The sequence below is a fragment of the Talpa occidentalis genome, unplaced genomic scaffold (assembly GCF_014898055.3).
Source record: "Talpa occidentalis isolate TD23 unplaced genomic scaffold, MPIMG_talOcc4v2.1 talOcc4.14, whole genome shotgun sequence".
NCBI classification, from domain to species: Eukaryota; Metazoa; Chordata; class Mammalia; order Eulipotyphla; family Talpidae; genus Talpa; species Talpa occidentalis.
Genome location: NW_023601433.1, coordinates 69698404 through 69802299, shown reverse-complemented (window position 1 = coordinate 69802299; position 103896 = coordinate 69698404). Strand labels below are relative to the sequence as shown.

The 103896-nt window shown below is 39.3% G+C and overlaps 1 protein-coding gene across 1 annotated transcript; it reads left to right on the top strand.

Annotated features, from left to right (window-relative positions):
- The first annotated feature begins 18759 nt into the window (after positions 1–18759).
- Positions 18760–101382, top strand: PRTFDC1 (phosphoribosyl transferase domain containing 1). The gene is given in 10 exon segments (XM_054694680.1): positions 18760–18882; positions 28523–28844; positions 36494–36615; positions 38944–39116; positions 78953–79022; positions 93456–93477; positions 94840–94930; positions 95400–95446; positions 99501–99577; positions 101311–101382. Coding segments are annotated over 10 exon segments (1095 nt in total). The 3' UTR covers positions 101359–101382.
- The last annotated feature ends 2514 nt before the right edge of the window (positions 101383–103896 follow it).

The window sequence follows — 103896 nt, the reverse complement described above, 5'->3', positions numbered from 1 at the left end:
GTTCAATGTGAATGAGAGTGGGGTATACTCTGTCCTATGCAGTCACTCAAGAATCAACCTTGTTTCCCTTAGTCACATGGCTCTACTGGTATAGTCAGGCTTCTCTGCCACAATTAAAGATAAGATGTTTAGGTTAGTATTTTATTTGTGAAATGATTCCTATACATATTAACTTTAAGTAACTCAATAGCAATAGCAGTGCAAAAATATTCTAATTATTTCAGTTTTAAAGTTGACAGTTTGAAGTGTTGAATGAGTTACCCTCAATGTTAAAATAACAACTCTGAGGTTTTAATGAATGGTTTTTCTTTTGCTTTCTGTTTATTTCTACTACTGGAGAATCCAGTGTTTTGTCCGTGGTTTACAATGTTGTGCTATATAGACTTGATTGCCTTTCTCACGCACAGCCTTACTAGGGAATCTTTCCCATGTAATGTATATTCCTCTGAGGGTTTTCCCTACCATTGACCCCCAACTCCTTAAAGCTCAAATGTGACCTCCCTCCTCCCCAACACACACACACACACACACACACACACACACACACCTGGGTCATCCTATCAAGCAGAGGAGAGACACACACCTGACACAGGCAATTGGCCAGTGACTCATCGGATTGTCTGTAACTTGGGTAAGATCTTGAGCCTAAAATGTCAATTTTCACTACTGCAGCTAGTTTGACTTGGTTTTTATTCCAGTTTTAAATAGCTCTGAATAGACTAAAGATTTGATGTGGCCTGGCCCCTTACCTGTGATCTCTTCAACTTGGCTTAATGAAATGCTCCCCCATCTCCACTGCAACTGGCATACCCAAACAACTTAAATTCTAGAGACTTCCCAGGTTTTTAAATATACAGTTTTCACTGCCCAAAAAGGTACCCTTTTCTTTCTCTCTTCTTGCATTCTACCTGGTCTTCAAGAATCAGATCACATCACATTTCCTTGGCAACCCTCTTTGATTCTACAGAATCTGACCTCCTATTGTGGCATTTCATATTGTATTGTGCATCTGTGGATATCTGCCCGGTTCCCACAAAACTGTGAGCTTCTAGAGAGAAGAGATGCTTCTAGAGAAGACACTGTATCTTTTTTTTTCTACATGCTTTAAAAACTTTGTAATAGCTGTTAGGCAGAAAGTACTCAAAACATCTCTACCAGTAAATGAAGGAATGATACACAAATATGCATTTAGCAACTGACAGACCTCCTCAAGACTTACCCCTTTGCCATGTGGATTATTTCAAGCTGAGGTCAATCAAGGCTCTTCAGGCTCATGAGAAACTTTTACCACTTAAAGATTTCAGTTTTTCATTATTGAATATGAACTTCTCTGTGGGATTTTCATACATGCCTTTTATTATATTGAGATAATTTCCTTCTGTTCCTCATATGTTTAGTGGTTTTATTGTGAAAGGATATGTGATTATTAAATTTAAACTTATTATCTCTCACCTGAATAATCAATGTATGCTCTCCTAATTATCAAATTATATGGAAAGACAAATGATAATACAAAGGGAAACTGGGTCATAATAAAATAAAAAAAATATAGGATATAAAAATCTCTCCAGCTAACATAGTTCATTCATTGTCATTCAACAAATACTGCCTATTACATGCCAGGAATTGTTCTAGTTGCTCTGCAAAATAGTGAACAAGATAATTACATTGGAAGACAAGCAATCTCATAAATGCATTTATTATTAGAAATCAAAATTAGTGTTTTGGGGAAAAAAGGAGGCTATGCAAGAGAATGTCAAAGGAATCCTAAGTCAGATTTTATATTTAAAGGGATGCCTTTCTGAGGATCTGATATTTAAAAATGAACTAAAGAATTAGCAGGAGTTCAGACAGATGGGGGGAAAAGGGCTGTTGAGGGAAAGGAATTCCAAGCAGAGAAAATAAAATATGCAAAGGATTTGGGGGCAGGAAACTGCTGACCCATAGGCAGAAAACAATCACTGGGACTGGCATGCACTTAGCGAAAGGACACGGGTGCAAGCTGAAGAAGAGAGAAGGGCAGGGTCACTGATGTGTTTTAAGTGTGGGGGTAGAATGATGCAATCAATATTTTCAAATGATCGCTTGCTACAAGGATTGAGCTGGAAGAATGAATGAATGTGGGGAGACCTAATTATAGACCATTAAATTCTCCAAGCAATGAAGATAATAGTATAGACCAGAGCTGTTATGGTAAAGAGAGAGAACATCCATTGGCTTCACAGTATGTTTGAAAAATGAAAATACAACTTGGAGATGGACTGAAAGGAAAGGAAGACCAAGGTTTCAAGGGTGACAATTAAATTTCTGATTTAGTAAACAAGTAACAAAGGTGCCATTTCCTAAATTGGGGAAATCTGAAGGTACAGCAAATTGGGAGGAGGTTATGGCATAGATCAAAAATACTATTTTATTTTTTAATTTATTTATTATTACTGAAGTAGTACTGCATTATAACTTTATATAAGTTTCAGGAATCCATCATTAAAAATCAGCATATGGGGCCTCCCCGGTGGCACAGCAGGTTGAAAGCTACGCTGTGAACCTGTCCTCAGCCTCTGCAGTGCTGGTTCGATTCCCCACTGGCCGGGGAGATTCCCACATGGCACGGCAGACCTCTCCTGTCTCGCCCACTGCTCCCCTCAGCAGTGTCTTTGGTCCGTCTGCCTGTTCTATTCCCCGCTCTGTCTCTGGTGAATCCTCTCATCCTCCCACACTTCTGGCCTGTACCCCAGTTCTTGTATAAATAAATAAATAAATCTTTAAAAAATCAACATACAGATACTACATTAAGTTCACCACTTCAAGTCCAACTCTGTTCTTCATCATGCAACTGACCCCTTTTACTTGACTTACCTAGTCCTATCTCCCTTCCCTTCTGGTAACTACTAATTGATCTTAGAGTCTAAAACATTTATTTTTGGCTTATTTAGTTCATCCATTTGTTTTCTCTATATACCAAATGAGTGAAATCATATGGTATTTATCTTTCTCTTCCTGACTTATTGCACTAAGCATATCCTCTATGTCCATCCATCTTTTTTTTATAGTAGTCCATTGTATATCTATAACACATCATTTTTATCCATTCTTCTGTCAATGGGCATTTAGGTTGTTTCCAGCTCTTGGCTATTGTAAGTAATGGTACAATAAACATGGGAGTACACATATCTCCTTGAATTAGTGTATTTGTATTTTTTGGATAAATACCCAGAAGTGGGGTAACTGGATCATATGGAATTTCTATTTCTAATTATTTAAGGAGTCCATAATGGCTACACCAATCTACATTTTTACCAATAGTATATAAGAATTCCTTTCTATCCACATCCAACACTTGTTTTTTTCTTTTAGATAATAGTCAAAGAATACAACTATAGTTATGTTGATTATTTATGACAGTCTTGTGACTTCTACATAGATTTTGGATGGATGGGTGGATGGATGATAGGTAGATAGATAGATAGATAGATAGATAGATAGATAGATAGATAGAAAGACAGACAGACAGACAGACAGACAGATAGATAAGATAGATAGATAGATAGATAGATAGATAGATAGATAGATAGATAGATAGATAGATAGATAGATAGATAGATAGATAGATAGATAGATAGTTGAGGCTTGGGGTTGAGCAACAAACCTGGGAATTTATCAGCATGAATGAGATCACATTGGGACAAAGTGTTGAGAAAACATTAAGCTATCAACAACTCTATCATTTACAACTCAGAAGGGAGAGCAGGAAATCGCAAGTGTATGAGATGAGTGGCCTAAGAGGTTAGAAGTAAACAGGAAGTCAAGGAAACTCAAGAAAGGAGCACTTTTTGCCTAAGGTGCAGGCTAACCATGGCAATGAAATTATCAGCACCCTAGCTGAGACTTCCTTTCCCTGATCAGGGTATAGGTCAACTCTGTACTGGCTCCCTTGCTCCAGTTTTATATTTGCAGTCCAAACTCTCATGTTGAAATCCTTTTATCTCTCTAGATGTGTTAATGTCATGAGCCAATGTCACAACATCAGCATGTGACTTAAGGTGGTTAGTACTGCAGCCCACAGTGTAACACACTTTGACCACCCACGTAAAGGAAACTTTTCAACAGTTCAAGGAAAGTTTCAACAGTTAATGAGACACAAATTAATATCATAATTAAGTCTGAAGAGTACACTCTAATTTCTTTCATTTCCAAGGTCTTAATAACCCACAAAGGTAATTTATTCATATTGTTGGTTATTCCAAGTAGACAAATACAGACAGGGAAAAAAAAGAGCAAGAAAATTTTTCTGAAGGATTTGATTTTTCCTGCTGAGCAGTGCTATGGTGAAAAAAAAAAAGCAGTAATTTACTGTGACAGTAAATTACATTGACTTTGGGAAATGAGCGTCCCCCAAACTTTGTGTCCTCATCTCTTAAGCAAAATAACTGAACTAGACTTTGCCCCTCCTTTCTAATGGTCTTTCTAAGAGTCTATCACTATAAAACTATTTTCAACTTAATATTAAGTAGAAATTTGGTCTCCAAACTGATCAAAATACAGAAAAGCGCTAAAGCACCCAGAGTCAATCACTGTACCAACCTTCATCAGCCTGACTTGCTGCTTGACACACTCCAAGTGTTACATAACATGAAAATTATTGCTAGCTTTAGATCTTTTTAGACAATTAAAAAAATAGCCATTCAAAGCTTTCAACCATAAGGTATTCCTCATTTTAAGAATTTTATTTTTTTAAATATGTGTTTTATTTATGCATACAAGAACTGGGGTACAGGCCAGAGGAGTGGGGGTGTGAGTAGATTCACCAGAGACAGAGGGGAGCAGAACAGGCGGATTTACTGAAATTCACTGCTGAGGGGAGCAAGTGGTGAGACAGGAGAGGTCTGCTGTGCCGTGTGGGTAGCTCCCTGGCCAGGGATTAAACTCATGCTGCACTGGCTGGCGATAGCTTGACAGCATTGAGAATTTAACCACTGAGCCATCAGAGAGGGCCCCATTTTAAGAATTTTAAATAGTCTCCCTAGGAAACTAGTGCCAAAGAAAGAAGGAAGGAAGGGAGAACAGGAAAAGGAAGAAAGGATGGGAGGATAGGAGGAGAAAATTTTTAAATATGTCCGTTTAGCGAGAAAGAGTGGTTCCAATTATATCAGAACAATCTCTCAGACACTTTCACAATCTCTGTGTTCCTAGAACAAAATCTGTGGCCACCAAAAAAAGAATCTTGTCTTCATGATAAAAAAAAAAAATTGCTGAGTGAGGTCAGAGGAGGCAGCATTTTTTCTCTCACATAATGTGCTTAACAAGAAAGAACTGAAATTAGCAACAGCCTAAGTTAATGCCAATTATCCCTGAAAACCAAAAAATAGTGCTTCAAAGAACTGGTATAAAAAGGGCATGCACATATTATTTTTTTTAACTGCACATACGGAAATGTCTTAGAGGTGCAAGTTTTTGTTTTAAAGGACAATGCCTATAAAAGAAAAGAGGTAGGATGGGCGATGTATATGTTTTGTCCCAGACTTGCCTGGTCCGTTTGGCCCTCTTTCTGTGGTTCCTGCCAGAAGGTCCTCAGACTTGTGGCAAGCTTTCAGGATGACCCTGTTGTGCTGGGCATCGCCCACAAGGGCACAGATACGTTGGGGTGATTTACTGGGGAAAATATCCTTTCTTCTCTCTTTCTATACATACTAATTCTATTAAAGTTCTTTCACAGTAAGAGTTTACTTCCTTTGTCTTTATGCAGTGGGTGGCAGGACTGTTTTAGAGCATACACCCCATAAGTTTGCGGGGCCACTGGGGAATTTCTTGGCTGCATACTAACACCTATAATCACTAAACCCTCCTGTGCAGAAGCAACTGCTGTGACCAGCTTCCTGTATATTTTTCCAAATAATATTCTATGCATGGATGTACCTGTAACACAAATATAATCATATATGTAATTGTAGCAGAATTACTCCAATTTGTCACCAGCTACAGTGATCACAAGGCTCTAATCAAGAGAGCATACACATTCAGATTAGGAATAGCTTGTTTTAAATGGTCTCATCAGTCTTTATCATGCACACATCATCAAGAAAGCAGTTATTTTATTGACTTAACTATACCTGTATGTTCATTCTGGTTGGAAGAGAGGTCATGGCCATGGGACCTTGCCCTAGCCTTCACCACACCATGTTGATTTTTTTAATCTGGATTCATTGCAAGGATCGGAGATCTGCATTTGTAAAGGTGGAGTCTGCATTAGATCCTCTGCTTCCTGTGTTTTATGTTTTTTCTCTTTATCAGTTGTCTTTTCCAATTTTGAATAGTTACGCATTTACTAACTTTAGATTGGAGGCTACCTCCTGAGACAATGTCCCTTAACACAACTTGATTCATTTCTATCCTTCTATGCAAACCGTACACCATATACCTGAATTTTCCTCTTTCTTAGTATCTTGCCAGAAACAACAAAGGCAGTCAACTCACCACAATACTCTGAATTTTTGCAAAGAATTCCCCTTAAGGGTGTGGATAGGCATATGTTTCTCTTCTATGAGAGTAAAAGTGACAAGTTTACCAAATATTTGGCTTGGAATAGCTTTCCAACGTATCCAAGAATCTTCCCTACTATCTGCCACCCTACTCAGCGTCTACTAATAAACACTGGACCTATCTCAGGCACTGAAGACCTGTCAATTCTTACCTTTCATAGAATTCTGTTGCAACAATGCAGTTATTGTATCACCAAGTGGGCATAATAACCAGAATTTGCTATCGTGTGCTCAAGGCCCTCTATGATCAATAGAGCTAATCGAGACAAAGTTAGCTGACAGTTCAAAGTTTCTTTTAAGCAAACAAAACAATAAAACAGGTCCAACAGCTGTCTACTTTCCTTCCTATTCCCTAGCATTCCTGAGACCAACACAGAGGACAAATCTTAATCTTGTGCAATTCCCACACATGAACTGTGCTGCTTTGGACTATTGCAGAGCTCTTTTATCTTTATTGGCATTGAGGAGACAGTCGAATTTTCTTCTGTATAAACTCTATGGAACGTTCTACACAGCCAAGAGGCTCAGGCTTCAGGCCCAGGGCACCATGGAGGCCACATGTGGTTTCATCTGGGCAAACACTTTAAAATAAATTCCCTGGCTTTTCTTCGGAATTACTGAGATGACAGGCAGCTGCCACCCACTTAGTAAGATGATGTCCAGAACTAACACGAGTGCCTTATAGATATATGGCTGTAAAAACAGACTAGCGAGTTAGGTCTCAAATTATGACATCATCTTATAATTTGGATTGCCATCTTACTATATTGTTAAACTGCTGTAGTTCTTTTGTAATGCAACCAGAGCTTTAAAAAAAATCACTTTGACACACCCTTTGGGGAATTAAAATACAGTAGTAAACCTAAAAAGCTTTGTTCTGAGTTTATTTCATAACATAAAAAATAAAATGAAGAAATTGCCAGGATTCTGTTTTCAATATTTCTAGTTATTTGGTTATTATCTAAAGAAATTGGTGACAATTGACCTTCATGCTTTTTAAAAAAGTTTTTATAAAAATGAAATGTTGTCCAAAACTAAAACTATAAGGCAAGGGCTATAACCAGAATAATTCTCTTTGTAAAAGATTCATTATCCTATCACTATTTAGCCTTCTATTTCTAGTATTCTAAGTTTCCTTAAGTAGTTATTTGTTGTTGATGCATTCTAAGGTACCTGAGAATTTTTAGATATTTTTCATGTAAATGGAATTAATTTTAATGACTATTTAGATTGATAATTTATTATTATAATCCTATTTTAAATTGTTAGGATTTTTAAAAGTCACTTCAGAATACTTATGCTCTAGTTTAGTCAAATGTTTAAGAGAAAACTAATGCTAAAATTATTGTATTTGCTAACTAATATTTTTCTGGTGGTCTGATATAGTGTGTTTTCAGCTGTACGTCCACCCCAACGTATTAAAATTCTGTTTTTCTATTGCATGGTCATACTTTGATGGATGCTCATTAAAATCATATTTTCTTACTTCTTACATGTTTAAATCTCATTAAATCTAAGATGTCATCATGGTAAGACACATCATTATCTCTACAACTAAAAAAGAAAAAAAAACTAATAAACAATCACTATGCTTCCCTATCATTTAGAATTTTTTTAGACTTTTTGAAAAAGTTGTTTTAAACTTAAAATGCAAAGTTTTTCATGTATTCTTACGTGCCATAACAAAGATTCAGGTTAGATATTCCTCACGTGTCTTTGCATTTAGAACTGGACTCTATCACTTTTCTATACGGAATTGTCAGTTTTCATATTTTGCCATTTTCTATGCTGTCAGGAGCATGGGAAATGCATTTCATACAAGGGACTCCAATATTTATTGTCTCTGAGATTTGACTCTCAATTACTCACTCCTCTTCTGCCAATTTTTATGATATCCATAAAAACTTTTTTTCATCCAATGATACCACTTCCTTCAACTAAAAGCAATATTAGTGGCCTCTTTTTTCTATTTCAATACCTTTCTGTATACACAAAATCTTTTCATTTCAAGGATGAGTAGTGGCATAATATTTTGTAAGCTATTTTAAATGTCAGCTAATTCATTTTAAGTAAAGTAACTCTATACAAAACTCACTTGAAGTGCTAATGACCAGGTTTACTCCAGGGTGTAAAATGAAACCACAATTGTCCCCTGTCCCCCTCCCCCCAGTCTACAGTGACTCTGAGACACCATCAACTCTAAGGTAGCCTGATTTCAGAGATGTTCAATTGTGAAACAATAATGCACCTCTTAAGGTAGGTGAAATATGGGGCTAACCCTTCCACCAAAATGTCCCACTGCTTCCTAAATGTGACCTTGTTTTTTAATTCCTGGCTCAATGCAGCTCATTGTTGAGATATCCATGATTATAACCCTCCTAGACACTTCTCATTGCTCACCAAAATTACATCTCCAATTTGCAGCGGTATGTCACATTTGCTTTTTTCCAGAGTAAACTCTTATGAACTCAGCTATAAAAATCCTTTTGATACTGCTTAGCACAGCTTTCTATTGAGACCAGGGGTGATGCCCTTCTGGGAAATGAGAGCAGAATAAAAGGCAGTGGGCATCAAAGTTCCCACTCTGCTGGTTTGTTCAACAAAGTTAGATTTGATCTTTGGATATGCAAACATTTCCCCTTCTATCATTGCTCTTATCCTCCCCTCTAACACCTGCCTATTAAATCCACAGTCTATTAGACTTGACTCCCAACTGAAGCATAATTTGTGTAGCTTAGATATTTGTGTGGAAATTTACTATAGCAATTACCCTGAATTACCAATGAATGGGGTAAAAGTTTTGTTCCTATGGTAACTATTTTAGAGCAGTGCATACTTACTATACTTCTAAAATATGCAGCCTGTCCTTATGGGAGTACACATCATCTTGAATGGATCTTCCTCCTTCAATAAACATTATTTGTTCCCTTTTTACCTGATTTCAGAATAAAATAAAACTTTGGAATAATTGCTAAGGAAGAGCTTCGGGAAATGAGAGCCATGGATGGGCCTGGCCCTTGCAGCTGTCTTGGGAAAAGAGCAGGAAGGTCCTCAAGTGATTTCTGGGAACACATGCCAGTCCCTCCATAATTGTATTTCTCCCAGACGCTCTCTATTTTCCATGCATCATCATGTTTGCTGTGTTTGGGGTGTTGCTATGCAAAATGATATAAAAGAGTGGAGTTTTTTCCTAAGGCTTGAATCAAGCTTAGCAACTGCTACTTAGGATGATGCAAAAGTTTCTTACAAAAATTTTAGAATTCCTTGGGGAATGATCTAAGAATGTTGATGATAAGAAAGTATAAATGTCAATAATGGTTAACATGTTATGCTACATTACAAAATATATCAGTTCTAGAGCATTTGGAACTATTGATGTCATTTAAACCATACTTTTATAAAGGGGCCTTATTTGTATTTTTATAAACAAAAGGACCTCTCCATCTTTTCCCCCAAATCATAGGCCTCTATGAATTTTTTTCCTTTACAAAGAATGTACTATGATCTTACTAAAACAACAAAATAAAATTATAACTTTAGTATTTCTTACAGACGTTTGTATCATGCTTTTTATTTTATCTTTCCATGTGTGTGTGAACTTTCCTTCAGGGCTTTCTCATATAAAAAGATCTATGACTTCTATAGTTCTGTGACAGACACAAAGGAATTATGAAGCATGTTCTTACTATCTTAAGCATGTAGGCCCCACCCTCAGCAAACATCATTTATAGATACTTTTATGAATCTTCATAATTAATGGGGAAACATGGGCTTACTTAAGGACTAGAAACTGAAATGCAGGCAGTGGGAGAGTAAGATTAAAAAAAAGTTGTGGTATGCTTATACAACAGAATATTACTGAGCAATCCAAAGAAGACAAACTCATGCCATTTGCAGCAACATGGATGGAGCTGGAAGAAATTATGCTAGCTGGAATTAGTCAGAAGGAAAAAGATAAATACTGGATGGTCTCACCTATAGGTGGAATATAGAGAAAACAAATTAAAGGTTAAAAAAAAAAGCTAGCAAGATAACCATAAAACTGAGGCATACAGCAAAGGAGGGGTTGGCGGGGGGAAACAGAGGAGGGTTGAACACAAGGGAATATGATGATGGTTTATGGATGATAAGGTGGTAGGGAAAAAATGGGGACTACAATGATGTAAGAAAAAAATTAATAAAAAACAATTAAAATGTTTTAAAGTAAGTTAAAAAAACAAAGTTACATATATGCTTAAATTAAAAAACAAAAGAGTAAGTGGTGGTAAATGACTCAACTTTTGTGCCTCCAAAGATAGCAATCTCAAGTGCAGTTCACCCCTGCATAAGATACAAGCATCCTAGGTCTTATTTCAGGTTTCTAAACATCCTGCCTGCCTTCAATCTGCTTGAGTGTCTGAAATTCCCTCATCAAGTCTCATCCGCACTGCTGAATTATTTGATTCCAGTAGGTACATGTTCCCCCAACTAAAGGAGGCAGAAAGCACAGCAGGGAGAGACAACAGCAGAGGGACTGAAAAAAAGGTGTGATTGTACAATCACATCATTAAAGGCATCCTTCACCACAGCAGGAACTTGGACAATTGACGTTGCTATGATGTGCATTAGTTGCTCAGTGAATGAGAAAATAACAGCATCTGTGAGATTTGTTGAGGGCATAAAGGCCTTTTCTGCTTTCTACATTTTCAAATTTGTATGGTCTCCAACCTCATTGGCAGGAGCACCTTAAAATGGCTAGGTTTACGCTTTGTTTTCCTGGTTCATCAACCCTGAAAAATGAATGGTGTCAGAGAAAAAGGAAACAGTTCTTCCTCTTGTGCTTAAGAAAACCCTGCTCTCTGTATCAAGATCAGAACGAAGAAGGGATGGTAGCCCCTGGTCTTACTTGCAATAGGCTTAAAAATTTTACCTTTTTTTTTTTTTTTACCAATATTTTACTCTATTGTGGTGTCCTAGTGATGATGTAGCTGATAGATACCAGAAGCCTGGTCATGGGAATTTATCCAAATTGTTAAAAAATATAGTATGTATTGCTTTAAGATGATCCCTTCTATCTTTAGATGGCTAATTTATTTCTGTCTTGGAAATGTCAAGCCATAATTATTTGCCAATTGATGATATATCTAAATACATGTCAGACAAGTCATACATATAGGTGTTAATGCTAGCCAGGAAAGTGCATAAAAGAGGATCAGGATCATAGTAAGGCTGCTAACAAGCCTCGTGAAATTTTGCTCATGGATCTAAATAATAGAAGCAAGGAGCAATGAAATGAGAAATACTATGGATTAAGTGAGAAAAAAAAAAAAACAGAATTCAGGATCTTTCAAGTCCTATCTCCACAGTGAATATTCAACTCATTTGGAGCGATATTTGCATTGGTAATAGCCAAACGTTTTACCATTTCTGGACCTGGCATCCATTAAAGGCAGACCAGGTGGTACCAGCTGCATATGAAGAAAGAAATCACACGGTTTCATTATATAAAGTAATGATGGCAGAATGGGCAATACAAGCCAGCTGGATCCATTGCTGCCATTTTTTAGTAGTTGCACATGCACCCACATGTGCAACCACACAAAAAGGAAGGGTCAAAAGCTCTGAATTTGTGGAGGCAGAGACTGAACCTGGTGTTCCTGAAATATGAACCTTTCCTGGTCTGTTATTATGAACACAAAAGCAGGTCTTGCTCATAGGCTCATAGTGGGGAGTAAATCCACTTATTAAATTAAGTAAGATATAAGTAAATTATCACATGGCTTTTCAAATCCATGTATAGCTGGTAAAATGAGAAACAACAATATTGTCACATTTTTTCTATAATAGTAATAATAGCAAAATATATAGCAGTGACTAGGATCTGTATTATTCTAAGTGCTAAAACTTTTTTTTAAGATTTATTTATTTATTTATACAAGAACCGGGGTAGGGTGAGAAAATTCACCAGAGCCAGAGCAGGGAACAGAACAGGCAGACTGACGGAGAAATACACTGCTGAGGGGAGCAGCGGGCGTGGCTGGAGAGGTCTGTTGCGCCATGTGGAACCCTTGCCAGAGGCTGGGGATTGAGCCGGTGCTGCAGAGGCTGCGGGCAGATTCACAGCCCAGCACTCAACGGCTGCGCCACCAGGGGAAGCCCCTGAGTGCTAAAACTCTTAATCCTCATAATAATCTTATAAGGTATGATTATTGTCCTTATAGGGAAACTGAGTCACAGAGAGGTTAGGTAATGACCCAAGATCTGACCATTAATGACAGAAGTGTTGGCAGGAGAGTGTAGATGCATATTTACAGTCCAAGAGAAGGTCAAGGCTTGCTTTCAAAGTTAACAAGAAAGTTGCATATACCACACATAACGGGGTCTCTCCTTTATTAACTACTTTATTATTAAAGCCTTTGCACATATTTAATTTTGATTTTTCTTCTCTAAATATAAAGGTGGCATATATGCCCATATGGTAAATTGCATATCAGTCACGTTCACATTTCTTTTGCTATTTTCTGGGCATACCACAAAGGCCCAATTCTACTCACCTTGGAGCAGGTTTGACACTCTTCTGGAGGAAGGCTGTAAATCTGAATGCATTCTTGGCAAAGTATTCTTTTTTTTTCTCTCTCTCTATTTATTTATTATATAATTTTTTTTAATTTTTATATTCCCCATATAATTGCGATCCCCTTATTTTGACCCCAATCCCTCCCCTCCCTGTCCCCCACCCCCCATAGAGTGTCTCTGGTTCATGGTTGTTTGTTGATTTTGATTTTTACTTTCTTATAGTTATTCTTTTTCCTGGTCCCTTATTTCAGTTTTCTAGATTCCTGCTATGAGTGAGACCATCCGGTATTTTTCTTTTTCTTTCTGGCTTATTTTGCTGAGCATGATCCCTTCCAGCGCCATCCATGTTGCTGCAAATTGCATGTGTTTATCTTTTTTGAATGCTGAGTAATATTCCATGGTGTATATGTACCACATCTTCTTGATCCAGTCATCTATTTTTGGGCATTTGGGTTGTTTCCAAAGCTTAGCTATTGTAAACAGTGCTGCTATAAACATAGGGGTGCAGGTGTTCTTTGGAATTGATGTTTCTGTGTCCTTTGGGTAAATACCTAGGGGTGGAATTGCTGGATCATATGGAAGCTCTATGTTTAGTAGGTCAAGAAATCTCCACACAGCTCTCCATAGTGATTGGACAAGTTTGCACTCCCACCAACAGTGCAGGAGAGTTCCTTTTTCTCCACAACCTTTGGCAAAGTATTCTTACAGGCACCCACTGTAAAGTCAGTATTTGATACTATTTTTATATAAGCAAAAACAAAACTCCTTTTCTCTGCCAGCTAGATTTCTTATTTTGGACTTTTAATGTCCATACTCATTGTTTGACATTTTATGCGAAGGTTTGGGGTCACTGGAAATTCAGAGATCATCCAAGTTACACTACCTCCACTAACTGCAAGAAATGAGACCGGGGGCCTCTCTGGTGTGAAGGCAGTTGAGCACCGTACTGTGAAGCTGTCCGTAGCCTCTGCAGCGCGGGTTTGATCCTGGCCCGCCGGCGAGAATCCCACATGGTGAAGCAGACTTCTCTTGTCTCGCCCACTGCTCCCCTCAGCAGTGTATTTCAGTCAGTCTGTTCTGTTCTCCGCTCTGTCTCTGGTGAATCCTCTTACCCTCCCGCACATTTGGCCTGTACCCTGGTTCTTGTATAAATAAATAAATCTTTAAAAAAAAGAAAGAAAGAAATGAGACCGGGTTTCAGGTCACTGTGTGCCTGTAGAATTTGTGGCATTATGTTGTAGTTGATATGTTCATGTGTAAAGTTTTTAAATGAAGCAGATTTTTAGGGCTGTGACACATTGATGGCTGGCTAGCTTAATAGTGAATGAGGAAGGATATGCAACCAGTCTTGTTCCAGAAGAAAATCCAAGAGGTACAAGTAGGATGGTAACAGAATTGTAGGCATCTACACTCCCCTGTTATTAAAACTGCTAAAAAGTGAGATGGGGTCCCTGCAAAGAACTCTGTACCCATCAGTAAATGTATCTGACCCTATTGGACAGCATGGACAAGGGACCCTCATTCGACTAGATGACTTGTAAGATTTCTCCTGCCCTCAGTTCTAAGACTTTAGTGATTATTTTCACAGAGAACTTCATTTTTTATATCCATAGACATTGAAGCATTTGGAAATTTAATGAAACGATTCCAAGTAGTAAGAGTCTGAAAAAGAGAGCTCTCTGGTAATTTTATGAAGTTTGTGAACTGAGTTTTCTAAAAACACCAGAGAGATAACAGGTGCTTCCTGAAATGCCATACTCAGAATCAGGGCTGAACAAGGGCAAGGGGACTGTGACCTCTGAAGACCCGAGTGCATTGATAGACAAAAGTGGAGAGAAAAGAAGAGAAAGGAAAAGTAGTGGAACGACAGAGAGACAGCTGTGAGGATACTAATGCAATCATCACAACAATCACATCAGTTCATCATAGTCCTTGTCCTTCTATTCACCAAAGCAACTAGATCTCAGGGTCGTGAGTCCTGAGGTCAGATGGTCAGCAGCAGAGGCAGAGCACAGACCTCAGTGGTGTGACCTCAGATTACAGGTGTGCCCTCAGTACCTGGCAGACTCCCCCACCTGTGCAGTGGCTAGCTCAGCTTAGCATGGAGGACTCTAAATCAGTGACAGGTGTAAGAAGCGAAGCTCACTTCCAAATCCTGCTGTTAGCCATGAGTTTATTAATACATTGGGCTGTCTGAAATATGTTGCACAATTGGCTCTGAAACTCACCTTTCTTTATATGACATGGAAAAAATATTAATGAACCTTAGAGATCTGTATTAAATTCCTCTTAGGAAGGACTAGAAGAAATGGAAAAATAATTGAGTGGATAATAAAAAGAAAGTTTTATCTAGTTTTTTTAAGATTTATTTATTTATTTATACAAGAACTGGGGTGCAGGCCAGAGACAGAGCAGGGAACAGAACAGGCAGACTGAAGAAATACACTGCTGAGGGGAGCAGCGGGCGAGACAGGAGAGGTCTGCCGTGTCATGTGGGACCCTCGCTGGCAGGCCGGGATTGAACCGGCGCTGCAGAGGCTGTGGACAACTTCACAGTGCGGCGCTCAACCCGCTGCACCACCAGGGGAGGCCCTAGGTTTTGTTTTTTTTTTTTGAAATGAACTTTAATTTGATCTCTATGTTTACAAGATAGTCAACATTTTCATGATCTGATTTAATGCTAGAGTTCTTTTTATTTTTTACAAAAAGAATAAAATATGGAAGATGATTTGGAAAAGTCTTTTTAAAATGACTAATCTCACTAAGAAAACATGAGTGGAAATTTATGATTCATACTTTTCAAATTAACACAAAGAAGCTTTGGAATTACTACCCAAATAACTACTTCATAGTTATTCTCAACAATTATCACTTTTTAAGCCTGCTATTTAAAAAGTTCAATCCCGTTGATTAGACAAGTAGACTTATCCAGGAACCCAGGAATTATGCGTAAAGCAAGAACTCAGACCAAAACAAACTAGTTTTAAGACGAGAAAAAATATTGAAAAGAATGTAGATAGGTCATAGGTAACAAAAAATCATCATCTAAAAAGTAATATGACTTAACTATCAAGTTAAGAAGGAAAAGAGTATACAAGGTCTAGGTATGACATTTACAATTTTTATTGTTTTATAATAAAACAATCTGTCTATATCACTTAGGCTTTGGCAAAATCCCTAGATCCATAGAGAATCCTTAGTCATCCACCTCTCAATCCTTTATTATCTGTAATAAAGGTGACCTGGGTGCACATTCTGTAGCTGATTGTACTGAATGTGCTGAGAAATCTGAGAATAAAAAGGCAATGACATAAATTTTTCGGTGAGAAGGAAATTATTTTTCTGTTAAGCATCTGGCAACACTATACAGACTAAATTTGGTGGTCTCCAATTCCTTTGAATAACCTTGATAATAAAGAAGTGTTGAAAATTTCTCACCTGTGTGATTTTTAAGGGTTGTTTGCTATTTTTGGATTTGGTATGAACCAAAAAGAATCTTAAGGTTGTTTCTCAAAGCAAGAGACAAAGTCAGATAATGATAATGTTGACGGAACTTCGATTTCAGAAGAGTCATGATAGTTTTGCTAAACTAAGCAATGGTGCCAAGTTTGAGATGAAGTGAGCGCTAAAACAAGGAAAGCACTAACTACAGTAATTGAAGAGAACTAAAGGGGCCTTGGGAAACAGCTTCATCCAATGCCAAATGCAATGCCCACCTCTGCATCGAGGTTCAACTTTTCACTATGGTACTTTACCCGATGACTCCTTACAGAGTCACCAAGAAAAATGTTAAGTGATATTTTATTTGACCCATTTATACGTTTCTTAGGTATAAACTATAAAGATTGAGATTATCTTTGTATTTGTGTTTGATATCAGCTCATTTGAAATTACTTATTAATTTCAAAGCTAACTTTTATTATTGTTCTTCCTACTTCCCATATGAAGAACATTAAATCAAGCTGACTTTTTCTTTCAATGTAAAATTAAAAAATAAGACAATAAATAAAAAATAAATCTCAATTCATAATCCATCACTATATTTTATTAGTTAAACAGGAGGTTTTCGTGTAGCTTACTTTTGTTTTACATGTACACACAATATATATAGAACAAGTTGAGAGTAAATACAATTTCATGGATGATGCTAGCTTATTTACATACAGAAACTTTTATAGATTGTAGGTTTACTTATTCAACTGCCTTGATATAAATGCAGAAATTCTAACTGACCAGGAATTCCATTTAAAATTATTCTATTTAATAATAGATAAGATGTATCCATAGGTAGTTGATACTCTGAAAACATTTTTGACTGATGCCTTACAATAACCCTACATAGTAGAAACTAACATTATCTTCATTCAACAAATGGAGAGAATAATGCAAAGAAGCTAAGAAATATGCCAAAAGTTAGAAGGTAGGTGGTAAAATCTAATTTTAAAGCCAAGTCTACTGACTTGGAGCCAAATGTCTGACAAAGAGCACCATAAACTTTCCATTAGTCTAGGTATTACTTTATGAACTACAATAAAAGCACATTGTTTCAAAGTAGTCAATAGTCAAGAATTAATCACAAATTCAAACTGACTTTTCTTATTCCAATTATTAAGCTTTTAACATATGTTACTAACACCATTTTCCCTCAAACCTCAAAGTGCTTTTGCAGTAAAATTTTACTGATGTTCAGTTAAAAATCTCTTAGGATTTACTATAATTTTCCATTGAAGAAAAACATTGATATCATAAGCTAAATTTAGCAATATATATCAAGAGTCTTAAAATAATTTTTGCCTCTAACTTAGAAATTCCATTTCTGGGGAATTTATCTTCCAGAAATAGTTAAAATACATATAAATGTTTTGTTACAAATTTATATATATTTATAAAATCAAATTTTGGAAGTTATAAAAAGATTTCAGAGAATGGCTAAAGAAATGATAGCAATGCTATCTCAAGTAGTGATTAGGAAGAATTTATTATACCCTGAAAAACATTATGTTCATTTTACTTGAAGTGTGAAGCAAAGAAGGAGGGTATGGAATTTAGAGCAAGCATTTAGTTACATCAATGTAAGATAAACTTTCCAGAATCACAAAATTGGAAGACATGAAAATGTGATTAAAATGCCTTTTTATTTTCTCTATTTTTTTATATTTTCCAATTCAAAATAATTTTCACACACTAATTTTAAAATAGAAAAATACATTTTGATTTTCTACTTAAAAAATTATAGATCACAGGGCTGCCCTGGTGGTGCAGGGGTTAAGTCTATCAAGCTACCAGCCACTGAAACATAAATCTGATGCCCGGTCAGGGAGCTAATCCACATGGCACAGCAGACCTTTCCTGACTCGCCAGCTGCTCCCCTCAACAGTGTATTTCAGTAGATCAGCCTGTTCTGCTCCCCACTTTGTTGCTGATGAATACTCCCATCCCCTGCACCTCTGGCCTCCACCCCAGTACTTCTACACAAAAATAAATAAAACCTTTAAAAAAATTATAGATTACAGAGAGTCCAGCATGATGCCGGACTTGCTTGCTCCATATGCTCACAACTAGAGTGCAGCTGAACACAGCCAATAACTCCCTGGAAAAGCCAGATGACTACAATACGTACCAGAAGCAACAGTCCTGTGGAAAGGAATAGGAAAAGTTTAATTGCACTATGTTTACAATGATACTGGGGCAGCACACCCCACAAGAAGGAGGGGCAGCTGCCGTACCAAACCACCCACAGTTGCTGACTCATGACAACACTGGAGACTTTGGAGACCTGGCACTGCACTGGGTATGGGGGTGCATAGAATTGGTGTGCAGGACAGAGAGTGCATTGTTAGAGAGCTTTAGGAGCAGGGCTGCAGAGTGACAATTACTGGCTTGAGTCTGAGGCTCCCAATATAGAATATCTAAGGTCCAAACCCCTGGGAAGAACCAGGTTGGATCACCTGTGTCTCCTCCTAAAGGGGGCTATTACTCAAAGTCCAAGGTTGGAATATTCAGAACACCTGCCACTCCCCTCCCTCCAGGGCTAAAGTCAAGATAATGAAATAAATACTTTCATTCACCATAGTGCAAACACCTGTTAACAGCCGGCACAAAGACCCCAGGATAAGGCTCTGTGCAGAGAAAGAAAAGAGAACAATTCCCACCTGTGACCCTGTACCAACTACAATCTATGCCCAGTACTGCATTGGTGCTCAAGTAAATCCTAGGGGTAGAAGCTGGCATGAGAATATATGAGACACTGAAGAGCTGGCTGGAAGAGGGGTTACTGTGGATCCCCAACCTATAACTTTGATACCCACAGCTTAGTAGGAAGCTTGAATCCCTGATGGTCACTGGAGGTGATTCTTCAATTCCCTATATAATGCAACTTGAGTAAGAGTCGAACAAGACCCCCAATTATTTGAAATAATATAATAAAAGCAAGAGGAGAAATACATGAAATAAAGATAAAAAAGACTACAAAAGATCAATAAAATTAAGAGTTAATTCTCTGAGAAGGTAAATATACAATCTCTTGTCAGGTTAACAAAGAAAAAAGAGGGAAAGGAATAAATAAACAGAATCAGAAATGAAAGAGATGGAATTACTACAGATAGCACAGAAGTACCAAGACTAACCCCAGAAGACACAGATGAGTTGAACAAACTAATCACAACCATGGAAACTGAAATAGCAACAGAAAAATCTTTCCAAAAAGAAAAGCTCAAGATCAGACCACTTTACAAATGAGTTTTATCAAAACTTTAAAGAAAAACTAATGCCATCTTGCTCAAATTGTTTTTAAAAACACAAGAGGGAACACTCCCTAATACTTTTAATTTGTAAACATTACACTTATACCAGAGTCAGATAAAGAAAACATGAGAAAAAAATTATAGACCAATAGATCCTTGATGAACATTGATACAAAAATCTTCAACAAAATATTAGCAAGTTGAATTCAACAGTGTATCACAAGGATTATATATTATGATCAACTGGTATTTATCTTAGGGATGTAATGATAGCTTAATGTATGTAAATTAATATAGAAGATCATATCAACAAAAGTACAGATAAATGATAATAGATGCAGAGAAAGCATTTGGTAAGATCCAGCACCCATTTATAATAAAAGCTATTTATAACAGAAGGAACATACCTCAATATAAGAAAAGCCATGTATTATACACCAACAGCTAATATAATATCTGGTGGTGAAAAATTGAAAGCTTCCCCCTTAAGCTGATGAAGGATCTTAGACAAGGATGCCCATTGTTAGCACTTCTGTTTAACTTAGTATTAGAGGTTTTGGATAGAGATATTAGACAAAAACTGGAAATAAAGAGAATCTAAGTTGAGAAAGAAGTGAGAATATCACTACTCACAGGTACTATGATACTGTGTATATTGAAAACCCTTAAGGCTAAAAACTCTAGAACCTAAAGACTGAAACCTGAAAGATAAATATAACAAAGTGGCAGGTCATACAATTAACATTTAAAAATCCATAATTTATTTATATACAAACAATACACAAGAAACAAAGGAATTCAAGAAAATAACTCCATATATGATTGCTTCAAACAGAATTAATCACCTTGGAATCAACCTAAATAAGGAGGTCAAAGACCTACCCAAAGAGAACTACAAGACATTATTAAAGGACTTGGATAACTACATGAGGAGACAGAAGCATATCCCAGGCTCATGGATGGGGACAATCAATACAAAATTAAACTGACTATGCTACCTAAAGTGATATATAAATTTAACACAATCCCCACCAAAATACCAGTGATACTTTTAAAGAATTTGAACAAAAGTTAGTGCAATTTATATGTAATTACAAAAAGCCTCAAATAGCAAAAGCAATCTTGGGAGAAAAGGAGAGAGATGGAGGCATCACAGCATCTGAGTTCAAACTTAAACAGTCATATTGAAAACTGGTGCTGGCACAAAAACAGATGAATTAATCAACAGTCGATCCACCTGTTCTGTTCCCCACTCTGTCTCTGGTGAATCCTCTCACTCTCCCCAACTTTGGCCTGTACCCCAGCTCTTGTATGCATAAATAAATAATTCTTTTAAAAAATAAAATAAAAAATAAAAATAATCGCCTTTGGAAGTTGCCTCACTATCTTTGAGAGAGAAAAAAGGTAATTACCATAGTGAAATAGTTTTCATCTCACAGCCTATTCAGCTTATTCAAAAGGCTGGTCTTGCTCCTACCTAGGGAGAAAGGAGAAAGTATGGTAAGAATAATGTCCTTGTCTTCTAAAACAAGATAAAGCTTCACGTCAACTTTAAGTATGGCACAAATCACAGAGCCAGGGCCTTTGAGAGGTTGAGAAAGATTTGAGCAATGTCCACTTTTGTTTTTATTGCATATTTTTAAAAGGGAAAAAAAGTAAATGCATGGTTTGAAAATGCTCTATTTTAAGCATTTAGTCCATTCAGTGTATCATTAAGACCATATAAAACACTTTACTTGGAGATAACATTAACATAAATTTAAAGATTTCACAATAATATAATGTCTTCAATGTTTTATAAAATACCCACCCCTAGGAAAAATGGTTTTCAGGCTTTTCTGCCCTCCCACCATTAGGATTGCCCTGCAGGATAGGGCACCTGCATCTGTTACATTTTTGTAAGCTGTGTCCTTTACTTCTGTGGGCCATGACTCAGTATTGAGATATCTGCCAAGAGAAGCAGAAGCAGAAGCAGGAGAAGAGGGAGGAGAGACAGAAGGGGAAAAAGAACCCAAGAGAAGCCCAGAGTGAAGACTTGCCCGGGGTGTGGGGGCCTGCTGGCCTCCTGGCCCCCCGCACCCTAGCCTGCCGTGTACCTGGTTGCTGCACTACATGTAAAAGCTCAATAAAAGACTGAGAAACCCTGAGGGCTCCAGGACTCTCCTTTACCCAGTCTGCTCAGGTTAGAGAATCTGCCCCACTCCCATCCTGCCCCTACACCCCCTAAATAGGTTTCCATGGTCAAAAAGTTTGGGGAACATTGAATTTCGCTAGTCGTCTTGAATATTGACAATGCATGTTGATATAAGGCTCCCAGAAGTCACACAAAACAGAAGTGTGTTAAACTTTGTTTATACTATTGTTTCTCAAACCCAATGAATCACAACATCATCTTTTTCACATATAAAGCAAAGTGACTTAAAACACACTTTGAGAAGAGTTACTTTTTGGGTAGATCAGTATCCAATCTTTCTCAATCTTCTTCCCATGGAAGACAACTCAGAACTCAAGCCCTATGTCCCTAAAGTCTTTCCCAAGCTCTCTCCACATCAAGTCTAAAATACAACACCCCAGAACCTGCCAACACCGAGATCAGTTCCTGGGATAATGCCAATGGGAGTTGTACGTCAACTCTGATCCGAAGAAAAACCATGTCCAGCTAAGAGAATAATAGGTTTAGTTCCCATTGCATTTGGTCCTTCCTTTCCCCATAATACCAGCCAAAGTTTTTGTTGACTAAGGCCTCCTTGGGTTTTTTTTTTTTTTTTTTTAAATACGTGTGTGTTTGAAGTGGACATCTTTCCATTAGAAACTCAGCACTGGCTGAGGCACCAATTAATTTTGCATAAGCTGCTACAGCACCATAAGATGCTAATCCCCTCATTCATAACCACAAGGTATTGTGTTAGGGTCATGTACATGACTTGTGCCTCCAGCCCTGTGGATTTATTTAGCGCTTAGCCCCTAGTTCCTGCAGCTGTGTCCTTTCAATGGCTGCTTTATGGTGGCCAAGAGAGCTGAGGTTGGCTGCCAGGACTCTGAGATCTGGAGGAACACATGGACACATTATTCTTTTACTCTGAAGTTATCCAATTCTTGTTCCGGTCAGATGGGGAGATAGTGGGAGGATATCTGAAGCAGACCAGCACTTACTGTTGATAATATTACTCATGCCTGATAATATTGCAAGAGCAGACTTTAATCTACCCACAGTGAGTTCTTCAGTGGAAGGCTAATTACTAATGAAAGTATAATAATACAAAACATAATTCTGAATGTAGCTCCTGGCTCTATGTGGACGAACTTCTATGGAGCCATTATTTTCTTTACTCTAAGACTACACATTGGATCCAGTCTGTTTCAAACAAGAGGCTGGGAACGAGGGCTTACTATGCTAATTGAATATTAATGAGGGTATTGCTTAAGTTGTTTTGTATTACAATTATTTGCAATTTTTCTGTATTTATGTAAAGGGAAAAAGTACCTTGAGGCTAACAAGATTCTAATTTGGCCCAAATATTTGGAAGAAAATATCTTTCCACTTTTTCTTTTTCCTTGCAACATTTGCAAAGGGTTTTGTACAGCACTAAGGAAAAGCAAAATATCATCATCATTATTACTGGCCACTGTCCACAGTGGATTGCATCCAGACTCTAACCAGTGACTCTGTGACTAACAATCTGAGTCACTAAGTTTCATATGTTTATGTATTTCATCTCAATTCCCAGTCTGAGATTTTTCTTATTTTTGGGCTTCAGAGCTCAGAAAAAATTAACTGCCCTTATGTATTTTGAATCTGTGTCACTGAGCAACTGGTTCTGAGTACCTCAGTGCAAAGAGTAGTACTGACAAAAGGCAAAGAACGACCAAACTGTCAAAAATTCAGTATGTACTTCCTTCAGGGACAAAAGTCTTTAGCCCAGTGGAGAATTCAGGCAAATGCGAATATTTGTCTTCTCACCATGCTAATGGCGCAAGGTAATTTCAGAAGTTAAAAGGCAGGGGATGTAAAACTAAATGGTGAGAGAGTGAGTGGCAGGAAATGCAAATATATTTACTGGCTATTAACTTTGTAAAGATGTACATTTTTAGTCAAAGAAATGATGGAAAATGCACAATCTAAATGAAAATATCCTTTTTTATGGAAATTCCATTATTCTAATAATTTTTTCATTTTATAAGATTCATTCTCCTAATGGCCCTTACTCATCCCTAGATTATAACTCTCCTTGGCTGGTCACTGTACATCCATCTAATCAAAAGCAATTAACCTATCACATCAAATGACTTTACAAACATTTGGTCATACATTTCATATCATCTCAGATTAATGACATCTTACAGTTTTATAGCATTTTCAAAGGATTTTCTTGCATGCGATGGCATCAGAATACATAGTAGAGCAGAAATATTTTGCCCCCTCTTACAGATGAAAAAATTAAAACATTGCATCGATGTAATTGGCTTATTTTTATTATCTAAGGTCATATGTATTGTTTATAGTAAAATTAGTTCAATTTATTCCTCTAGCCATTAACAGAAATTTGAGGTTTAAAAAAGAATTTGTCTCTAAATCCTCACAATGCAAGATTAAGAATAAAGCCTGAACAGATGAGGTGTTATTTTTGGATACAGGTCCTTGCAAATACTATTTGTGATATCAAGTATTATGTTACATTGCCTGAACTATTATAGGGTAATTATATAACACAAATGTCAAAATATAAGGAGAAAATAAATAAAATGACTTTGATTTTTAAGAACAATTTACTTATCATTCTAATGTCTTCTTAGGATGTCCTATAGGACGTGCATCCATGCTGGTCTGAGTACACAGTTTTTGACCTCTGTATAGCAGCTACACATATAAGTCATTTTGAAGTCTCCAGACCCTAATCTGGTCTATATACCTGCATCAAGTCTCTCTCGATAAGTTTGATATTGCAGCAGTAAAATGGTAATATTAGCCTGAGTGACCAAGAGGTATCCAGGGACCCCCAAATTTATGGGGTGCATTCTCTAAAACAGGGATCTGCCACCCACCCCATAAAGATAAAGGAAGCGCTCTTAAAAAAAAAAAAAAAAAAAAAAAAACTCTAATAGAATTGGTGTGTGCATAGAGAGGATAAGAGAGTTCCTAGGAAGAGTTTCCCAGTAAAACACCCAAAATTACCTATCCCCTCCTGGGAAAATATCCAGCCAAACAGGCTCAGCCTGAGGTGGGGCCACTGAGGTCTAAACACTTGCCACAAGTGTAAGTCACCTTCTGGAAACCATAGGGAAGGAGTTTGGGAGCAGGTCCCAGAAAGCTGGGACAAGAGAGGTGTAAGGAGCAGAAATGGCCACTGAGCAGGTTTTCTAGGATCCCATGCAGACTGGGTAAAGGAGGAGTTCTGGAGCCCTCAGGGCTTTTGCAGGTCTTTTATTGGGGTTCACCAGGCATATGGCAGGCAGGGGGGCTGAGGGGCCGGGAGGCTGGCAGGCCTCCCAGCCCTCAGCAGGTCTTTGCTCTATCTGGGCTCTCTGGCCTTCTCTCTGCTTCTCTTCTTCTCTCGGCTTCCATTCGTTCTTGGCTTCTACTGGCGTCCCCGTGATGCCGCCCTTAAAAAAAAGCACAGTCTCAGCCCAGGTGAATCCCATCTTCCTATGCCCACACCCTACTCCAGGTGCCCGCCATCAGGCATGCATTCAGGACCGCAAGGATCCATCATCTATCCTGATGGCCGGAGGGCAGAAAAGCCTGACATTTTTCCTTACCCTACAAGAGGGTATCATATTAAGATAAGGACTGCCATTGTTAGTCTCACCACTTGTCTCTCACCCATGTCTCTACTAAGTGCCTGTACATGTCTCTCCATCCCAGCAATACCAAGATACAAATCACCCACAGGAACAAGTGCTCTTCCTTCTTACTTAGCCCACCTGCCCATGTTGTATAGCTTCCTTCTGCTGCAGCTCACCCCACAGGGCCACTAGCTAATCCAAGGCAGCTGCATGCAAGTGGGGGCAGGGAACATGATCCCTTCCTAAGAGCAAGGTGAGGCTTTCTGAGCTTCCTGCATCACCTTCATTTGAGGGTTTTAGCAATGCAAATTTCTGACTCCCACCACAGTTTCCCTTAAGAGTTTCATCATAACCTGCCCTGTAGGGGGTGGCCTGAAAAGCAGCATTAGTGGGCTCCCAACAGAGGCAGTTTTACTGAAAGTTTTAGTTACATTGGTTGGGAAGATGGTGCCTGTGCTTGCTTGGTCTTCAACAATAGAAATAAAAGATGTTCCCTGTTTGGGGGGAAAGAGGTGAGAGGCAGACTACACAAATGGCCCCTAATAGCAACCAATGCCAGTGACTGAAAGAAAATGTCTACCTGTGCCCTGGGAGACAATGGTTGTCTTCCTTCCACTGAAATGGCATTTAGAGAGACTAACTCCAAATGTTAGGGGGAAAAGGCAGTCCCAAAGCAAATTCCATACAGGCTTTGTGGACTCCACCCCCACCCCAGGTCAAAGCCAAAGACACTGGGAACTCCAAATCCCATCACCACCAAAGGGAAGGTGGCTGGGACCTGAGGGTGGGGTTAAGCAGCCAGGTGGATACAAAAGGCAGACACGTGGGCTTTGGGGGCGGTCTCTCCATTTTGGGGCCCTCGGCCAGCTTGCGGCGTCTGTCTAGCTCTGAGAGTGACTTTGGGGTTTCCAGGTCGTCGGATCGGGTAGGACGCATTAAAGACTTTATTTCCCTATTTTCTCCCTGAGTTGTACATTTTCCTTATTTCTTTTTCTCTTGTAAATAAACCTTTTATTAACCCTTTTGCGTGTGTCTGTAGTAGAGTATTCATAAGTCCCTTTAAAGCGCGCGGGTGAGGACCCACAGCCAGGAACCCGTTTAATATCGGGGTTGCTCTATAACACAAAGGCCACAGAGCAGGCCAGGGCACCACATCTGAGTGACATGTACTGATTGAACCTGTTTGCCCTTCAGCCCAGGCATTCTTCTCTCACAACCTGAAGATGAACAAATAACCTTATGAGACGCCTGGGTCAAAGAATTGTGGTCAGTTCAGGTCTCCAAGGCCGGGGCGAGGCTGCAAAGACTGCAGAACCTGGGAATGAGCACATGCAAGGAAAAGAAGGGCCCACTAGAAATGTTATAGAGCAACCCCGATATTAAACGGGTTCCTGGCTGTGGGTCCTCACCCGCGCGCTTTAAAGGGACTTATGAATACTCCACTACAGACACACGCAAAAGGGTTAATAAAAGGTTTATTTACAAGAGAAAAAGAAATAAGGAAAATGTACAACTCAGGGAGAAAATAGGGAAATAAAGTCTTTAATGCGTCCTACCCGATCCGACGACCTGGAAACCCAAAGTCACTCTCAGAGCTAGACGGACGCCGCGAGCTGGCCGAGGGCCCCAAAATGGAGAGAGCCCCAAAGCCCACATGTCTGCCTTTTGTATCCACCTGGCTGCTTAACCCCACCCTCAGGTCCCAGCCACCTTCCCTTTAGTGGTGATGGGATTTGGAGTTCCCAGTGTCTTTGGTTTTGACCTGGGGTGGGGGTGGAGTCCACAAAGCCTGTATGGAATTAGCTTTGGGACAGCCTTTTTCCCCTAACAGAAATGGACAAACACCTGGGCCATTGGATGGGGGAAGGCTGGGAATTGGGCTTGAATTTAACAAAAAATCGCCAAAGGAAGGTCTACTCTGAGCGTGATGGTTTAAACTGCAACCTGAAAAAATTAAAACCCCAACAAAAGCGGCATAATTTGTAACACCCCCCACCGCGCCTTGCCTTCTCTCTTTCATCCATAATGCAATTAAAGAAAGGGCCAGTTTGGAGATCCCATAGCCGCGGGGTGGGGTTTGGTACAAGGTAAAAACAATCGCGTGGCTTCTTCAAACTCCCCGCTTGGTGGTCAGATTTAAAAGAACACATCGAGAGAGCTTCAGCCGCACCCCTATTTTGACACCATCTGTAGGGTAAAGAAAATGTCAGGCTTTTCTGCCCTCCCGCCATCAGGATAGATGATGGATCCTTGCGGTCCTGAATGCATGCCTGATGGTGGGCACCTGGAATAGGGTGTGGGCATAGGTAGATGGGATTCAGCTGAGCTAAGACTGTGCTTTTTTAAGGGTGGCGTCACGGGAGCCCAGTAGAAGCCGAAGGAAAAGCCGAGAGAGAAGCAGAGAAGGCCGGAGAGCCCAGATAGAATGAAGACTTGCTGGGGGCTGGGAGGCCTGCCAGCCTCCCGGCCCCCCAGCACCCCTGCCTGCTGTGTACAGGGTAAATCCCAATAAAAGACCTGCAAAAACCACTGAGGACTCTGACTCCTCCTTTACCCGGTCTGCTTGGGATCAGAAAACCTGCACTGTGGCCAGTCCTGCCCCTACACCATCCTACATCTGAGGTTCTGTGGCCTGTTTACGCGGGGAGAAGAGCGCATAACAATCAGCAGGAAGGATTCATCAACATCGCTAACCTAAAAGCTGGAGCGACAGCCATCGGAAGGCAGGGGACACGGGCACACATTCTCATCATGTAAAATCCGAGCCGCCGGCAGCTTGGTTCCTCGAGTCCCAGCGGGGAGAGCGCGGCTGGGCTCTGCGCTGCAGACGCGTGAGCGGCAACCCGCGGGACGCGCCCTAATACCCCCGGCTCGCGCTCAGGTGGAGCTGGCGCTGCTCCGCAGCTGCTCCCCGCCGCCGCTGGCGCCCCCGCCCTCTCCCGCCCCCCTGCTCTGGGGCCCGGCATCGCTGCCCCGAGCTCCGCACACCCTCCAGGGAAGCAGGCGCGGCGGCCGAGGCGCTGGACCGGTGCCAAGCTGGGGATCTGCGGCGCGCAGCATCTTTCCCGCCGGCTGGCGGGGGCGGGGCGGGGCGAGCATCCCCCAGGCTGTCCCCTCCACCACCCCGCCCTTCCCGCGCCCCTTTTCCTTCCCGCTTTTCTCGGGAGAAGCAGGGCCGGGAGCAGTGAGGAGGCGCCAGACTCCCGGCGAGGCGTCGTGGTAAATGCAAACTCCCGATTTCCTGGCTGAGTCGTGCGCTCGCGAAACCTCCCTGCCCCCCTTCCTTGGCACCTAACTCTTAGATTAAATGCCTGACATGCATTTGGGTGAGAGCGGGCCCCTGCTTTGTTCTGCTCTCCCGCGTGGTTCCCTTGAAACCTCAAACCCAGTCCCTCCCCTCTCCTTGCTCCATCGGAGCCAGCACTTCAAATCCTTTCGCCACGTGCTCTCACTGCCCTTTCTCCGCGCCCCACCCGCACCTCCGGCCAGAACCCCACGACGCCAGCGGGGAGCCAGCGTTGTGGTCCCGGCTCCCATTCCCGCAAGTCCCCTGGAGCCTCCCGGGTGAGCGGGCGCCGCTCTGCAGGACCCCACGTGCCGCTCCTGTCCTGGGCTTTATTCTGATTCCCCCAGTGCGGGCTTCAGATATTGTTTTTGAAAAAGACACCGATTTTTGTGCATGGTGAGTGGTTGTGATCTAGTTTCATTTTTTTGCATGTGGAGGTCCAGTTTTCCCAGCACCATTTATTGAACAAACTTTCCGTGTTCCATTGCATATTCTTTGCTCCTTTGTCAAAGAGTAGTTGTTCATATAAGGGTGGCTTTATTTCTGGGCTCTCTGTTTGGTTCCATTGGTCTGTGTGTCCCAAATGCCCAAAAATAGATGACTGGATCAAGAAGATGTGGCATATATACACAATGGAATATTATTCAGCAATCAAAAAGATAAACTCATGCCATTCGCAGCAATGTGGATGGAGCTAGAAGGAATTATGCTCAGTGAGATAAGCCAGAAGGAAAAAAAAAAAATATTGGATGGCTTCGCTTATAACAGGAATATAGGGGAACCAAATAAGACATCAGTGTAAAAAAAAATAATAACAGTACAAAACACAACAAAGCAAAAACAGATAATTATAAATCAGAGACAGCCTGCAGGGGAGGAGGAGGGAGAGGAGCAGAGGTAGGGAGGGAGGGGCACAGGGGACTGAGGTGATGGTGCACGGGTGCCTTCGGGAAGGAAATTCTATGGGGACTGCACTTGAGGGGGTGGGGGGAAGCAAATATTATTTAAAAATAAAAAAATTAAAATAAATTTTAAAAGAAAGAAAAAAATAATAAGGATACCGAGGCTTCTTGAGGACAACCAGGAAATAAAGTAGCTCAAGTGGCAGGTGTCTGAGCCTGAAACCTCTGATGCCTATTGGGGCTGTTTGTACCCAAGCTTCAACCAAGCCCGTGCCTCCGAGTGTCAGTTTCCTCCTCTGTAAAAGGGACACCATCAGGGTCCGTTGAGATCCTTGGAGATGGATGCAGATTATTTTTTAGGAGTGTGTACGGATGGGAGATTGTGGGATAATGGATTCCCAGGCCAGAGCCTCCTTAGCTCTGGGGATCCCGCAGGAGTCAATCAGAGGGTACTGTGTCTTGGGGTCCTGAAATCAAAGCTGCCCCGTGGCCCCCAGCTTCTGTTCACAGCTCAGATAGAGAAGGGTTTCTGTAGAGATTGTGATTATTATTACTCTGTCAGGTTTAATATAAAACAGCTGTGAGGGTGTTGCGGGGGTAATGTGCTACATCGAGAGGCTTCAGCGATCAGCCTATGATTTACAGATGATCTGTCTGTGGCTACAAATGGGCTGCATGAGTGAATGGGTTGGGAAGGAAATACCTCGCATTTAAACAGAAATGTTCAGGATGTTGCTCAGTTCTTGACAGCGGGGCTTTTCCTTCCTAAAGGATGAGGCGTTCATCTGTTTATTCATTCCACACATGTTGAATGTCCTGCTGGGTCCAGTGGTCTACCCTTGGGGGAGACCCTAGGGAACAAGACAAAGCCCTGTCTCCATGGAACTTAAATTCTAGAGGAGGGACATAGGCAAGCTGGTGAAAGCAAGTAAATGAAGGAGATAATTTTAGATAGTGATGTGTGCATTGAAAAGAGGGGGACCAAGATGCAGAGTGACTGGAGGAAGGCTGAGGAGCACTGATTTGGTGGAGGTGGTCAGGACAGCCTCTGCAGTGACATTTGAGCCATGGTCTGAAGGGAGTGGCCCGTGAAGACTCAGAAGAAAAGTACAGTAAGTCCTCTGCACTTAATGTCATGAAGGTTCTAGAAAACTAGTTTTAAGCCAAACAAAGTATAATGAAAGTCCTTGGATATCATGTTTCTTTCAACATGGGCCAGGATTTCTTTTTTCTCATCAACTTATAACAACATTGATGGAAACCATTTCCTCGGTTTATTTCCAAGTTATCTGAGGACCTGCTGTACTCCAAGACAGGCCATACCAAGTGCAAAAGAAAACATTAGACCCAATGGATGCTCTAAAAAAAAAAAAAAAAAACACTTCAGTTGCCATGGGGAAGATGTCAAGGTCCAGGGAATAAGGGAAAGGGGCATGAAAATGTAAAAAGAGAATCATTATATTCCACCTTGGACAGATTGCATGGGAATGCCAGTAGGCAATTTGAAATTCATATGTGGAATTTAGGAAAGTGATGGGACAGATTTGGAAATTGTAAACAAACAGAATGATGTTTGATACCTGGGAGTAGATAGGAATACCCCATGAAAAAGGGGGAAAAAATAAAACTGTTAAGGATAGAAACCTGGAAGCCCTAAATGTAAAAGGCATAGTGTCCCAGCTGCGGTTACTGCCTGAAGAAGAGATGGAATCCAGAATGTGGGGCTCGGGGGGGGGGGGGGGGGGGGGGGGGCAGAAGTGGGGCTGTGTGGAATGGCAGAGATTCACTTGATATGTTTCCAAACTCTTTCTCCATGGGGGAAACAACTTGAAAACTAATGCAAGAAATATTCTAAGTGAAAGATTATTTTTAAATGACTTAGAAGTTTTTTACATATATCTTCAAATGAGAAAAGAGAATCCGAATGAGTCCTGGGCCTTGGAAGTAGGCTGAAATGGCACAGTTAATGTGTTTGTCACTTCCCTGGCTTGGCCATGTTTTGCATCTTTGAACAGAGAGAGCTTTGTTCTGCATAAACTTAGAGCGTATTATCTGTGATACTGAAACTATTTAAAGACGTCTTGTTTTGATTTTTTAAAAAGCAGATGAATAACATAATTATCTACAGTTTATAGCAGCCTCTGTTCCTTCAGGTTTAGGATACATTTACATGTGATGTACCTGCGCCATTAATGATAAAAGAGAAGCCAGTAGTTCCTTTATCTTTGTCCTTTTGTGTCAACCAGAATGTTCACTATTTCAGATTTATTAAAAATAAGGCCAGGCTTATAGGGTAGTTTTACAGTTTTCAATGTATGGCTTTAACTGGGGTAATAAGACTTTGTAAACAGGTTTGCAGAACCTTTTAAAATTAATTAAAATATGTAATTTATAAGGGAATTGTTATTTTAGTACTTCTAAATAGTTGGCAGTTTATTGCATGGCACTCTGGACCAGATCCTAATAGAAGAGTTTTATGTTCATTATCTATTTAAGCCTTACAATAATCACATGAGGTAGACAGTAACTCCACTTTATAAATGAATAAACGGAGAATAGAGAAGTAAAAATACCCAAAGTCCCACAGCTAGTAAACTTGGGACATCTAAATCCATGCTTTTTACCATTGCTCCATGCTGCCTCTGAGCTATGGGTTAGCATTACAGTTCTGATCTATAGGTTTGGCTTGGTTTTTTGCCATTTTTTATTTTTTATTTTTTGGCATCATTTATTAAGCATTTAGTATATACCAGGAAATATGCTAAGAACTCTAAGTATATTATCATTATCTTCACAACAAACCAGTCCAAGTTTTATCATGTCTTATTTACAGGAGGGGGAAACTGAGTCTCAGGCTAAATAATTCCCCTGCCAGCGCAGCTCGTATGTGTCTGAGCCAAACTCTAGATTATAGAGGGGAGATAGTGTCTGAGGTTCAGCCAGACTCAGGGACAGTAAGGGATTTGCGCCCCTAGAGGAATGGGCTCAGAAGATCACTACTTAATGATGCCAACTGCTGGAATGGCTCCAGGAAGTAGAGTGTGTGGTCTGGAAGGGCAGCCAGAAAGTGCTTGGATGATCTCCCTGATGCTGATCAGGGTTCTTTTCTGGTCTTCACTGTGGCCTCCAGTAGATCTTCTGGAAGATCCTGTTGTACAGCTGGTGGTCAGACCCTGACTAGCTATTGTGATGCTGGTGGATATAGCTGGCCCAAGCAGTTTGTTGGAGTGGAAGCCACAGTTGCTCTGTGCAAATTCAGGTGTTGCACTCAGCCAGTTACTCAGAGGCAAAGCAAAATTGATACTGCTCTTCAGATATGCAGATGACATACACCATTTGACTCTCAGGCTCCAACGTTAGTTATGAAATTCCAGAGCCTTGAACAGTGGTGCTTTTTATTATAAGGAGACAAACTGAGGGTTGAGGCTGGAGGTAGTGTCAGGTGGTCCGTGGGTGGAGATTATGTCATTCATTCACTCATTTAACATTTTTTGAGCACTTACCATATTCAAGGTCAGTGTTCTGGGCACTGGGGATTCAATCACAAATAAAACAAAGTCTGCCAGAAGGAGCTAACATTTCAGTGGGAGGAGCCCAGACAAACACACACACACACACACACACATGCCATATCCAGGGGCACTCCAATCTAAGAAGGAAAGTAAACCCGAATAAGAGCAATATGGAGATGCATGGGAAGGAAGAGGGTGCTATTTTATGAAGGTGGTCCTGGAAATTCTCTCTGTGGCTGTGGCATTTGAATGGAGCTTGATGGAAGTGAAGATAAGCCCTGGGGACATCTGGAGGGAGCATACTGTAGGGGAAAGAACTAGCAGGTGCAAAGCCCCTGAGGCGGGAGCATACTTGGTATATTCAAGGTTCGGCAGCAAGAAGAGTGGCTGAAGCAAAGAGCAGGAGGAAGGGCATGTCTGGGGCTGAGTGAGAGAGGTTTTCCCTGTGGGCGGTGGTGAGGACTTTGCGCCATACTCGCAGTGAAATGGGAAGCCCTTGAGAAAACTTGAAGAGAAGACTGCCAAGATGTGATGTGCATTTTAAGAGGCGCATCCAGCCGCCAAGTAAGAGAGGCGCCACAGTACAAGCAGGGAGTTAGTCCCAGGAAAAGCAGAGGAAAGCAGTGGAAATGCTGAGAGGTGTTTCTGATTTAATTTTGAAGGAACTGATAATGGGATCTGCTAATGGGTTGCATGTGCAGATGAAAAAAAAGTAGTCGACAGCTGAGGTTTTGATCCGAGTCACTGGAAAATAATCCCCTTCCTGACATAGGGAAGGGAAAAGCTGGGGAAGAGGAGAGAGAAAGCATCCCAAGTATGGTTCGACTGGCATTGCGGAAGCCAGAACTGACATGGGGGATGAGAGATTGAAGATTGTCCCAGAAGTTGCCCTTCAAAAATCTGAGCAAAGGAAACCTTGTTCTGAGTCATGGAGGAGGAGGGTGTGAAGACTGGAATAGCCCGGCCATTCCTGCAGCTCAAATGAGTTCCAAAATAGAAGAAAACAGATACAACCAGGTGAACCAGAGATTGGAACAGGAGGTGTCTTGAGGAGCCTCCTGGGAGCATTTGAGAGGACAGAGCTGATGAAACTGAGATTCAGGGGCTAAATTGTTGTCAGACTCTAGAGCATAAAAGGAAAAAAAAAAACTTATTTAAACTTCTCTTTGAGGCTTGCTTTTCATAGTAGAGCCTGGAAGCTTATCACCAAATAATACAACCTGAGCGTGCACAGAAGGGACTAACCTTAACTGGGATAGGGGCTACCCAGAGGTGAGGGGCCACCAACAAAAATTGAAAACTCCAATCACTTCTCTGAGTATGGACTGCCTGGTGACTAACCAGTGAACCTCATCCAAGTCCACATTTCATTGCCCGCACCCCCTTTCTTAGCAAATAAAGTTAAACCTTTTTTCTCAGCTCCTCAAACCTATATAAATCCCTTCTCCTCCCCTATGGGGAAACACATTTGAATTTTTCTCTGGCTTCCTTACTTATCAACCTGCAATAAACTTTTTCTTTTCCCCAATCTGATAACATGGTTTTAACCTCAGTGCATGTGGGGTAAGGAGCCCATTGCTTGGTAACATTGCGAGGGTCACCAAGAGTTTGGGGGAGCAGTTAACAAGGCATTCAGGAAGAAATGGAGCTGACTTGAGCTTCTGTGGAGGGAACCGATCTTGGAGCATAGAGGCAGAGAAGGAAGGAGAGCGGGAAGCGTTGTAGACAGAGAAGTGAACAGATGGTGAGCTGGGAAGACTCAGAACTTCACAGACCAGACTCGGGACAGCCTGGGGCTGGTTCTGGGAAATTAGGAAAGGGCTGCATTAGAAAAAAACCTTGGGAGCAGAAGGGTAGACAGAGGGGGTGGATGGAAGTTTGCAGCTGTGAAGAACAGGAACTTGCACTACCACTATGATATGGTTTGAGATTATAACACCTCATGTTGCAGCCTTCCTTGTACCTCCCGAGGCCACCACCTCCCAGTTTTCTCCCCTCTTTTTTTCAACTAACTGTAAAACTTGAACAGCCAGTCCTAAGCAAGAGGAATATTTGCTAGCAGTCTATCTACTGCCTGAATAGACTGATTTTCTTGAGTAACAGTCTCCCAATAGAAATGGCTATAAGTTGCCACCATAACACATCATTTTGAAATCTTTACTATAACAACTAGACCACTCATAAATTTGTTGTACACTAGTCCCAAGAGACATCTACTTTTTAAAAATTAATTTTCATTGAAATAATATTGGTTTATATCATTATGTTCACATGTTCAGTATGGTACTTCCACAACTGTATGTAATCAGACCAAAAGCCTACTTTCCACCCACCTCCATGCAATTGACACCCTTTGCCTGTTTCACGCACCTTCCACAGGATGTATTCAGTAGGTAATCTTTCTCAAGAGGATTAACCATTTACAATAAATACGCAGCAATAATAAAATCGACGCTTCAACAACGTATGGGTTTGCGGTACTGATTTTTTAATCAGTATAAAATCTGCATATAACATCTGACTCCCCCTCAAACTTAATTTCTGTCATTCCTAGAATCCCTGGGGGTTGGTTTCAGGAAGCCAGCAGATGCTAAAATCTGCTGACTGTTTATGTTTCTTGTAGTCAGCCATCCATATCCTCAGGTTTGTATTTGCAGATATCCAAGGTTGGTTGAATCCTTGGGTGGGGATCCCAAAGGGAAATAAATCTATGTATAAGTGGACCTTTGCAGCTGAAACTCATGTTGCTCAAGGGTCTACTGTGTATATAGTAATTTATGATGATACTTCTATATTAATATAATTACAAATTACTTAAATTCATGATATTTACAATTTAGACAAAAATTATATGTATACATGCTTTTATGAATAATGATACCTAGTTAGCTATAAGAAATTGATTTTATATTTTTATTGTATGATACCAAGTTTTACCAGTGGAGTAAATTCGCTGTTTACTTTAGTACTAGGCATTTTATCAGGCTGCATGAAACAAAGTAACTTGTCCACTGAGTTTTTCATGGTTGGTATAATATAATTTAATTTATTGATCATGAGACCTTTTTTCCATTCTCAGTATTGTTTTTTTTTTCAAATGATACTCTTTTTGTTGTTATGTTTTAAAAATAAATAATGAAAAATACCATAGCCAGAATAATTTGATTTATAGATTACAAATGGCCAGGATATGAGTTGAATTTATTCACATTTCCAGAGCACTATTATGAAGATTTGGAATACGTCCTCATACCTCACAGCATTGTTGTGGACAGGTGAGTGTTACCTGCTGTGTCAGTCTTGGTCCTGTGCTGGGCTGGGCCTCCTTTTGAATAAGGCAATACACTTTTGGATACTTCCTAAATCTCTTTTACATAGTGGTCCAAAGAAATAATACAGGACTGAACATTTGAAATAAAATGAACTTGTGCTTTAATTGAACTGTTTACCTGGACGTAGGTTTAGGAGCAAAGGTTAAGAAGGATACACAAATAATAGGTTTATCAGTAATAACCTTGAAATAGGAACTGATGAAAATGGGGGTTGGGAAAACATTGCCATGCAGCAGGACCTTAGCCTCACAATTTAAGATGGGAGAGATTAAAAGGTGACCTTTATTCTCATAGGACACATCCCCAAAGTCCAGCTTTTCCTGCAACTTACATTTACCACAGATCGAGTAGTAGATCACAGTTCAATCTGTGCAACTATATTTTCCAGCCAGTGGTAATGTTTTACGAATAGGAATATGCAGGAAGTTCTGGGTGACTTGGGCCAACTCTCACCCTAGGTGTGCATTTGCATAGCCTCTGGTCAACTGGGACATGTGCAGAGTGAACTGTGCACACTTCTCCCATATCTGACCTCCTGAAACTTGCTGGCAAATCTTCAACTATCCTGCCAGTTTGTTGAGCAAATAGGACTGCAGAAGGATAATAGAGCCACTGACCCTCCCTCTTTGCAGCCTGCTGTCTAGCTGACATGCTGGACATGCCACTCATATGCCATTCTAGCTGGTAGAGCTCCCAGTTAGGTGTGGTCCCCGTGGCAGTGCCCCATCCAGGTTGAACAACAGAGCTGGTGGGAGGACAGTGGCATGGGAGTATTCCCAGGCAAGATGCCCCAGATGCTATTTCTACCCAGTGGTTTCATGAGTAAATAATTCTGATGCCTTTGGTTGGTTCCAGAGTGCTAAATAGAGTGCATTGCTGTTACCTTTTTGACAGTTTTGTGTAGTTGCTTTATAGTTTTTTCTGTTGTTGTTGTTTTTTGAGGAGATAGGGTGTGTTGATCTCTCCTCCCTCCATCATTGTAAAAAAAAATGTCCCTTTTTAAGAGCATGCCAGATATTCTAACGTAGATTTCTTGATGGCCTTATTTTAGGACACTTCCTGAAACCATGGTTACCATTTCATAGGTATGTGTGTTTTCATGTGATTGCATGTGTAATTTCACACACAAATACAAAACGTAACATGCAATGAATATATATATATTACATTTATAGAGAACATCTATGTAATGTTCTCTATGTATGTATTCAGATTATTCCATTCATCTATTCTATATCTAGTTCTATTTGAAGTGTCAGTGAAAATTAAAGGGAAAAAGTATGCATCATAGATGTTGCTTGCATTCAAGGTTTTAGTGATGTATGGGTATATGGGTATTGGACATATGGACATGAAACAATTAGAAAAAAACTTAATGACCACTTAGGTATGGGGGCCAGCCCCTGGCTGCATCACAGCACAGCTTCAGGAAACACTTTCCAGTGTGTTCTATGGAAATGGTGCCTCCTGAAATTGTACTCTGGGGAATCTTCCCATGGAGAATGTACTATTTTTCTTTTATAGATTTATTTATTTATTTATTTATTTATACAGACAAGAGCTGGAGTGTAGACCAGAGGTGCAGGGGGGTGAGAGGGTTCACCAGAGACAGAGTGGGGAGCAGAACAGGCAGATCCACTGAAATACACTGCTGAGGGGAGCAGTGGGTGAGATAGGAGAGATCTGCTGTGCCATGTGGGTCAGCTCCCTGGCCCGGGATTGAACTCATGCTGTAGTGGCTGTGGATTGCTTCATAGTGCTGAGACTTAACCCCTGTGCTACCAGGGAGGCCCGAGAATGTACTATTTTTGTTAAATGTAAGTAAGACAAGTGTTACTCTGATAGTGAGTATAGGCTTGACTTTTCCTCTAGTCTATAGTGTTATAAAGTGGGTGAGTCATTCTCCATTTCCTTTTTCTGTATGATAAAGCGAACGCAGTATCACCAAATACCCTCATCATATTAAGATTACAACCAGGCTCTAGTGTGATAAAATAATAACATTCTTGAACACTGATGTCATATTTTATACCTGAATAATTTTTGTGACACAGGGGAAAAAAAGTCCTGCTCATGGTGTGGTGACCTGAAATATGTTTGCACATTTTCCTTTGTCCAACCTTAACAAAGCCTTTTCCTCTGTGGGCTACTGTTTCTCAAGACTCCTATCCAATGCCCTGCATCCTCTGATACATTTCATGAATACATTAAGCATTTTTCTGAAAGACACAAAAATGCCCAGATGGCCATGTTTTAAAATTTCTTTTACTCCCGAACTTCTTTCCGAATCAAGCGGGTGCCTGAGGTCATTTTGAAAGACATAGGCAATTGTGACATTATAGTCCTGTGAGTATTGAAAGGAGGTTACAAGTTCTATGTGGATCTTGTGTAACACTTCAAGAACATCAATCTATGCTCAAATAAATTTATCTCTATGAAGGTGGATTTCATCAGACTGCAAAGTTAAGATCTTGTTCAATTTTCCTTATTTGATGTTTAGAATGAACAATGGTACAGAATGAAAGAGCTAATAATGAGATGAAAATGAAGAATTTTTTTTTAATTTGCAAGATAGTGCAATCTGGAACTCAAAAATATTCTTTGGGGAGAAAAAGAACCCTCTCTGTTTGTATATATATGGAAAGTTGTTTCAGAGATGACTCATGCTTTCTTGTGTAGTTGTAAAGCTGAGTGGTTATTTCCTGGTGCCTAGCCTCATAAGTAGGTGTGTCAAGAATGAGTGCTAAGTCTGGTGACACTAATGTATTCTGCCATGGGTGTCACTATTGACTCTGGAGACTATGGAAGTGTCCAGCCCAGAGAAGTTATGCCTGGAGAAAGGGACAGTGAGTCATTAGGTGGAATAAGACAACCAGGAACCTACAATAGAAAGTCCCCCCATCAGTCTGTGCTGGGCTTTCTTGTTCCATAATTGAGGGCAATAATTCTCCAATACGTGGTCCCCTTCGGATTCTACTCTTTTCTCTATGATACTACCTTGTTTTAATTCACTGAGTACTCTTCTTACTGGGTGGAGGGACTGTTGGAGTCAAAACCATGAAAGTATTTGAATTAATCCTACTAGCTTGACACCTTTTAATTCTCTCTTTGCATTGATTTTCTATTGCTGCATGACAAAATCACCACAAACTTAGTTACATAAACCAACCTACATGCATTTATTATCTTACAGTTTCTCTTGGTCAGAAATCTAGATCTGATTCACTGCTCGGATCTCCCAGGCTGAAATCAAGGTGTTTGCTGGTGCTTTGATCTCATCTGAGATTTGGAGTACTTTTCCAAGATCATTGGTTTTTGGTAGAATTGAGTTTCTCTGCTGACTCTACACTGGAGACCCCTTCCAGCTCCTGGAAGCTGCCCCCAGATCTTTGCCTCATGGAATCTTCCATGGCAGGAGAAACTCTCCATTTGGGATGGGCCCAGGCCCTCTTTTAAGGGCTCACCCGACTCAGTCACATTCACACAAAATAAGCTCCTTTTTGATGAACTCAGAGTCAGTTGACTGGTCACATAATCATGGGAGTTTCCCACAATATTTACAAGTTTCACCCTCATTCGTTAAACAGGGTGTATACAAATGCAGGGGACAGGTAAGGGGAACATCTCAGAATTCTGCCTGCCACTCATTCTGTGTCAGTCCCATCAGCTCGAGAGCAGCTGGCAAATCATTTCTCATTTCCTAACATACTCTGTATTTTCCTAATGACCTCTCAAGCCAGGAGAAGCCGACTTTGCAGCTATCTTAACCCTAATTTATGGGTTTCATTTTCTCTTTAAAACCTTTTCTCTCTTTTAGTTTCCATTCATCCTAAATTAAGTAACTATGCTTCCTTCTTGTAAAATTTCATTCAGTTGAGCAGCTTTTAAAAAAATCTTTAGAAAATTAAAATGAGGTTTATTGAGGTGCAAATATATGCAGTAAAATTCCTCTCTTTTAGTTTACAGTTCTGTGAGTTTTGAGAAATGCACAGGGTCACATAAGTCACCACAATCAAGATAAAAAACAGTTCCTTACCACAGACTTGCCTTTGAGCCCTTCTACAGCTCATCTTTTCCCCAACTCTTAGGCCCTTGAAACCTCTGATTTTTTTCTGACCTTGCAGATTCTGACCTGTCCAGAATGTCATATAAGGTAACCAAATACCATGTAACCTTGGTCAATCTGCAAATCTTAACATAATTCATTTGTTTTTCATCCATATTGTTGAGTGTGCCAGTAATTCAGTTCCTACTGTCTTCATGAAAGGATTTTAAAGAAAAGATAAGACAACATGAAAAATAAAAATAATTAGAGCTTGTAGAAGTGAAATAATAGAATGTTTTCCACTGGAAAAGATAGGAATTAGGTGGATAATAAAACTAATTAAAATGGTATGATAAACAGAATGAAATGTACTATGGCTCTAAAATATGAATTTTGAATCAGAAGATAGATCTGAAAAAATTACCCAGAAAGTAGAGTGGGATATAAGAGAGGCTAAGTGTCATTAAAGGTGGAATGGAAAGACCCCAAATATGTTCCATGGGAATTCCATCAGCCAAGAATGTCAGAGAGGCCATTTTTGATAATTTAATGCCTAATCATATTCAGAGTCGATGAAAGACATGAATATTCAGATTCAGGAAGCACAGTGAAATCACACCTAACACAAACTGAGAAACAAAACACCAACATCAAAAAATAGATCATAAAAGCAAATGGGGAGAAAGAAAAAAATAGATCATAAAAAGCAACGGGGGAGAAAGAAAATTGCTTTTAAAGAAATTGCAACTATCCTATTGAAAGACTTCTCCAAGGCAACAATAGAAATCAGAAGATATGGAGTAGTATCATCAACATACTGAGAGAAAATAACATAATCTAGATTTGAATTCCCAGCTAATCTTCAGTTCCATTGGTGCATGTCAACTAAAGACATCATTCACCACACTCAGTTTCCTGTAAACACCTACTGACTGAAAGCACCTCCTAAAGCATATATTTCAGTAAGAAGGAGATTGAACCCCAAAGAATAAATGTGATGCAAAAAATTTGAAAAGAATATAGGTAAATCAGAAAATTTTTAATTGGTTAAATATTCAAACCCAAGTTCAACTTCACAGCCCAAGATTGTGACCACTAAAACATACTGTCTCTCTCGAGATGTGTTGCTGTGGTAAGAGATGTTTTAGGCTAAAAGCAGGGAAATTTTACTAAACAATCAACATCATTTTTTCCTGAGTTGATTTTATATTTATCTAACTAGGTTAAGCCAGCACCTGTTAATTAGAAGAATGACAATATCTGTAAATAGACAGCCACTTCTTTTTCTGAAATGCTTTTATACCTTGCATTAATTATGAAGCGCCTTCCAAGAAAATGAATAAGAAATATTGACACTTGGTTTTCCTATAATGTACGGGAAACTATGACTTTCTTTTCATTTTTCTTTCCACCTCACCACCCCTCCAACCCCCATGGAGATTTTCCAAGAGAGATGAAAAGTACATCTACTTGCTCTTGGGATCTCTTAAAACTTAATTCTCTTGGAAAACTGAATTCCACAGGCTTGCAAAGGAGCCTTTAGCACCAACTTTGCTACCAAGTCTCAAGAGTGGAGAGATCTGAATCAAAGACCAATAGGCGTTATTCAGCTACCCTTTGAGTGGCCCAACTTAGTGTTTAGAGAAAGCTCTGTCAGGGTAGGGCGGGAGGCCTTTTGCAATATCTGTTCTAAGGGACTTGGAAATAGAAAAACAGGAGGTTTTGAAAGAAGTTGGAGGAAAGTAGTAGTAGGTGCCAGCAAATGACTTTTCAGCCAGCTCTTTTGTATGTGGATGTATAATTTGCCAAGCCTTTTTTCCACTTCATCCCTTCTTAAATGTCACCATGATTTAAAGTTTCATTAATTTATATACAATTTAATATGAGGACAAAGTGCAATACAGGATGCAATACTCTGATTTTTTTCCCACCAAATTTTACTGTGAGCAAAGTAAAATCTTCATCAAGCTTGGAGACTTTAAAAACTGAAGAGCGACTTTATTTTAAGCAAACTGTAGTTACCCTGTATCCTTTCCCCATGCTATTTGAATGTGCACTGCTTTGTATTAATTAATAATTCCTCTATGTTGGCAGCATGAAGAAAAACTTTGGAACATAAAATACAATCCAAAGTGTGACTGCAATAGGACTGATTTGCCAGGCAGGGGATGTGGGCCCCTGGGGAAGCTGGCACCTTTATTAAAGAGACTCATTAGAGTGCAGGGTTGGCCCCAAACCTAATCCCATGAAGGGAGAGAATAACTACAGGATGTTTCTTCTCTCTGGTTCCCAGAGTTCAGAACAAAGCATTTAAGTCAACCCTTGATCATCTGTGTTACTGAGGAGCAGGGAGAGGATAGAGAAATCAGATCCACATCTAAGTTTCAGTAAGTAGTTTACACCTCACCCCACAACAGGCCTTCCACTGAACTATTTTCCACAGAGCAAGGGGACTTTGAGTTCAACTCCCCTCTCTTTTTCTTTTTTTTTTTTTTTTAGACAGGAAATTCATCTTTGGCAGAGCCCCTCCTTGGATTAGGGTGAGGAAAAGAACCCTAATTCAACTGTTTGGAGATGGACAGGTGGAGATAAAGATGCCCAGGATGCTGGCTGGGTCCAAGTCAATTGGTGTATGTGTATAATATATATATATCTATTTTATATATTTGCATATATTATTTTTAAGTGATAAAAAGAGCAAAACTAAAGAAATAGGAAAGTAGGAGAAAATTAAGATAGAGAAAAGGAAAGACAAGAAATTCCAAATTCACCATATTTCATTAAGTTAAAGATATAAATGATAAAATACACCATTATTTATCCCTAAGAAAGAAATAATACTATAAATTAAGTTATGAGGTGGCATGGATCATTAGATGCCACCTGATTTTGGATAAATTGAAATGTGAGGAAAGATGTGCAGGTTGGAATTGATGAGTTGGTAACTCCTCTCCCCCACTTTTTTGTCCTGACATTTGCCAGGACTTGAATAACTGCAATGTAACCAAAAACCATTATCTTTACCTTTTTGATCATTCTTAAATCCTATGTCCTATAACATACCCCAATTATCTTTGGCAAATAATAGAGTATTTCCTTGAGGATGCCAAATTTTTCCACTTTAGTACTGAAACTGTTTTTAACACCCTCAGAACATGTTTTTCAGAGTTCAATGTTATTTACTAAAGACTAAATCAGTTAATCAAATAATGAAAACTGTATATGAAAACTAGAACGTAATTTCTCTGTGACCTCTAGATAAAGACAGAAACATCTGTCATGTTCATGCACATACTGATGCAAAGAGCGTTGGCATTACCTGCTTGTCTTTGACCTTTAGTTAAGACATATTTATTTGCAATTTTTAACATACAAGGATGAAGAAACTGGTCATGAAGAAAATACCTAGTTTGACCTTAAAAAGAGATCCTCTAGCATTGTTCTAGTAAAGGTTACTGTGAGATTTCTAAATTCTATCAAGTAAAAGATATTTTTAAAAAGGAAAGGTTGGAGGAGGGGAGATGAACAAAGCCATTAGTGGAATAAGGTTAATGGTAGGGTTTATAGCAATAATTTTAGTGCTTATTCCTTACAGTCTTTATTTTTTAAATCTATATATATATATATATATATATATATATTAAAGATTTATTTATTTTTATACAAGAACCGAGGTACAGGCCAGATGCGCGGGAGGATATGAGGATTTACCGGAGACAGAGCAGGGAACAGAACAGGCAGACTAACGAAATACACTGCTGAGGGGAGCAGCGGGCAAGACAGGAAAGGTCTGCTGCACCATGTGGGATTGTCTCTGGCCGGTCAGGATTGAACCTGTGCTGCAGAGGCTGCGGACAGTTTCACAGCGCGTCCTCAACCACCCGCGCCACCAGGGAGGCCCTCTATATTACATTAATGAGCAGTCTTTGTATTTAAATTTGATTTTCTATAAAGATGCTTATTAGGATTTGTCTTTTCTTATGAAAAGCAAACTGAAAGGCAAATAAGAGAGAATAATGCAGAAGTAATTATTAAATTGTAGAGGAAATCAAGTTCTAGAAAACCCCTCTGAGACCAAGCTCTGCTTAACTCAGTAACTATCCCAGGCTGGGGTTGAGCCAGAATAAGCTGTGAGACCGCCCTCACCCCAAACTAGAGAGGGGTGTTCTGAGGAGTGGACTCTGCCACCAGTGCAAGTTGAAGACCAGTGTGGTAGGTATTACAGGTAGTGAAAGATGAGATGCAGGGCCCTAGCCTTCAGGTTGCTAGCATCAGCCAGCACATGTTCTACTATTAGTAAAATCTAATATTCATGAGGTAAAGTGCATGATACATATTGACTCACTAAACACTTGAAAGACCCCTACGAAGTTGGTGCGAATAATATGCCTTTTCAGAGATAAGAATATTGAGGCCAGAGGGGTTAATCAGATCCTCAAGGACACATAGCTGAGAAGTGGATACCTGTCAGCCCCAAACTAGGACTGTTAACCACAACAGTATCACTGCCGTGAAAAGCTGTGGTGAGAAGGACCTCAAGCCAGGGACACAGACAGGCATAAGAGAGTTCCTCTCTTCTTTGGGAGTGCTGGGCGAGTTTCCAGGAAAGGCTTGGGCACAGGAATCAGGAGAAGGCATAAATCCAGAGCACACAGAGGGCACTGGATCTTGAGAACAAGGCAGGATGCCAGAATTGGCAGAGGAGGCACAATACTGAGTCACAGGGTCTAGGCTCCGATCAACTGCCCTCCATTCCAGAGTTCCGTCTCCATCTAGGATGGGGTTTGTTCCTAGAGATTTGCTGGCATTGAGCCAATATGTGATGCCTGCATCACAAGGCTTAGCTATTAAAAAAAATCAGGGGCTTCCCTTGTGGCACAAGGGGTTAAGCACCGCACTATGAAGCAATCTGCAGCCTCTGCAGCATGAGTTCGATCCCCGGCCATCCAGGGAGCAACTCACATGGCGAAGCAGACCTCTCCTGTCTCGCCCTCTGCTCCCCTCACCAGTGTATTTCAGTCAGGCTGACTGTTCTGTTTGCCATTCTGTCTCTGGTGGATCCTCTCATCCCCCTACCCCTGCATCTCTGGCTTGTACCTGAGCTCTTGTATGCATAAATAAATAAATCTTAAAGAAAAAATAAATAAATAAAAATCAGTGTCCTGGGAACACTGATTGCATCAGATGCTTCAGGATTCCAATTATATGTCATGTCCCTGTGCTGTCCCGATTATCTTTCACGTGTGCTGACCCCATGGAACTTCAGCTGCAAATACACAGTAAGGATGCTGTCAATCATTTTTATTACTTGTACCTGACCTTTTCCAAAAAGCATGCAATATCACGACTTACTATATCCAGATAATTTCTAATTTTCAGCACGAATATAATTGTAGGCAGCAAAAATCCTTGCACTTATTTTATAAATTAGACTATTGTTATCAACATTGTATAATGATATAGAATATAAAGCCTAGCATGGTTAGGGTATAAAAGTGTTTATGAAATTACTAAGAAAGTTACCAAGAAGTAATCTGGATTTGGAGGGGAAAAGAAATAGTTGTATGTAATAAAATGACTTAGAGAAAATATTTATGGGAAAATAATTCATTTAAAAATCCTTCGTGAAGATCATTTTACCTAATATTGTTTGAAATTAATGTTTTTATTCTCGTTTTAGATAATAGCATAGGTTAATTTGTGGCATAAGTTTGCCATTACTGAATGCAGTATTTTTTTAAGATTTTTAAAAATTTATTTATGCATACATAAAAATTTATTTATGCATATGGGTGTAGGCCAGAGGTGCGGGGTGGGTGAAAGGATTCACCAGAGACAGAGTAGATTCACCAGCAGAATAGGCAGATGTACTGAAATACACTGCTGATGCCTCAGTGGCTGGCGATAGGTTGATAATGCTAAGACTTTAACCCCCTCACCTCCAAGGAGGCCCCTATTGAATACGGTATTACTTATCAGTTTAGGTAATTTCAACATAAATTAATATTCCTGAGTTTCGTGACTGCTAAGGACAAGAATTAACTTTTTTAAAAAATGAATTTGGCATTTATTTGGAGGGCAGTTTTGAAATTTTTTTTTTTGTTTGCCTAGCATTTTTCTTCCTCAAGAACAGACATGGAGTCCAAACAGACTGTGACAAATTAGTGAATAATGTCATAAAAACAGGATGACTCTCCGTGAGAAAAAGGGCACAATACATCAAGTGCCTGGAAGCTCACGCCACAGATAGAAATGATTCAGCTGAAATGACTCAGGAAAAAGCTCAGCAATTGTGGTAGAAGTAGTTGGTGATGAGTCAGCGCTGCCATTGCTAGAAATCCTCGCATAATGCAGTAGTGAGAACTGTGGAGAGCACAGGACATGTAGAAGATCGGAATTGTTCCTTCAGCTCTCATGAGCCTCTGCTGAAGACCCAGCATGGGTTTTGGTGCCTTACTGCCTCTGTGGGTGGTTTATTTCTAAGAATACTAAGAAATGACATTGTACAATCCTAGTCCCTTCTGCCCATGAAGATAATTTCCTAACATGAAAATAGGTTTAAATGAATCCTTTACCCATTGCTTTCTGTGTCCAAGTGACTGAGGAAGATATTGATTATGCCTCTGTTGTTTAATTCTTTAAATCACTTTAAACTATTACATTGTAGGCAGATAAATACTTAGCCATTTCTTTATTTAAAACAAATCCACTCATTTTTATGCAAATCAATTTGGGGCAGCAAAAAGGATATTTCAGGTAGTATACTTATAAGAGTTAGCCTTTTAGTAACTTTAAATGATTAATGACTATATGTTAATGGCCAAAAACTTCTATTGAGCTCATTTGTTCTTATTGGATAAATTTAATCATAGTTCAACAAAATTTTGTAGTATGAGTCAGGACTTGTTCTAGGTGCTGAGGAGATAGGAGTTAACAAAACAAATTCCTTGCCATTCTAGAGCTTACATTCTAGGTAAAACAGACAGTATATTAAAAATAAGACAAAACAAAATGGGAAATGTGTTGAGTAGTGGAAAATACTCTGGAGTAACATAAAGATGGGTCAGAGAGCTGGAGTAGCTGAAGGGAGATGGGCAGAGTGGTCAGGGAAGCTGGTTGCTTATGGGGGTCATTTGAAGCAGAAACTTGAAGGAAAGCAAGTGGCAGATCATGTAGGTAAGGAAAGTAAATTCCAGGCAGAGGAAAAACCAAGTGTAGTGTCTTAGATGAGAATGTTCTTGGCACATTTGAAGAAAAACAAAAGTAAACCAGACAAAAGTGAGGGGAGATTAATAGGAGATGAAGTCAGAGAAGTATCAGGAGGCAGAATCATGTAGACTCTAAATGGACTTTGCCTTTTGCTGTGAATAAGTGGGATGGCTTTGTGGGGTTTTGAGTAGAATGACAAGATCTTGTGCTCAGCACTATAAAGCTATGGGCAGCCACAAAAACATGAATTTGATCCCCTGCCAGGAAGCTTCCCACATGGTGCAGAAGACCTCTCCTATCTCACCTGCTGCTCCCCTCAGCAGTGTATTTTAGTAGATCCTCCTGTTCTGCTGTTGAATCCTCTCAACGCCCCCCCTTACCCTACCCCCTGGCACCTGTGGCCTACACCCCAGCTCTTGTAGGTATAAATAAATAAAATAAATCTTTAAAAAAAAAAACTAGAAGTTTGAATTTGAAGTACTTTTTCTCTTAAACTTCCAATCTGAGCAGGAAGTTGGAAATACCAGACTGGAGTTCAAGAAAGAGTCTAAGGATATAGGTACTAGTTTGAAAATGTCAGTGTATAGAAGAGATTTAAAGCCCTGGAAAAGGACAGGGTTGTCCAGGCAGGAGGGTAATTGGAGAAGAGGTGTAAGAACTGATCCCTGCAGCATCCCAACAATTAAAAACTAGAAGGACAAGAAGAAGCTAACATAGGAGTCCGAGGAGGGGCAGGCAAGTGATCGTTTCCCGGAAGCCGAGTAAAGAGGAGCCTGACCAGCCATGAAATGTGGCTGATAGATTAAATAGGAAGATGATGAAAGCAATAATAATAAAAAAAAAACAAAACTGTAGAATAAAATGCAATTGGTGCAAATTCCAGTATCATGTACTAATTTTTGATACCAAGTTGCTGAACCTTTGAGAATATTAGTATTTTCGTCTGTAAAATAAGACTTAGCGTGCCTGTCTCAGGAGAAGATAATATAAGCACTAAATCTGATGATTATGGAAGACCCCAAGCACGGAAACATGCAAATAAATGACCGATAAGTAACAGCTATTATCATTATCATTATTATATCCGAATTAGACCTGAGGTAGAGCGCACTTGCTTTGATGTGGAAAAGATGAGGCATTTGTTGACATAAAACCTAGTTGGAAAAAGAGTTGATTGTGCCTGTGGTTTTTATAAGATTCTTTGAAACTCATTTGTTATGGCCTTGACCCTGTAAGAACAGAATGGGGCCCAAGGCCATATTTTCTTGATATATTCCAAAACAAATTTCACTGACTTCTCTTAAACTCTGCTCTTTAAACCAAATCACAGCGTGTGGAAGGTTAAGATAATACTGCACCCCTGGGGTGCTGTGGGCAGAGAACACCTTGCTGCCTAAGACTGTTGCCAAGCCATGAAATACATCTTTGTGAGGCATTAAATGCCTTAAGCTCACCTTCATCCTATGTTTTCCTTTTCACCCTTACATATTTTTATTTTAGAACACTATATGCACATGGGTGTTGGTTTTATTCTTACTGGCTCACAAAATGCAAAGCAAATAGCAAATGCCTAAGAAATAATTTTGTGAAAGCACATTAATGATGTTCTTTTTATTTTCACAGTAATTCAGACCAAATTGGAATATTTCTAGTAGAAATAATTACATTCCTTACCCTTGAATAAAATATTTGGGAATTTAGCAAATGGGTCCTATGTCTTAAAACAATGTTTACTTATGGCTATTATTAACTTCATTTTCTTAATTAAAGATATGATGTTGAGTCCTGGTCCCATGATTTATTTTTCTTTAGTTAACTTGACTATGAAACTTTATGACAGTAAAGCACTTTAGTCAAGAAAGTCAAAGGGCCATGTTAGCTTTGGATTTTGTTTTAATATTATAGTTTGTGGTCATTTCATTTATCAACATAAAACATTTCAAACAAAATAGATATTCCCAGAAGTTAAGAAATTCCCCCAGAGGGAACATAAAATTCCATTCATTTCCAAATTTAAAAAATCTTCTAACCTATTTAAAAATAACCATGAACATCCTATTTCTTCACATGTGACACAAAGAAGGATTTGTTTGTGCATCTTGAATGTACAGCTGCTTTGTGTATTTCCTGACCTTCACTTACATGAGTTCTAGTTCCTATGTTTGAGGTAAATAGATTCTAAAAATTGCTTTAAAATCATTGTCCAAGTGGCCTTGCCCTTAATAGCATCTGACTATAATGGGAATGAAAATATATTCTAATAGGGGCATGGAAAATTATTTAGGCTAAATTGGAAGGGTCATTTCCAGAGAAATGACAGTTCCTAAATACTCAAATTATATGTATTAAACCTGACTTGTGTCTGACCTATCTTTGTTGTCATACTCATAGAAAAATGCTACTTAAATTCTTTGGACATGAACTGTTGTCAGTTTGGGCCTGAAACAGGTTAAAGTATTTGACGCAAAGAAGTAAGAATGTCAATAACATCCAACAGAGAACTTTGTTATAATCAAAAGCTGCATAATCAATCAACCATGAAACCTAACATGAAGTTACTTAAAGTGTCAAGCTGAAATGAACAGTAAGACTGCTTGACATTGGGGCCACCCTGGTGGCGCAGGGGTAAAAGACAGAGCTATCCAGGCCCTCCAGGGAGCAACCCGCATGGCACATCAGACCTCTCCTGCCTCCCCCGCTGCTCCCCAAAGCAATGTATTTCAGTGGATCTGCCTGTTCTGCTCCCCACTCTCTCTGGTGAATCTTCTCACCACCCCGCATCTCTGGCTTACACCCCAGTTCTTGTATACATAAATAAATAAATCTTAGGAAAAAAAAAAAGACTGCTTGACATTATTCCCTTCCAACAGCAACCCCCCTTTTCTTAGCTAACATAACTGAACCATCAAGAGGTAGCTAATTACAGGACTGCTTCTGTTTCAGCCACAGAGTTCCTCTAGTAGATGACTGCCCTGGAGATTGTGTAGCCCTAGATAAGTTAGTGTTTTCTCCATGAAGTATGGAGAAATCACAAGTGATATTAGAACTTTTAGGATCCATACTTAAAATCCTTTCTATTTGAGCTAGTGAAAGATTTTATTATAGCGTAATGCTGTATTGTTAAATCTGACTTCAAAAAATGTTCATGTCATTTTGTCTGTTTTTATAGCTATAGTTTTTTGACTTAGTGAAATGAAGACTTTGGAGGATTTTAAGCAAAAAAGTGACATGATCTGTTTTATGGTTAAAAGGTGTTATGTTGAGACTAGAACAAAGGGGTAAGGGCAGATTCAGGGAGACCAGTTAAGAGGTTCTTGCAGTAATCCAGATGAGAGGAGATAGTGCAGTGATGGAAGCAAAAAGGGTCAGATTCTGCATAGATTTTAAGGTAGATCCAAGCTACTGGATGTACAGGCAATGAGAATAAGAGGTGTCAAGTATGACACTGAGATTTGGAACTTAGGTACCAACTGGAAGAAAATATTTGCAAAACCTATCTGGTAAAGGTCTTATATCCACACATATCAAGAATTCTTATAATTCATTAGTAAGAGAACAGAACTCAATTTTTTTTAAAAAAAATAGGCAAAATATTTCAATAGGCACTCTACCAAAAAGACATATAATGGCAAATGAGAACATGGGAAGATTCCCAGCATCATTAGTCATCAGGGAAATGGAAATCAAAACTTCAAGACAGCACTTAACACCCACTAGGTTGCCGATAATCAAAAAAATCAGATAGTATACAAGTACTGAAGAGGAAGTTGAGAAATTGGAGCCATCATTCAATGATGGTAGGAATGTAAAAAGGCTTAGTCATTTGAAAACCTCTTGGCAGTTTCTTATAAAGTTAAATATACACTTACCATATGACCCAACAGTCCCACTGGGGTATTTAAGCAAAATGAAAACATTTTTTACCCAAAGATTTGAATACAAATGTTCTTAGCAGCTTTATTCATAATAATTCAAACTAGAAACAATCCAAATGTCTATGAACTGGTGAAGGCTAGACAAACTGTGTCACAGTGTCCATGAATAGAATGCCCAGTATTTAAAAGGAATGAACTACATGTACTGAATAACAAACACACAACAGGGGTGAATTGCAAATGCCTTATGCTAAGCAAAGGAGCCAGACTTGAAAAAACTACATGCTGTATGATTCCATTTAAATGAAATTCTAGAAAAAACAAAACTCTCATAACGGAAGGCAAAACCGTGTTTTTCAGAGGCTACAGGTCTGTCTGTATGCTTGATGCACATCTACAAAGGGGCACAAGGGAACTTTTGGGGGGTTGATTCTGTCCATATTCTGATTGTAGTGTTGGGGGCATGACTGTATGCCTTTGTCAAAACTCACTGGATTATATTTATGCTAAAAATTGGTGCATGTAAATAAGCCTCAAAAGGATTTATTTTTTAAGCAGTGCTAAATATTACTGTTTTTATTTTTGAAGTTAGCACATCTTAAGTGTGATTCAATAAATGGAAGCACAGGTGTACTGCGTAAATGATCATGAAACAAAAGACGACTTAGCTTTCTAGGATCTATCGCCTCAGCTCAAATTGGAGACCTTGGTTCCTGATTTTGTGATTTTTTTAAAATCAGAAAAGTAATGTATAATAACTTTTATACATTGTATTGGATTTTAATTGCCTTAAATTCTGCTTTTATTTAATGGTGATCCATTTTGTAAGGCATCCTTTTATAGTTGAAATAAGTGGGCTGGGTTATTTAGTAGGCTTGTGTTTTTGAACACTAGAATTTATTAAAGCTAAATGCATCTGTAATTACATATGCCTGAGGGGAGAAAAATGCTGGTTCTCACACTGACAGTCAGAAATGCTGGGTTGCTAGTTGATTCGCACTTGACTAACATTGATTGTGGTGTTCACTGTGATCTTCACTGCATTTCACATGATATCTTGATCTTCCACTGCCCTTTAAAACAGACATCATTATCCCTACTATGCACAGATTGAGATTAAAATCTCTGTGTGTTGTTAGGTGGCTTGCTTGTGGCCACCCTATAATCAGAAAAATGAGGATTAAATTTTAGGTCTTCTGGCTTTATGCTCTTTCCTCAACCAAAGTTGCCTTCTTCCCCAGGTCCTTAAAATATATGTAAGTTTTCGAGATAATAATGGTTCTTAATTTACCATCTCCTCAGCTTCCAAGTTTGTTTAGCTCACTGGAAAAATTCCTGTATTTTATTGGAACATGTCTGCATTGGAATCCAGCAGGCTTAATGTCTGCTGTGGACCCTGGCAATGCTCAATTAGCCCCTCACCTAATTTCACTGAGGTCCTAGGGGCTTTCTGGCCTTTCAGTAGGAGGTGAGATGAAATCAAGTGTTATTTTTCAATGAAAAGGATTGAATGTGGAATGAAAACATTTGAACTCTAAATTTATTGGCAGTTGTATAGCATATTAGACTTTCATTGTTGGGAAGAGGGGAGACTTGCCCCCAGCCCATGGGAAAATATACAGAAAATAAAAATCAAGAAAAAATCAGTACAATTTAAAAAAATGTATTCATTCAGCTCAGAGTTGCTGAATATGTGCATCAGTGATTCTGGTCAGTGATTTCCTATTAATTTGGTAAAACAAACTGTGCACAGGTTTCTACCATTAAAGGGCCCACAATTTGGAAAACAAATGTGTGAACATGTGAATGCTGAACAGTGAAATAGTGGATAACAGGTATTTTCAGAGTAAAGGAACAACTGTATTATATCTCAGCCACTTACTGAAGGCCCTACAATCTCATCTTTGAAGTAGTTATTTTTAAGTACACATTTTATTAAAGTGCAATCTATACACAAGTGTTCAACTTAATGATTTTTTTAAAAAGTGAATATAACATGTAACTAGCACCCAAATCAAGAAAAAAAAAATGTTAAAAGGTAGGTATTTTTATCTTCATTTGACATATGAAGTCACCAAGATTCAGAAAAGTTAGATGCCTATTGAAAGCTGGTTATACCAGGGCAGGAGTTGATATATAAATCAACGGTCTTCTCCTGCACACTCACTTCTGCCAGAAATCTGTTCTTCTCAAAGTAACTGGAATAGAAGAGGTTATTTGGAAGAGGAGTTAACTCTAACTACTCATCCCCTGTCTTTATACCCTACCCCAGTTACCAAAGCCAAAGTGAAATCACAGCAGCACATGGAAAGTTCTAGTACTTTTCCTTCCAAGCCCCTTTAAGCCCTGGCTGTGCCAGCAGGCCTCAAGGCAAAAATAAATAAATAAACAAGCAAACAGGACATTTTGTCTTCTTGATGGCACATTTCTTCCTGTCTGAGTTTATGAAAAGCATCAGAATATGTAAAGAAACATTGTTTAGGCATTAAAAACATTGTCTTGATATACAATATGATGGTGTTCCAGTTTTCACTCCATCAAAGATAGCAAGCAGGCATGTTCAATTAAATGCTACTCAACGAGAGTATTGTGGAGCTCTGCACCACAGCAGTAGGGTAACAAGCATCTGACGTAGCCTGAGCCTGGGGGACTTTGTTGTGGATGGAGCAATAGTCAGCGAAACTTTATCCTAAAAGAACCTATTCAACATTCATTTTAAATGTCTTAGACCATATCCTAGAAAGCAGTGTTGCCCTCAAGTAAAATTTTCCCACATTTAATGTTCAAAACACTTGGTTGTTAGAAAACTCTATAAAGAAACTTTACTGAAATTCAAACTCTTAGGGCAAAGGTCTTGACATTTTGTTGCCTGATCCCAGAATGAAATAGTCTTTTATTCTGTATTCTCTATTTATACTGGATTAGAATAGTTCACTTTGAAATGTATTTGGTTGTAGTTTTAAAAATAAAATTGGACAGAATGAAAAAGAAAGAAAACAATTACACCAAATATTTTGTTGTTGTTAGGCGTTACATTTGAAAGAATAGAACTTTTTTAGTGGTGTTGCTTTCCAGGATTTTTAGAACCCAAGTGAAGAGTCATAACTGGGAAAAATTATTATGTGGCAACTTTGTTAGAAATGACTTTTTTTTTTTTTTTTAAGAATTTGCCTTGAAGTGATTCCAGTCAACCAGTCAGATACTTTTATGCTGTGGAAATTTTCATTCATACAACTCTCTCTCTCTCTCAGTTTCTATTTCCTGAGTAATTTTCCATTTTTTAAATCCTTATCTACACTATCCCATTTTTCTGTAATGTGTTCATGTGACTTATATTCAGGAAAGGAAGACATTAGCTGCTTTGTAACCTCCATGGAGACAAGCTATAACACAAGGCATGCTTATGTTCCAGTGAAATCCATTTAAGGAAAGATAAAACTTGATACCACAAGCAGAGTGCTAACATCTGATGTCCATGTCTCCACTCCTTGACCCCAGGCCTCTCAGAACCAGGCTCCGAGGTGCACAGATGGAAACACATTCGAATGTCAGAGTGAGCCCTCAGACAGCACTCAGGAGCAACCCAGGTCAACGTTTTACACACAGGCTACAATCCACAGTTGCTCCCAAGTCTTACAGCAGTATCATTTTTAGTCCTTCATAAGTGAAAATGTCCCAATTTACTGATCTCTTAGCTGAGATGCCAAGGATAGCCCTTTGTGTTCCTTGTACATGGACTATATTCTGTCCATTTACCAAGAGAGATATTAGTCTCTTTTTTCCAAGTGATAAGCACATTCATTCATTCTTAATATTTCTTCATGTTGAATATATCAGCATATGATAGGTGACCCAGGTCTCTCTGGACTTCCAAGTGAACCTGGAAGCCACAGTGTAGTCAGATCTATGATGAGGCATACACACAGAGTATGGGAACAGAGTGGGAGTTGGGAAACTTTCTCAGCTGAGGCATGAACTGGAGTGGGGCCCTTAGAGACTGAGGAAGCAGCATCTATAACAGCACAAGGGACAAGAGGAAATCTGTCCCCAGGATGGATGGAGGACCATGTGCAGGGAATGTGGCAGATTGATAACAACCACACAGTGAGCCTGTCCTCCTCATGCTCACCCTACTACTTCCTTACTGTCCCTTAAATATGTCTTGTGTAGTCACACTTAGTGACTGGTCCCCTAGCTTGGATGTTTTCATCCTTACATCCTCAGACCTCTTCTTAAATATCACTTTATAGGAGATGTTATTTCTGATCATACTATATAAAGTGCTCCCCCCCCTCCTCCTGTCCCCCCTTGTCCTGCTTTATTTTCTTAATAGAATTTATCATTGCATGGTATGTTATTTATGTATTTATTTGTGCATGTATTTCTTGTCTCCATTAAAACATAAGTCCATGAGAGTAGATCTCTTGTTTTGTTCATTATAGTATCCACAGAACTGAGAAAAATGTCTAGGGTTTCTAGAAGGTAAGTAAGGCTTTGGAATGTTAAGTCAGGAAGGAGGGATCCAAGAGGTGATAAAGATGGTGACATCGGCACCCGCACTCTGGGCCTGGGGTGTCCCAAGCCAACTGTATTGTTCCTCTGTGGTACAACTTACCCAATGTAGAAGATTGGTGGGTTGTGTAAACTTCTTTGGACAGAGGTATCTCAATGAAGATATGTACCAGTGTGACCTTTTCCTTAAAACTGGCAATTCTCACAGGGTACTTTCTGACTTCAGATATAAGGAGAATCTCAGACTGGCAAATGTAAAAATGGAAACATTTCAGATGAAAGATAAAAGAAAATCTCAGTGGTGTATGTTTTCAGTCCACTTGAAGTACAGAGACAGCCCCCACCATGTTCCCATCAGGTAAACTTCAATAAAGTGAGGTGTGTCCAACACCTCAAGGCCAACAAAAAATAAAATGGTACATTTTTCTCAGTGATCCTTGTCAGAGATGGAACTTAGACCATATGATGAGGAGAGGAGGCTCAGGGTAGAAAGAATATCAGCCAGGAAAATCAGATCCTATTGCTGGATATGCCAAAAATAGAACCAGAGGACCATTCTAGGCCTCAGTATTCTCCTTTGTGAAATGAAAGAGGGGGATTCCTTTTTCTATAAATACTATACAATGATCATATAAAAAATAAGCTCCTTGAGAACTGGAATTATGACCATAAATTGCTTCTTAGTGTTCGCATCTTTTAAAAACTATTCAAGTGTGACTGTACACAGAAAAATGCTCAAATTATAAGTGTACAGCTCAATGAATCTTCCACCAAGTGAATCTGAATACATGTAATCATAACAAATGTCACAGTTGTTGACAACAAATCTAACATTACCAGCTGTTTACTTCATTAGTTCTTAATTTATAAGGAATGCTCAATAAATAACAATTTACTTAGTCTAGCAAGGCGATCCAGGCATGGCTTTCCCCACTGGCCTCCATATTATGTTATTCCATTATTCACAGTGCACATTATTTGCTCAGTACTTTATGGTCTTAGGAAAATCAACAGATATTTGTTGAAAATATAAATGAATGACTGTTTAAAACAACAATCATGACAAAACATTAGAATAATGAAGGAGAAAGGAATCTAGCTGTAGTCTTGTTAGGTTACGTTTTGCTTACTTTTACTCATCATCTGTGTCACTGTGTGGTGAGAGACAAAAGCTCTCTAAGCTTCAGTGTCACCCTCTTGGGTCCAAAGTGTAAAGAAAAATGCAAACATCGTCTTCCTCTGGGCCTTCCAGAAAGCACCTCCTTTCCTTAAAGAGGCTCTACATGCTGGATTGGATTTATGAGGATTAGATTCTAGTCCTAGTACTGATGTGAACTTCTGAGTCACAGAGTCTTAGACAAAAGTGGGCTGGATGTCTCATCTGTGAAAGCATAGAATTGGACAATTGCTAGAATTGATTCCTGCTCCATGGTTCCAACGACTCACTTACTCACAATGACCAACTGTAGTTAAGGGTGCAGTCTGTGACCACAGAGCAGATAAAATGAACTGGGCCCCAAAATATTAAGCTATTGACCTGGGTCCATGGCTGTGGCAGGTAGCCAATCAAACCATGTAGACAAATATTAATGCCTAACTAGAAGGTAAATTGTTGCTTTGCAAAAAAAACAATTTAAAGATTAAGGGAGAAAAAAGTTCCTGGACAGTCATATCCTTCTACATCCAACCTAACAGGCAGCTTTGATAAGTCATCCATCTATTGCTCTTATAGCAAGCATTTCCCACTCTGCCTCCCACTTTGCTGCAGCAGAGTTTTCACTGTCAAGGCCTCCAACTGTACAAGTCTACCAAACAACCGCTCACTCTCCAGATAGTGTAGAATTCGAGGGGGATTCCAGGGCTTTGGCGTTTGTGGCTGGATACCTGTGACATTATCATGTGTTTAGACCACATCTCTCTTTGGGAGTTGGATCTTATCTATGTTCAGGAAGAGAAATTCACATGCAGCCTGGTCCAACATGACGGGGATAAGACATTCTAGGTGTGACTAGTCAGCAACATGAGTAAGATTAGGAATGATTTGATTTCAGCCTTTTTAGAAACACATATTTCATGTGTATCAAATGAGGCCAGTTGTTTTTCTTTAGAAGCAACTTTTTGTCTATAACTTCTATTTTTAATTTACTATTACAACACACACATGCTTTCACCCATGCCATTTTCTCTCACTTTTCCAAACACTGAATTATTTTGGCAAGGAGACATCCGCTTAGTTTCTTCCTGCAACATAGTTGCAGTTCCTCACTGATTTGATGTATCAGTATGTTTTAGAAGTGCTTTGCTAAATTGTTGCTTCACATTACAAGTTCTTACCCACTAGGTTTTTGGGGCATGTGAACTCTTTTCTTAAAGGAGGCAGTCCATCCCTCTGGTCCTTCTCAGTGTGACCAGGGATAATCCCGTATAATGCCAATAGTGGAGCCTGTATCCAAGAGCCCCCAGCCATGTGTCAAAGGAATCTTTTCACTTGAAATAAAGTAAAACAAAGTTATGCTTTAACCTCACAAGAAGACTAGCTCCAACTACAGTCATGCTCCACATAACAACGTTTTGGTCAACAAAGGACCACGGGACAGCATATGTGATGGTCCAGGAGTGCAGTTGGCTGCACTGTCCAGGTTTATGTAAGAAGGCTCTCTGGTGTTTGCGCAACAACGAATTGCCTCACAATGCAGTTCTCAAAACATATCCCTCATTGTTTAGTGGCACAAGTACTGAGGAAAAAATAACATTGACAAATAGCACGATCAACTGAAATTGAAAAGACACATATCAATCCCAGCAATTGCTCCAGTGGCCCCTCTGCCATTTCATCCACTCTGCTCCTCTCCCAGGGGGTGCACATCACCCCCCTGATCACAGTTGATCTAAGGGTAGGAAGCTGACACAGCGTAGGCCATTCCTTATAGCTTGCATATACCTGACCACAACAGATGAGGCAGGGGGTAGACATGTGATCTAAGCCAGATCAGTCATGCCTTCCTTGGAATTTTTCACATTGGCGTTTACAGAGAAAAGTTCTTTTTGCTTGGTTGATGAGCTGATTAGGATATGAGCTTAGAGATGGAGTGGAAGTAGAGGCAAGAGAAAGAGTGGGTCTTGAGACCATCTGAGTCCCTTTTTCTAGAATCTCACCATCTCTGAAACTGCCCTGCATCTTACCTCTAAACTTCGTTATTCAACTATTTCTATAATCAATTTTGTTGTAAATTACTTCAAATATGCTCCCTGTCACTTGTATTTGAGAAACTCCTGAGTGAGACACATAAGAAAACATAATTTATAGTATCACTTTTAATGGTCAGTAAGTATCCCATCATATATTTATGGATTTTCAAAACTGTAATCCTGCTATTGGACATTTAAATTGCTTAAAGTCTTCCCTATCATCAACAGGGCTGTGATAAACATCCTTATTCATAAAATGTTGTGCACAGTTCTCATAATTTCATTAGGCTTCTTCTTCCTAAAGTTGTGAGCACTTTGAAAGCTTTTGATACATTATCACCAGATTTTCCCTGCCCAACAATTATAATTAATGTACACTTCCAACAGCAATTTAAGGAAGTGTTTTTTTTTTTTTCACATTATTAGCACCTCTGGATATTATTATCCTATTTCTATGCTTGTCAGTTTTACAGGCAACAAGTACTAACTCATTGATTGCTTTTTTAACTTCCACTTCCTGGGAAAAATAGGTCATTCTTATAGAGAAGCCTTGGATTTCCTCACATTTTAGACTCTTATCACTCTGGTAAACCTCAACTGCCAACTGACTCATTCTAGCAAAATGTTAATGGTTTCTGGCCATCGAAAGGTTTTGTCAGAACCTACTTCATTCGGAGAGGGAGGAAGAACAACTATCAGGTGAACACCCTGAGAGACGGAGCCAAAACATGTTTGCTTTACTTTGGTTTTAAGTTTAGACTTAGTGACTGCAGCAGGTAGGAAAGCCCTTTTTCTGTGTGGGAAGCCAACGCTAAGGAGGAGGCTTTATTTAATGCACTCATAATAACTTGTTCTTTCCGTATGCAGTTGGGTTAACCTTGGATTTCAGATGCCCTTTTCAGGACTCTTCCACGTCATCCTTTTCCAAGGAATTTGCCAGTGCTTGACAACACTTGCTGTCTTTCCTCTGTAGTGGTTCCAAGTAGGGTGCATTCGCCCTCATCTCTTCCTCCCCTTCCATTAGAAACAACTAGAACTAGCATTGCATTGTCAGAAGTTGAACTTGGTGAACTCTGGAGTTTTTGTTAAAAGGCTGCAAGTGAAGACAGGACATGTCTCATGATTAATGACATTAGGAAGTATCCTCTAATGCATGGCTGTTGGCTTCTGTGCCCCCTTATCTGTATGTGTGGTATGAGTGTGATGTGGCCAAAGAGTGCGCTGACGCTTGAGATTTTTCAGGGCATCAGTGCAAGAAAAGAAAAAGGGAGGAGATATTTTCATATTATTTTTAGATAAATATGTGCTGACCTAGCTTCCAGTGGTCTGGCAATTATTTAGAGCAAAGAAATGTTAATATAGTGAAGTTGGTACTAATCGGTCATTATTACTGATTGAATAGGTTTAAAAAATTGCATTAAGTCATATTAATTTTCATCTTTAATCTATTTGTGTGTGTGTATCTATACACATATCTGTATGTAGATATATATAATTAATTTTTTCACCAGTCTCAACTCTATCTTTCCTATGTTTTAAAGTTTTAATAGTTCCCCACCCCAGTGCAGAAAACTAGTGTATTTATTTGAATAAAAAAGCTTAGAAATTTTCAGAATAAAGAAAACCTACACGGATGTAGTAAAAGATGGTTTATACGATATAGGTTTAATGTTGGTACAAGTTACAACTCCTCTGGGCTTCTCAGATTTTATTTTTATAACAGGAAGGATTGAATTCTCTCTATGGTGGCATCCAGTTTTATAATTGCACAGAACAACCCCTCTTTTTTCCTCAAACCCATCTGGACAGTCAGGCCCCAAAAGCACTAGGCATTTCTCTGTCTTTCTGTGAATTTTAGCTGATTCACCTCTAGCTCATCAACTCCAGTAGAGCCATACTGTAGTGTTAATACCGTTTCTAGTGCCTGTTCTAACCCATGATATGTTTGAGGTTCAGAAGGGTTGGTTAAGTTGTTCTTCAGGCAGAGTCCAGGAGTGGTAGAACCTGAGCAGAAGCCTACATTGTTGAGCAGTCAGGGCCCTCACCATCATGCATGCAGTCTCCCTGCAGACGGGTGGCTTTCAAATGTTTTTCTAGCACTGAAACATTTTTAAGTGGTACCTTCCATAAAACCTCAAAAGTGGAGCTGCCCTGGGTAAAGCGGAGGGGAAACCTGGGGTGTCAGCCACTTTGCTTCACCTAAAGCCTAGGTTGACCCCACAATACTTTCATAGAACCCTGACCTACATGAGTAGAAAAAGAAACCACTGCACCCCCATGACCACATGAGGCCATGAAGGAGCCTCCTCTCTGTGGTCTCTGGGTGAAGATCAAGCTGTCAGAGCCAGAGGCCCACAAGCATGACTCACAGCTTAAGCAGTAACTCCAACAGCGAAAGGGCCAGCGGAGCTCCCTATTTTGATACTTCCTTTGAGGGTCACAGTAATGTTATCAGGAGACAAGCAGTTTTGCACTTCCTCTGTCCTGACGCCAACACATTTCCAATGGACATGATAAGGTAGGAGCCCCGGAGGCCCTCATTTTTGAGTGTTGCCGTCACCAGCATTGCCAAGTTGATTAGTATTGATCTGTATTATTTTCCAGAAGTTCAGCATATAATGGTCAAGTGAGAGGCTGGCCTGGGTGCCCATTCTGGCCCTGCCAGTTACTGAGTGGCCTTAGACCAGCAGTTTTTCCAGTTTCTCATCTAGAAAATGAGATAAAGTAGGTAAAATCCAACCCAGTATCCATCACAACCAAGGTTCGTTATTAATATTGTGAGTCAACAAAACTTACATTCTTCAGTTAAAAAAGAATTCAAAGAATCATTGCTTTCAAAAACTATATATTTGGTTATCTAATTCGAGATGAACCCATGAAACCTTTTTTTTTTTTTTTTAGTTTGGATATTTTTCCTTCTGAATTGCATTTGAATTTTAAGTGTGTTTTCATTCTCACACATGTAACATTAATATGTAAGATAAGATGTGCTACTTCTGTTTTCCTGTCAGTCAGATGTGCCATTACAAAGACAGATTTTATACGATCAGAGTTTGGATGGATTTTATTATCTATTGATAGCCAAATCTCAGGGTCTTAAGAGAATTTGGAAACTCCTTGCTATCCCTCTAAATCAAATGAAAATTGGAGCCAAATAAAAAAAACATTTCATGTAGCAAACTGAGAATCTTCAATGCATTCTTAATATGTAGGCATACCTACCAGTGTTAGCAAAATTTAGTTATAGGTCTTTAATGCTCCACAACATGTCATGCTTTAGCAGAATCTGAAATATCAATTTTCTAGTGAAGAATATTGCTTTCATTGCCACTTTCATTGTTTCCATGGCCTGAAATGCCCCAGTGCCTCTCTACTTGTGAATTAGTGCATGTAGAGACCCACAATTTGTTATAAAATTTCAATTGTTGAGCCAGCTGAAGGTGGTGACCACAAGTGAGCACAAAATAGTGGATGCCTCACCTAATTGCCTTGTCATAAGCTATATGGAAGGAGAAGAGGATTTATTTTGATTATACGGGTAAAAATAATAGTGCATATCCAGTCTGAGCAGATGAAAGTTAGGGGTGAATATGCAGGAAGCAGATGGCGGTGAGTACAGAAAAGCAGGCTAGAATTTTACATAAGAAGCAGGTGAATCAGCACGCTGGTGACTTGAATAGATTTAAAAGACTCATCTGCAAGAAATTTGACTTGTTGGTTTCTGTGCTGGAAAGGGGTTGATAAGTCTTGGAATAAGTTTCTAGAATATTTGGCTCAGTAGAATGTACATTATTTAACATTGATCAAATATGTTAAGTGATTTTTTTCAAGTGAACATTCGTTTTTATATTTTCAAATACCGAAACTTAATGGGAGCTCTCTGAGAATGGCCAATCAATGAGTCTTGAGACAGGCACCTGTGGGCACATCACACTTGGCACAGACTTCATCATGGGCATTCATTTATCCAGTTGCCAGTGTGACAATTACATTTTCTAGTGCTTGGCATGCTCCTCTGTGTCCACCTGCTTGGCACCCTGTTGATTTATACACACACACACACACATATACACACACACACACACACACACTCACACAATTTTGCTGAGTATAGAATACTAGGCTGACCATCTTTTTTCAGACTTTAAATATGTTTTACTCCATTATCTTCTCACTTAAATTGTTTATAACCAGAAATATATGATCGTTGTTATTTTTATGCTTTAGTACAGTTTTCTTCATGTTACTTTCACTTGGGTTTCATTGAGCTTCTTAGTTCTGTGTATTTCTATTTTTCATCAAACTTGAAAATTTTTCAGGCATTATCTCCTCTCATCATTTTCTTCTTCATCTCCCATTTTCAGGAACTCTGTTTACATCTCTATTAGATATGTATTAATTAATGTTATCCCTCAGCTCACTGATGACCTTTTCATTTTTAAAAATTTCTTTTTTAAAAAGATTTATTTATTCATGCATACAAGAACTGGGTTACAGGCCAGATGTGCAGAAGGGTGAGAGGATTCACCAGAGATAGAGTGGGGAACAGAACCGCAGACTGACAGAAATACACTGCTGAGGGGAGCAGCATATATTTTCAATTATTATTTTAGTTGTTTGCATTTTTAGATACTTTCCATGACTGTTATCAAGATCATTAATCGTATCTTTTGCATGGTCTCATCTACCATCAGTCCTATTTGGTTGTATGACTTCTCTATTGCTGCATGACAAATTTAACAGCTTAAGCCAACATATATTTATTCTCTCATGTTTTCATAGATTGGGAGTCTGGTGTGATGTAGCTGGGTCACACAAGGCTGAAATCACAATTGTCAGCAGGCTGATTCCTCACACACCTAACTTGGGAAAGTCACAGGCTTCTCCAGGTTGTTGACACAATGCATTTCCTTGTGGTTGTATGGCTGAGGTCCCCACTTTCTTTCTGTCCATCAGTTTCAGGTGGTTCTCAGTTCCCTGAGGTGCTCACCATTCCTAGCCATTGGGCTCTCTCCCCAACATGACAGTTCACCACACAGTTGTTCACCATGACAGTTGTCACCACCACAGGTGACACAGCGGCAGGTGACTGCTGCTGCTCTTGTTTCTGGAGTCATCAGGCCTACATGGATCACCATCCTTTCACGCAAGGCAACATAATTATGAGAGTGATATTCTATACTATTGTGGTCCCTTTTGCATTAAAGGGTGTATACCCTAAAGGGTGGACATTTGGGGGCCACACTAGTTTATTTTTCATAGTAGACATTTTTATTTTTAGAAGCTCTATTTTTATCTTTTTAAAATTTTATATCTTCTATGTCTACATAACTTTCGAGCATGTGGGATCCAGTTCTAAGAATGTTTTAATGTCCTTGTCAGTTGTTGGTCATTTTTGGTCATTTTCTTTGTTTTCCTGCCTCTCTGTGCACCTGATCATCTATAATATGTCAAACACCATCAATCTTATCTTACCATGTGATAGATTTTTTTTTTTTTTTTTTTTTTGGGTAGGACCCTCGCCGGTGGTCGGGGAATGAACTGGCACTGCAGAGGCTGCGGCCAGCCTCGCAGCCCAGCGCTCATCCACTGTGCCACCAGGGGAGGCCCCCATGTGATAGATTTTTAAGTTTTTAATTGTAAAAAACACGTACCATAAAATTTACCATCTCAGTGATTTGTAAGTGTACAGTTCTGTAGTATTAACCATTCCACATTGTTATGTAACAGATCTCTAGAATTTTTTTATCTTCCAAAACTGACACTCTGTTCCCTTTGAACAACTACCCATTTTTCCCCTTTGTCGACCCATTCTACTTTTTGTTTCTATTAATTTAACTATTTTATATACTTCAAGTGAGTGGATTTATATTGAATTTGTCTTTTTGTAATTGCCTTAGTTCACATAAATGATGATCTCAAGATTCACCCATGTAGTATATGACAGGATTTCCTTTTTTGAAGACTAAATAGTATTTTTCAAGAAATACTTTTATCTTTCCATCCATCAGGCATTTGGGTTACTTCCATCTCTTGGCTATTGTGAATACTTCCACTCTGAATGTGGTTATATAGACATTTCTTGGAGATCCTGCTTTTAATTCCTTTGGATATATACTCAAAACAGAATTGCTGGGCCACATGGTAATTTTGTTTTTAATTTTTTGAGGAACTACCATGTAGAGGCGCTACCATTTTATATTTGCACCAACCCTGTGCAAGAGTTCTTCCCATTTCTACACATCCATGTCAAAGCTTGTTATTTTTCATACTTTCTGTTTGCTTTAGTAGATATCTTAATGGGTGTGAGGTGACATCTCATTGTGGTTTTGGTTTGCATTTCCCAAATGATGAGTGATTCTGAGCACCTCTTCAGACTTGTTGATAGATCATTTTTTTTCTATAAATATTCTTGCTCGAAGAGCTAAAAAGAAACTTCTCTGAAGAGGAAATGCAAATGGCCAACAGGCATATGAAAAAATGTTCAACATCACTTGTCATCAGGGAAATGCAAATCAAAACTACCATGAGATACCATCTTACACCAGTGAGAATGGCACATATTAAAAAAACTAGCAACAACAAATGTTGGCGAGGGTGTGGAGAAAAAGGAACTCTTCTGCACTGTTGGTGGGAGTGCAAACTGGTCCAACCACTGTGGAGAGCTGTGTGGAGATTTCTGGACCTACTAAACATAGAGCTTCCATATGATCCAGCAATTCCACTCCTAGGTATTTACCCAAAGGACACAGAAACATCCATTCCAAAGAACACCTGCACCCCTATGTTTATAGCAGCACTGTTTACAATAGCTAAGCTTTGGAAACAGCCCAAATGCCCAAAAATAGATGACTGGATCAAGAAGATGTGATACATATATACCATGAAATATTACTCAGCATTCAAAAAAGATAAACACATGCAATTTGCAGCAACATGGATGGCACTGGAAGGGATCATGCTCAGCGAAATAAGCCAAAAAGAAAAAGAAAAATACCGGATGGTCTCACTCATAGCAGGAATCTAGAAAACTTAAATAAGGGACCAGGAAAACGAATAACTATAAGAAAGTGAAAAGCAAAATCAACAAAAAAACTACGAACCAGAGACACTTTTAGGGGGGCGGGGGTGGGAGGGGAGGGATTGGGGTCAGAATGGGGGGGCTGCAATTGTATGGGGAATATAAAAATAAAATTTATTATTAAAAAATAAATAAATAAATAAATAAATATTCTTGCTCATTTTAGGATGCAATTACTTGAAAGCAATTTAACCTTTCATATTTTTGCTTTATGATTTATTAGGTGGGTCCAGAGCAATGCTCATTCTATGGCTAATTATTTCTCACCACCAAGGCAAGCCCTAACAGAGCACTCTATACAACTCACCATCCATTATGGAATTTCCCATCTGGCTGGTGGAAATAGGCATTATTCCAGGCCTCTTACTGTTCCCGCCAATCATTTTGGATGTTTCTTTCCTCATTTCCTCATCTGCATCTGCCAATCTGGTGATTACTCTGCTGAGCCTCCTGGGCAGCCCTTCTCTCCAGTCTCTCTCCTCAGAGCTCTAGTCATCTTGGTCTCCTCTGCTGGCTGTGCTGGGCTCCCCTTCCTATATTGTGGCCTGAAAACTCAAACAAGACAGCCAGACGACCTTGAAGCCCACTCCACTTGTTTCTCTCCCTTGGGAATTGCTGTCCTTGGTTGCCTGGTGTCTAGTCTCTAAAACGGTTTGTTGCATAGATTTTGCCTTTTTTCAAAAAAAGGGAAAAGGGTGAGTCTGGTCTTTGCTATTCTATCTTGACAAGAAGCAGAAATCACAGGGACATATCAAAAGTATAATAAAAAAATGTAAACTGCAATAAAAATTATTCCCTTAATTTTTTTTAAATTGAAAACTGAGGTGCTATATTAGGAAACAGTTTCATGAGCTTCATTATGTTGAGAACATGGTGACAGTGAATGAATTGACATAATCAAAAGAAGATTCTGTGAATACCCAAGTTAATACCTAAAGTTTCTAAGACTCAAATGTTATTTTCTGTATTAGCTTTAACCTCTGGCATTATAAGTCAGAAAATACAAAACTGAATCCATTTATGAGTGTGCCTGGAGTAGATAGAATTTGGTTTGAACTTGTCCCTCCTGCCCAATCAACAATTTATTCTTCTATTCATTTCTGAGGATCCTCAAATGGGCCAGCACCGTATCCACAAGTCACTCTGTCAGCTACACCTACCATAGTATGCATATACCACCTGTCCTGTCAGCTTCCCCTCAGTCCCTGCTTTTCCTGTTTCTGCCTAAGAAGCCTCTTCTCAGGTCTTTATTGAAGCCTTTACTAATGGTGCCTATTGTGAGAAGTCCTGTGCTATTGTGAGAAGGCCTGTGTTTGTGCCAAGGGCACCCCAAAAACGCCAGTGCTGTGGCTACCAGGGCAGGCCCAGCTTTCTCACATAGGCAGGTACCCCAAACTGTTCTGAACATACCCTGCTTTGGACTTATAGCCCCTCCCAGAATCTTACAGTCTCTAATGAAGCAGTTCAACCTATTTATGGTTCCCAGTCCTCTCACATCAGGAGCGAATGCAGTCAAAGGTCCAGACAGAGAACAGACACTTCATCACTCTCCATCTTCTCTTCCCTGACTTCTGACTCAACCCCACTCATCCTGCCACCCTCACAAAACAAAGGTGTGTCGCTAATTAGCCAATGACAACAAATATTTGATAGGGACAAAGAGAGAGAAAAGCAGGCATCTTCTGCATTCATAATATCAAGATGCTCAAACCACACAGTCCAAGTGCCCTGTGGCAAAGCTGCTGACCCTTGTTAGGCCTTGTCATGTGGCCATTCTGACACTCAGAGCACAGAGATTATCCATATCATTGAACATTCTGACATTCAGAGCAGTGCAGTTGTCCATCTCATGTGGACGGGCTGATATTTAAAGTACAGAGGTAGTCAGGTCTTCAACCTCAGTTGACTGCCTCATTGAGGACTTAGTTTATCCAGCAAAAACTAAGAGCAAAGGTCACCCTCCCCAGTGATTGACATTCCTTCTTGACAGTCTAGAATAGACACTCCATGGTAGCCTCTTATACTGAAACTTGCATTTCCCATATTTACAGAAGGCACAGCCTCTCTAAGTCAGACACAGCTGTGGTCCACTTCCTTCTCCCACTCCTCTTGCAGGCTTCCGCCAACAAATTGGTGCAGCACAGTCTCATTTCCTCTGGTGTTCTGGACCTTCCTTTGCACTGTGATTATAAAAACATTTATTAGAGAATAATTTATTCCTCAGGCACATTAATGGAGTCCAGATTCTGTTTGTATAATATGCACCGGCAGATGTGCAGTATTTTGTGCTACTTTTAGATGAGCAATGCTGTTTACTCAGAATTTTCCCAAGACCACCCAATTCAGTTCATATGTAGTCTTCAGCTATTTCCAAGCCCTGGCCTCCAGAGGAAAAGAAAAAATTTAATAACTCAGCGCCCCACCCAGTTTTGAAGACATGACTTAATACTGAAGGAATTTGCAAGCCTGCACTGCTAATCAACATGCCTACATCAAATAAACCATCTTTTCTTATTCTGGAAATTGGAAGGTGGCTCTAGATGCATCTGACCTCTGACCTTTCATAATACTCATGTCTCATTAGATACCTGGTTTGAGCAAAGACCATAAATCTAAAAGTAATAATAATAGATGAAACACCTGATTTTTAGCTTTCCCTAAGTTATTTCTATGTATTTCACATAAATTGCCTTTTCTCTCTAGCTCTGTATTATGCTGAAAGACAGTGCTAATAATTTTTGCACATAGAAAGCTTCCTATAATTTTCATAATGTTTACTTATACTGGCAATTTGTTTGTTCCTTTTATTAATTCTGAGAAGTGAGTAAAGCAATTAATAGTATTGCATTTTTCAAATAAAGTCAAGTGATTTTTGCCAGTGTGTCTCACTGACTAATTGGTTAAGGCAGTCTTTTTTAAAAAAAAAATATTTATTTATGCATAGAACTGGGGTGTAGGCCAGAGGTACAGGAGGTGAGAGAATTCACCAGAGACAGAGTGGGGAGCAGAGCAGGCGGATTTACTGAAATACACTGCTAAGGAGAGTAGCGGGAGAGACAGGAGAGGTCTGCTGTGCCATATGTGGGTCAGTTCCCTGGCTGGGGGTTGAACTCAAGCTGCAGAGGTGACAGCGCTGAGACTTAACTCTTACTCCACCAGGGAGGGCCCAATTAGTCAGTCGTTATGGCTGAACATATTCTTTTTTCTTGTTTGATGACATTTAATCTGGAAACCATAACCTATTTTTCACTTTGATTGTTTTGAGTTACATAGACTTACGCCTACACTATAGATGCATCTTAAATGTTATGACACTTTTTAGTTAACAAAGGTGTAAGGATATACATTGGTGCCTTTATCTACAAATTCTGTTTGAATTACAGTGAGTGCTTTGTATAGAGAATAAGACCAGGAAATAATAGGCTAGGTTTAGTCTGTAAATACTGACAAATCTAGCTGTGTGAGTAACTCCTAGTTACTCACCCAAAAATAAACTGAAATAGAACTTGATAATTGGAAAAATTATTTGCATAAAAGTTGAGACACCTGGCACTAAGCCTGGCTCTGTCATTAATTCACTCCTACACCCACTTCCATCCTTTATACAGTCAATAAAAGAGCAAAATCTAGTTCAATAAGTATTTATAGGGGCTTACTGTGGGCAAAGCATTTTACATATGACATTTAATTTAAACCTCACAACAATCCACATAGGAAGGTATTATTGCCCCCATTTTATAGAAGAGGGGAGCAATATCAGGGGGAAATTCAGTCAGGGGCAGGGTGGGATCTGAGCCCCTTTTTCATTTCCACAATATATTCCTCTCTACATGCAAAGTTCTGGTCAGTGTTAAGAAACCTGTAAGGATGAATGACATAAAGCCGCTATCCTCGAGTTGCTTTCAAAATAGCAGAAATGAACAGATGCACAGACAATGAACAAGGAGTAGCCAGGATAACAAGGAAGAAACAAGTGCTGCACGAACTGGTGCCAAATGCAAAGGAAGCACATGGGCGGAAGCAATCAGTTCTGGCCTGACAGTGCAGTGGGGTGAGGATAAGGTGATGCTTAATAATGAAAGTGGACCTTAATTTGTATATCTCTGGAAGATTATGACTTTGACAGGCAGAGATATGGCAGAAAGGCATTCCGAGTCGGGAAGCATCAGCAAGACAAAATGGTGTGATGCAGGGTGTGCATAGACTTAGCAGGTGGCTGGCATAGGTGAGACATATACCTGACTGCTCAGACTACTCAGTGTGACCTACAGACGTGCTCTCCCCCATCACCTGGGAGGTCAGCAGAAATGTCATCTCTCTGGGCCTCCCCTGGTGGTGCAGCAGTTGAGCGCTGGGCTGTGAAGCTGCCGGCAGCCTCTGCAGCGCCAGTTCGATCCCCAGCCGCCGGCGAGGGCCCCACATGGCGTGACAGACCTCTCCTGCTGCGCCCACTGCTCCCCTCAGCAGTGTATTTTGTCGGTCTGCCTGTTCTGTTCCCAGCTCTGGCTCTGGTGAATTCTCTCACCCTCCCGCGCTTCTGACTGTACCCAGTGCTTGTATAAATAAATAAATAAATCTTAAAAAAAAAAAAAAAGAAATGTCATCTCTCGGCTCCCACCGGACAGGTTCACAATCTGCACCAGTGATTCACGTGCATGTTATGAAGCACTAGGGTAGAGGGACCAGAGAGAGTGGCAAGTCACAGAAAGATAGATTCTGATTAGTTTTACTCTTACAGCAAAATGGAGGGATTTTCCAATATACTCCTTGTCCCCACAGGCCCAGTCTCGCCTGCTATCAATATCTGACCTCAGAGTGGGATATTCGTTATGAACAGTGATCTTCTATGGACACGTCATAGTCTCTCAATCTATAGTTTACCTTAGGGTTCACTCTTGGTGTTACTGACCTCAAAATAAAGCCATTGGGTATTCCAACAACAAAACAGATTTATTTGGAAACAAGTAACAGGAGAGGGGGGATTGGAAAATGTTTTCAAGGTGAGATCCATATGCCCTTCCCCGAATCAAAGGCTAAATAAAAGACCCCTATGTGACCTCTGGATTTCTCCTTTCCAGTTCCACCAAAGGGAGAAGTTCCACCAAAGGGAGAAGTATCACCTCATGTGGGAGATGCAAAGCATGTCGATCCTGTAGTGTTCAGATTTATATATGTGGGGGCCACTCTCTTTCTAGCCTCCCAGCTTTATTAAGTAGGGTTTCTGCATATTAACGATCACAGTGTTGCATATTCAGTGGTTTGGACAAAGATGCAATCACTAGTATCCATCATCACGGTATCATAAGAGAATGTTCACTGCCCTAAAAATCATCTAGGCCAGTGTATTTATCTCTCACTGCCCCAACCCTGACAACCACTAATCTTTTTACTGACTCCAGAGTTTTCCCTTTTCCAAACTGTCATATAGTTGGAATCGTAGAGTATATAGCCTTTCCAGATTGGCTCCCTGTCTTTTGATAACTCATTTCTTTTTAGTGTTGAATAATATTCCATTGCCTGGATGTACTGCAGTTTATTTATCCACACACCTACCGAGGGACATCTTAGTTGCTTTCAAATTTTGGTAATTATGAATAAAGCTGCTATAAATATCCATGTGTAGCTTTTTTATATGGCCGTTAGGTGTTCGGCTTCTAGAATAAATACCAGTGAGCGAAATGGTTGGATGTTACTTCATAAGATTTTGTTGGCATTCACGCAGGTAGTGCATTTAGCATCATGCCTGGCATTTCTCAAAATAGTATTTTTCGGGGCCCAGAGCAAGAGTACAAATGCAGAGCCACATACGTATGCCTAAATATTTTGAAACTTTATGGCATTGTCCATGACCAGGTTCATGTTTTTATCCAGATAAGCCAAGCTAGAGACCAGCAGAGCTGTGCTCACCCCTGTAGTCTGCAAGCCCAAGCAGAGCCACGTGTCTGCTGGGAGGCCTTATAGGACCAGAAGTTTCCCAAAAGTGTCCTTTCAACACCACTCTTGCCTAGTTCCCAGGGTGGCTCTGCCCATTGCCACAGCAAAGTCAGACTTCATTTTGCAAGCAGAGGCATCTTCAAGAATATTTTAAGCTGAGAAGTGACATAAGACAGATGCATTTGTTGGATCCAGAGTACGACTGAACAGGAATAAAGACAGATTGAATTTAATGTTAAAAAGCAGTGTGTGTTCTAGAGGTTTCTCTATCACGGGACTGATTCTCTCCTCGGTCCTTCCTGTTCACCCAGTCATCCTCATACAGTCTTCAAACAGGCTCATGATAGCTGACTTGAGATTTCATTACTATTGAACAATTTTCATTTGGTTATTTTTTTAAATTTATAATTACAGGTCTTGCTTGGAGTATTTAGGGGGAAATAGTGTGGAGAAAATGGTCTCTCAAGAGAAAGTCTCCACTGGGCTGGGCCTCCCTAATGGTGCAAGGGATTTTGTCTCAGCACCATGAAGATATCAGCAGCCATTGCAGCACACGTTCAGATCCCTGGCCAGGGAGCTGACCCACATGGCACAACAGACTTCCCTGTCTGGCCTGCTGCTCCCTCAGCAATGTATTTCAGTACATCTATTTGTTCTGCTCCCCCACTCTGTCTCTGGTGAATTCTCTGCACCCCCCACACACACCTCTGGGCCTACAACCCAATTCTTGTATACATAAATAAATAAATCTTAAAAAAAAAAAGTGAGAGTCTCCACTGGCATATTGTCATCCACATTTTAAAACATAGGTTTTACTGAAATCATTTGGCATGGTTCAGATAGGTCAAGAGGCTTCTGCTCCATAATTTGAAAACATAATTTAAACCAAAACAAGTCCATACCAAGGTTCAGAACAGAAGGATATCCTGCTTCACTGTTTCAAGCAGAGTTCATGTAAAGCATAGCTGCTGAATTTGTTTTTAAACTGAGTTTCCTCTTTCCTGGGGTCTTCTGTAACTAAATTGGAGTGAAGATCCATTTTGTCTCCCCATTTGCTTTTATCTTTTTTCTTGGGGACCCTTCATTATTCTTAGTAGCCTATGGCTTCTTCACCTCATTATGATCCCTTTTCTGACCCACATCCCTTTATTTCTCATAAAGAAAAGAACCTTTTTTCTACTGGGTGGGGAATTGCTCTTAACTAACCAATGCCCCTCTTAGAGACTGGGTGGAGCAGAATACCAATCACAATAGAGTAATAAATCATTGTCATTAAACAGAAAGCCAGTCTGTCTTTGAATAAAGTCACATCATGTTTATAAAGTTAGACAAACCAAATTGAGAAAATGCAAAATGTATGTGTACTTTCACATGAGCTAAATTCTCCCTGGTAAAATGCTAGTTCAGCTTTAAAAATGTATCATTCACTCATCATGAAATGAAACATTACTATTAAAATATCTTAAAAATTCACATTTTTCAAATTTTGGTTGAAAATTCACATGAATTTTTGCATTTAAATTTTTAAAATGTAAAGGAGAAAAATATTGAGGAGGCTATTTGGAAACAGATTTAAAAAAATAATAGTAACGAAAACTTAAAAATAACATTTGGGTGGGAATTACTCAGACTTAACAGAGGAAAGTCTGTATTTGTCTTCCCATCTTTGAAGGACAGCTTCATTTGTGTCCCTCTCAATTGAGCTTTACACATATTTTCTCATATATCTTTGTGTAATTTTTATAGTCTCCCATTGGGTAATAATCTCCTTCAGCTTTTTGAAGAGCCACAGAAAAAAATTTAAGGTAGGAGAAACCACATGCTGCCTGAAAATACTTAGTGTCTAAAGTAGGGAAGGAAAGGAGTATTTTTTTTAAATATAAATATAAAAGATATATAAATATAAAAAATAGCTGCCATGTGTACTCAGATGTTTCAGTATGATTCAACAAACACCGAATGCCACAATGGACCAGTCACTGGGGTGACAATTAGGATGAAATTAAGGGCACTGTGCCGAAAGTTTTCATTCCATTGACAATACCACATCCACAGATAATCCAGTCAATGTGGTCTCCTAGTGTGTCGATATTCATACAGTGTGACCGAGACTCACAGTACAGAGGACTCCAGGAAAACGTCCAAAAAGAGATGAGGCCTGAACTGAGTTTTAGGGGGAAAAAAGGACCCACCTAAAGAAAGGTAGAGAGGTGCCATCTGAGCCAGCGAGGCTGAGACACAAGGGTAAAGCACTATGTTCTGAGCACAGGCTCACTGGAGTCTCCAGGCAGCACCTGATATTTGGCAGCAGTGGCAAGATGTGTGATAAATAACATGTCACTGATAATTTGATAAAAATTTGTGAATATTGACTTGAAAATGGCCCTGTAAGTAGTATGATATCTTGGGGTTCTTTTGTTTACAGGAGTATACATATCTTTTTAATTACCCTAAGCTGAAATGGTGGATATAGAGGAAGAAACTGCATTATCTCTGTTCCCAAGGTAAAAACGCAGCCAAGCCTGGGAAAATATCAGAACCCCAGCAATCCATCCTCACGTTCTATCACAGATCTTCTGCCAACCTTGTAAAGCAGTCCCAAGATTAACTCTCTGTTCTGCTGACTATAAATGGCTCCATAAAATAACCAACAATGATCTGACAAGAACTGATGACTGCAAACATGGGTGAAAAAAACAGCAAAGTGGAATAATGGACATTATGCCCATCAAATAGCCCACTAAAAAAATTTCAGACACTGCAGAGTGGGAACTGGGGAGGGGTGTGGGGTGCTGAGAAACCCCAGAGGAATACAGGCTCTATGAAGCTGTTTTTAACCAAGGCTCTAGCCTTGAGTCCTTTTTTTTTTAATTTAAATTTTATTTTTATATTCCCCATACAATTACAACCCCCTTATTTTGACCTCAATCCCTCCTTTCCCCGCCCCCCACACCCCATAGAGTGTCTCTGGTTCATGGTTGTTTGTTGATTTTGATATTTTCTTTCCTATAGTTATTCTTTTTCCTGGTCCCTTATTTAAGTTTTCTAGATTCCTGCTATGAGTGATACTATCCGGTATTTTTCCTTTTCTTTCTGGCTTATTTCGCTGAGCATGATCCCTTCCAATGCCATCCATGTTGCTGCAAATTGCATGTGTTTATCTTTTTTGAATGCTGAGTAATATTCCATGGTGTATATGTACCACATCTTCTTGATCCAGTCATCTATTTTTGGGCATTTGGGTGGTTTCCAAAGCTTAGCTATTGTAAATAGTGCTGCTATAAACATAGGGGTGCAGGTGCTCTTTGGAATTGATGTTTCTGTGTCCTTTGGGTAAACACCTAGGAGTGGAATTGCTGGATCATATGGAAGCTCTATGTTTAGTAGGTCCAGAAATCTCCACACAGCTCTCCATAGTGGTTGGACCAGTTTGCACTCCCATCAACAGTGCAGGAGAGTTCCTTTTTCTCCACAACCTCGCCAACATTTGTTGTTGCTAGTTTTTTTAATATGTGCCATTCTCACTGGTATGAAATGGTATCTCATGGTAGTTTTGATTTGCATTTCCCTGATTACAAGTGATGTTGAACATTTTTTCATATGCCTGTTGGCCATTTGCATTTCCTCTTCAGAGAAGTTTCTTTTTAGCTCTTCTGCCCATTTTTTGACTGGATTATTTTCTTTGTTTTTGTTGCGTCTCATCAGCTCTTTGTAGATTCTTGTGATCAGTCCTTTATCATCAGTGTTGTGTGCAAAAATGTTCTCCCAGTCGGTGGGGTTTCTCTTTGTTTTTGTTATTGTCTTTTTTGCTGTGCAGAAGCTCTTTAATTTGATGTAGTCCCAGCTGTTTATCTTTGCCTTCACTATCACTGCTTTGGGTGATGTGTCTGTAAAGATGTCTTTGATGTGCATATCATGTAGTGTTTTGCCTGTATTTCCTTCTATGTATTTTATGGTTTCAGGTCTTACGTCTAGTTCTTTAATCCATTTTGAGTTGATTTTTGTGTATGGTGTGAGGTAGTGGTCAAGCTTCATTCTTTTGCATGTAGCGACCCAGTTTTCCCAGCACCATTTATTGAACAAACTTTCTTTGCTCCAATGCATAGTCTTTGCTCCTTTGTCAAAGATTAGTTGACCATAAATCTGTGGATTTTCTATTCGATTCCATTGGTCTGTATGTCTGTTCTTGTTCCAATACCATGCAATTTTGATGATTATGGCTTTGTAGTATAGTTTGAAGTCTGGGAGTGTGATGCCTCCATTCCCTTCTTTTTTTTTCAGGAGAGCTTTGGCTATTCGAGGTTTTTGGTGATTCCATATGAATTTCATCAATAATTGTTCTATTTCTTTGAAGAATGACATTGAAATTTTGATTGGAATAGCATTGAATCTGTATATTGCTTTTGGTAGGATTTGCCTTGAGTCCTTCTTAACCACATGCCTCACAGGTGATGTCAGCCTGAGTAAACCCTACCACGCCAATGAGCAATGTGAACTGAACAAAGGATAGATCACAAAGCCAATGTTAGGAAACCAGGTAGCTAGTTTCTATGACCAAAGGAAGATGATGAAAAGACAAAGCCTACTTTACCAGGGAATGCCAGGCAATTTTCCAAGTGCTTAATGCATATTCATTCATTTGGAGAAAGATATTATACATATTGATTATTTCTAATAGATTTTTATTGGCATCTTCAGGGTGTTCAGTGTATATTATTATGAAATCTGCAAATAGGAATGGTTTTACTTCTTCTTTTCCAGTTTGGGTTCCTTTTATGTCTTTGTTAATATCTCAACCCCTCTAGAAGTAAAAGGAAAATTCTGTCCTTTGACATTTGACAAGTTCTTAATCTACTGATATGACTGCTTGTGATGCATGTTTATATATGCCTATACAAAAACTGTCCCCAAACCAGTGAGTTCTAGATATTCTTTGATTTTTCTCCTTTTGAGATCAGTTCCCATAAGAAGAAAATTACTGGTTTTATCTCATTTAGTGACCACTTTTCAAGCTGAGCTATGTGTTAAGCGACTTATATAAGCCTCTATCTGCCTTCATGAATTCTCTCCACTCCTCTGCAGTTATATGCTTTACCAAGTGCAGGTAAAAACATTGTAAGTTCATTCCATATTTTTGTGTTGAGCAGGAGGCTAAAAAGAGAAAAGCTGCTTCATCAGTAAACTGTTAACATTGGTTGTTTGGCTGGTTTTCTACCTCCTCTTTGACCAATTCTATGACAAAGTAACTCCTTGTTTAAATAGAGACTCTAAACTGCATGTGACAGGGTCCCATTCAAATCAATGCAAGAAAATCCCTAAGAGAATGAATTAACTTAAGTAACCAGAAAGTCTAGGTCTGGGTATGAAGCTTCAGGGATAGCTGGTTTACAACAGTTAAGACCTGGTCCCACCTGATCCACAAAGAAGGATTCCTCCCAGGAAAACAGAGGGTCTTCTTTGCCAGAATAAGGGAGGAAATTGCTGAACTGGCAGAAGGAATAACCTAAGAAGATAGTTTCTGGTTCAACATATTTTACTATTTTGTCTACATTGTAGTCTTCGCTCTGAGCTTGTTTGGATGAGGGCTTGCAACATTGCATCATTCTTCCTTGGTCCTGAAGTCTACTGCCCATAGGAAATCTGCTTTAGTTCCTTTAATGTCTCTCCATAATGAGAGTAGAAAAACAAGTTACCTGCTGTCTGGTTCCTGTTCTGCCTCCTTGCTATTCTGTTGTGATATTTGCTATGTAACAATCCATATTTTGTGTGTGTGTGTTGTGTGACTTAATTAGGACAAGATGATGTACTGGACATAAATATTATGGAAGAGCATAATCAAGACCTCTAATGGGGTCTGAATAAAAGAACTTCTAAATCTGGTTTTGGGTCTCATATTACTGGACCTGCAAAACCTTCATGCATGTCTAAATATTTAAGTACAGGAGCTCTTGGTCTTGTCCTGCCAGAATTGTCTTTGATAACCCATGAGGGACTGGACCAGCACTGGTAGAGCGCCGAGGATGACTCTAATCCCCAGGAACCAGATAAATGTGCCCCACTGCAGGGTTGTAAGTGGGGTAGGTGAGCACAGCTGACAAATACTTGATTCCTGGCGCGGCAGTAGCTGCCTCTACGTTGGGCAGTCCCAGAGTATGACTTTGTTCTCCAATCCCTCTGCCTCAAGAGAGGTTCAGCAGTCTCCATAGTTTTTTGTTCCAGAATTAGGTTTGTTTATCCTCTCTCTGCTCCTTCCATCGCCTCTCCCCGCCAGCCATTAGAATGCTTTGTCTGAAGCACAGTAGCAGGAGAATGGCTCTTGGTAACCATAGGCAACCATGAATCTGTACCAGCTATTTTTGCTATATTTGTAAGGCACAATCTAGCCCCTAACTGGGTAGATGGGAAAATGTGCTTTAAAGATTTTCTTGTACAGTAAAATATTGTCTAACCTTTTTTTTAAGAACAACAAGTTCACGGAGGAGATGCAGATAACTGGAGACGAAAATCTTTCAGCACTGGCTGGCAAGGTTTGTTCATGTAACTCTGCTCCGCGTGCATTGATGTCATGGGGAAATCGGTGACCTTCATTTCAGGTCAGCACTTGTAATACATTTCAGAGCTCTCCCGGGTTTGCTAATTCATGCAAATGGATGTGTGAATCCTTTTAATGATTTCTCCTTTATAAAACACTCCTTTTATAATGCTTCCAGGATGTGATGTAGACCCAATCTTTCGTCTCCAAGCTTCCTTCCAATCTTATTTCAGACAGCCTCCTGTTACAAAACCCCTGGTACTCCTTGTTCCCTTCCTTCTGCTCACCCTTTCAGGTACCTCCTGAAAAGGAAGCTTTTCCCTTTATTTGTCTGCTTTTTCTCTCACTTAGTGCTTCAGCACCTAAGCACTCCAGTTACATTTAAAAGGATTTGTTAAAATGTTCAAATTTAGGGAGGGAATAGAAAAGGATTCTTAGGAGCACATTTTCTAGTCCTTTGCCTTTTTTTTTTCTTCCCAGGACAAAGAATGTAACCTATTGGGCATATATCTCCAATTTTAACTTGGAGTTCCAAACTTGTCAATGCTTAATATTAAATGAAAAATTGTTAAGATTCAGACATCAAGCTATATATTGGAAAGAAGAGTTGTTTCATTAAGCAGATGGTGTTTGTGCACTGTAATCTGAAACGCATGTTTTGCTGTGAATGAAAGCAATGCAAGATTTGTTTTTCTTCATCTCCACTGACAGATCTTTTCTTTATTATCGCTGAATGACTTCAGCTTTTTTAGTAAAATGGATCAGTCCATCACACAAGCTTAATCTCTCCTATTTGTCGTTGTTATTGTTATGCAATGCTCGCATGAGGAAAAGGAATAACAGACACATTTAATAAAAAACGTGTATAATAACATTAGGAACACTACGGAAACCAAAGGACTGTAACTATAGAATAGCTCATTTCATTCAACTCCGGATACAGCATAACAGCATCCAAGTGTTAAATTGCCATCTAGAAGTAAACTATGTTCCATAGAAATTGGAATTTACTTGTTGATGTTAATCTATCACTAGGCCACCATTTGATGTTACTATACCAATGCTTAACATAACATTCTAGAGAGCTAAAATACTCAATGCAATTTCCAGAAATTCAGAGCTTTTAACAACCCCGGAGTGGCCTTTAGTCACTTTAGTACTTTGATGGATGCTGTTGCTTTATAGGTTTATTACAAAAGAGAAATACAGTACCTGTGCTTTTACCATGGGGCTCTCTTAATGTGGCCATTCTAAGAATCCCAAATGAATAACGAAAAAAAATATTGCAGAGAATTGTGGATCTTCTCTCCTTCCTCTAAAAGCAAATTCTCTCTCATGTAAGTGATTTTCCTCTGAGGTGAGCAAGCTCTGCATAGTCCTTTCCCTTAAGAGATAAGAGAGTAGGTTGAGGAAGGGTCATTTCTTACTGCAGTGAAGTGAGCAGAAGGAGGAGAATCACTGTGCCTTCGTGTCCCCTTTTATAATTACCGTACAGCCCCTTGTGAAAAAGTGCACATCATGGGAATTTGAGTAGGACAGACAGAAAACCAGTCAGCCATAAGAATGAATGGGAGTAAGCAGCAAGTTACCTGGACAAAGGATTCTCTCAGGGTGCCACTGTTACTTTCTGCTATGCTTATACTCCCCTCATGACGCAAATCCATGCACATTCAAATGTGGCTGAGTAGATCCCCTTGGACTTGCAACTCACTGGGTAAATATTTCTAAGGTGAATCAGTATCTTTTGGCTAAGTTCTCAATGGTCTTAAAGATTCTGTAGCATAGCACCCCCAGGCCCTCATCAGAAGGATGCTGCATGAGCCCTTGAGAACCACACTCTACCTTTCAAATGTATCTTGAATCTGTCCACTTATCTCTATCTCCATGGTCATCACTGCAGTCTAGACTCCTAACTACTCAGAGTGTGGTCTAGGGCAGGAGTCAGCAAACTTTGTAGGTAAGAGCTAGATAGTAAATCTTTTAGATTTTATGGGTCATGCTGTCTCTCTGTTGCAATCATTTAACTGCCATCATAGCAATGAAGCAGCTGTAGATAATATGGGAACAAAGGGGCATGGCTTTGTTTTAATCTAACTTTATCTACAAAATTAAGCATCTGATCCTGGCCTATGGGCTGCAGTTTTTCTTCTATCCTTCAGGTCTCAACCTAAAATGTCCACATTGTTGGGGAGGCCTGTCCTGACCTTCTGTCTAAAATTAGCTCATGCTGTTCCGCTCTGTTCATTCCCCATTCCCTACTAAATGCCATATCAGTACCCTATTTCCATTAGGGCTCTTCCCATAACTTATAGTGTTTAAGACTACAAGTTATGCAGCCTTACAAATCAACATTTGCATATACTGCATTGTGTTTACTACTAAAAGTATAGTTTCCATCCATCACTATACATTTGACCTCTTTTACTGGATTCACTCACTCACCCCTACCTGCTTCTCTTCTGATAGCCACTATTTTGTTCTTATAGTCCCAAAAGTTTGTTTTGTTTTGCTCATTCGTTTTGTTTTTTTACTGCATAAGTGAAATTGTATGGCATTTGTTTTTATCTAAGGGATTATTTTTTATTTGCTTTATCTCCTGCCCGAATGGCAGCGTCCTGTGGGCAGAGACCATGTCTTCTCTTTCACCATTCTATCTCTAGCATGGTGCAGAGTACTATACAAGCCAGAATAAATTTTTGGCTCCTCTTTTGTCTTAGAAATCAGAAAGATACTTCAATTAAATGTGGAAAAGGGAGGTCTTGGTGAAGGGGGAGGGTGAACAGAAGTCCACCTAGTCACAGCAAAGGACACATCAACCAGCTGTTTTGCTTTAGGGTTGGATGAGAAAGGCGTTGCAGGAGGGAGCATCCTCTTTGTAGAGGCCGAAGGGATTCTGTATTGCAAGAGATTCAAGGAGCGACTAAGTTGGTGAAAGCTGCACAGCTAAGGATGGGGGAGTAAACAAAAATGTCTTAACTTTTGAGATTTCCTGTTCTTGAAACACATAAAAGCATCATATGGCCTGCCCCACTCAACCATTCTTCAGCCTTTCAGAAAAAAAGCTATCCATTGAAATATTGAGAACTTTAAAAATAAATTTTCAGAGGTTCTCTAGAAGCTTTCCATCATGCAGAATGCATACCAACTGGGGGGAAAAAATAAAAAAAAAAAAGCACCCAGTAGTTGCTGGGAACTATTTTTGTTGTTGTTGGTTATAGAAGAAAGCCTCAACCTGCAATAAATATCTGCATTGGATAGAAGGATTGTTATAGGTCATCCTCTAACTTCTCCCTTCTCATATAGTCATTATATGATTTCTCAATCAGCAAATTAACATTGAGGTTCATTTATCATTGTATTATCACTCTGCTGTGAACATCTACACACCCAGAGAAGAGCTCCAAATGTCTTTCCACACAATACTCTTTCCTTGAACTTAAAGAAATCCAAATCCAAGGAATGATTCCTTGGGACTATAATTGTTCTAGAAAGAGGAGGATGGGATTTTACTTGGACCAGAAGATCCAGGAATAACACAGAAGAAAGAGTAAGGGCAGTGAGGGGTGAAGGAGAGAAGTAGGAGAGCAAGAGACAGGAGTGGGCCCATGTGGCTGAAGGAAATTAGACCAAAGTAGAGAGAAAAAATAATAAACACTAAAAATATAAATTGGATCTGGATTGTAGAATACAGTGAATGTCTCAAAAAAAGGTTTAATTTGCTTAGAAAAAAAAAAAGAAAAGAAGAGGCACGAAAGTTGTTGAGCAGAGGTGACATCCTAAAATTGTGTTCTAAGAAAATGACCTGAGAGGTGGGTGGGATTAATGGAAGGAAGAGAGAGAAACTCCAGGGAGAGAAACCAGATGGCAGGTGGTGTACAGCAAACGCAAGTAAAGGAACCACATAGGAGTGAAAGAGAAGGGCAGGAGGCAGTGGAGCAATGACAGGGTTACATGATTAAATGAAGAACAATTAGAATTCTTTGAAATTACTTTATAAAAGCTTTTAAAACATGGCAGAATAACTTACCTGTGTAATTTTTCCATGCATGATAAACCCTATAACTGTACTATGTAACTTCTTGAGCCATCCTAAGACATGCAAGTTAAAATATTTAGAAAAAGGAGACTAGGGCCTCCCCAGTGGCGCAGCGGTTGAGCGCTGGGTTGCGAAGCTGCCCACAGCCTCTGCGGCGCTGGTTCGATCCCCGGCTGCTCCCCGGCCACCGGAGGAGGGGCCCACATGGTGCGCAGACCTCTCCTGCTGCCCGCTGCTCCCCTCAGGAGTGTACTTCGGTCCTTATGCCTGTTCTTCTCCCCGCTCTGGCTCTGGTGAATTCTCTCACCCTCCCGAGCTTCTGACTGTACCCAGTGCATGTATAAAGAAAACAAACAAATAAACAAATAAATAAATAAATAAAACATGCCTATAAAAAAAAAAGAAAAGAAAAAGGAGACTAGACAACTCCCAAGCAACTTCTTATTTTTTTTTTTTTGTTTCTTTTCTTTCTTTCCTTTCTCTTTCCTTCCTCCTTGCCTTTTTTTTTTTTTTTTTTTTTTTAGGCAAAGGGAAGGCAGCTCACAAGGGAGGCTGGCTGAGTCATGGTTCTAAATAGGTCATCCTTGTTAAATAAAGGGAGCCCTCAATGATTAAGTTAAATGGCCTCTTCGACTCACAACGTTAAAAGCATTTTACTCAGCTGTCTGCACAACATGCTCTCTGGCTGATATTTTTCAGAGTTGATTTAATCCTGGCACTTCATAAAATGTGTGTATCCATTAAAGCAGGAAGATTTTATTCATGTTCAAGAGAAACCCCTGAAAAGGTGGAATAAAACCAAATGCATGGGAATAGGCCGAAATCTGGCAACTTGGAATCATGGATGTGCAGGTTAGGTGCAAGATTTCAGGAGACATGCTCCTCACCTCCCCCAATAAGTTACTAATCAAATGCCAGAATGAGGCATTGGAAACTGCCAAAATTTCTTCCTTGGCTGCCTTAACTATTTAAATCATTCTTTTTATTGCATCTGCCTAAGCTGGGAATAATAATGGAAATGCCCACTGACTGATGATTTTGGCAATTTTGTGTTATCACATAAAATGAAATGCTGAACTGCAGCCTTTTCTCCTTGGGGTTTACAGTCATACTTCTACTCGTGCTCAGCATCCACAATCAGGTCATCATTACCACTGCCATCCTTCTGCTCGGTGTGACTACAGCCAAGAAGCTAACCTGTTTGGGATTAGACTGGTGTGTTACTTTGCATTTTAAAAGACTAAAAGATGTGGAAAACCTACTTATTTAAGAATATCAATCTGATTTGTGTATTTTTTTTTCTTTTCTTTTTCTCTTTCTTTCTTCCTTTCCTTTTTCTTTAGGAAATTCGCTGTGATTAGTTTCCATCAGCATCATGCAATAGCAAAGAAAGAACATTCTTCAGAATTTTTGTCTGCAGCCCCCAGGCTACAGATTTTACTGGCTTTCAGTGAGGAAATGAGCTAGGTGTGATGAGATGACTAAGACAGTAACTGGCAGACAGTGCAGATTCAGTGGTCAGAGTTATCAGATTGGAAGTATTTAAGAGGCACAGTATGTTCTTAAAAAATTCGAAGGTTGCCCACTCCAAAAAAATGGAATTTTGGGCCTCCCTGGTGGTGCAGCAGATTGAGCGCCGCACTGTGAAACTGTCCGCAGCCTCTGCAGCGAGGGTTCCATTCCTGGACAGCCAGGGAGATACCCACATGGTGCGGCAGGCCTCTCCTGTCTCACCCGCTGCTCCCCTCAGCAGTGTCTTTGGTCCTTCTGCCTGTTCTGCCCCCTGCTCTGTCTCTGGTGAATCCTCTCACCCTCCCACAGCCCTGGTCTGTACCCTAGTTCTTGTATAAATAAAAAAAAAATGGAATTTTAGAAGATTTCTTAGAGCAAAAATAAAAGCAGTAGGCATTAATTATAGCTCAATTAAGGAGGAATTGAACATCATCAAGTAAAAAATGGATGAGGTTCATCAAAAATATAATGAAAAAGAAAAAATTCAAAATTGTTGATTTGCTCCACAGGCATTTTTTGAGTATGTAATATATCCCAGCCTTGATGCTATGTGCTGATTGTATAAATACGAGTTAGTCTTGGTGTCTTAGTTCATGGAGGTAATTTCAGTACCTTGAAATATAAAGAGACTAGTTTTCAGAGACACAGTGAAATGCTTCCAAATTTGGGGTAGTTACTTCCCTCTCTCCTCTTGGGCTACTTCTTGTTTTGTATGGCAAAATCAGCCTCCAAAGGTAAGCCATTGGAAATCCAGACAGTAGTGTGTATATATATATATATATATATATATATATATATATATATATGAAATGTGTATGTGTATATATATGTAATGTATATGCAATGACAACTCTATATAACTTACTAAAGAATTCTAGGTTTCTACATAGTTGTCTTGCAATATACCAATATTCTCTTGCCCATCATTTATGACCTCACTAAGCGTTTTTAGTACTGTAAATAATTCAGAAAGTTCTTTGTGCTGTAACAAATGTTAGCAACTTCTTTAGCTTCCTTGGACCTACAAAATCCTCTGAAAAATTTAGTTAAACCATAGTTAACTAATGTTGTCCTCATAATAATCCCTTCTATAAAAGAAGAGATTGCTTTAAAAACCAAATTGAGGGATGTTGCAGTGTAAGATATGTGAAGATGATAGAACAATTAGAAATTCCAAGAAATTAATAACCAGCTCTAAAAGGAAAAATACATATTGTACACTATTTGAGTCTCTAGTGGGGAAAAGTATAAATCATAGAGAAGATAGAGTTGTAACAAAGTAACTACATTAGGTGATGGGAAAAGGAAGTGAGGTAGTTAAAAGAACTAAATTCTGATCTATTATATAACATCATAAATAGATGATGTCTAAGATGGTTAAAATGAGTAACAGAAGTATAGAAAAAGAGACCACTTTAAATGAAAAGAGAGTTAAAGATACAGTGTATCATCTTAGGTTGCACAAACCATCTATAAAGACCACTTTAAGGAGAACTGGGTAAACTTAAGTATGGACTACGTTTTATATGCTACTAAGAAATTATTATCAGTTTGGCAAGATGCTGGCAGAGTGAAGACTCTGGGCCCACCTCTTCCATATACTCACAACTAGTTTACAGCAAGACAAAGCCAAACCCCCTGAAGGATAAATGGATGACCACAAGACACACCAGAACAATGTTCTCCAGGAAAGGGGTAGAAAAAAGTTGAAGCAAACTGTGTTTGCAGTGCTACCCGGGAAGTACAGCCCAGGAGAAGAGGCGGTTGTATGAGACCCCCTACAGTTGTGGCCTCAAGGACATATGCCAACATCAGGGGCTTTGGATACTGAGCACTTCACTGGATAAGGGGGCACACAAATTTGGCATCCAGAACAGAAGGTGCACATTTGTAGGACTATGGAGCAGGGTGTAGAGTGAGGATTACTTGCTTGAGTTTGAGGTTCTCACATAAAATAGTTGGAGGATGAATCAGTTTTGGAGAAAGGGATTGGACATTTACATGTCCCTCTAGGAGACACTATTACTCAAAGCCCAGGTTGGGATATTCAAAATATCTACCACATTCTCCCACTCCCTATAACACCCCACCACCCACCCCAAGAACTAAATCCAAGATAAGAAATGTACATTTGTGGCCCTCCCTGGTGGCGCAAGGGGTTAAGACGCAGCACTATGAAGCTATCTGCAGCCACTCAGCACGAGTTCAATCCCTGGCCAGGGAGCTACCCACATGGCACAGCAGACCTCTCCTGACTCACCCGCTGCTCCCCTCAGCAGTGTATTTCAGTCAATCTGCCTAATCTGTTCCCCACTCTGTCTCTGGTGAATCCTTTCACCACCACCACCCCCACCTCTGGCCTGTATACCAGTTCTTATATGCATAGATAAATAAATCTTAAAATAAAAAAAAGTGAACACTTGCATAAACCAGAGTTTAAGCACCTCTTAACAACAGGAACAAACACTGCAGGATAAGGCTCTGTGCTGGAAAAGAAAAGAGAACTACTCCTGGCCTGTGACTCCACATCAACTACAATACATGCCCAGCTTTGCATCTATTTTTTTTTTTTTTAAGGTTAACAAAAGGTTTATTTACAAGGGAAGGGGAATGAGGAAATGTACAATGCAGGAAGAAAAGAGGGAGATAAATTCTTAAATGTGTCCTACCCATTCCGCCGACCTGGAATCCCAAATGACCCGCCGAGACCAAACCTGCCTGGCCAAGAGCAAGAGCCAAGTGTGCCTGACCCCACTAACATGGCTGGCTTTTATTTACAAACAGAGAAAATGGCTGCTTAACTCTGCCCTTAAGTCCTCGCAACTTCCCTTTTGGGGATCCTGCGATTTGTAGCTTTATGTCTATTGCTTAAAAATAGACTAGAGGTGGAAATAGACAGGAGACATTTAGACTGAGGAGCCAGCATAGAGGAGGGCATCACTGTGGGTCCAAACCCCCCAACTCTAATACCCACAGCTCTGTAGGAAGATTGAATCCCTGATCCTCAATGGAGGTGATTATTTGGTGTCCTACTACCCTGGTCCCTTTCACTACTACCCCTTGCCAGTACCAGTTCTCCAATTATTACATAGGTGCAAAGGCAACACTCTAAAAATTTCATCCCTATTACAACCCATGAAAACTAAAAACGAAACAGAAGAACATACCACAGTGTTTCAACAACACCAAAAAAAAAAAAAAAAAAAAAAAACCTGGGGAGGAGTCTCAATTCAGAATCATGCAGAACCTGACTTGTGAAACCCAGAAAAATAATAGATGATGCAAAACCACAACACAGTATAGACCGATACCAGGCAGTTTACAGTAAATTAATGGAGCCAATACTATGTTGAATTGAAAAATACAGTTGAAGGCCTCAATAGCACACAAACACAAACAGTGGAGAGAATTAATGAACTCAAAAGTATTGTTAGAAGACACAAATAGAAACACATAGGGAAAAAGACTTTTAAAAATGAAAATAGTATAAAAGCCCTTTTGGATTATCTGATGAGAAATAATATCCATAGCATGAGATTCCCAGAGGAGACAAGAAACATAAAAGCATAAAAAAGTTATTTAAAGAAATATTGCTGAAAACCATCTCACATGAAAACCAGGTGTTGTGATCCAAATGGCCCAAAGAACTCCAAAAAAAAATAAATAAATAATACCAGACAGAGACACATTATAATGAAACTGTTGAAAACCAATAACAAGGACAGAATAATGCAAACCAAAAGAAAAAAGGTAATTTATAAAGGAAGACCAATCAGACTGTCAACGTAACTTTCAATAGAAGCACAGAGGGAATGGTAGAACAGATTTTATATTTTTAAAGATTTATTTATTTATGCATACAAGAGCTGGGGTACAGGCCAGAGGTGTGGGAGGGTGAGAGAATTCATCAGAGACAGAAAGGAGAACAGAACAGGCAGACTGATTGAAATACACTGCTGAGGGGAGCAGCAGGCAAGACAGGAGAGGTCTGCCGCACCATGTGGGTTGCTCCCTGGCCAGCCAGGAATCGAACTCATGCTACAGAGGCTGTGGATTGCTTCATAGTGCAGTGCTTAACCCCTTGCGCCACCAGGGAGGCCCTGGTAGAACAGATTTTAAATGCTTAAAGAGAAATATTTCCCACTCTGAATTCCTGAGCCTGTAAGACTGACATTCAGTATAGAAGGAAAAGGGCTTCACTGAAAAGCTAATACTAAAATAATTTATCCACACCAAACCACACATGAAAGCAGTCTTAATGGGGTTATTATAAAGCAACAGAAGAAAGAATATAGAAGTACCAGATACCTAAATCATAAAACATGGAGGAGGAGTCTGTCAGAATGAGTCAGAAACCAGAACTCCCCACTATTAAGTACTAGCCTCAGCAGAACTTTTAAACAAAAAATAATGAAGGTGAAACATAAGACAATGGAAATGTAACATAAAACATAAAGGAAGACCTCAAAAAATAAAGAGACAAAGCAATTCCCCCAAATTTAACAAAATGGCAACCAGCACTTCTATCCCAATAATAACCTTAAATGTATAGTGCTTGAATGGATTTCAAAAGAAAGTCCAGGGCCTCCCCGGTGGCGCAGCGGTTGAGCGCTGGGTTGCGAAGCTGCCCACAGCCTCTGCCGCGCCGGTTCAATCCCCGGCTGCTCCCCGGCCACGGGAGGAGGGTCCCACATGGCGCGCAGACCTCTCCTGCCGCCCGCTGCTCCCCTCAGCAGTGTACTTCGGTCCTTCTGCCTACTCTGCTCCCTGCTCTGGCTCTGGTGAATTCTCTCACCCTCCCTCGCTTCTGACTGTACCCAGTGCTTGTATAAATAAATAAATCTTAAAAAAAAAAAAAAATCTCTCCAATCCTTGCCAATCTTTAAAAAAAAAAGAAAGTCCAATCTTCTGCTGTTTATTAGAAACCCATATTACTAACAAAGACAAGCAGATACTTGAAATCTGGAAAATAGTCCTCCAAGCAGATGACAATAAACAAAATAAGAAACAGCTATAATTATATTAGATAAAATAGACTTCCAAATAAAAGAGGTAATACGAGATAGACAGGCACCATATTATAATTAAAGGCCTAATAAAACAAGAAGAATTAACACTCATAAATATATATGCACCAAGTGATGGAGCACTAGCATCCATAATACATTTAATAACAGAACTTGAGAGATATTGATAACAACACAATAAAACTAGAACTTACACACTACCTACAATAATGGACAGACCAGCGAGTCAAAATATAAATAGACAACAGTTTTAAATGAGGAGTTGTAGGTCTACAGACATCTTTAGAACACTTTATCCAAAAATTGCTGCATACACATTTTTGTGAAGTATACATAGGACGTTTTCTAGAATAAACCATATGTTGGGATACAACATAATTGTCAAACTACAAAGATCAAAATTTTACCAAGATTTTCTCTGACCATAACACCACAAATTTAGAAATCAACTACAAGAAGCAGAAGCAGAAGCAGAAGAAGAAGACAGGAAAAACGAGGAATACATGGAAACTAAACAATATGCTACCTAAAAGTTATTGGATAAAAGAGAAAATTAAAACAGAGATCAAAAATACCTTGAGATTAGTGAAAGTGAGGATACAAATTACCAGACTTTATGGAAGTCTAAGGCGAGAAGATAATTGCAATACAGGCCCACATTAAGAAGCAAGAAAAATCCCAAATAAGCAACTTAATACTACACCTAAAGCAACTTCAAGTAGAAGAACAAAAAGACACAAAATTAGATGAAAGGATATCATAAAAATCAGAGGAAATAAATACAGTTCAAAAGACTATATTGGACACTTGCTAGATGATTTGTAAAGTAAAACACAAAAACTAGTGGACATTAATAAACTCCATGAAGGCTTTAAGGTTAACAGGGTGGAGGGATAGGAAGGGTCAAGGGGATATACAGGATGGTGGTAGGGGAAATAGTAATTAACTAACTAGTTAATTAAATTAAAAGTTAACCTATTCAAAAAAGCTGATGGCATTAATCATTATAATTTTCTAAATTTAAGCAGTATATGATGTTTCAAGACTATGTAATTCAAGCCGTTTAAATCAGGAAATTTCAAGCAAGATTCGAAACATTTGGATGTGGGGAGAATTCAGGATTTGAAATACGAAGATGAGAGGAGCGGTCACTAGGATCTTTAGGTTATGGGGACTGATAGGCATACAAAAAAATGTCAATTTTTTTAGATATGGTATTTTAGTTAGGCATGATAACTATGCATAATGTCATAACTTTTAAAGCATACAAGCATTTTAAATATTTTAAACTGACACATGAACATTTTGAAAATCCTTAGACTTTTCTATTTGATTTTGAACATTTATATGTGTTACCTTTGTGTTTAAGTAAATTTTAACAGCATATCTTTGGATTAGTATGTATCCAAGTCCCACTTCACAGCCACCCCCTAACTTATAGCTGAAGCTAATCTTTACAAAGATGAATTTTGTTGGGTAAAGTAAAGAACTTTCAAAAAACAGCTATAATTTTAGTACACTTCACTTCATTAAGGCAAGAATATACATTAACATAGTTTAGAATGGTTTTCTTTATAAGATTGAAACAAAAAGACCCTCAATTAGTAAATTAAGTTGATCAAGTGTTCTCTAAGTAGTGTAGCTGGTTAATAGCTCCATGATCAAACTGAAAATGCACATCCTGACTAACTGTTAGGATTAATGTGTTGTGATGATAGCATATGTGTTCAGAATACCAGTGGGACTCTCCTATAGTATGATTCTGAGGGCAGAGAGGATACTGTGAGCATGACCTAAATGGACAAAATAATCTTATATTTTAATGATAAAATTAAGATTTTAAAAATGAATTTAATAAATTTTAAAAATACCATAATATAGGGTCCTCCCTGGTGGCGCAGGTGGTTGAGCGCAGTGCTATGAAGCTGTCTGCAGCCTCTGCAGCACAGGTTTGATCCTGGCCCAACGGCGAGAATCTCACATGGTGCAGCAGACCTCTCCTGTAGCTCCCGCTGCTCCCCTCAGCAGTGTATTTCAGTAAATCTGCCTGTTCTGCTCCCTGCTCTGTCTCTGGTGAATCCTCTCACCCTCCCGCACATCTGGCCTGTACCCCGGTGTTTGTATGCATGAATAAATAAATCATTAAAAAAATACCATAATATAGAGAAAACCACTTCCAGAAAGAGATTTCCACCAAAGAATACATTTCACACATAAAGTAATAGAAAACTGAACAGTTTTTGCTTAGTTGCTTAACATTTTTATTACCTAAATCTCCTTCAGATTAGATTTAAGATTCTTAAGATGTAAGGTTTGCTCCAATTCTTTTAATACATGAATCAACCGTAGGAATCAATGAACGACCATGTAAATAAAGATGCTGTTACATTGAGGGATCATCCATACTGTTTCATTAGTTGGAGTGGAATGGCATAATATACACAGTCATTTTAATTTGGTGAGACAGTACTGACATGTCACTACTAATCAATTTAATTGTTTAAATTTAACTCATTAATAAGAGTAATTGTTTACTCCTGACTTCACCAAATATTGACAGAGCATCTATATGCAGGTACTATGCTAAAGACTGAGAATACTGAGTTTATAGTTTATAGTTTAGTGGGAAAACTAAGGACTTACTGGATAAGAATTTAAAATGAGACATAATCAGAGTTCTCATGGGAGAAATAGAGAAATGCCTTAGGAGCACATAGCAAGGAACATAACCCTGTCGCTAAAAACGTAAACCAAGTACCTCACAGCCCTCTTTCTAGCCCACCTTCTCGCTCTTGAAAATCTGAAAGTAAATACAGACTCCTCAGTGATTTGGGGGCTACACAGGAGTAGAACTGTCCATTTGAAGCATAATCCTTCTACAGAGCACCAGAGCACTGTCTCCTTTGGTGATGCAGCGTATGCTGGCTTGTCTTCCTGGTAAATTCACAATAATGAGTTTTGTATCCCTAAGAATGTTGGGGGGGGTGAGACTTGCCAGAAGTATGGATGTGGGGTGGCTTTTTGGGTAGATCTCCAGGCACAGATTCTAAAATAAGCTTGGTCTGAACCTGAATATAGACAACAATGTAGCTGCACCTAGTTATTACAGAGTGTCGGAGCAGGAAGGGACACAGTGCAGGTTTTCTGATGATGTCATTTCTGAAATTTTATACTAAAATACCAAGAGAAAATGATCTGATTGGCCTAAGATAGGCCTACTGTATATGAAGAATAGATTATTGTCAGGGCAGGAATGACACTGAGCAGGTTTTCTGTAATCCAGCAGACCGGGTAAAGGAGGAGGCAGAGTCCTCAGTGGTTTTTTTGCAGGTTTTTATTGGGATTTACCCGGTACACAGCAGGTAAGGGTGCTGGGGGGCCGGGAGGCTAGCAGGCCTCCCAGCCCCCAGCAAGTCTTCATTCTATCTGGGCTCTCCGGCCTTCTCTGCTTCTCTCTCGGCTTCTGCTACTTCCTTTTCGGCTTCTACTGGCGTTCCCGTGACGCCGCCCTTAAAAGCCCATTCTTAGCCCAGGTGAATCCAATCTACCTATGCCCACACCCTACTCCAGGTGCCCGCCATCAGGCATGCATTCAGGACCACAAGGATCCATCATCTATCCTGATGGCGGGAGGGCGGAAAAGCCTGACATTTTTCCTTACCCTACACAGAGAAACTGCTAAAATGAACTTGGGATGCCTAGATTACCTCCAAGATCTTGGATTTGGTGGCTAGGGGAGCCCCAGTCAGGCAAATTGTGAAATTCTAACTGTAAACAAAAAGTTTTATTTTGTGAGCCAGATTTGCACTATATTCTAAATAACTTGTTTGTTGTTGTTGTACTCTAATTTCAGAATGTCCTTATTGTTGAGGTAAGCTGACTTTTCCTTATCCACATTTGAAGGTTGAAGTAATCGAATGGTGAGTTTTAAAATATAGAACTTATTATCAAATTGGCCAGGGTTTATTGAACTCCCACCAAACACTTGCCTCTCCAAATTTACAAAACAGGAGCCAGATAGAATAACTGGTTTGAAATAAATAAGAATATAGGATTTGCAATAAGAGTCACATACTTTATCCTGTTTTCATAACTTATTTCACATATGTGTGAATTGGTTCTTAAACCTATGTGAATCAGACATTTTTACAGAAGAGGAAACTAACCCACAAAATCAAATTTATTTTACAGTAAGACCATGGTTAAAATTCTTTTCATCTTTAATGCAGTGTGTTTGCAAATGATCTCTAATGAATTTGAGCAATTCTACCTCCAACATCCAAATCATAAATACAGTCAGTTTAAAAATGACAATCCAGGAGAAAGCTGTGATTTAATGTAATTTGGTTTCCAGTTAAGAAAGAAAAGAGAAAGAATGGTCTTACAGCAGCAGTGGACTAATAAAGCAAATGGCAACATTTAATTTAGGAGCACGCCTGCCTTATCTATCAGCTGGCAGAAATTCAGAGGAACTGTTTTCAATTGTTACACAATTGAGCCTTATGTGCCATATGTATCTGCAGTTATTCTGGCTCAAAATAACCCATGAAGTAGACCCTCTAGCCAAATGAATTGCCCAACCCTAGCTAAATTCAGACCTGTTGTTTTGATAATCAGCTCCTGACAGCTGATTTCTGTCCTAAGGACAATAAATTTCTGCTGCCCATTCTACTTAATTGTGCAGCAGCTCATTGGCGTAGATGAGCTTCAGCCACTGCAGCCTTGCGCCCTCAGAATTCACGGGCTAAGACCAGCTGCTGTCCAGACACATCTCACTTTCCAGCTATAGAATACCCTATTGAGTGGGGAGGAGGGGAGAGGGAGGGTGTTTATTCATTCAGTGTATTCAGATGTACATCCCATGTCCATGAAAATTCATGTGTCTTGTATTGTGTTACATAACCTCGGGGCCAAATTTAGCCCTTGAATGTGCGTGCATGAGCCCAAATGTACTCAATAAGAAGCTCCACATGCTCTCCAAAGGCCGTATTTAGCTTTTCAACACAGCTCAAGGATTCCAGGAGGAAATACTCGCCAATCTATTCCCCCAGACCCTGCTTCCCGAAAGAAGCACCTGTCATAAAAATATAACAAGCTCTGCCTCCTATTTTTACTCCAGTTTGATGGCAGTTCTAATGATGATGCATTATGAATAGGAAATACAATCATCTGTCTGCATAAAAAATCTATTACACTGACTATGCATTTGATTAGATTTGTGTGTCCTCTTTGCAAAGGATGTCATGATGTCATTGGAACTGGAAGGACCATGGAAGCACTGCTCAGCAACCCAGAGAAATACAAACCCAGCCTGATTAAGGTAGCCAGGTGAGTAGGATGCTCACATCATTAACTTTGTCTTTCCTAACAAGCCCAAGAGAGCTGCTAATATAGGATGACGTTTCCAAAATGCATAAACTATTGCAAACAGGTGACCTTTGGTCTCAGGTGATGTGGTTTGACCTCAATGAATAAAATAATCCATTTGACTGCTAGTCTGAGAGAGAGGAAAGGGAAGGACATGTCTTGCTATGTGCTGAGTCCTTACAGCCATTACCTGTCTCCAGGGGCAGCTGAATGTGCCCTGGTGCCAGTGTCCAGCTCCCTTCCTTTTATCCAGAATCACTGATATGGTGCTGGAGTAACAGAAGCATGAATTAAAGGGCTATGATGATGCTCCACTGCTGAAGGGAAACAGAGCATATTTTAAAGGCATGTTTTAATGATGTTTAAATCTACTTTCAATTCAGAGATCTTTATTTATGTCACTGATGTCTTTTTTTATTTTTAATGATAGTTTGTTGGTGAAGAGCGCACCAAGAAATGATGACTTTAGACCTGACTGTAAGTATTTTTGGTTTGTGTTGAGCGGGGTGTGTGGGGATGGTATTTTATGTGTAAGCAATTCCTATTTGATGGTGTTCTGTATGAAGTGGAAGCTGTGGAGGTTTGCTAATACTACAGGTTCTTTGTGGTCTCCCCAGCCTTTCTAGGGAGGATGGAGCCCCTTAAAAGGAGGGTCTTCTCAGATCTGTGGAATAGAATTGAGAGCCTAGAAATTAACCTGTACTTGAATGGACAGTTCTTCTATGACAAAGTTGCCAAGAGCATGCTATGGAGAAAAGACAGTATTCAACAAATGTTGAAACCTGGACAGCCACATGCAAAAAAAATGAAACTAGACCACTCACACCATACATAAAAATTAACTCAAAATGGGTTAAAAAGTTGTATGTAATATCATAAACCATAAAATACATAGAAGGAAAGCAAAACAATACACAGCATTATTTCAGTGATGTCTTTGGGGACTCTAATAGCAAGGGAAAAAACAAAATAAACGAGACTACATCAAACCAAAAAACTTCTGCACAGCAAAATAAACTATCATTAAAATGAAAAGATATCTTATTGAATGGGAGATTTGCATTTCATATATCCAATAAGGGGCTAACATCCAAGATCTACAAAGAACTCAGACAATTCAACATAAAGAAAATAAATAACTCATTCAAAAAATGGGCAGATGAGTAAAATAGGCACTTCTCCAAAGGCATACAGATGACCATTAGGCGCATGAAAAAAATGTTTGTCTTCACTTATAATCCGGAAAATGCAAATCAGAACCACAGTAGGAGATCACTCACTTGAAAATGGCCCATATCAAAAAATACCAAAAACAACAGATGTTGGTGAGGGTGTGGAGAAGAAGGAACTCTCATATATTGTTGACAGGGATGTAGATTTTTCTCAATTCCTGAAGAAAACAGTCTGGGGGCTTATCAAAATATTAAAATTAAATCTACCATATGATCTAACAATTTCACTCTTTGGTATTTATCCAGAGAATGCAAAACACAAATTTGAAGGTTACATGCACTCTGTGTTCATTACAGCACTATTTACAATAGCCAAGTTACAACCTAAGTGCCCAATGACAGATGAGTGGATAAATAAGATGTGGTGTGTAAACACAATGGAATAGTACTCAGCTTTAAAAGAGATGAAAGCTCACCATTTGCAACAGCATAAATGGAACTGGAAGGGATTGTATTAAATGAAATAAGCCAGAAGAAGAAAGACAAATGCCATGTGACTTTGTTCATACATGGAATATAAAAATATATAAAAAAGGAACTGACAAATGAAACTAAAACAAACCCTAGAAATAAGATGGCAGAATTGAGGCTGTTAGAGGAGGAGAGTGAGGCCTGGGGAACACAAAAGGGAGGAGACCCAATGACTTATGGCAGAGGATTTTGGATGCTTTGGGTGTGGTGTGGTAATATACATCTGAAGAGGCGTGAACCTGTTTCCCAAAATCATGTGCAGGGTTGTAAATTGATATTACCTCAATTTAAAAAAAAAAAAGTATATGAAAAAAAATTATGTGATCACCAAAAAATTACAAAATTAAAGGAGGATCTTAAGTTTTCTAATTTGCATTTTTCACAGGAACTTTGTGGGGTGCATTGGATATTTTTATTTTTAGGTTTCATTTTTCTTTTAAGCACCTTAGCTACAAAGAATTCAGCTAATAAATTTCAGGAGCTAAAGTGGGATTTGACTCCACTGAGGTGACTCAGACACACAGGATCCCTGCCTGGCTGCTGTCCCCACCAACTGGCCATGAAGAGACACTGTGAAGACTTGGAGGGAGTCTCAGACCATTTCCAGGAGCTGTTAGTAGACAATGCACAATGCTGACCTTCAATAAGCCTGAATTTTAAAAGCGCCCAGAGGGGAAATCCGAGACATCTCTCCACTACCTCCAAACAAAAGTTCAATGACACAGAGAATTAGCAGAGCAAATGTCTCTAGATACCATCTTCACACTTGACTTCAGACGTGTGTACTGGAGGACTTTCCTTGTCCAAGACACTTCCCTCTACCTCCTCCTCATAATAGGAATACTTCTGATGCCAAAAAGGACAAACAAACTGCTTTATTATTTATTATTCTAACACTAGAGGCGTATTTTTTTACTTGCATAGGCAGACTTCAGCTTGATTTTTATAACTTATATTTGCTCTAAAGCCTCTGGGATAATTTGGCTACAGTTCTCATCAGCAAGCTGAACAAACATTAGCACCAGAGAGCACTATGGATGGGTAACATGCCAGTGACATTTAGACAGTGACTCTTTATTTTAAAAACAAGTTTCATTCCTATGCTAGATGTACTCACTCTAGACTAGATCGGTTCTAGGCAGATTACTGACCCAAGAACTTGTTCCTGCTGTTTTACTGATGTAGGCAATATAATCTACATATCTTTAAAGGTGGACAAGATGATTATAACAAATCTTCTAAAGAGTTAATGTAGACACTGTAGATAACATTTTAATTGAAGCTGTAATACATTGATCAGGCCTATCCAAGTAATTGCAAGTTTTTTGTGTCACTTATAGCAACAACATTAATAAAATAATAGCAGCTAACACTAATAAAAGGTTACGATGTGCCCAGCACTGCCCTAAGAGCTGCACAGATTAACATATTTAATCCTCACAGTAGTTCTCGAAGGTAAGTGTTATTATTTATGCCCATCTCAAAGATCAGGAAAGTGTACACAACAGCTTGCCAAAGTCACATAACTAAGTGGAGAGTCAGTCTTTAATTCAGGCCATCTGGTTATAATCACTGCTTTTGCACTGTATCTGTAACATCTGCAATTGCAAATCTAAGTGTAGAAACTGCACCCATTTACCAGCCAGAAATAGGACACTCAGATTCCTGACTGGTCCTACTGATCCACCGTCCTTTTATCCCATGACAGCTCTGAAAGTTTGGCCTTCTGAACTGGTATTTCCTAGTCTGAGATGCCAGGCCAGTGGTAGGGCCTGCCTTGCTCACCATGAAGTTGTTAGTGTTATCATCAAAGATTTCTAGGATAATTGTTTTAGCAAGCACAGAGTCTCTGTTTCTGCTTTCTGGATTTCTGAGACCTTGTATTTTTTGTTCCTTTCTCATACTTGACTTTCCTATACAACATCTTCTGGATACTCTGTCCTCTTTTATTTTGCTCTTGCTTCTGCTCTTTATTTTTCTCAAAAAACCTAGTTTTGAGAGATCAAACAGACTTCCTAACAGTGGCATATGCTGCCTTCCCTTAGAAAATAAGTTCCTCCCAGGAGCATATTTTGTGAACAGAAACCAGTTGGTTTCTCGTGTGAAAGCATCATTGGTCATAGGATGAAAATGATGGTGAATATTCACCATGAAGATAGCTTTCTATGCGCTGTAAGTCCACTGGTTGGATCAAGATACAGTTTCATAAAAGTGAACAAGGACATTTCTCATGAGCAATGCCATAATAAGCATAAATTCAAAAAAAAAAAAAAACTGGACTCTAGGCACATTTATTCTATTTCAAGACCTCTGAAAGAGAGCTATTATCTGTTCCTTAAAGATTCTTTTCAATAACACCATATTCCTTTCAAAAACTCTTCCTTTGCTTAACCTAAATAGCTCAGACTGCATTTAAATCCATTTCTTCTCATTCTGGCCTCAATAGAGACCAAGCGCTAATTATGCCTGCATTGTGGACTCAAGGGCTAATATTAAAATAACCTTTAGCATTCTCTTCCTCAGACTGAGCAATTCCTATTTCCTTTCATCTTGTCTCCCAGGTTTTGCTTTCCAGCCCTTTATCCAGCGGGGTCAGATTGCTTCCTAGTTGTAAGAGCCTGTACACCTTCTCAGTATTGTAGTATTGTAACACCGTCTTGGTGAATTGCACTTTGTGCTTTTCAGAATGTTTCCTTTGGCACTAAATCACTGGATGCTGCTTACTTTGGAACAATAGAATTGTTCTGCCTTAGTCTTCAGTTAAGTATTAACAATAGCACCTGGTGGCTTTATACTTAATGTTAACTAAATTTTTCTTTCCTTTTTAGATGCTGGATTTGAGATTCCAAACTTATTTGTGGTGAGTTATGCCTTAGGTTACAATGAATACTTCAGAGATCTGAATGTAAGTCTTGAATGCAAATTCCTTGACCCTTTTCACAAGACCTTAACTATGAACTCAACTTAAACAGTTATTGAAATAGTGGTAATGAGGGCTGTCGTTTATTAACTGTCTTCCATGTCACAAATAATCTGGGCATAGTACATTCTTTTTTTTTAAGTATTTTAATTATTTTGTTAATATTTATTTTGTGGAAGAACTGGAGTGTAGGTCAGAGGTGCAGGGGGTGAGAGGATTCACCAGAGGCAGAGTGAAGAGCAGAACAAGTGGATCTACTGAAATGCACTGCTAAGGGGAGCAGCTGGCATGATAGGAGAGGTCTGCTGTGCCATATGTGGGTCAGCTCCCTGGCAGGGAATTGAACTCAGGTCATAGTGGTGATAGTGCTGAAACTTAACCCCTAGGCCCCAGGGAGGCCCCACTTTACATTCCTAATCCAAATATTTCCCATTGATGGAAATGGTTATGATGATTTCTACTTTATACTAAAGAAATAGGAAGCAAAAAACAGAACTATGTCTTGATACTAATTTTTTCTCCAGAGTTGTCATTTCACTATGCCCATCTAGCTATGTTAGTAGCAAACTGTCTATAAACCATTCTGTGTCAGTGCTTGAAATCTAGCAGGTACCAATGACAGTGGCATGCAGCTCCTAACTATTTCCCTTTTGGAAGCAATGGTTTTAATATATAGCCACAGACCCCCATGGTGGATCACTAACTGTGACCCTGAACAAAGCCGAGTGATCAGGAGGTAGACCTCTGACCCAAAGTAGACTTGTCTTTCTCTTCTAATAATTAAATCTTAAACCAACAGTCACATAGACCAACAATTTGGGGCTTAAGCCAATGTACTACCAGAGAGAGCACTGAAAATACCCAGGCTGAGCTCTGGGGCTACCCTATTTCTGCCTCCCAGTTGCTGCATTGCACAGCTCTCCCTTTGCTACTTGAGTTACCCCAGTATCCTACCAATAAATCCCCCTTTTTTGCTTATATTAGCCTGATTCCATATCTGTTACTTGCAATCAAAATACTCCTAGGGCCTCCCCGGTGGCGCAGCGGTTGAGCGCTGGGTTGCGAAGCTACCCGCGGCCTCTGCAGCGCGGGTTCGATCCCCGGCTGCTCCCCAGCCACCAGAGGAGGGTCCCACATGGCGCGCAGACCTCTCCTGCCACCCGCTGCTCCCCTCAGCAGTGTACTTCGGTCCTTCTGCCTGCTCTGCTCCCCGCTCTGGCTCTGGTGAATTCTCTCACCCTCCCGCGCTTCTGACTGTACCCAGTGCATGTATAAACAAAACAAACAAACAAATAAATAAATAAATAAAACATGCCTCTATAAAAAAAAAAAAAAAAAAAAACAAAATACTCCTAATACATTTCTTGCAACCCAAAAAGGGTACAATAAAATTCAATATTGTGTTGACGACAGCTATTTCTACACTAGCCCTGTATTTCTCCCTCAGCATTTCTGGTTATTGCAGACTTAGGGAGCCCAATTCAAAAGGGGCTCAAAACTAAAAGAGTGGAGAAACTTGTCAAACATTTGAATGGATCTCTCTAGACTTTGCGTATGTACATACATACATACCTAGTGTATATATAGACACTATTTAAATGAACAATAAATAACTGAGTATGAGATGACCCATTATGACTAAATTACACTTACTGTGCCTTTTATCTTGTTAATAAATCCTCTATTATTTAAATCCTTTAAATCCTTTATTATTTCAGCACATGTGCATGATCAGTGAACAGGGCAAAAAGAAGTACCAAGTCTAAAAAAGTAAAGTCTCACCATTGAATTTCCAGATAACATCCTTACAACTACAGTCTGGAAGCCAGCATATAAAATTTGTCTCCCCAGGCGTCTTCACTCAACAGAATATAAAAAAAAAGGCTTAATGAGAAAACTTTCCTTCCTGAGATTGTAATATAAAGAGCACCAAAAATTCTTAAATAAAAAAATACTTTTACTTAACTTATTCCAGTTAAACACTCTGCCTGTGACTTGTCGTGACTTCTGTCTGCCTCATATGCCAGAGTTTTACCTTCTTTTGATTTGACAGTCATTCTGCTTGATTACTACACCCCCATCTAGTTACTCAAATATTTTTTCACTTCATTTTTCCTCATACTCTATTTTACTAATATTTTGCAATCTGCAAACCTTTTAGTTAAACCATGAGCCCATGGGAATCAAATAGAGTCTCATGCTAAAAAGGGAGAGAAAGGACAATTTAATATAAATTTCTGTTTACACATTTCTGACAGGACGTTATTATCTGCTTTGACAAAGCCTTTCTGAAGCACAGTGTACAATGAATCTTAACGATGTTATGAAATGAGCCTTTGCTCAGGGCTCTCGACTGGAGCTTCCGGTATGTGATAACGGTATGTCATATGAGCATTCGATGTACTCAACTGTGTTTAATACTCTGAATTTTAATTAGAAAAAATACAATGGCAGCAAGGCCCTAATGCCTATGAAGCTGCATCCTTTCATTCATGTTGGACATGAGCAAATGGCAGAATTGGCGGGGGAGAAGGGAAATTTTTTTCATGCTAAGCAAGTGTACATTTTCCTCTTGTATCAAAGAATGAGACATTAAATATTATCTTAAACATGAACACAGAGGTTAAATTATTTTTTTGAAGAAGACTTATAGGATTGATCATACAATCCAGTATAGAAAACAAGCATACTTAAGACAGTTTTTCTGAATAACATTTTTTCCCATTTTTCACTGTTTTATGAAATGTTTTCTAATTTATAGGACTTCTAATTGAACATAAATTTGAGTGCCAATAGAGCTGGTTTTACCTCGCTTCATAAAAGGAGCAAATGCAAAATAAATAACTAAGCAGCCTTTGTTTCGTTCTGAACCATATGTGGCATATTATTATTTGGTTCTAGCTTCCTTTAAACTAATAAAGGGTAAAAAAAACTTACTATGCTTCATAACTGCTTATTGTTTTTCTTCCACTTTCCTATTTTTATATACTGTCAGCCATTAAAATTGTGTGAGCTAGTAGTTTAAATATACTACTGTATATATATCTACCCTGTGACTTTATTTTTGTTAACCTGGATAAAATCCAATATATGCCTTAGTATAAGCAAAGGAGTGAGCCAGGCTTGATCTGAGGCTTTCTTTTTCCTCCTTAAGCCTATTTGTAAGAACAAGGGAATTTTAGTTGTAAAAGATTTTCCTGCATATCTTTGTGCCAGTCAGTTAAGAAAATAAACCACACCCAGATCCCAAGGGGGAAACTAGCAAAGGGAATTCCTTCTAGTTTTGTTCCATAAAAGTATCAGTACCCAAATTATAGATTGATAATTCTAACTGGCCAATTAATCAAACTATCAAAATTAATGTTTTAAATATAGTTTTTACTCCACCACATTTATATCAGAAGACCTAGAGAAATACAGACACACATATGATTTTAAATATAAAATTATCCATAAAGTATGTATTACTTTAATGTTTGCTTTAAGATACTGAATTTTAGTAAACATGGGTATCATATTTGCAGGTCACATTTATTCAAATTAGAAAAGAAATTAATCTTTGCAAATTTTTGAGAAGGACTTATGGTACTTAATGCTGAAAAGTAAAAATTCATTAAATACACAAGATGTTTAGTCATTCTTGAAATTTTTTTCCCTACTAGACAATGTTTTGACAGTGATATCCAAAAATGTCACCTTGGGAAAAATAGCACTTCCTTTTATCTTGCAAAACTCTAATCTATTTAATACCACTAAGTTTATTTACCCTAAACCAAAAATGTAAAAGTTTATTAACTAACAACCAATGCATTTATTAATTTGGTATTGTGAAGCTGATGGGGCTGTGGCATATTTCATTGGGAAAATTTGGATTCAGTTACCATCAAGATATTTAGTAATACTCTGGGATCTTCTAAACAAATTAGAACCCCTTGTTATAAGCAGTCACTTTCTTACTGGACTAAAATGTATCACATATTGAATCAAGCACCCCCAATGTGAACTGCAAATAGTCAAATCCTGTTGTGCCTCCTTTACCTTTTGGATGTCTTTGGATGTAATATGATTTTATCTTTCCTAGTTGTGGACCTGGGGAACCATCTTTCAGAGCACAAACAGACTTTTCCTCAGCCTCCCATGGGGTGAACTTGTTTTCCCAGTAGAGAGAAAAGGTAAACCTAACCCATTTCCATAGACCTGACATCATGCAAGTATTTCCTCACTTTGGCAATAAAGGTAGTATATTGTGGGAAATTAAAACCCTAAACTGTACTCTCCACCCTTGCTAACTTGGGCAAAAAATA